The following is a 144,179-nucleotide window of genomic DNA, read 5'->3' as shown; positions in this document are numbered from 1 at the left end:
CAGGGCAGGGAGACGCACCCTAGACGAGGCCGCCATGGCTCCAAGAATACTCAATGAACGGAAAATCACCTTATCCAGGGAGGCACGGGCAACCTTTGTGGTCAGCCCATTCCCTAGGAATATGCACCCGCAATACAATGTAGGGAGACGAAAAGCCCGAGCACGGGCGATTTTCCAGAAGGCCAGTGAGAATCAGGATTCGTCTGTCTTTGTCGACGCGGCTCAGTACGGCAACTCTAGCACGTTCGCTTTGGCAATCATTGACGGCAAAGGGGAATTACGCTCCTCGGCGTCGGTTAGGTTTGCTTCAAGTGGAGTCGCGGAACAGGTCGCCATAGCCCTGGCCATGACCGACCCCTCGCGCACCAACGTTTTCACCGACTCACGAGCGGCCATCAAAGCTTTCGAATCGGGTAACCTAGCCCACGAGGCTGCCTCCATTCTGGAAAAGAGAACAAACCCTGGCACTCACTTCATCTCTTGGTTTCCCGCCCATATGGGTGCGGACGTTCATCAGAACATACCTAACCTCAACGAGCTTGCCCATGACCGTGCGCGAGATCTAACACGCCGCGGCGGCATGGAGGCCTTATGGGGACAGGATGAAATCCAGCAGAACGATCCGCTCCTTACTTTTCACGAGATAACATCTCACTATCGGCTTAGCAGAAGGGCCTATCCTCTTCCTCACCCGAAGTTAGACAGGTCTCAGACAGTTTTACTTAGAATGCTCCAGACGGGCTCATTCCCTTCGCTGGGCTTTCTCAGCCGTATCTACAGAGACGTTGATTCGAGCTGTCCGGACTGTAATGAGATCTATTGTTCCTTAGCGCACATGCTCTGGCAATGCCCCGCGTTACCTAACGGCCCTCTCTCCAGCGAAGCCGACTGGGAAGAGGCACTCCGGAGCCCATCGCTCCAGACACAACTAGAGGCAATCCAGAGGGCCCGAGAAAGGGCGGAACATCACGGCGTTCCTGCCCCTACTTGGACGCGGCCAGCGGCTTCCGCGGGTCCCCGATAGGGGCCTCCGCTGAAGCTCCTCAGGATCAAATAAAGTTCATTGTCTGTCTGTCTGTCTGTCTGTCTGTCTGTCTGTCTGTCTGTCTGTCTGTCTGTCTGTCTGTCTGTCTGTCTGTCTGTCTGTCTGTCTGTCTGTCTGTCTGTCAGCAACACATCATTAACATTCACTCATTAACATCATTAACATTAACATTGTCTGTCTGTCTGTCTGTCTGTCTGTCTGTCTGTCTGTCTGTCTGTCTGTCTGTCTGTCTGTCTGTCTGTCTGTCAGCAACACATCATTAACATTACACGCAACATACATTATCCTTGCCGGAGACTCTAATATGCCTAGCGTGGAATGGTCTTCTTACCAACCAGTAATTTGCGCTTCATCTCTTTTGTATACTGCGTTCCATGAAATGATAAATGCACATTCATTATTACAGTTTCCTGAAACCCCTGCGAGACTCGGCGCTACCAGCGCTCATGTGCCAGACATTTTTTTGCAATGAGCGCAGCTTACTGCCTTCTGTCATAACGCTGCCAGGTATGAGCGACCATGATGTGGTTTTAGCAAAACTATCTTATAAAGTTATGAAGCGGCAGCGTACGCAATCCCGCAAAGTATATTTTTACGAAAAGGGGGATTATGCGTCGTTATCATGGGAACTCGATACATTTTTTTTCTGAGTTTCTTTCTCACCGACCGTCTGTGATAGAAACTTCTGGAACTAAATCTGTGGATTCCTTCCGCAACTAAAATCTTATCTCGGACACACACGTTCATCCCTTCATTTCAGCCAAGCGTCGTGACAATAAGCGTTGGATGAACAGGTAGCTACGAGCGATGGTCAACCGGCAGAATATCCTCTTTCGTAGATGCAGTGATTCGCCGACGCTAAATCTGTACTCTGACATGAATAAACAAACCAAGAACCTATCCAAGAAAATATGCAAAGCAAAAAGGGCACGCTTAAGCACACTTGGACAGAGATTAAAGACAAAGCTGAAGGAAGTCTGGAAATGTGTTAAAAGCAACAGAAACAACGGTGACACTTTACCGGAGGTACCACACGGAGTTAATTATGGCAAGGACTCAAAAGGAAAAGCGAACTGTTTCAATTTCTATTTCCAATCGGTGTTTCCCATTCAAATAATAAAAGACTGAGCACGTGCTGGTGGCCGAGTTGGTTATACATGATTACAAAGAAGGCGCCAAATAAAACATCAGACAGAGGAAGGAGGCACGAGACAACCACATGGATGGATGGATGGATGGATGGATGGATGGATGGATGGATGGATGGATGGATGGATGGATGGATGGATGGATGGATGGATGGATGGATGGATGGATGGATGGATGGATGGACGGACGGATGGACGGACGGACGGACGGACGGACGGACGGACGGACGGACGGACGGACGGACGGACGGACGGACGGATGATGTTATGAGCGTCCCCTTTGGAACGGGATGGTGGGTGGCGCCACGAAGCTCTTGCTATTAAACTGCCTAATGTCTACCTAAGTTAAACAATAAAAAATAATAATAAACACTACGAACTCCCACACCCAAATTTTCTGATCCCCTATCGCTAACTGTGCTTTTGTACGCCTCCGTTTTTTTTTCGTTTCCCTACTTTTCGTCCACCAATCCTCCAATCTCATCTTAATAATGCCTATTGCGGACATGTTTAGTTTTCCACTGCTCCCGCTGAACCCAAGGACTTCAAGGAGGCCAGTGGTGCCTAAATCGACCGCCGGGTAGACGTCTTCACATTCTAATAAAACATGCTCCATAGTTTCCCTAGCTTTACCGCAGCAAGCACATGCTTCTTGTTCCTTCTTATATCTCGTTTTATAGGTGCGTGTTCTAAGGCATCCCGATCTCGCTTCGAAAAGTAATGAGCTTCCCTTTGAGTTATCCCAAATTGTTCCTTTACTGGATTCGTTTTTTCCTCTTAAGCAGTTACTCATGGCAGACGTCTTTTCCATTGCCGCCACCCTTTAGATCACCTCCGCCTCTCTGACTTTCCGTTTGACGTTCTTTGTTGCTGTGTTGCTCACCATACAAGCCGCATACTTGCCGGTAATCTTCCTACTTCTTTTTCTGCACTGTAAATTATTGTTTTTCCTGTACAAATACCTCAACATTCTTCCAGCCCATTTACTTTTTTCCATATTCTTCAGCCGTTCTTCATACTCGATTTTACTGTGAGATTCCCTCACTTCAACACTAGTCCAGCCCATATCACCCTGCACAGCTTCATTTGTAGTCTTCCCGTGAGCGCCCAATGCGAGGTGACCGACTGACTTTTCGATCCCGTCGAGTCCTGATCGTACCCCTGATTTAAAGGGACACTAAAGTGAAAAATCATTTCTTCTGCATCAGTAAATTACCTTTCTACAACACCAAAAACACCACTCTTACAACGACAAGACGTTTGGTAAGTCAGAAAAAGCGCAAGAACGAAATACGGGTGGCGACGCCTACTTAAGTTCCCGCACCTGGGAGCTGTGACGTCTTGGATTTTGATGACATCCTCTAGGGCCTACTAATTATATATAGCGGTACAGATTAACTACATTGTGTTCTAAAGGAACCAAATATTAAACGTGGCAAGTTTCGGGAACCTTTATTCAGCCAACGCGGACCAAATGCGAAAACATACTTTGGAATCCCTGACGTCACGCTGACGTACCGGCGCTGGGGTTTCGGCGCGAAATTCAAATACTGATACTTGGACCTCCATTTTCTCATCTAATAATCAAACAATGTTTTTTAAAGACTGATTACAGGGTTCTCAAACAATGCTTCATTAGGGTAAACTAATTTATTGTTTCGCTTTAGTGTCCCTTTAAAGCAAACGACCACTTTTCCAAATTAAGTCCTGGAACCATTACACCTTTCCACATACCTCGGAGGACTTCGTACCTATTGTATCCCCATAACGCTCTGTCCTTCATTATGGCTGCATTTCTCTTCCCCTTCACTGTGATTGTTTTTTCCTGTGTTTCCATATATCTATTACCTTCGTTTATCCAGATACCAAGATATTTATATTCTGTTACCCGAGGTATTTCCTGGCCCTGTATCTCCACTGTCTGTACACTGCTTTCATTGAATACCATAACATCTGATTTTCTAACACTAAAGTTGAAACCTAAATTGTTGCCTTCCTGCCCACAGATACTAGCCAGACGTTGCCAATCACTTTGATTGTTAGCTAGCAACACAATGTCGCCCACATAAAATAAACCTGGGAGCTGCTGCTCTACTACTGTGCCCGCCTGTTTTTATGAGATTAAACCCGATACTACTAAAGTCTCTTGATAATTTGAAAGTAGCCACACTCTCCTCCTCACGGCGCTTTCCTCCTCAATTCTTCTCGCCCGCCGGCTGCGCACGGCGCGCTTTTCCTCCTGGGCTCCCGCGGACGGGCCGCAGGATTCTATGGAGGCGTGTTATTTTGGGCCAGTTGCACGCCCCAGTGGGGTTGAAAATTTTGAGAAATGCTAATAACAGCATCGATATTGCTGGAGGCAACGTTTATGAGGAGGTTGGCTTTTTCTTAAAGCCGTATGAACGGGGTATACCGCTGTAAAGAGAGCTTTGAGGTGAGTTCTATATTCCAGACAATTTTTCTGCTCCATGATCAGATGCTTTACTTCGTGCGTCTGATCTAGTATTACCTGTGACACATCCCTTTGTGTGTGACTTATTAAGCGAAAGCGCTAGACCTCTGTTTCAAGGTCCCGTTGTGAGCTACAGAAAATATCACGTGACCGAAGGAAGGCGGGAAGCGAACCAAGCATGGGCAGCCGCGCATAAGAGATTATTAATTATTAGCAAAGCAATGATTGATTAGTGATTGGATTACGATTATTTCGGGTGTATTAAGGAGGATTAAGGTGGATTAAAGTCGATGAAGGTGCATTAGGCTGAATGAAGGTGATTTAAGGTGAATAAGGAGGACTAGGTTCGATTAGGGTCGATGAAGGTGCATTAGGGTGGACTAAGGTGCATTAGGGACGATTCTAGTGGATTAGGGTGGATTAAAGTGCATGAAGAAGGATAAGGGTGGATTAAGAAGGATTAAGGTACATTAACGAGGTTTATGGTGGGCTAGGGTGAAGTAAAGTGATTTAAGGACTATTATTGTAGATTAAGGAGGATTAGGGTGGACAAAGGTAGATGAATGTGGATTAAGGTAAATTAAGGACGATTATAGTGGATTATGGTGGAGAAAAGTGCATGATTAGGCATTACGGTTGATTAAGGAGGATTAAACTGCATTAAGGGGGGTTAGCGCAGATTAAGGTCGATGAAGGTGGATTAGGGTGCATTAAGGAGGATTTTCGTGGATTATGGTGGATTAAAGTGAATGAATGAGGATTAAGGTCGATCAATGTGGATTGGGTGGATTAATGTGCCTTAGGAGGGTTATGGCAGACTAATCAGTCTTAATACTCAATGAACCATAATTCACCTTAGTCCACCCTAATCCACCTTAATGCTCCTTCATCCACGTTAATACTCACAATCCACCTTAATAAAACCTAATCAACCTACATCACCCCTAATGCACCTTAGTATACCCTATACGGTCTTAATCCTCATTTATCAACCTAGTCTATGATAATCCACCTTAATCCTCCTTCAATCACCTTAATCCTTATTCATGCACCTTAATCCAACTTATTCCTGCTTAATAGCCCAATCTACTTTAATACACCCTAATCCACCTCTATGAGACCTAATCCAGCTCCACGGTCCCTAATCCACCTTAATCTAGCCTAATCCAACCTAATCGGCCTTAATACTCCTTTATCAACCCTAATTCACCTTAATCGACCTTAATCTTCCCTTATCCACCTTAAGCTTCTTTAGTACGCTCTAGTCAACCTTAATCCTCCTTAATCCACCTTATGTCAATCACTAATGATTCATGAAATAACTTGGGCAATCATTCTCTTATACAGGGGCGGACATGCTTTGGGTCACCTCTGGCCTTCCTTGGGTCATGTCATACTTCCAGTTTACAACCTTGAAATATAGAGATCTAAAGGCCTTCGCCTTAAAACTTAAAAACTCAATGTTGACTAGCTGACGCTTCATTATGCAAAAAAGAAGTGAGGCGTGCAGACAGGACACAAGAGTAGAGAAGTGGACAACACGAACGCCGACTATCAACTGAAGGGAGCACTGAGGCGAAAAAAGAAAGAAGACACAAAACTCATCTGCGAAAGCTCACGAATGGTATCACCACGGGTCAGTCGGGTACATGTGTCGGTCTACGTGAGAGATAGCTGTTAAGGCATTTAATCTCTTCCTTATGTAAAGTGATCGAAGGTTGACTCACGCATGCACTTCCACCTTTATAGATATGCCGTACTTCTACCATAAGACGCGTATCTTCATTCCTATGCCTGTACAATATCACGCATTCATCTAACTGTGGCGTGCAGTTAGAATCTTGGCAATGCAGGGAAAGATTAGAAGGCGATCCACCGGTTAACGACTTTCTATGCTCCATTAGCCTATGATTGATACACCGCCCCGTTTGCCCTACGTAGAACTGGCCACAGCTAAGGGGAATTTTATAAAGCACACCCATACGACAGTCAGTAAAACTATTGTTCTTAGTGTGCTTCACTGGACAAATATCTGTTCTTTTTTTTGCCTTTTACCTGCTCCTTTTTCCTCTGCACGGCAGCGCATATCTTACCTAGCTTATTGGAAGCAGTGAAAGCAACATTACCATCATATCTACTTGCAACTTTTTTAAGCCTGTGCGACACTGAATGGATATACGGAATAGCCACTACTCTTTTTTTGCTATTACTACTTTCTGTAATCGCGTCCGTCCCTCTCGAAACCGACTTCTTTAGGCGCTCAGCCACAGTGGCCACTGCTACACTAGGATAACCTGCTTCTAATAGGCGCCGGACCTGCGCCTTAAAACTGGCGCTCATTTTGTGCATGCAGGATCTGGTGAGGGAAGACTTAAGGGACGACATGGCAATTCCGTTTTTTACTACTTTGGAATGCTTGGATTGAAAGTTTAGCAACGGCTTCGAAGATCTTGGGGAGTACTGCCAACAAACATTTACCGCACGCGAAAAACTGGACCCTCGACTTCAACTGGGAAACACCATCAGCAGCAACATCACTTGGCGAGCCACCTATAAAGGACCAGCAATCACCTCGCACAATCTGTGGGCTCGGCAGCTGTGCCATGGCACGGTAATGGAATGTGACTCTTCATCATGCAGGTTGGTGAACCGGTCAGTCTATTTACTAAAAAATCCAGTAATTATTTCCTGATACACCTGCCGAGCCCGAAGTGTCTGACCGCTATTTGTGCCGAATGTTGTCATAATGTACGGTCCTTATTACTCCTTGCTGGTGATGTTCAAACTAACCCTGGACCTGACAAATTGGATGTCGTTCTGGCTGAATTGAAAAAGCTGTCTGATGGCCAGGCAACACTAATCTCTGACCTACAAGATATAAAAGGACGTATGCTTTCAATCGACAAAACGATATCCGATTTCAATACCCGCCTCACTGAACTCGAAGAACGTTTCCCGAATCCGTCTACAGTTACATCAGACGTTGCAATCATTCAGTCAACAGTTAGCCAGACAGCTATTTTGGTTCAAGACTTGCAGCTTCGTCTTGACGATTCTGAAAACCACTCCCGCAGGAACAATATAATTTTCTACGGTCTGCCTGACTCATCCCCCCGTGAAACATATGCCGAGTCTGAAAAAATTATCGCTGATCATTGCTTAGAACACCTGGAAGTAATCTTAGATCCCAAAGATATAGAGCGTGCCCACCGGCTTGGCCGTCATACCCCAAACCATGTACGCCCTATCATTGTTAAATTAATATCATTCAAGACAAAAGAAACCATTCTATCTAAAGGGCCCAAATTTAAAGGAACGAAATTCAGTGTAGGCGAAGATTATACCCGCCGCGTCCAAAATATTCGAAAGCACTTGGTTGCATTTGCAAAAGAAACAACTAATAAATTCTCGCTGCGCTATAAGACGCTTCATATCGGGCCCAAGCGCTACTTCTTCGACGAAACGACTAACACAGTGAAGGGAATCGCATAGCAGATTACTTTTCGGCGCCGGTCCCCACAATGCCATCTATTAGCTTGTTATCCTAGAACCAACTCCCGAACCACCCTTTGCCCTTCCGTCGTTTTCACAAATATACGCAGCTTCCTTCCCAAACGAGACCTTGTATCTAACCTTGTATCGTCGTCCGGAAGCAACATACTTGTACTAACAGAAACATGGCTCAATGAAAACATCAGCGATTCTGAAGTTCTGCATGATTTGCCAAATTTTCGCCTCCTTCGCAACGACCACGAGGGTTCTCGAGGTGGCGGTGTTTTAGTCGCCGTTAATCGAGAATTACCATTCTCGCTTGTTAACATCACATCTCACCTTGAAATTATGGGGCTCATTTGCCGCACTGCGCCAATAACAACACTAATTGGTGTCTGCTATCGACCGCCACATAATAGCCATGACTTCCCCCGTGAGTTTAACAGTGTTTTGCTACAATTAACAACTAGGTATCCAAGTGCACGAATTATTCTTTTTGGTGACTTTAACTACCCTTCTATGAACTGGCACCAACCTCACGTTACCGTTTCTAAAAAGCCTCGAGAATTTGTCGACGTATGTCTCAATTTTAATCTTTCACAGCTAATAACTGAGCCAACTCGCATCACCGAGACTTCACAAAACACTCTTGATCTCATTCTTACTAGTCATCCTGAGACCTTAGTTTCTATTACTTACCTGAGGGAAATCAGTGACCATAAAGTTATTCACGCCTCATTTAACATTACTCCCGTTCAAAGGAAAGTGTCAAAAACAACAATAAAGCTTTACGATAAGGCCGACTACGTAGCAATAAATAATGAATTAAACTCCCTCTTATCCACTTTTGAACTTCACTTCCATCAGCATACAGTCGACGAAAACTGGTCAATCTTTAAACGCAAAATTAGTGATCTAACGAGCAGATACATTCCAAAGTGCACTATCAACTCTGACTCCCCAAATCCTTGGTTCAATAAAACGCTCAAAAGACTCAAAAATAAAAAGCAGCGGCTGTACCGTGCAGCTAAACTTAGACCCAGCTATTCTGAATGGGAAAAGTACTACAGCGCTGAAGATGCGTGCTTAGCAGCAGTGAAAAGCGCGAAACGTTTCTTTCTTCACAACGACTTACCCAAAATGATAACTTACCCGAGAAAATTTTGGAACGTGATAAATCCCCATCAATCGCACGACATCACCCTTACTAATGATAACGGCGACTCTGTTAGTGATGCTCAGTGTGCCGATATATTTAATACTGCCTTTTCATCTGTATTCACGAAAGAACCTGAAGATACATTCCTTTCACTACCCTCCATTACTGAACTAGCAATACCAGCCATAATTTTTCATCCAAATGGCATTTCGTGCGCAATCGACAAATTCAACATTTCATCGTCAGCCGGAACGGACGAAATTAACACTAAGTTTCTCAAAAACACTAAGGGCATTTCATCCAAGTTTTTATGCTTATTGTTATCTCAGTTACTCGCCACAGGTGTCATCCCAGAAGACTGGAAGATGGGGAAGGTCGTTCCTGTTTTCAAATCAGGTAACCGACTCTCTACTCAACTATCGCCCCATTTCCCTAACTAGCATCCCTTGTTAACTAATGGAACACGTCATCTACTCCCAGATAATGCAGCATCTAGTCTCTATAAATTTTTTCACTCCATCCCAACATGGATTTAGAAAAGGCTTATGTGAGACACAGCTTGCCATCTTTCTTCACAATCTTCATTCCAACCTTGATGCTAACTTACAAACTGACGCCATCTTTTTAGACTTTGCCAAAGCATTCGATAAGGTACCTCATCAACGTCTACTCTTAAAACTTTCCAGACTAAACTTGCATCGAGAAATTATTGCATGGTTAAAAGAATTCCTCACACATCGTTCACAGTCCGTTACTATTAACAACTACTCCTCTAACCGTCTACCAGTAACATCGGGCGTTCCTCAGGGAACTGTCCTTGGCCCCCTCCTATTCTTAATTTATATTAATGATCTACCACAAAATTTATCATGTCATGTCCGTCTGTTCGCCGACGATTGCGTTATTTATGCACCAATTACTAATACAGCTGATCAAGAATCCCTTCTGGACAATCTTAACCGCATTAAATCATGGTGCAATCACTGGTTGATGACGCTTAATCCCAATAAGTGCAAACTCATGTCTTTTCATCGTCGTCACAACCCGCATTTATTTACTTACAAGATTTCCGATTCTCCTGTCGAACTCGTTCCGTCCTATACTTACCTCGGTATCACTATCAGCAGTTACTTATCATGGCGCGAGCACGTTACAAAGTTAATATCATCTGCGAATAAAAAACTAGGCTTTCCTAAACGTCATCTTCACGACGCCCCTCAAAATGTAAAGCTACTTGCTTATAAATCATTAATCAGGCCAAAACTTGAGTATGCATCCGCCATACGGAATCCACAGCAAGCTTACCTCATCGACTTATTAGAAGCTGTGCAAAACAGAGCCGCCCGTTTCATTCACCGTTCATACTCATCCTATATTAGTGCTCCATCTCTCAAGCTACAGTCCCAATTATGCAGTCTTTCCCTCCATCGCCGTATTTCTAGCCTGTGCCTATTTCACAAATTTTATTATTCCCAGCTCAAACAGCAGCCATACATCTGCGCACCGCCATCACGCACGTCTCGCCGAATTGGTCATCCGCTGAAAGTCTCACGCCAACGTACCCGTACGACTACATTTTCCAAGTCATTCTTCCTCCGAACAGCAAGCGACTGGAACGACCTTCCCCATGAAATTGCAGCCATCAGAGCTGTCCATCAACCTTCCTAGAGAAAGTGACATCCCACCTGTCATCATGAAAAAAAAAAGCTTTACTTTCTCACGTTAACCTTACCCCTTATGTAAAACCCCCTGCAGGGGGTCATTAAGGAAATAAAAATGAAATGAAATAGCGCTAGCACATACAGCAGGAAACAGCGTACAACGTTCGCTACGCCGAGCTAAAGCGACGAGCCAGCGGTGCAGGAGGAAATTGACGCGAACGAAAAAGAAAAAAAACGAGCAAAACTCAAGGTCCGCACGTTTCCAAGGTCGTGCAGAAAAATGGGGCAAAACTGGTTGCCGCGGGAGAACGCACAAGGGGCGAGGAGGAGGCGAGGAGGTCGCGCGCCGGCGGCAGAGTTTGAGGAGTGTCGCTACTTTCAAATTATCAACGGATTTTAGATATTACTTCCTTCTAGCGGCGTGCGTCTATTTGTCATACAAAAATCTCTCACGTGACCTGATCCTAGGTGCTTAGGGACAGGATCGTTTAGGAATTTTTGAGAAGGCGCGATGCTGGCGCCGAGCGACGCCGTGGCGTGTTCGTCCTCGGCCCGATCGTTCTCTGGACCGCGCGTTGTTCAACATTGCTCATGTGATTGTGCGTGCGTTGCTTGTGTGTTGGTTGTAGGTTCTGTGTTACTTGGCGGAAAGCCGTGAGTAGTGGCGGTGCGGCTTTGGTCTCGGTGAGCTCTGGCTGTACAGAATCTGCGTTGTGTGACCCGTGCTTTCTTCAGAACCCGGCAGTGGTGACAATTGAAATATCGAAGTGGCCTAGCGCCTCGGCAGCGAAGTTCTGCGAACCGCGATGTGGTATCGCCGTGTTCGACTTTGCTTAACAGACATCGAGGGATGTGCTGCTCGCTGCAAATCATGTAAATGCAACTGCGTCGACCGCCCACTGTTCAACGCTGAATGTGTGTGTGTTTGGTGTGCTGTGCTTGAAACGAGTGGTGCAGCCGTGCAGCGGGGGTGGCGGAAGAGCAGAGTGGCTTAGGGGCTCCGTTTGCGCGTTCACAGACATTTGCTCCCGTCTTGGTCTCATTAGCGGCTGTCGCGGGATTGTGGTGTGCTAGCTCGATCCTTGTCTAGTATGAAGTTTACGACGCTAACACACAGCATGTTGATGTTTTTCCGCGTTATATGCCATTTGCATGACGGCCGAGTTGAAGACGAGACATATCTCTTGTGTTTTTTGCTTTCGTGTGTTGTAAATTACGTTCTATTATGGAAGTTCTGGGAGTCTTATTACGCAAGGAGTGCGAACGTAAACATAAACACATATGTGTGTCTGAAATTTTGAATTACCCTATACGACTGATAAGTGGGCTACACTGCCTGCGTGAATCAGCTACCGTATGTTGCGACGCTCTTTCGTGTGGTAGAATGATGCATGGTGCGCGTTTATTTCTGTACTGTTGTAAAAACCATTTGTTTATTCACTCAATACAAATGTACGGCTTCTTCGCCGCAGCACATTTTAGTTACGCGGTGAAGCGTACTAAAAGTGGGAGGGGGCCGCTATCAGCCAGCATAATATGTCCACTTAGCCGACCTGAGAAGCGACGGGTGCGCGAGTGTATAATTTAAGAACTCTTATGTCCAGTGGCAGTGGAGATCATTAACTGTAGCACCAAAGTAGCGGACCACTACCAGAACAAAGGCATGTAGTATGCCCATTTCAATTCTTGTGCTTATGCCAGTCTTCTTTTTTACAGCAATAGCTGCTATGGGCTAACTCGCCTGGTTGTTCTGATGTCTACTGGTGTTGTCACTGGAATTCCCAAATTTATTGCTAGAATATTGCACATAAAGTTCTCATTGTGCTGCGAGGATTCAAGCATACGATCAAAAGAGTGGAAGTCCACAATTCTACATTTCAGCCACTCTGCTGAAGGTAGTCGTGGTGAATACTGATCCCGGAGAGCGGGATCTAGCCAACAGGTGCCATGATTGGCTAACACCTGCTTAATGTCTGCATACTGTATATAGAGCTGGCATCCACACCTTCAAGTTCTTACACATCACCTTCCCACTTGTGAAGGCAGTCCTGTGTTAAATGTTCTTATATGTGATGACAATGATTGGGTGCATCTGCTTCATTAATCTTCTTCTAGTGCTTAGCTTCTCAGATTTACTGTATGGAGCTGTTGGTGACTTGTTTTCCTCAAGCAAAGTGCGAGACCTAGCAATGGGTAGCCCAAATACAGATTTGAGAAAACCAAAACGAATTCAGCAGTAAGAAGCTAAAGGGTTGTTTTGGTGTAGATCAGTGGCCAAGTCCGGATATGAAAGAGGAGGAAGAAAAGCCAAGTCTTTCCACTTCAACACTGGGAGGCACAACTCCCACAAATAAATACGACTCTTATTCATTTTACTTTTTTAAGGAGATTACCGACTTGCATTGGCAAGTGTTTACTTCAACAAACACTACATATTTCACCAGGTACTGCATCATTGTTTCACATTATGAGTGAAACTGCAATTTTCTTTATGCCACAATTTGCCCAATTTTGTGTTTTGCAGTAGGATGTTAGCAGTGCTATTAGGGCACTTAATTACTTATGAATAGTAGTAGAGAGAAAAAAATTAAGAAAGCAGTGGCTTTTTGTGCGTAGACTACGCATACACTTGGTGCTCTTATGGTCATTTTTTCCCCATCCGCTAAACCATTCTAAACAAGAAAAGTTTATACACAGACCACAACTAAACCACAGGTATCGTTGGTAAGCAAATTATATTTATTCAGCCACATTTTCTGCAGCCCTGCTATTGGGCTTTCCTTCCTTTTCAGCTGTGCAGGTTAATTAAGAAGTGATGAGACAGTTTGACAATTTTAATCGTTGAAAGACTTAGCGAAACCTTTTTCGGGTTGTTTTTTCTTGGTTTCAGTCCCAGCACATTGCATTTTAAGGCGTGTTTTCTGTGTTTGTTGCTTTTTCTTTATGGGTAGGGCATGTTAACATTTTTTACACCATTTCAAGTATGTATGTGTGTTTCAAGACTGTTCTTAGATGTAGTCTTGCCCTTTCATTCTGTACAATATGATGTCGTTTTTTTGTGTCCAAGGCCGTTTTACAGCGTGATTGTAGCATTTTGCTAAGTTTTGCCTCTGTCACCCAAGCTTGAAAGATTGCTACCCACTGCTGGTGGCATGACAGGTCACATTTCTTTTTCAATAAAAGGAAGTCTGTCACTTATCCTGTGCACTGGTTGTCTTTTGTCTCTTTGAATTGCAATTTGTTGCCTATATTTGCTCTTTTGTTGTAATTCAGATTAGGAATGGCTATCATAATTGAAATTTAACCATAATGCACACAATGTGGATGATATGTAATTGCAATATATGGCCATATAATAGAAAGTAATATTTCCATAGTGCCTTTGCATGGTGGTGCAGCCATGAATTGTGGCTATAAGGTACCAGTGCTGCAGGTAGGACTGCTTGTGGAGAATATAGTTCAACTCTACTACTTTCAAACATCATTGTCTTTATCTGCACTTATATAGCTCCAGTTTCTGTGAACACACATCTGGCGGAAGAGTGGCTTGCACCTGCAGTTGGGTTCAATGAATAGCCAAATTTCTGCCCGTTTTCATGTTAGCATATTAGTAAAGGCAGTCGTTTCTACAGTAGCCTGTTTGCCCAGTGTAGAAGCCACTGCAGGGTGTCAGGATCTCATACACATCTTCAGCTTTGCAGGGGACACGGCATCTGGCACACAGCTTGTCACTGGCCATGTATTCGGGGCAAGTTGAGTTCACTCACTAGCAAAGGGAGAACGAAGCTTGTTGGATATGAAGTAAACCACCTGTATACTCAGTGGCCTTCTTCATTTCGTGTGACATATGTGGTTATAGCGACCCTTGCTTTAAGCACTTCTTGTTCAGCAGCAGCGGTCGTTTGCTTTTGAAACACTCAGGATAGCTTTCAGCAAGCTGGACAGGAATAACACTGAAAAACCAGCAGATGTAAGTCTCACACTTTTCATGCGAAGGTTCGTACAGTATGATGAGGGCGTAAATAAATGAGGGTGTTCCTCAAGGCCTTGTAGCACATGTCACAAGTTTGGAGCAACATCATGTATATCACTTTTCTGATCGCATGCTATAGGTTTAGCAGGTGTGGCCATGGTTGAAGTGCAGTGCAAGGTCAAGAAAACAGAAACCCTGGTAAAGGAGACGCTGGCAAAACTAGTGGGAAGCCTGTTGAACATCTGGTTGACCCACTACTTGCTGGCTCCATCAGGCAAAGTATGATAAAGAGAAAGAAGTCATCAACACATCAGAAGGTTTTTACATATAAACACGGTCATAACATGCCAACAAGTCTGAGTGCACAGGCTATGCACGACCAACTTCATATGCCTTCTGTTTGGACATTGCTCATTGTAACTAACAGGGATGGAGTGGACAAAAAAGAACAGCAGCTCCATTAATTTGGTTTCACTGGTATCAACAGTATTTTGCAAGAGTACATTGCCATACTCCCCAATGCCTTCTTGGGTGACATCAGCAATGACAGCTTGAGGCCAGGGGTAATAGACGTCTTTACAAGCTAAAAATGCATGCATGCATGGAGAGCACATTGTGTCCAAAAAGTAGGCACTTCACAGGGGCACTGGAGAAGAAACGGGTTATTAACAGTGGGCAAAGACAAGGTACTAAACACCCAACACTGTTGCCATGTAACGACCTCTGAAACAATCCCCCCTAAAGAGGAAATTATCTTTGTGTATCCATAAAAAGGACAGATGGGCAAAGCCCCTTCAGTAATGCTGCCAGCTTCAAGAGCCCATTTTGCACCATCCTGAATGCTTCCTTCTTAAGACTTTGCTGGGTGCAAGCATTCTACTGTCCAAAGGCTGTCATTGAGAGCACTGTTGGTTTTGTGGCAATAAAGTTCAGAAGCAATTGCAACAAACCTCCCTTCCTAGTTGGCCTGGATGCTTACGGTGCTTATAAAGCAGCACCATGGGGCAAGCAAGGTGAACGGGTGCCTCCAAGCCCTTGTTCGTTTACCACACTGTTCTGTTAGCAACCACCATGAGACTTGAAACCGACAAGCTCAAGTTCGGCACTCGCATGGTTACTGCGGAGGATCCATAAAAAGCGCAAAAACAGAAAACTCAAGGGAAAGGATAAAGCACCATTTAACACTTAGTATTGCTACAGCCCACCCCCTTCATTTATTTTGTCTGGTCGTGCTACATCTTTTTACTATATATAGGCATGAACTAAGGTGATGTTCCCAACCAGCGTCCAATATTTATATACACTATGTGCTGGTTCAAAGAGGCTCGAAACACTGCAATGGAAGCTTCAAGTAGAAAAGGTGCCTGGAAGAAAAAAAAAAAGCTGTGCTGCAAACATCTCGGCAACATCTTGTCCCCGTAATAAAAATTGTGCTTCCATACTAACTTGAGCCCTCCAGTTTAGAGTTAAGTGCCAGTGCACTTATGAACAATGAATCAATTCTCAAAGAGTATGTGCAGTCCAGCCAAAAGCAGGGGCAAAAATCCACATTGTGCTCCTGCACTGAAGATGAATAACACGTACCATAATGGTGAATGTACTTTAGTAAGCTTCCCTGCAATATGAATTTGTAATGTACAAAGAATTGTCGATGAAGCTTACCGCGAGCACAGATGCACTTGCAAATTATGTCACAATTAAAAATAATCAGCACACTGTAAACCTATGTGCCCTTTCCACTCTTAGTATGCTTTACTGCACGATGCCAACTTACACCCCTGTATTGCGGTGTAGCAAGCTACAAAAAAAAACGTTGCATAATCAGGCTTTTTACGATTATCTTTCTCGCAAAACACTAATACTTCGCGGTGAAGCCTAAGCAATGTAATGCGGTGAAGCATACTAAAAGTGAAAAGGGGCCACTGTCACTGGACATAATAAGAGTTCTTTAATTATACACTCGCGCACCCACCGCTTCTCAGGTCGCCTAAGTGGACATGCTATGCTGGCTGATAGCGGCCCCCTCCCACTTTTAGTATGCTTCACCGCGTAACTAAAATGTATTGCGGCAAAGACGCCCTACATTTGTATTGAGTGAATAAACAAATGGTTTGTACAACAGTACAGAAATAAACGCGCACCATGCATCAGTCTACCACACGAAAGAGCGTCGCAACATACGGTAGCTGATTCACGCAGGCAGTGTAGCCCACTTATCAGTCGTATAGGGTAATTCAAAATTTCAGACACACATATGTGTTTATGTTTACGTTCGCACTCCTTGCGTAATAAGACTCCCAGAACTTCCATAATAGAACGTAATTTACAACACACGAAAGCAAAAAACACAAGAGATATGTCTCGTCTTCAACTCGGCCGTCATGCAAATGGCATATAACGCGGAAAAACATCAACATGCTGTGTGTTAGCGTCGTAAACTTCATACTAGACAAGGATCGAGCTAGCACACCACAATCCCGCGACAGCCGCTAATGAGACCAAGACGGGAGCAAATGTCTGTGAACACGCAAACAGATCCTCTAAGCCACTCTGCTCCTCCGCCACCATCGCGGCATGGCTGCACCACTCGTTTCAAGCATAGCACACCAAACACACATTCAGCGCTGAACAGTGGGCGGTCGACGCAGTTGCATTTACATCACTTGCAGCGAGCAGCACATCCCTCGATGTCCGTTAAGCAAAGTCGGACCCGGCGACGCCACATCGCAGTTCGCAGAACTTCGCTGCCGAGGCGCTAGGCCACTTCGATATTTCAATTGTCACCACCGCCGGGTTCTCAAGAAAGCACGAGTCACACAATGCAGATTCTGTACTGCCAGAGCTCACCGAGGCCAAAGCCGCACTGCCGCACCGCCACTACTCACGGCTTTCCGCCAGGTAACACAGAACCTACAACCAACACACAAGCAACGCACGCACAATCACATGAGCAATATTGAACAACGCGCGGTCCAGAGAACGATCGGGCCGTGGACGAACACGCCACGGCGTCGCTCGGCGCCAGCATTGCGCCTTCTGAAAAATCCGTAAACGATGCTGTCCCTAGGCACCTAGCATCAGGTCACGTGAGAGACTTTTGTACGACAAATAGACGTACGCGATTTTTTTCGCCCTCTGCGGCAATATGTCCGTTTGTTGAACCAACGCCTTATTATAGGAGGCGTTGGTTGAACTTGAGAGTGTTGGACCCCTGGGGACGGTCTCCGCGGCACCATTGTGCGGGCATGAAAAAAGTGTAGGAGGCGTTGCTTCTAACACAAATACAGCGTTGTATCTAACACAAAATTTTGAGGTGTTTTCTTTTGCATGGAGTAGAGGCGCAAATTTTGAAATCTTGGTAGGAGTAGTAAACGCGTGAGTAAACGTACCGGCTTTGTCTAGGTCTGGCGGCTCCCCCGTTAGGCCTAGGTGGTAGGAGGGACCTAGTTGATAGGCTTGTTTAATTCTTTCAGCTAGCTCTTCGGATGCTTACATGGAGTAGGGAGTGATAATTCTTTTTGTTTGGGATAGTGGTCGAGGTCGGCTTTGCGTGAGGGATTTGGCGAACTTGCTCGTTGGGCCTAGGGACGTAGGCTTAGCGATGAAATCGAAGAACGTGAAGGCCGAGCAAGTGCAGTGCGACGAGTGCCTGCGATGGTGCTTCCTCGACGAGACTGAATTCCAGAAAAAGCGGCTCGACGCACTTGAGGCGCGGGCGGCGGAGAATGTCGGGTCAGGACACCAAAGCGGTGGCAAAGACTCAGAAGGTAGGGTAGACCCTACAGGCGAAGTGGGAGGCAGGGAGCCAAAGCAAGCGGTCGCCAGCTCGCCGCCAGTGCATCGGCGTAGCTATAGTGAGGCAGCGCAACACGCCCCGAGTGAGGCGACGCTGCAGCCACAGGAAGCTGGAAAGAGTGGCACCTACCTTGAGGCCACGCGGAAAAAGCAGGAGCCCAGGGGACAATGCCCTTTGTCGAGACAGAATCACGCGGAAAAGGACACAGGGATGCAGGGAGAGGCAGGAGAGAGTGAAAGGGTGATTATCGCTGGCGACTCAAACATGGCTGGGTGCTCAAAAGCAATTGTGGAGAGGGTGAAAGGCGACAAAAGAGTGGCGGTGGGCACATTTCCAGGGCGGACACTGAGTGCTGTCATGGAGCGAGCAAAAGAAAAGCTCACGGAAAATGCCCACGTACGCAACCTTGTCGTAGTAGCAGGTGGGCTAAATGACGTCCTAAACAGGAAAGGGCCAGGACTAGCCCAGCGCTTGGCGAAGGGGGTGGACGACTTGCGCGAGCTATCCCCTCAAGTGCAGATCGTGGTGTGCACGGTGCCGGAGGTGCGCGTGACAGTCACGTACAAAGAGCCGTAATGGCTGCCAATGAGGAAATATGGAAAATGAGCCGAGAGAAGGGCTTCGAGGTTGTCGAAGTAAACAGGGAAGTGAGAAGTTGTGGTGGTTTTAAACGAGATGGGATCCACTTCAATTACAGGCTAGCACGAGAAGTGGGCTGGCGACTTGGGGGTCGCGCTGTTGCTTTCTTAGGGGGCCCGCGGGCGCTCAGGAGGTCAGAGTAGGTATTAATGAAGAAGGTCCCCTAGGGGAACATCAGAAGAGCATTGCCGTCGATAACAGAAAAAGGAGGAAAGCAAGAACAAGAGCTCGCCATGCAATAGGCTACATAAACATGCAGGGCGGCAGAAGAAAGGAAAAGTGGGCAGAGATTGAGGAGCAGTTACATAGAGAACAAATAGGGGTGTATGCGGTTACAGAAACGCACCTTAGAGACTCAGAAGAGCCGTCAGTTATTGAGAATTATGTATGGGAAGGGTGCAACAGAACTAAGTCGGAAAGAAAGGGAGGGGGAGTCGGAATGCTCGTCCATCAGGGAGCCAAATGGAAAAGAGTAAATTCACAATGTCGAGAGCATCTTTGGTTATCAGGTACAATGAGTGGGAAAGAAACTTGGCTGGGAGTTACGTATTTGTGGACCGGAAAAAATTGCACAGAGAAGAATAAAGAGTTAGTGGAATGCATAAGCGTTGATATTGAGGGTTTCGGGAATGGTGCTGAGATTGTCCTATTAGGTGACATGAATGCCCACATACAGGATTTAGATGGCTATACCGACAATAACGGGAAGTCAATGCTAGACCTTTGCGAGCAACATAACCTCGTGATCGTGAATACAGGGCCTAAGTGTGAAGGACAGATCACGTGGGAAGTGGGAAACCGGCAATCGACCATTGATTACTGTCTGATGACAGAAGGAATTCATGATAAGTTGAGAGAAATGGTCATCGATGAGGAAGGGTTTAGCAGCATAGGGAGTGACCATAAACGCATCATTTTGAAAATGGGATATGTAGTTGGGAAAGAGAGCAAGGAAAGCACAATGGCCAGTCCAAATTTGAACGCGGAACAAATAGCAAATATAGTCACTAGAGTTGAAGAAGAACTTGGCAAGTGGCCAAGTAAGGAGTGGGAATATGGTGAGCTTCTAAGAGTAATAACGACAGAAATACGGAAAGAGAAACATGTTCGATGGAAAGGAAAAAAGAAACCGAAAAGCTGATGGAACAAGGAGATACGAGAAGCGATCGTCGAACGACAGAAAGCATCTCGAGAGCACAGGCAGGCAAAGAAGGCGCAGTTTCCACAGGATGAAATAACCAGTAAATGGGAAGTATACCGGGAGAAAAAGTCTATGGTTCAAATACCGGTGCAAGCAAAATTAAAAGGGGAAAGTGAACGTTGGTTGTCAGAAATACGTGAGAAAAAGAAGGGTGCACCTAGAATATTTTGGAATCACATAAAATTATTAGGCAGGAAGTCAGCAACAATACAACAACATATCCTAGACGAAGATGAAAACAGACTGGAAGGAGAAGCGGCAATAAATTACATCCGAAACGCAACAGCCGAATCCTTCCAAGGCAATGACGAGGTTGTACTTGATGAAAAAAAGAGCATGAAACAGACCCAAGTGGAAAAGGAGCTGGTGCTGAGAAATTTAAACTGGAAGAAAGCGGAAGAGAAAATTCCTAAGCGTACAGCCACAGGGCTAGACGATCGAGGTTCCCGTTAGACTGATAAATGAACTGGGACCAAAAAGTAAGGCAGCTCTGGTGAAAGCAGTGGAAAAAACTGTAAGAGATAGACGAATACCAGACAGTTGGCGACAAAGTAGAATGAATTTAATTTATAAAGGTAAGGGGGAGAAAGACAGAATTCACTCGTATAGACCGTTGACCATTACATCGGTAATATACAGGCTAGCAATGCAGGCTATCAAATTAAAGCTTCAAGCATGGGCAGAGAATAATGACATTTTGGGAGAGCTTCAGAATGGCTTTAGAATAGGTAGGCGTTTGGATGATAACTTGTTTGTTCTTACTCAGTGTATAGAAATATCAAAAGCAGAAAGCAGACCGTTGTATGTGGCCTTTTTGGACATTACAGGAGCATACGACAACGTAGACCGCAACATTTTGTGGGATATTCTGGAAGGGGAAGGCTTAGGTAACGATTTTATACAGCTTTTGAGAGAGATTTACCTAGAAAATACCGTTTGCGTTGAATGGGAAGGGATGAGAAACGCGGAGAAAGTTCAAATCAACAAGGGACTGAGGCAGGGGTGCCCTTTATCCCCGCTGCTGTTTATGATGTACATGGTGAGGATGGAGAGGGCGCTAGAAGGAAGTAATATCGGGTTTAATCTCTCATACAAACAGGCAGGTACAGTAATAGAGCAGCAACTCCCAGGTTTATTTTATGCGGACGACATTGTGTTGCTCGCTAACAAGCAAAGTGATTTGCAACGTCTGGCTAATATCTGTGGACAGGAAGGCAACAATTTAGGTTTGAAATTTAGTGTTAGAAAATCAGGTGTTATGGTATTCAATGAAAACAGTGAACAGACAGTGGAGATACAGGGCCAAGAAATACCTCGGGTAACAGAATATAAATACCTTGGTATATGGATAAACGAAGGCAATGGATATATGGAAACACAGGAAAAAACCATAACAGTCAAGGGGAAGAGAAATGCAGCCATAATGAAGCACAGAGCGCTATGGGGATACAATAGGTACGAGGTCCTCCGAGGTATGTGGAAAGGGGTAATGGTTCCAGGACTTACTTTTGGAAATGCGGTTGTTTGCTTTAAATCAGGGGTACAATCAGGGCTCGACGGAAACCAAAGGTCAGTGGGTCGCCTCGCATTGGGCGCTCACGGGAAGACCACAAATGAAGCTGTGCAGGGGGATATGGGCTGGACTAGTTTTGAAGTGAGTCACAGCAAAATTGAGTATGAAGAACGGCTGAGAAATATGGAAGAAAGTAAATGGGCTGGGAGAGTGTTCAGGTACCTGTACAGGCAAAACGTTGATTCACAGTGGAGGAAAAGAACTAGGAAGCTTACCAGCAAGTATGCGGCCTGTGGGGTGGGCAACACAGCAACAAAGAAGGTCAAGCGGAAAGTCAGAGAGGCTGAATTAATCTCATGGGTGGCGGCAATGGAAAAGAAACCTGCCCGAGTAACTACGAGGAAAAAACGAAATCAGGAAAGAAACCATTTATGATAACTCAAAGGGAAGCTCATTACTTTTCGAAGCGAGATCGGGATGCTTTAGAACACGCACCTATAAAGCGAGATATAAGAAGGAAGAAGAAGCATGTGCTTGCTGCGGTAAAGCTAGGGAAACGACGGAGCATATTTTATTAGAATGTGAAGACGTCTACCCAGCGGTCGATTTAGGCACCACTGGCCTCCTTGAAACCCTTGGGTTCAGCGGGAGCAGTGGTAAAGCAAACAGGTCCGCAATAGACATTAGTAAGAGGCGATTGGAGGATTGGTGGAAGAAAAGTAGGGAAACGACAAAAGACGGAGACGTACAAAAACACAGTTCGCAATAGGGGATCAGCAGATTTGGACGTGGTAGTTCATAGTGTTTTTTTTTTTCTTTTCCTTTTTCATTGGTTAACCTAGGTAGGATATTAGGCAACATAGTAGCAAGGGCTTGGTGGCGTAACCCACCGCCCCGTTCCAAAGGGGACGCTCATAACATCCGTCCATCTATACATAGGTATGCATGCATATAGAACGATTTAAGGCTAGGTGGCGCGCGTCGCCGCCACCCGATGCACGACCTACTGAACTACAGACCTGCACAGATCTCCCTCCCCCAGCACGCCTGGTCTAGTTCGCCCCCTTTTGCCGCTAGGGAAAGAACGTACGAGCAGAGTGGCGCTAGTCATAACCTGTTCGCTGTCGTCTGCTTCTGCGATCTGTTCAGCGCTTATCTTGCCATTTCGGCAGGCACAAAGCGCTTGTTTTGGCGGTAAATGAAAGAATTCACAAATATACAAAAGAAGACATATTTGCGAATGCTTTGCGTTTGAATAGTGAAACTAGAAGAGGATGAGCGGTGCAAGAAATGTAAACAACGAGCATAGGTGGCCGCTGCAATGCTAGATCAACGGCATAAATTTCGCTTTCCTAGCCTCCTTAAGAGACTGGAAAAATTGTTTAAAAAGATTCATAGGATAATCTAGCTTTCTTTAGTTGATTACAGACAGCCTAATGTCGTAGATGACATTAGGATTTACTACTGTGTGCCGTAGTGAAAGGAAGATGATCTGGTAAAAGTATAGTAAAAGTATTCACTAGTAAGTCCTCCACCCGATATGTGCAATAGTCTGATCGATTCTGTATCAAGGGAAGGTGAGCATACCTTGTTTTTAATATCGTTGGATGTGTAGCTCAGTAGAAAGCTTGCAAAAAATTAAGCGATCCCAGTGCTTTAAAACGTGCTGCATTGCAGGCCTTAAAAATCGTGTCACGGAACTCTTTTCAAACTGTAAAGCTAGCTTTTCCGCGTAGTACGGCGGCAGCATAACGGTGGTGCTGAAGATACGTATGCAGTGAAGCTGTGTGCGTAATTCACTTTTTGAACTCGTGACGCATTCACGGACAACTTTTAAGAGTTAAAATGAGTGGTAATCGTTCTGTCGTCGAACATTACGGTGACTTCAAGTTTCTAAAGAGCGCAGCCGCGAATTTTACAACGTGTACGATGAAACTGTTGGGTACGTTGCGAACTCTATACACAATGCGATTTATAATAATCTCCTTTAAAAAGGCAGTGGGAGCGGCTATTTAACGCTATTTTAGAGAGCAGCGGACTACACGCTCCGACATTTTTTAGGTTCGGTGAGTCAACTTTTGGAGCCAAGTGACCGATCAAAGCCTTGTGACATCTTTGTCACTGTGTTAGCAAAAATCGTCAACTAGAGAAGCAGTTCGTCGCAACACAACAGCTGCCGTACTACTTACAACGCCACACAACAGCCCACCTCGTAGCAGACGAACAGGTTATAAAAGCGCCACCTACGGCCGTCGGTCGAACGAAAGTGGGCGCAGGCTGCTTCCATAGAAGCCGGATATCTGTGCAGGTCTGGAGTTCCAGTAGGTCGTGACCCGATGCTGTTGAGCAAAATGCTAGTGGATGGTAAAGTACCTGACGAATGGAGGCTAAGTAGGATGAGAATGATATATCAGGGAAAAGGGGACAAAGCTGACATAAATAACTACCGGCCTATAACAGTGACGTCAGTGGTTTACAGGGTGGTTATGCAGATTATAAAGGACAGACTGCAGGCATGGGTAGAGAACGAGGGGGTACTTGGAGAGCTACAAAATGGGTTCCAGAAGCATAGGAGGCTAGAAGACAATCTGTTCTCGCTAACACAGTGCATTGAAATAGCTGAAAAGGAACACAGACCCCTATGGCTGGCTTTTTTGGACATCAAGGGAGCCTATGACAGTGTACTTCAAGAGGGCTTGTGGGGCATTCTGGAAACTTTAGGAGTGCAAGATGGAGTAACCAATTTCTTTAAAGATATCTATAAAGGTATAACCGGGTGATTGTACAATGGGAAAAGCAGGTTTCGGAGCCTGTAATGATTCGGCGGGGGCTTAGGCAGGGGTGCCCATTGTCGCCTCTGATGTTATGCTGTACCTACAAGGTCTAGAGGCCAAAATACAGCAAAGCGGACTCGGCTTCAACCTATAATTTCTCAAGCAAGGAAAATTGATTGAACAGTCATTACCAGGACTGATGTACGCGGATGATATTGTATTAATGGCTGACAATGCAGAAGATCTGCAGGAATTAATGGACATATATGTGGTACAGAAGGAGACAGATTAGGCTTGAAGTTTAGAAAAGAAAAATCTGCAGTCATGATTTTTAATGATAACAGTTGCGGCGAGCATAAGATACAGGAGGCCACGCTGGAGATAGTCGATAAATACAAGTACCTTGGGGTGTGGATAAATAATGGCATTGAGTATCTGACAGAGTACGAAAAATATCTAACGACTAAAGGTAACAAAAGTGCAGCGATTATGAAGAGTAGGGCACTGTGGAACTACCCCAAGTAACCACGGATATCCGTGGGACGTCCGCCATAAGTCCCAACGTCCACCCATCCGGATATCCAACACGGACGTCCGTGGGACGTACAGGAGAAGTCCATATCCTGTATGGATGTCCGAAGGACATCCCACCGGGATGTCCATGGGACATCCCATTTTGAACGTCCGCTGGCTGTCCACAAATAGGCATGCCCAGGATATACACTAGTGAGTTATATATAAACTAGCATAAATATATTGCCGGAAATTTTAGTTTGTTCATATTATATTTGTTTATTTTTGTTCTCTATCGGACACAGTTCATTCTTTTTTCAAAGCAAAATAAATATATTTCCAACTTGATATAAATTCTGCCCACTTTAACATCGCAGTATTAAAATACGTTTTTTTTTTCTATTGGTGGGTCATACGAACAATTTGTAGTTTGCTTTAAAAAAATACTTATGGATGACTAGCAGAATATATAAGCGCCTTTTTGAAGCCACTTATTCGACCTAGAGCCAAGCACTCAAGTTACCCCTCATTATGAAAAGTTCCTGATCATAGAGTTTTGGTCCTGACCTCCGAACATGTAACTGGGACTTAAGCTATGTAGGTTCAGGTTTATCATTGAAACAGGAAGTAAAACACGTTGTTGGGCTAGTTGGTGCATTGTATTAAGAAAAAACCAGCAAAAAAAAAAAACAGACGGACACAGGAAAAATACAGAAGACAGGCCTCTTCCAGCCTCTTTCCTGTCTTCTCGTATGTTTCCTGTGTGCGCCTGTTTTTGGCTGGTTTCTTAAAACAGGAAGTAGTCTACAGTGTTCAATTGTGCATACAATAATATCATTATAGGTAACAAAAACAAATCTCAAAGGCTACGCTTTTGGTGGCTGCGTGCGTTGAAAGCGATAACGAAAGCTATAATGCGTCAGAGCCGCCATGCATTGACAGTAATCTCAAAGGCTATGTTTTTTCTGGCGCTGACAGCGTTAGCAGAAACTAAAAACTCGAAAATCAGATACCGAATATTCCCAGAATAAGTAAATATTTCACTGTGTAATAATACAATATTTTAAAAACCTATTTATGTTTGCGTAGATGCACGTGGAAGTGTTAGAACCTCGGCAAAGCAGAACGCTGCAGTCATCCAATCCAATCCAAGCTCTAGCCACCGTCGCCACGCCATTTTTCATTCTGCGATCGTTTTAAGGGTAGCGGAGCAGCGTTTGTCACCTACCGTGCCTACCGAAGTCTCCTACTCAGCTACCAAGGTATGACAGCTACATCGATTTCTTTTTTAATTGGTTTGGGTATTGAAATGTGTTTTCTTCACAGGTGCCAGACTGCGGGAGAAGCCGCACGCGCGAAAAAGATCGTCGGTGGAAACAAAGACGATGTTCGAGGACTTCGGATCTCGCACCGGCAGCCAGCAGTCAACAGCTCGAGAATTCGCAAGTCTAGAACTGTGCAGTGGCGCGTATACCCCGCACGCATGCATTAACATGTGCGGTCGGGCTGTCCCTGCAAACGTTTGTACGCCTTGTGATGCTGGTCGCTGCACCGAGGCGACATCGGAAGTTCAGGACGGTGGTTGTGACACTGCGCGCACTGAGGACAATGTGCCTTGCTTCCCTGATGGATATAGACACTACGTGACGCTTCGGATGGTTTACTTCGCTGTGAAAACGGAACAGGATCCCTTAGGAGAGGTGTACGCACAAGTCAATGCAGGTTCTCTGGTAAGCAGGACCCCGGAGTCTACATTTGCTTTAGCTACCGCGGACTCTTCATCGGCGCCCTTTGATTCTCCTGGCAAACAGCTTCTCCTGGCTAATGCGCTCATGATTAGAGCTGTAGCCGTGAGTAGCGGCAAGATCGCCTGCTGATCTCTACGAAAATAAAAAGCTCCTTTTAAAAAAGTGAAGAATATATTAGTTGTTTTTATCTACAAGTTTGTTTAATATCGTGAGAATATGGTCACTACGGCCACGGCGGGGACATTGTAAACGAGAGTACGCATTCGATGGCCAAGTGAGTTTTAATAATTGTAAGAACGCACTACGCCACGAGAAAGAGCTATTGTTTAAAGAAAGTGAAGAATATATTAATTGTTCTTCACTAATAGTTCGTTTAGCCACGTCAGAATGTGGAGACATTGGGAACGAGTACGCATTTGACGGCAAGCTGACTTACGAGAACGCACTACGTCGCGAATAACATTTCTGCAATACCATTAAGCATGTCCGTGTGGCACCCTGCGAATGACATTAAAGTTTAAGGCATTAGCCAGTTAATGTCATTTTTTGTGCCCGTGTGGCAGAGTGCTAGTGAAGTGATGTAGTCAAGATTAATTCCTTCATGTCATTTCTGTTGCTTTCGCTGCTTCTTTTTGCTCTTTCTTTTTATTCCATGCTGCAAACTCAAATGTCAAAGCAGGGTGGGCAATAAGAATTTTCGTTCTGCTGTTCTCTACCTTGTGTTGTGCTATGGGAATTGCAAGTTTTCTTCTTTATCCGTGTATTTATTCTTTGAACAGTATGCATATATCTGCTTATTGGTCTTTTTATGTATAAGGTGACAATAAAAGTTTAAGTGTATTTGGAAGTTGGTGTAAGTTCATTTCTCGTTTATTTAAAACAAGAATGCATTCAAGCATTAGACCAATGTAATATATATAATGGTCAGGTGCTTGAATGTGTCCCGGCCACTGTTGTCGCTTCAAGGTATGTGTATATCTGGAATATCCCCGGGAAGACACACACACACACACACACACACACACACACACACACACACACACACACATATATATATATATATATATATATATCCTGAACGTCCCCTGAATGTCCATGCTGGATGTCCGCTTCGGACGTACTACGGATGCCAAAGCGATTACCTTTGGATTTCCCAGGGACGTCCCTCGGACGTACGTCGGACATTCATGGATATCCCACGGACGTCCCGAATATCCAGAAAGGACGTCCGTCGGACGTCGCCCGGATATCCGTGGTTACTTGGGACAATAGGTACGAGGTAGTACGAGGAATATGGAAGGGGGTAATGGTACCAGGGCTGACTTTTGCCAATGCGGTTCTATGTATTAGAACAGAGACCCGGCAAGAGTTGGAAATTAGGCAACGTGGGGTGGGTAGGCTCGCTCTGGGAGCACATGGCAAGACACCAAATCTTGGAGTGCAGGGGGATCTGGGAAGGTCTTCTTTCGAGGGCAGAGAGGCTAGTAGCAAGATAGCCTTTGAGGAGCGATTGAGAAAAATGGGGGAAATTCGGTGGGCTAGGAAGGTTTTCAGTTACTTATACACGAGGAATGTTGACACGAGGTGGAGGAAGCGAACTAGAAAATTGACAAGCAAATACTTGGGCAGTAGCGGGGGAACAAGTAAGGAATCATCTGTCCAAGAAAAAGGTTAAGGAGGCAGAGAGGGGTATGTGGAGTACAGAGATGCAAACTAAATCGGCATTGGAGACATACAGGACGTTTAAGCAAGAAATAGCCAAAGAAAATATTTACGATAACTCTATATATATATATATATATGTATATATATATATATATATATATATATATATATATATATATATATATATATATATATATATATATATATATATATAAGGGAAGCTCATTGTTGTTCGAAGCCAGGACAGGTGTACTGAGGACTAAAACGTACCGAGCCAGATACCAGGAGATAGATTTGGTATGCGAGGCGTGTAGAGAGGAGGAGGAAACGGCGGAACACCTGATACTTGCTTGTAAACAACTTCACCCTGCAGTTCAATCTAACGGGGAACTATTCAAAGCCTTGGGTTTCAAAGACAGTGAAAGTAGAATAGACTTTGAACAGGTAGAAATAACTAAACGGAGGCTATCTGATTGGTGGACAATATCAACGCAAAAGTAAAGGAGTAAATACATAGGTATGCAGGCATATAAAACGATTAAAGGCTAGGTGGCGCGCGTCGCCGCCGCCCAATTCAAAGGGTTGAGCCACAATCATCCATCCATCCATCCATCGATCGATTCAAAGGGTTGAGCCACAATCATCCATCCATCCATGGATGGATGGATGGATGGATGCATCCATCCAGCAGAGGTAGAACAGCTCCAACGTTCATAGATAGGTAGTGACTACAGTGACGGGGCCCGGCACTTTAACATTTGTACTACAGTGACGGGGCCCGGTACTTTAACATATGCACTACAGTGACGGGGCCCGGCACTCTAACATATGCACTACAGTGACGGGGCCCGGTACTTTAACATATACACTACAGTGACGGGGCCCGGCGCTTTAACCTCAGCCCTGCAGTCAACACTGTAGCGACGTCAATGGCCGCACTTCTTTCAAACATTCTATGCAAACAACTTCGAGCACTTCATGGCAGGCAGTGAACTTTATTAAGGTCCTGAGGAGCGACTCCGAAACCCCCTGAGGGGGCCGCCGCGAGCCGTTCCGACGTTGGGACGGGCAGGCCGTGCCTGACCGCCTCCTCCCACTCTTCTTGCGTGGTGAGATGACCGTGGTCCCGTAACGAGGGACACCGCCAGAGCATGTGTTCTAAAGTTCAGAATGGATCTCCGCAATCCGGACACCTGCCTCGCACGGACGCGGCGTTAGGTTGCCCCTGTGATCCACCATGGCCGCCGCGAACCGGTCGGACGAACCGTATTGGGCGACGTCGACGAACGCGACCGATCGTGGATCGTCGGCGACGGATCCGAGAAGTGCGGCCGCTCGGGCCCGGCGTGTGCCTACATTGCGTTGCGGGTGCACGTTGCGCGGGAACGGCGAGACCGTGACGGCCTCCCGCGACCACGCGTCGAGCACGCACCGCCTTTCCCTGACGGGTTAAAGTCCAGCGCCTCCAGGATCCGCCTTCCCGCAGGCGAGGAAGCGAGCCTGACAACCTGGACTAACTTCTGTGACCCAACTTCATCGAAGGTGTTGTGGACCCCCAGCTGCATGAGCTTCTCGGTGCTGGCGCCTATGGGGATGCCAAGCACTTCACGGACCGCGGTATTTTATTCCAGTACTGTCCACAACACCACGTGAATTTCACGATGTCAGCTACTTCCGTGCAGTAATGGAATACATTGATTGCACACATACGGATCGAACGACCGCAATGGGTACTTGTCCACGAATGTACAATCTTTTGCGTATGCACTGTAACACGTAAGATGATTATAATAAAGAAAGAAAGTTCACTCTAATGGAAGGGGAACGGTAAACACGTTAAAAAAGGCACGGCACATGTTCCTGCTTGTGTAGCACCAGATAATGAATATTCTACTGAATTAAGAAAAAGAAGCAGCGGGTAATTGCTCGCTTAGAAGACCGATAAACATGCAGTTCGATGAAATTTGAGAAATAATGATATTGAAGCTTCCAAGACTTTAGAAGAAAAGAAAAAGAAAATTAAGACTGAATCATCGCGACGGAACATATCACAAGTCGCTGTAGGCGTCGAAGACCCTGGCTATAACGAAATTATTTTTGAACAGCTCCGATAGTGTCCATGCAACAATGGTTGCTTGCGTACTGTCAAATGCTCATATGATGCGGCATAAAGCTCACGGCACGGTGCGAAAACGTGCTCGGAGCGAAAGCGAAACATTGCGCGAGGACATGCATGCAGACGCGAAGTCGGTCACCGCGAACCCGTGCGATCGCTGCATTGCAGCTTCATTCTGTTATGCTACATTTAGTTACACAGACAGCTATCCCACTATAAGAACATATTTCACATAGTTTTCTCAGCGATTGCTTACGTTTCACGCAAAATTAACCGGTTCGGTGGAATCGATTGCGGCGACCGCTCGCAGTGTCCCAGCTTACTGTATGTAGTAGGCAAAGAGATAGCGTTTGTAAACCATGGTTACAGTTATGCATGGTAGGGACGCGCCTGCCACTTATAATGAACTTCTTAAACACTTCTATCTCTCGTGGCGACAATACCCTCCTCCTCACCCAAAGCTCACTAGGCCTCAGGCACTGACATTCAGACTGTTGCAGACAGAAACCTATCCCAACCTGTTCACGTTACATGCGATATATCCGGAGATTTACACTGATGACGCGTGCCCTGCTTGCGGGGATAGATCAACACTTTCGCACATGCTCTGGGGATGTATCTCTATAGCAAGCCCTGACCGCAGCTCAGCTAGGAGGGAGGCGGCCCTCCGCAACCCACTCCTGGCTGAGCAACGTTGGGCTGTCCAGCAGGCCCACGATGCGGCTGGCAGGCTAGGCCAACGTTTATAGATACTTTTTATCTATAAACGTAGGGCTAGGCCTGTCGGTCCCGTCGTGGGAGCGGCCCGCGACGTGCTAATACGCGTTCTGCAGGACTGTAAAATAAAAGTTATCAATCAATCAATCAATGTAAACCATTCTGTGCTTTCTGTTTGTCCAACATAATTATGTTAAAGGTAAAATACTGCCATTTCAAGAGTACTTGCAAAATTGTTCAGGAGGGCTGCCGCGTAGTATGTTCATTTAACCTTTATTTAACGCCGACGCATGTGAGGCGCTTCCGACAGATGGCGTCTCCGTAAGTCGTCCTCGCCCCCAATACCGACATCTTTATAGTGACGGCCCCGTAGGTGTAGTTATGGTGTCTAGATAGGGGAGGTGTGATGACCGGCCAGGACAACCTGACCCCCGTTCGCGTGAATGCCGCGGGGCGGCGCTGTTGTCTGGGGCGCCGTCAGCACGCGCGGCCGTCCGCTGCGTGTTTAGAGGGAATGCTGTAGTGGAAACGCATTTGACTGAGTTTTAGAAATTTTAGCTAATACTGCAGTCCCTTAGACATCGCAAAGATGGTATTGCGCTACGGTTATCATGCGGTTTCCGAATACGGGGTAACACAACCGAGTTTTCTGCTGGCAGAAAGCGAGCACGCATTTTAGAAATTCCATATTAAAGCCACTAAATCAGCGGGGAGCTTATCTATCGTAGAATGCTCTTTGCACGATTTATATGCAATCGTATTCTTTCTTCTCCGAGGTCAACGCGATAACTGCTAGGATCCCCCGGAATGTTCATTCTCGCCACCCGTTTTTTTTTTAGTTGTGGGCGTTATTACGTACGAAAGCGTTTAAGTTCGTTTACACCTGCCAAATCAGCATTAAACCATGACGTACCTTGTAGTGCAACGTCCAGGAGTCATATCATTCTCACTGCAATTCAAAAACCAGATAAACAAAAGCAACATGTTTCTGGACGAGCAAACTTTATTGCATACAGCAGAATGTAGTTCTACTACGGCGCAGCGACTACGCGCCCCGCATCGGACGCGGTGAGCGTCGAGCAACGCAGCGTTCGGCGCGACAACGAAATGTGCGCCTGAGCCTTAGAAACAGCTCGTTTCTAAGGCAACACCGCGTTCACTAGAGGCGCTTTTGTACCGCTTTGAAGCATCGAACTCGTGGCTCAGTGGTAACGTCTCCGGTGTCGCAGAAAAGCAGGTAACACCGGCTTTTCTGCGACACGAGCTCCTTAATTTAACGCTGTCGCGTTAAAATAAAGGCTAGTATGCTTCGCATCCTGGGCTTAACCTTAGCTAAGCCACAGCCATTTTTTCTCATCCATTTCCTGGTTGAGGCTCTTCAAATGAAAGTGGATTCTGGTAAGGCAGAAAAACCTGACCAGCGATTCTGTAAGTGCCAGGCAATGCTCCACACAACCAATTTGTGGCACATTTGTACTCGCTTTCTTGAGTATGCTGAAGGCAGCTTTAGAATGCAGACGCGTTCTGCTAAGCTTGAATCAGACGATACAATGAAGCCGACGGGTAGAGAAGCCCACCCAAGTCCCACTCTTTGGACGCATCAGCTGGGAGTTCTTTTGGGACACAGTCCCTCGGCACAAGGCAGGCATCCCTGCATGCTGCACAGCTAGTTGAGAGCACACGCTTCCTGGCCACGTAGCGTGCAATGTAGTATATACCAAGCGAGCATCGCTTCGTTTTTCAACATAGTCCACATGGTCCACGGCCACTTCAACAGCTTCCATGGGTAATACATCATCTTGTTTCTCATTTTCCAGGAGTGCCTCTTCCGCAGAAAGAAGGGAGTCCAGAAGTCCTAGCGACACGCTTCCACCTCTAGGGCTCTTTGCAAGACTAAAAGCTGAAGCACCTGCAAATGTTGAAATTACAGGAAGCAGTTCAGCAAAATTATTTTTACAGGCAAAGATATACAAGTACCTGATGATAAGGATGGACTGAGCCGGGATGGGGTGATCATTTGCACCGCTTGCCTGCCGTACTATCCCAAACGAGCGCTCAAGGCAGTCTTGGCTCAAGTGCGACGTCATCAGGTATCTGAAGCCGACCTTTTCGGTTAAGTACTTCAGGAGGGCCTTTGTGGAATGTATTGAAACACGTAGCGGTTTGTCGGCCCTTGGAATGGCACGCGCCCACTTCAAAAACAGTTCTTGGCAAGTCGGCGCACGGAAAAGGGACACTTTTTCCGAACAAGATTTATAATCGGAATCGCAACCTGGCACGAAGCACCACCTCTGAGTTTTTTTCTTTGAAGTTGAAGGCATGTTCGTCAGCCCACAGCAGTTATAAATAAGCAGCACACGCAACAATCTGCAGCAAAACACACCGTGAACATCCGGCGCCCAGGCGCTGTCTAGCCGGACTCGCTGCCTTCTCTGCGCAGTCTCCGCGGAAATGCACACGGCGCCCCGGGCCGCAGCGCTCTGTATTGCCCTAGCGGCAGTCACGCGCAAGGGGATCACCCCTCTCTATGGGAAGGGCGCCGCGGTCATCACACCTCCCCTATCTAGACACCCGTCTAGACACCCTAGTGTAGTGTTGTTAAAGCGACGGGCCCCGTCACCGTAGTGTGGATGTTAAAGTACCGGGCCCCGTCACTGTAGTGCAGATGTTAAAGTACCGGGCCCCGTCACTGTAGTGCAGATGTTAAAGTGCCGGGCCCCGTCACTGTAGTGACCACCTTATAGGTAAGTACCTATGGTAGTTCTGAACTTAGTGTCACACATTACTCCCCCCCTCTTCTTTGGCTTCTGGATTGGATTGGCGCGGCTCGCTACGTGCTTGCGCGCGCTTTTCCGAGCGCAGATTGGTGTGCGCCTGGTTTCTGCACTAGGCTGTTATGCGATCGCTTTTTCGAGCGCAGATTGCGGAAGTGCAGCGCCGCGGGCCTACCGTGTATGGAAGCGCACAGCAATGCCGGGAAACATTCATACAAAAGCAAAGGGTCAGAAAAGTGCGCTTTATTTTCCATTACTATGTCACACTGGGTAGCGCCGTGCGATCGCTTCTAATAAACGCAGAAACGAGTCCTTGCAGCGCATGTGCCCATTAATCGATGCCCACCATAGCCATATCAGGTGCGACTCGAGAGGAGAGTCACCCTGTAGCCGGCGGAGTCGAGGTAGCGCTTCACCTTCTGCCAGTAGCTTTCGATTTTCTGGGTGTGAGCGCCCGTGATTGGGTCTACAAAGTTCATGCTGTGGTTAACAGCCTCCCATTGCAAATTCAGTCTTGCTCCGTTAGCCCCCACCAAGTTCGGGATGAAGTTGTATGGGGCCCATTCATCACTGTGGATGGTGGTTCCCGGTTCAACGTTGGCTGCAATAATGGGGCCTAGCGTCGCCGCGTCTCGTCGGTCGACCTTGAATAGTCGGAGCTCCCCGGTGGTCACGCAGATCATGCCGAATACCCATGGTCCACGATCTGCAATGCCGCCGTAATTTTGGCGGCTCGGCGGAACGTTGTCGCCCGTCATCAGGCGGCCTCGATTGTATTTTCGCTTGCCGCGAAGGAGGCATTCATCAATTTGCACAATCCTCCCGGGGCCACCGAGTGGGGGTCGCGCCAGCAGCTCGTCCCGCACGACCTCACGAGCGTAGTTCCTCCAGTCGGCGATGACATGGTCCGACAGATGAAGCAAGTCGCCGGTCATCTCCTTCATGAGCCACGTGCCTATGTTTTTGCTCACGCAGTACGTGAGTCAAATCACTTGCCGCCTGCAGTAAGCGACGCTCACTTCGCCTTTTGAAAGCCCAGTGCAAAAAGCAGGCGATCGTGCAAAAGCCTAGTGCAGAAACCAGGCTCACATCAATCTGCGGTCGAAAAAGCGATCGCATAACAGCCTAGTGCAGAAACCAGGCGCACACCAATCTGCGCTCGGAAAAGCGCGCGCAAGCACGTAGCGAGCCGCGCCAATCCAATCCAGAAGCCAAAAAAGAGGGGGGAAGTAATGTGTGACACTAAGTTCAGAACTACCAGTATCTATAAACGTTGGAACAGCTCAAGGCGACGAACGATGGCAGACGACGAATGCAGCCCGGACGAGAAGTGGGTCTTCTACCGGGACCGGCCTGATTGGAAAGACGTGATGCCTGTTCCTCAAGACGACGGCGACCACCCGGTAGTGCGAATCGCTTACTCGGAACAGTTCCGCGATGTGTTCGATTACTTCCGCGCCGTGCTCCGCTCCAACGAGCGCAGCGAGCGGGCCCTGGAGCTTGTCACCGACGCCGCCTCGGTGAACCCCTCCAACTACACCGTGTGGCACTATCGCCGGCTCCTGCTCAAGGACCTGGGTGTTGACCTGCGCTCCGAGCTCAATTACATACACGGGGTCATTGAGGATAACCCCAAGAACTACCAGGTGCGTCGACCAATCAAATATTTGACGTGGCGCGCAAGAAAAAGCGTTTGTTTTTGAGCCACAAACGTTGTCAACGTAAAGGCTTGGAATATTTACGCAAAAATATTTGTCAACGGCGTTCCGATTTGATATTGCCTTTCGCTGACCACTGCACATACGTGTTAAACCTCAAAGCTTTGTGCTCTCGTCTGTCTGCTTCTCTGTGGCCTGTATACTTAGCGACCAGTTTTCTAGTTCTCTGTCGCCACTGGGAATGTGCAGACAAACAGCATTGCTGCCCCTCTCGTAAAATATTTTACTTCGTGCTTCCCGACCCTCGACTGCTGCCACGACGAGAATTCTGCTCCGACAAATAATTTGCAGCATGCTGGAGATTTAAACCCTGTCGTGCTTCTAAACACAAGTATGTCGCATAGTTTTAGCAGTGTGTGCCCGCTGTGAGAGGTCTCAGAGCCACAAAAGAATAAATGCAAATTTGACAAAGGCTGTGTTTCGTGAGGGAACCTTACCCATCACGGCATGGTGGCCAATGGCGGCTGAAGCTGCAGGTTGCCTTTGAAAATCTTGTTAGCATCTACTACAGAGGCACAGTGCAAGCTTCTGTCGGGTCGAGAAGCAGTGATTCTTGTACAGCAAAAGTTACAAGCAATGCAGAGCAATTAAGCAACACTACAATTAACACGTAATTTGACCCACTAGCAACAGAAATGCAGCTATGGCTTTGATAAAGTCCAAAGTTTGATGGCAAACTGTCTGGCTGGCAAAGTTTGTGTCAGAAAACGCTGAACGAAGCTCCGACAAGAAGAGTATCGACATAATGACGTTTTCAGACCCTACATTGTAGCCTTGTTGACAATTAGGAACCAACAACATATTTAAAGGCCTAGTAAAATAAATTTTGCCTGAATTGGCATGAGTAGATTGTTAAAAAATGATGACTGCAGCCCAAACAATGTCTATGGGGGCTTTCCTGAGCGTTGTCCCAACCTACATGGGAATGATGGGAAGTACAAGTTTCGGACTTGCTTCGACCTTTAGACTAGTGGCGCTTGCTTGCGGCCCAGTAAACGAAACTGTACTCAAATATCGCGTAAAATCTAATTTTATTTCTGCGTATCTTATGTAATGCACAACACATTACATAAACTTTGTATGACTGAGATTGAAGCATGGTTTACCACCAGGGCACACCAGGGTATGCATTCTTGTGCAATTTTGTACCCGATTTAGCACCAGAGAATAATTATGTATTTGGATGGATGGATGGATGGATGGATGGCGGCTACAACCTTTGTAACGGGCGGTGGCTGGCACCACCTAGCCTTTTGCTCCCCCCTCCTATTTTTCCCCTTTCTTTATAGCCCCTTCTCCTTAAACTAGTTTTCACTCCCCTCCTCCCCCCAAAATAACTATCTAAAAAAAGTATAGAAAACATTATCTCCCCGACTTATGGTATTATTTCTCCCTTGACTTCCTCCACCAATCCTCTAGCCTCCCCTTCGTTACTGCCACTCTTTTCTCGTCCATTTGCCCTCGTTCCCTGGGAAAACCTAATGCCCCTTCCATATCTGCCACTGTTCCCTCTGCCAGAGCCGGGCGAAGGTCTGTGCATCTGAGCACTATATGCTTTGTGGTCTCCATTTCGGCTCCGCAAGCTGTGCACAAAAAGTCCACGTCTTCAAATTTAGCCCTGTATGTTTTCGTTTTCAAACCCCTGTCCTAGCTTCGAATAATAGTGAGCTGTCCCGGAAGTTGTCAAATAAGAGCTCTCTCTTAATCTTCTGTTTTTGTGACCTATACATAGATAGCGCTGGCTTTCTGAGCATTCTTTCTTCCCACATTTTTCTTTCCGTCTCCTTCACCTCCTTTCCCACACTAGAACCACGTTGGACCCCCTCCCTCGGCATTAGGTATCTATTCCTCAGCTTCCTCGTTCTGAGTGTCCACTTTGTGTTCAAACTTTTCATGTATAGATATTTGTACACTTTTCCTGCCCACCTTTTTTCCTGCAGTGCTGGGAGTCTCTGTTCATATTTTAGCTTACTTATTGCCTCTTTACCTTCGAATGACATCCATCCCATGTCCCCCTGCACTCCCTCATTAGGGGTGTTCCCGTGCGCTCCCAAGGCCAACCTGCCTACACTTCTCTGTCTTGTTTCCATGCATGCCTGAACTTCCGATTTCACGCACAGTACTGAATTTCCAAATGTGAGGCCAGGTACCATAACCCCATTTCATACGCCCCTAACCACCTCATACCTATTATAGTTCCATAGTGCCTTGTGTTTCATTACAGCTGAGTTCCTTTTCACTTTTTCAATCATAATTTTTTCATGTTCTTCCAAGTACTTTTTGCTCTCGTTTAGCCATATGCCCAAATACTTGTATTTTTCAACATGATCAATCTTAGTGCTTTGTATTTCCAATGGTTCCCCCTTTCTTCATTGTATACTATTATCCCAGACTTCCCTCTACTGAATTGCAGTCCCAATTTTTCTCCCTTTTCTCCACATATGCTCATTAGTTCCTGTAGCCCTACTCGGGTGTCAGCAAGCAGTACAATATCATCTGCATTCATCAGTCCAGCTAGTACTTGAGCTACCTTCTGCCCTTCCAGCATGTAGCTGATGTCGGTTCCTATTGTGCTCTGTTATAGTCTCTTTTCCATTTGGCTCGTGTAAATCATAAAAAGCAGGGGCGACAATAGACAGCCCTGCCTGAGACCTCTTCTTATTTTAGCTGGCTTTGTAGTTTCCCCCTCCCATGTTATCTCTACCTCATTATCTGTATAAACTTGTTGTAGGAACCCAATCACCTTTCTATCTAGACCATATTCCCTCAACTGGCTCCATAACTTTTCTCGGTTGACATTATCATAGGCTCCTCTAATGTCTAAAAAAGCTATCCATAGCGGTTTCTGCCTGGCTGCCGCTATCTCTATGCACTGTGTTATAACAAATAAATTATCATCTATCCTTCTGTTCCTTATAAATCCATTCTGCAGCTCTCCCAAGATCTCTTCACGTTCTGCCCATTCCTCTATTCTCATTTTCACCATCTGCATTGCTGCTCTGTATATGACTGATGTGACAGTTATTGGCCTGTAGGATTTAATGTTGTCCTTGCTTCCCTTACCTTTGTAAACCAATATCATTCTGCTTGATTTCCAGTCCTGTGGAACATCTCCCCTACTACTATTTGTTCAATAAGTTGTCGTAATTTTAATTTACTTTTCTGGCCTAATATGCTTATCAATTTCATAGGTATGTCATCAGGTCCTGTCGCTGTTCCCGAGGGGACCTTGTGTTCAATTCTGTCCCATTCCTTACTTGTCATCCCTCTGTTCTCCTCCTCTAATTCTGTCCTGCTGTTGTCATTGTTCTCCATTTCGCTACCCACTGGCTCTGCAAATGCTGCCTCTATTGTTAACCTAATATATTCCTGAGCTTAATGCGATTTCTTCCCCCCTGCATGTTGATGAACCCCACATTTACTGCCTTCTTCTTCCTCCTCCGTGCTCCTGTCCTGCCCCCCCCCTCCCCTGTCCATTATCTTTTATGTTTTATTTATTTATTTTTATTTTATTTATTGATACAGCGATCTGAAATCAGATCATAGCATAGCAGGCATGCAGTGTTGCCCTGCGTGCCTGCAAAAAAGCCTGAGCCCTGTGACCCACCCTTGTTCTTACCTGCCATCCCGCTGGTGATAGTGTAGTGAATGCCATCCGGGCCGAAAGGGGGGAAGTTTTTCCCCCCCGATCATTCTGTTCACTTCCACCACATCACACCTGAGGGCTCGCCCCAACTCCCTAATCATTACATTGGCCGCCACTACTTGTTCTTCAATGAAAGGGCCCTGTCCCCTGACCTCTGCGACAGTACACAGGGCAATGTGGCACCGCCTCAGAGGTTGCCCTTAATTTCGCCACTCCCTATTAAATCTGTCTGCCCAGCATTCACCCCCTATTCTGCAGGACGTCATTCACCCCAGCGTGCAAAATTACCAGGTTTTCTCCCTCTCTGTTTTAATTGAGTTTGTTTTTGGCTCTCTCTGCCACAGCTTCGAATAGAGCCCCCGGCATGCATTCGACCTTCACCCGTGTGTCATACTGCACTGTTTTGAGGAGTGCTGATTGCATTCGCGATACGTTGGAGCTTCCAACGACCCAGACCTTTCTGTCTTCAAGCAAATGTTGCCTCCCTCCTGTCTCTGTCGGCTGGGTCTTCCCTGCCTCCTGTCGTCTCATCCCTCTGTACCTGTGTCTCCTGCGGTCCCCACGTTAACGTGTCCGCCCCCCATTCTGCTCCACTGGGTGATCCTCCCTCTTCCTTTTCCTTCGATTCCTGCTGTGCCTCCCTCTCAGCTTCTCTCTCTCTCATCTCCTTCAGTTGTTTTTCCAATTCATTATTTCATTGAAGTTTATTCAAAATAGGAAAGTACACAGGAAATGTTGTACAGGACATCTGACTCCCTAGCTGAAGGTTAGTTGGGATCCATGCTAGTTATTATTCACAATCTTAACATCAATACGAAGAAGTATAAATAAATCATTTATACATAAACATTCATTTAAAACACAAGGCAGGGTACGTGTACTAGCTACGAGAAACCCACAGAAAGGAATTTGTATATAGTAAATTATTCACTGCAAGTGAAAAAGGTAAACATGTGTACACCATCCAGATGAAAACTATGCAAATAATAGTAATGAGTGATAATGGGATTTCACTGATAGTGAAAAACATTTTGCTTGTTTTACTTCTGTTGGTAAGCTGTTCCATAGGCGTGCTCTAGTGTTGCTTAACCTTTGCCTGCCATATACATTATGCATTTTTGGCAAGGGAAAATTTCTCTTAAGTGCGCTGCATGTATTGCTTCTGGAATGTAAAAAATTTGATACACTCAAAGGACTGTTAGTGGTTATGCTGTTATGAGTATGCAATATAGTTTTAAGATTCAGTAATAAATTAAAAGGAAGTATATTTAAACTTTGAAACAGCGGCATTGATTTAGCATTGTAATCCGAAAAAGTCATAAATCGCAAGGCCCTTTTCTGAAGAAGTACAATAGGTTCAACATATGAAACGTACGTATTACCCCAAGATGCAATACAGTAGGATAGATGGCTATGGAATATGCTAAAGTAAATTGTTCTCAGAGTGGCAGGGTCGAAGTAATAACGGCATTTATACAGCATAAAACAAGCCTTGCTCAACTTTTTACACAGCAATGTAACGTGAGGCTTCCAATGAAGATGCTCGTCTAGTGTGACACCCAAGTATAGAATTGAACTCATCCGCTCAAGTATATTATGGTTTAGAGAAAGCGAATGACAGTCTTTTAGGCACCTCCCTCTACTTTTCTCTATGCTTTTTGCAAGCGGCATCAATTCCAGTTTTTTACAAAAGTCAACAAACTTTGTTTTTATCCTAACTGCACTTTTCTTAATAGGAGCAAAGTTTTTTAGCACAGCCTGCAACGCTTTCTCGTTAAAGATGCCCTTCTTGATGCCGCTTGCAAAAAGCATAGAGAAAAGTAGAGGCAGGTGCCTATCGGCATTTTTTAAGGCTAAGACCCACAAGGCAGATTCACCATTTAGGACCATTATTAGTGAATCTGGTTGTTGGCAGAAGAGTGTGAGCCAATTCCTGCAAAAGAACTTAAAGTTTTTAACAGTGAAAGACCCTTTCTGAACAAAGAATTCGAATGACGTGGTGCAGTTCTTGCTTGGGAATAAGGATGTAGGTTATGGTTTTTCTGTTGATGTTGAAGATTTATTTTATTCAGTTCCACAGCGTCAACTCCTGTCTTCGGTACAAGAATGTATTGAGTATAGTGGTACGATCTCGTTCCAGAATCATGTCGGACTTTCAGTGGGAAATTTTTTAAGTCTTTTAGAATATTACCTTAGAGCTACTTTTATTGTTTTTAATGACCAACCGTATTTACAACGGAATGGTATTTGTATTGGATCATGTGTTGCTCCCGTCCTTGTGGATATTTTTTTGTCTAGTGTGGATCATTCTTTAGACCATGCTTTTATTGAGCGGAAAGTTTTAAAAGTTTTTAGATATGTCGATGATTTTTTGGTATTTTTATCGCTTGACTCGTCCTACCAGGATACGATCAATAATGTTTTAGAAGATTTTAAGATACATGGACAAGGTCTTACGTTTACCCATGAGAGCCCACAAAACAGTGTATTGCAGTTCTTGGAACTGAAGCTTGAATTCTGTGAACGCCATGTGTGTTGGGCCTATCAACCCCGTGCGAAAAAGGAACTGTTGTCCTTCAGGTCTGCGCACTCGAAGATTGTGAAAAGAGGTATTGCGTCATCAAGTATAGAATTGGCACTTAAGAGGTCGTGTGTACACAAGATGCAAGAAAGTTTTGACAATCAGATCAGCCGACTTTTGGCAGCTGGGTTCCCTATGTCGCTCTTGACTGCAGTGGTTGAAACTCTGATCCAGAGAAATAAAACCACAAGAAGGCCGGCCGCCGAACGTGAAACGCGTAGGCCTGCGGTGGTCCCTTATATACATAAGGTGACCCATCAACTCAAGAAAGTTGCTTGCAGGCATGGCGTACCTTTGGCAATTTCTGCGCCAAACAAGCTTTCAAAGCTATGTTCCCGCACCTGCGGAGAGAACAGAGGAGGATGCCAAATCCGGCATGATGCCTCATACGTGTCGTGCGCTGTCGGCGTGGTTTATGGGATTCCACTCTCTTGTGGTAAGACATACGTTGGCCAGACAGGGCGTTGCGTCAATGAGCGACTCAGGGAACATGCGCAAAAAGTAAACAAAAATGTAGATAAAGGAGCGCACCTGGTTGCGCATATAAACTCTTGCAGCAATTGTGAGGCGCGACTTGATCGGACAGTTATCCTTGGAAAAAGCAAGAATGAACATGCGCGGCTTGCCTTAGAGGCCTATCACATAAAAAGTCAAGGAAATAATTGCATTAGTGACACATCGTTGTCCCTGCACCAATCAGAATTTGATTTCATACGTTTGCGTATATGATAAGATGGCTGACGTCAGTAATGCATTCTGTGCGCCTGCACGATTATGTGGCCTAGGTATATAAATGCATCGACGATGGAAGGAAAAAAGAAGTTGTTAGTCAGCGCCAGTGTGTGTCGTGTCTTTCTTTTTGTGGCTCGTCTTATATGTTTGCGCTGTTACGTTTAGTTTTCAGGGGTCTCCTGGGCATGTCTACCGTGAATGTATTGCCGAGCACAATCAGCCCAGGCTTGGCGTTTAGCGACGACTTCGGGATCGGCAGACTTGCGTTGCTCTAGGTAGCACTTTTGTTGCACCTCGGTCCTTCTAGCTCACCTTTGAGCTGAAAGATAACAAGAAGGACTTGCTCTGTCCATACTACACAGTGATGAAGCGCCAACTGTTCTTTCCAAGCGCCGAGTTACGTCTGGTTACCTATGTATGTGAGTTGGCATCGTCCCCACTGTGCTGATGGCGTCATCCGCAGCGCCACTTGGTTATACTTGTCTTGGTCATCCATCATCGTCCATGACAGCTGCACCGCTGACCTCAATCTTGGCGCTGTGCCAAATTTTATCACCTATAGTCGGATACAACTTTAGAAAAAAGGGGGCGTTTACTCCTCCGAGGAGGATGCACACGAGCATCCACCAATGGGCGTGCACTCTGGACCGACGTCATGCGCCGGACGGCCGGTGACTTCGCCGCTTCGGTCATCTGGGCGGGGCCTCCCCTTTTTTCTAAAGTTGTATCCGACTATAGCTTAATGTGAATCTTTAGAGTGAGGGCATATATGCTCACATGTGAAAAAAGAAATGTAGTCTCCCTCATCGTTCACTGCAGCTGTCTGAATGAACCAATGCAGGTGTGGCACCACCGGCGTGTTGTGGTGGAATGGCTTCAAGATGGCTCGGGAGAGAAGGCCTTCACTGAGGGGATCCTGGACTTGGATGCCAAGAACTACCATGCCTGGCAGCACCGCCAGTGGGCCTTGGCCGAGTTTGGCCTGTGGGACCGGGAGCTGGACTTTACCACGCAACTGCTCAGTAATGATGTGCGCAACAACTCAGCCTGGAACCAGCGCTTCTTTGTGATCAGCCAAACGGTGGGTCTTAGCATGGGGGCATGACCTGCTTTCCGAACCGCATCCATGTATGAGTGTGTATGTATGTATGTATGCATGCATGTACGTGTGTGTGTGTGTGTGTGTGTGTGTGTGTGTACCAACTTCAAGGGTACCAGAAAACTGAAGAATGCCAACGTTATACTAATCGACAAGGGAGATGTTACAGAATTGAAAAATTATAGGCCCATTAGCTTACTCCCAGTATTAAATAAAATATTCACCAAGATAATTTGCAATAGAATAAGGGCAACTCTGGACTTTAGTCAACCAAGGGAACAGGCTGGCTTCAGGGAGGGATACTCTACAATAGATCACATCCATGTCATTAATCAGGTAATCGAAAAATATGCAGAGTACAATCAGCCTCTATATGACTTTCATAGATTATGAAGAGTCATTTGATTCAGTAGAGATACCAGCAGTCATAGAGGCATTACGTAATCATGGAGTATAGGCCGCTTACATATATATCTTGGAAAATGTCTGCCTTATTTCTACATAAGAAAAGTAGGAAGATACCTATAAAGGGGTCAGACAAGGAGACACAATCTCTCTAATGGTATTCACTGCGTGCTTGGAAGAAGTATTCAAGCAATTAAACTGAGAAGGCTTATGAGTAAGGATCGACGGTGAATATCTTAGCAACCAACAGTTTGCAGATGACATTGTTCTGTTCAGCAACACTGGAGACGAGTTGCAACAAATGATTGAGGACCTTCACAGAGTGTAAGAGTGGGGTTGAAGATTAACATGCAGAAGACAAAGATAGTCGTGAATAGCTGGGCAAGGGAACAAGAGTTCAGGATCGCCAGTCAGACTCTAGAGTCTGTGAAGGAGTACGCTTACCTAGTTCAAATAATTACAGGGAACCCTCACCATGAGAAGGAAATTCACAGAAGAATAAAAAGGGGTTGTAGCACGTACGCCAGACATTGTCGTTGCCTGACTGGAAGCTTACCATTATCGTTGAAAAAGAAAGTGTACAATCAGTGCATTTTACCCATGTTGACATATGGGGGCAGAGACTGGGAGATTGACAAAGAAGCTTGTGAACAAGTTAAGGACTGCAAAGAGCGATGTAACAAAGAATGTTAGGCGTCGCATTAAGAGACTAAGATATTCTAACTGACGTTAAGAGAAAGAAATAGAGCTGGACAGGTCATGTAATACGTAGGTTAGATAACCGGTAGACTATTTGGGTACAGAATGGGTGCCAGGAGAAGGGAAGCGCTGTCAAGGACGGCAGAAGGCTAGGGGGGGCGATGAAATTAGGAAATTCACGGGCGCTAGTTGAAATTGGTTGGCGCAGGACAGGTGTAATTGGAGATCGCAGGAAGAGATGCCTTCGTCCTGCAGTGGACATAAAATAGTATGATGATGATGATGCATGTATATTAGCTTTAATAACTAATATTTTCTAATAACTGATAGTTTCTTCCAGCGCACAGTCGCGGAATGAAATTCTTTGCCACCTAGTGTATTTACAACTGATTACTTTGCTAGTGAAATGCAGTGCCATGTTTTCAATTCCTAGCCTTACTAGTTATTTTATGCATGTGGTGAATTTGTTAAGCATTCCTACTACATGTGTATTGTGCTTTTCTCTTTTAATGACCGCATTTGTTAAACAAATTCCATCACATGTTTTTTTTTTCGTTTATAATATGTATAGTTTCCTGTGTTCATCCCTTGGGTTGTTTATGTACTTTTGTATTGTACATGAAACCACCCCTGCTCGAGCCAAATCATTGGCTTGCAGTATTAAAAAAAAAAGATAGTGACATACCACGGTCGAGAGGACGCTTTATTCCAAGAAGGAAAAATGGTGCCGATGCAAAACGAACACGAGCCGATGATTGATGATGACTTTGTGCAGATGAAGATGAAGTTCGCATAAATGCTTACACTAATTTCTCCCGTAAACAGAAGTGGCCAGCCTGGCCGCACATTAGACAGTGGAACGGAGATGACAGGGCTTCAGGCGAGAAACGTGCAGATAGTTCACCGGCGAGGTCTGCTCTATGACTTTGTAGGGGCCAATATATCGAAACTCAAGCTTCTCGCATAAACCGCGTGTTCGTGCAGGTGTCCGTAGGAGCACGTCGTCACCAGGGCGGTAGGAAACGACGCGGTGAGAGGCATCGTACCAATGTTTACGATCGTCTTGGCTGGCTGCAGTGTTCATACGGGCGCGACGACGACATTGGGCAAGACGAGACACAAACTGGTCGCAAATGAATGGTGAAGCGTTGACGGGGCCAGAGAAGAAAGAAACGTCGAGTGATGAGGTTGGGTGGCGGCCGTATACTAAGAAAAACGGAGAGTATCCGGTGGTCCGTTGAACAGACGTGTTGTACGCAAATGTTGCAAATGGGAGAATTGCATCCCAGTTACGATGATCAGGTTGAATATACATGGATAGCATGTCACACAGCGTGCGATGAAATCGCTCTGTTAGGCCGTTGGTTTGAGGGTGGTAACTAGACGTTGTCTTGTGCACGCTGTTGGACGCTTGCAGAACTTGATTAAGAGTGCTTGAAAAAAATGCCTTGCCTCGGTTGCACAAAAGAATGTGAAGCGCCCCGTGACGTAAGTAGACAGCCTGCATGAAGAAGGCCACTACTTCTGAGCGTATTGAGGCTGTTTCAACGTACCAGGTCAAATGGTCAACAGCAGTGACGATCCATCTGTTGCCATCTGCAGTAGGTGGCAGTGGCCCGAAAAGGTCAATGCGAATGACAGAGAAGGGTTCTGCTGGACAAGGAAGTGGTTGTAGCATCCCGACCGGAGCAGTAGTAGGTCGCTTACAGTGTTGGCAAAGCATGAACGAGGCAGCATATCTAGCTATGCTCGTGGAAAGGCCTGGCCAATAGATTCGGCTGCGTATGCGCACGTGTGTTTTGTGGTAACCCAAGTGGCCTGACGTAGGGTCATCATGTGAGGCCTGCAGAACTGCAGCGCGAAGAGAGCGCGGTAGAACGGGAACCGATCGTTGGCCTTCCGGGTGAAAAAGTTACCGGTAGAGCACGTCGTCTTCAAACTTGAACAGTTTGAGCTGTTTCCGTAGCCTGGCATTGGGTGGAGATGAAACACCGCTAAGGCGATTTATGATACCATAGCAATAGGAATCGGCGCGCTGGTGAGTGAAAAGTACTGAACGGCAGTTTGATGGCATCAAGGAAGATATCGGTGTAATAGACGAAGCGTCCTCCGTGCGGCCAATTTGACAAGGTGATGTGATGTGCTCCGATGATGGTGGTAATGGGCATCGTGAAAGAGCAGCGGCATCTCGGTGCTTCCTTCTGGACTTATATATGACATCGAAATCATATGCTTGTAATCGAGTATCCAGCGGCCATGGCACCCAGACACGTTTTTGTTCGTCGGCAGCCAACGTAGGGCATGGTGGTCGGTCACAACCGTGAAATGTCGACCGTGGAGATATGGACGAAATTTCTGAATGGGCCAGACAACAGCCAAACACTCTTGTTCTGTTATCGAGTTCTTCTTTTCCGAGGAAGTGAGAGTGCGGCTTGCATATGCAACAACCTTTTCGCAACATTCATGGTCACGCTGCAGCAGTACGGCACCAATTCCTTGACCGCTGGCGTCAGTATGCAGTAATGTGGGCGCCTTGTCATCAAAATGACAAAGAACAGGTGGGGATGTTAGTGCGCGCTTGAGTTCTTAGAATGCGGCTTCACACTGATTGTTCTAATCGAAGCAACTGGAACTAGCAAGGAGCTTGTGGAGGGGCGAGGCAACGGTGGCAAAGTTCCGGATAAAATGTCGAAAGTATGAGGCGAGTTCAGTGAAGCTGCGCAGTTCTTTTGCACGAAGTGGGCATGGAAAGTTGAGCACCGCGGAAATTTTATCCGGATCGGGCTGGATGCTGTCTTTGCAAACGAGATGACCCAGGACTTTAATCGTTGTGCTAGCAAAATGGTACTTCCTAGTGTTTAGTCCAGTGTTTAGTCCAGCATTAGAAAGGCATGTGAGCACTTCATCTAAGCATTGCAGATGGTCAGTGAAAGTCGAGGAAAACACGACGATGTCGTCGATGTAACATAGACAAGTTTTCCACTTGAGGCTGCGAAGAACACTGTCGATCATTCTTTCAAATGTGGTGGGAGCATTGCATAGACCGAAAGGCATTACATTAAACTCGTAAAGACCATCTGGAGTAGAAAAGGCGGTCTTTTCTTTGTCCGCTTTGTGCATTGGAATTCTCCAATATCCGGAGCGAAGATCAAGGCTGGAAAAGTATTGCGTGCCTTGCAATGAATCAAGGGCATCATCGATACAGGGCATCGGATATACATCCTTACGGGTGATGTTGTTTAGTGCACGGTAGTCAACACAAAATTGTACCGATCCATCCTTCTTCTGCACTAAAACGACGGGTGATGACCAAGAACTGGCGGAGGGACGTATGACGTTTCTTTTCAGCATATCGGCGACATTCTCCTAGATGATGTTGCGTTTGGCCAAAGAGACTCGGTAGGGACGACGGCGTACAATAGTCTGGGCATCGGTGTCGATACGATGGAAGGCAGCGGAAGTCTCTCCGAGTGACGAAGTATCCATATCAAAGGAGGCTTGGTGCTTCATGAGCAATTTTAGCAACGCTTCATTTTGAGCAGCAGTAAGGTCAGGACTTATCACGGAAGCAAGGGCAGATGAAGCAGATTTGTCCTGTTGAGGAAGATCTTGCGAGGCGGCAAGAGGAAGCAGGGAGACTGGTTGGGTATCCACATAACAGGTCACTGCGGAGTCTTGAGGTAGGAGGATTGTCTCAGTGGTCGCGTTTAAAGGGATTATTAACGCATAGCTTTCTTTGAACCGCACCAGGCAGGAAGCGAAGACAATCCCATGGGCAAGACAGCGACCGTAAGGAGTGATGAACGCGTCACCATTGGTGATGTCCGTAGAAGAGAGACTTGTGACTTGCTTGTGGCCGGGAGGCAGTACAGAATCGGCAGCAGTGAGAAAACGCAGTCGTGGCTCATCGGCACTCCCGCTGCAATGAACTGTCTCGGTCATATGGACTACACGTTGACGGCAAGAGATTAAAGCGGACGCTGACGAGAGAAAGTCGCAACCTGAATTTAGTTCATGAGCGCACGGGAATAAAATCGCGAACTTAGTGGGATGACGGATACCATCAATGAAGACGTGTGCTGTACATTGGGCTGATGGTCAAATGATTGCTCTATTAGCCTCAATCGGGGTTGATTCAATATAAGGCGTCTTCACTTTCCACAGACGAGAGCACAGGTCCGCACGCATAACAGATATACAGTCAACGACCGATTTTTCAGACCCTCTAGGGAACGTAAAAACGTCGAAAATTCAGGCAGTCCGAAAAAATGAATGCATGCAAAAAAAAACACTCTTTTTCTTTTTTTATCGGATCTTGAGCTAAAGGGCGAAGTACCAGGCTTCCGAAACCCTGCCAAAGCATCAGTGAAGTGGCTATAAAAAGAGGCGTTCAAAAACTCTGTATGCAGCCGACTGCCGGTTTATTATGTACATGTGCATCATCGGGCGGCCGGTGTTATTGCTGCATTGGCTTAAAGAACTTGTTGATTGTTGTTTGGACGGCGTTACAGTTGCATGCGATCATATTCGGCTCGATCTGAGCAAGCGTCATGTCAGCACTGTACACCGATGAACGAGTCAACAGTGCACGCGTCAACTCGGCGCTTTTAGTCGGCGCAGGCACTGGCTCCTCATTTTCAACATCGGAGTCTTCTGAATCCTTCACAACCTGACGGACTATTTCCTCATCAGTCAGTTCTGCACAGAAGTCGAGCTTGTTGTCAGCGTCAACAAACTGTTTGAAAGTTATTTCCATGGGTATGGAAACACCAGCAGAGCCGAGGTCGTTGATCATGTCGTCCATTGACGCCGAGCTCCTTCCTCACGCCAGCCTGGGATCGGCCGCTCATGACTTGCTTAATAACGGCAGCTTTCTTCTCTATCGTTAACCGACGGTACTGCTTTCCGCGCTTCGATGCCATCGGCGAGGACGACAAAGACAGAGTGGGGGCCATCGGAGGCAAGCGAAATCCTCAAGTTGCGAACAGTGGAGCTCGCTGACGAGCGTCGAAGCACCTAGGCCTAGCGTCGCAGAGCACACTTGAACAGCACAACCACACACCACGCTAGCCAAAACGCGGCGGGCGTAAACAAACGAAATGGCGCCGCTCCGGAAACTCCGCCGGAGACGGAAGTGCGCCGACAAACATAGCCAGCGTGGCCAGACCAAATCGGTGTGTGACGGCTAGATTCGGCTAGTTGTGGTTCAAAGCGGTGATATGCTTCGGCTGCAAGTCGATTTCCTTCGCAAGGGCGCTGCGCAAGGAGCCAAAGGACCTTCCGTCGCGTCAAAAAGTCCGGAAAATGGGACGGCGGGGGTTCGAGCGTCCGAAACTTCAGATGTCCTTATACATTGATTCTATGGGGCTCGTGGCGGTGCTGCGAAGACGTCCGAAATATCAGGCATGTCCAAAAATTTGGGCGTCCGAAAATTCAGTCGTTGACTGTAGTAGCTCCCGTGTCAATCAGAGGTAACAAAGGCACACCCTCCACAGACACCAATAACATGTTTGAAGGACGTTCAGGAGGACTTGGAGCACTTCGCAGCGATGCAGTTTTCCCTCCAAAAACTGCACTGGTTAGTTTTCCGGTCGCTGGACATGGAGTTAGGAGACAGGTCGAAGTGGTGAAACAGAACGTTGGAGCGGCGATGGGGAGCGGCGTCTCGAGGCACGTGTGTTGTGTGCAGTGTTGGAGAAGTCTGCCGGAGATAGAGATTGGCGAACGGGAGGATTATCGTCACGCGAGGAGGTGGTTCATCGTGTTCAAAGGCCACGTAACCACGACGCTCGTCTTGCTAGCGGCATCGGCAAAACCGGGAGAAATGTCCTCGAAAGCCGCAGTAGTAGCAGATAGGCCTCGACGAACACCACGCAGAGTAGTAAGGCGGGTTCGGAGCTCGGGTGACTAAAGGTGCCAGGTGATCAGGAACATGCGCAGGTGGTGTGATTAAAGTCGGCGCGGCTGGCATTGCAGCAACCAGGGCGTAAGAAGCCGGTTGTGGGCAAGAAGAAGCGTTGGTATGCTGGGCGTTCTGCAGGGAGGCCAATTCCTACTTAATAATACCGCGCAGGTCAGTAGAAGCAGGTTGGACGTGAGCGCTGCTGCAAGGGGGTGAGCCATGCGCTTGCAATTCCTCACTAATTATGGCTCGAATAATAGACCGAAGCTCAATACTGTTTGCCAGGGGGTTGTCAGAAAAGTCCGGTTGCAAGCGGATTGATTGCAGGGCGTCGAAGCGCTGACAGGCGGAAACGACGTCCAACACCGTTGAATTGTTTTGAGTGGCGGGTGAGTTGAAGGCAGTAGATCTGATACCCTTAAGAAGGTGTCGCATGTGATCAGGTTCTGGCATGGCACTGTCGACACGGCGGCAAAGCGCGAGGATGTCCTCAATTTACGAGGTGCACGACTCGCCATAATGCTGGACGCGCTCAGACAGCCTCTTTTTCGCAACTTCCGAACGAACTGTGGGTGTGCCGAAAATCCGCCGTAGCTGCTCCCTGAAAGACGACCAATCATGGAAGTCTCTTTCATGATTCAGGAACCATGTCTTGGCTACTTGAGAGACGTAAAATGGCACGTTGTTTAACCTCGATGTCTCGTTCCAGTTGTTGTATTCGCTGACATGATTGTAGTTGTCGAGCCAGTCTTCAACGTCCTCACCAGGCAAGCCAGAGAAGATTTCAAGATCGTGATACCGGTTGTTGGCAGGGCTGGGAGTGGGGGTGGCTGGCACTTGAACCGAGATGGTGGACACTGCGGTCTGGTCTTGCGACATGGTGGCCTCTTGGCATAAGCGGCGTCCCGAACGTAGCTCCAGGAGAGATCTTGAAGTGGATTGAGGTCGAAGGGATCTTAAAGTGCCTCCACCACTTGAAATACAGTCGAAACCCGCAATAACGAAATCGCCGGGGAAAGCAAAACATTTCGGTTTTGCAGAAATTTCGTTAGCGCGAGAATGAGTCCGTATGTCCGTATCGAAGGCCTCGAGCCAGCTGCCAAATATGGCCCGTGTCATCCATGCCTCCAGGTTCGCGGTGTACTGTACGGGCAGTTGACGATTTCCCTTGAAGCAGCTTCTGCCGATTACAAGCAGTGGCCATTTATCTGTGCTGTCCATGTTGCTGCACAACAAAATTGTTACACGCCGCTTGCTGTGTTTCCCCCCGTTGCATTTCTGGCCTTTTAAGTCCAGGGTCTTCGATGGCAGCATCTCGTAGAATAAGGCCGTCTCATCTGCGTTGTAAATGTCCGAGGGCTTGTACTGGTCCAATACTTCTTTGTTGGTCAGCAGCCACGACGACGTTGTCAAAGGGTCGACGGCTGCTGCCTCCCCGGAAATGACTTTGGCTACTATGTCGTGGCGGGCTTTGAAACGGCTCAACCAGCCAGGGCTAGCCTTAAAATCAGCGTGCCCGAGAATGCATGCGAAGTCCAGTGCTTTCTGCTGAAGAACTCTGCCAGACAGCGGCACTTTGTTGGCACGCTGTTCACAAAACCATGCAAACACCGCTTTGTGAACGTCTGGAAAAGCCGCACCGCTCACCGTTTTGTTTTTCGCACTCACACCATTTCCGAGCGCGCCGAGAATGGAGGCCTTGTTTTTCAGAATCGTCGATATCGAACTGCACGCAATTCCAAATTCTTCGGCGATATCCATTATCTTCCTGCCCTTTTCAGCTTGGGCAATAATTGCAGCCTTATCCTGCAGTGTCATAAATTTCCTCTTTTTGGCTGGAGGCGGCATCTTAGCAGGCTGTCAAAGCAAATGGTCCACTTGGCACAGAGACACACAATTGATGCACTCTAGCACCAACAACACTGAGCACACGACGATGTGCGGAGGTACACAAAGCCCACTGATACTAAAGCGTCATCCGGGTTATCGGAGCCTTCACATGTAGTAGATATCGATTTGGCTGCCACGCACGCAGGCGTTTCGCTCCGCATTTAGCACAAGCTGTAATGGCACACAGGATTAAATAAAATGTGCTCACTGCGAGATCGCCTGCGGTTATTGTCTTTTTTATTTGTATCATTTAAATGCTAATTGCATTTTTGGCCCAGACACTGCGCAGTTACCCGTTGCGACGGGCGAACGACCACCATCATCATCATCGCTGTCGTCTGTCACGAGAGGTGGTGTGAGGCTTTTTTTATTGTAAACAATGATGGCGGCGGCCATGCAAGGTGCATTTGAGCAGTTTCCGGACACAACTAGTGTTACATGAGTAGATTATTTGCGGACTGTCGTTTCAGAACATTTTGTTGATGAGGGATTGCTATAGAAAAAAGTTTCGTTGTCGCGAGATAGGAAATGCATTGACTCCTATGGCTGTTCGCCGGGGATCCGAAAATATTTTGTTACGGCGAGAATTTCGTTCCCTCTGGATTTCGTTACCGCGGGTTTTGACTGTACCACGGTCGAGACGACGCTTTATTCCAAGAAGGAAAAATGGCGCCGATGCAAAACGAACACGAGCCGATGATTGATGATGACTTTGGACAGACGAAGATGAAGTCCGCATAAATGCTTACAATAGAAATAACGCTTGCACTTCAAGTGATGGCCTTATGTGAGTATTGTTGCAGCTTGAGGTGGCGTTTAGGCCAGGAATCCACCAAGCCCATGATGAGTACATCTGGTAGTAGGGATGAAGGAAAAAGGATTTATTCTACATTATCTGCACTGGCTCCAGACGCGGAAGCCCACTCCATGTCCGAGCATATTAAACGTCTGAGTTCACGTCAGCACCACTCCCACTGCACCAAAGGTCTCTGCTCTTAATACCGTCATCTTCCCTAGCAGATCCGACTAAGAAATTTTATGACTGTATTTTAGCCAATCACAACTGTCGAATTCATCGTAAAATCCCTTCCATGATGTTGCACCTTCGCCCCCACATATGGCACAAGCACGTACAGTGAAACCTAGTTAAACCGTAGTTGGCTGGAGCTCGGAAAAAGTATGTACTGTGTGGTAGTAAAAGTATGGTAGTGCTGTTTAAACGAATAGCATGAGATCACCCACTTACCTGTCTAAAACGGAACTCCGAGAGAGTGTGATAAAAAACATGCAGTATTTATTCACTTCGCGCGACAAAAGTGTTATTTTTATTTGATGCCTCAAACTTACTGAAGCTGCGTGCCAGCTTTTCAGCCAGCCCCCTCTTCTCGGCAAACACTCGCATGGCAGATTCCTCGTTGGTGTTACATAATCTTCGTGCACGTGCACAGTAGTGCTGCAGAAGTCCCGGGGGCACCTTTTTCATTGCCGTATCCCGGTGTTTAGAATACTTTTCATTTGGAATAGAATTACGTTATCGCGCCCCTGTTCTCGTCGCAGCGATTGCATTCATGAGGCTGATGTAACACGCATCTTTTGCCACTGTTGGCCTTGAATCGCCCGTGCTGTCGCGTTCCGGATCGTCCTCATCACTGTCGCTAGTCGACACTTCGGCAACAGCACAGGCAACGATGGCGAAAAGTCAAACTTCGTAGCCGACATGTCTTCGCGGTCGCAGCAGCGCTGCCGAGCAACTTAGCATTCCAAGTGCCACACACTGTAGCCAGCAGCAGGTCCCTGTTGCGTGCCAGCGCTGACTTCTTCGTGTCACGTTCGACAGCACGGACGATGTCTAATTTTTCTTCTATGCGGAGCATCCGGCGTCTTTTTTATCTGAGCTTCGGAACGACGCGAGTCCTCGCTTGCACGACATCATTATGCTCTCTGGCATGGCCATAGAAAAAGCACAGCGTCGAAATGATGTTAATGTTTATGTGGCTTCACACAAACTTACAAGGCGCTTGGAGGCCGTTGTTCCGACCTCTGAGGCTTGTTGTTCTGCCGGGCCGCCCGATAGAGACGGCTCACCGCCGTGTTTGCGCGATGAAAAGTTGAAACGCTACGTTTTAACCGATGCGTACGTAATAAGCTGGCACGGTTTATGCTGATACAAAACACATTATGTTCAATGGCTGCTGAGTCAGGGATTTGACTTTACTACTTTTAAAACGAAACTACTGTTTAAGCGGGTACGGTTTAACGAGGCTTTACTGTAGTAAACTGGGAATTCGAGGGCGACACTGTTCGCACTGCGTAGGCCCATTTCATCGGTTAGTTCAGCTTGTGACATCATCACATCATGATGTGACATCACATCATTTATGGAGTATGGTGGCTGTTGTCGCCTCAACCCTTTGTTTGCACGTCACAGTCCATACCAGGCTCCGTCATCGTCTGGGCGCATGCTGATAACAGGACGGCCTCGTGGTGAACGTCCATCGCATTTGCAGGTTCTTGAAAGCAGAGTTGTGGCGGCAGATTAGAAGATGTGAAGACCATGTGCGTGCGATTTGTTACAAGGTGGATACGGGATGGCAGGCGGAGAAGAAGCTTCGTGCAATTCGACGCCTTATAGGAAGTATGACTGAGTTTTGGTGGGCTCAGACACTGAACCAGTGTTTACAGTCGTCTTCTCTGAAGAAGGACAAGAAGCCCCCGGAAAGGCTGGTGATGGTCATCGGCGATGTTGATCTTCCCAATGATGTCAGGCATGTGTTGAACAAAAGTCCGAAATTCAGCCACGAGCCACGGATAGAAGCACATGAGTTCCTGGCGTTTAATAGGCGCCTAGCAGGAGAGGCGTTGGAAGAAGACTGTGAAAGATGCCTACTAGATGGTGTGGATACGCTTATAAGATCTACGACCAGCACTAACACGTTGACTAGGAAAGATTCTATGGGAAAAGTCGTGTCGTATTTCAGGAAGAATAGACTCCGGCTTCTTCAAGCTGACAAGGATGGTGGGTTCGGGGTGCTAGGAAGAGTTTCAAGAAAGATCCGGCGAAGCAATTGCAAAGAACTTCATCCCTCTGAAAGCTAGTGCGACACGAGTGAAAGGCAAGGCGGCTGCGATGTGCAAAGAATTAGATCTGAGCAGGCTGGCCAATGACATTGGTAACAGCAAAAGCAATGCCCTTTCCGTGTTTTTTACGGCCAAAACGCACAAACTGTCCGTGCCATTCAGATCAGTGGTCAGCGAAAATGGAACTTGGCAGATTGTGTTAAGCAAGTTTCTTCAAAAGCACCTTACATCCCTTAAAGTTCAAGATCCGTACGCCACAAAGAGTTCAAAAGATGTTGTTAGGTTTCTTGAGGAAGGTACTTCCATTGGTTATGTGTTTTCAGTAGATGTTGAAGACTTGTTTTACTCTGTGCCTCATGATGCCTTATTTCGTTCTGTCAGAGATGCTATAGAATGTAACGGTGCAGTAGAGTTCCAAAACTCCTCTGCGTGTCAATAGACAATTTTCTGAAAATGCTAGAATTTTACCTCGATGTGACGTTCATCTCTTTCGAGAACAAGTTTTATCGACAAAGACAGGGGATTTGTATTGGATCCTGCGTAGCCCCGGTGCTTACTAACATTTGCTTAACCTGTATTGACAGCGCCTTGGAGCCAATTTAACAGGAAAGGGTGTACTAAAGGTGTTCAGGTATGTCGACGATTTTTTAATAGTTTTTAACAAACTGAACATGTTGACTTACACAGATGGTGTAAGCACTGTCCTAGACAGCTTTAAAGAGGAGGGACGGGGGTTGGTTTTCACGCATGAGCTACCCTTGCAGGGGTGATTATAGTTTTTAGACATTAACATTACCTTGGGTGAAGATCATGTATGTTGGCAGTACGCACCTTGAGCACAAAAGGAGCTTCTTCCTTATGCGTCGGTGCATTCAAAAACCGTAAAACGTTCCATTGCTAAACTTTGTCTTGAGTCTGCTCTCGTGAAATCGTGTGACCATGCAATGCGTGCGAGCTTTGACTAGCAAGTTGATAGGTAGGTTTCGGCGGAGTTCCCAAGCACGGTTATCACAGCAGTGGCTGAAGCGATTTTGCAAAAAGATTTTTTTGCAAAAGATTTGCCCGTATGTACATAGGATAGCTCATAACATGAAAAAGGTGGCAAACAGACACGGCGTCCCAGTCGTGTTTTAGGCTCCTCGAAAGCAAGCTCAGCTCTGCGCCCGTGTCGCGAGCCAGGGTACGAGGAGCAACTGCACCAAAAAACATGGAAAGCAGTTTGTAAAGTGCTGCACCGGTGTGGTATATGAAATACCTTTGACCTGTGGGAAAAACCTATGTGGGCCAAACGGGCAGATGCGTGAATGACCATGCAGCTGAACATGTGCGGTCGCTGAAAGAAGGAGGCGCGCATCTTTCGCAACATTGTGCAACTTGCACTGCGTGTGACCGAGCGGCAGAACATTCACCACAAAAACAACGCCAGTACTGCAAGAAGTGTGAACCACGGCTCGGAGAGATAAAGATTCTTGGCAGAAGCAGGGAAACAAAGGCACGTGAGGTTTTGGAAGCCTTCCATATAAAGAAAAGAGGAAAAAACTGTGTTAGTGATACTTCCGTGACCCTGTTCAAAAGCGAAATATCCTATCTAGAACGGTTTGGCAGATGATGCATTATGGTCATTGTGCGCATGTCTCTAATTTTCCTTATATTTGCTGATTTTTCAGTGAATAAAGATAGATGGAGTTGGCGCTCGTCCTGTGTCGTTCTCCCCACTTGTGATCGTCTTAGTTGGCGCTGTTCCTTCCTAATTCAAAAACTTAGGCTTAGAAATGCTGTCGGTAGAAAGAGCATACTGTATAGGTCACTATAACAAAAGGAAGAAAAGACCGATCATTGTCAATTTTGCCTCCTACAAAGAAAAATCAAACAGTCTTTCACCGAGCAGCATCAGAGGAAGAGCCCCCACAGGGTACAGCAAATGTCTGGGCATAGGAGGATCCTATGACCAGATTTCACGACATCACGACACACTACCAATTACAAAGACGCATATACCCATTCCCTCATGCTAGGTTCGACAGGACGCAAGCAGTACGCTTCAGACAATTACAAACAGACTCTTACAGAAACCCGAGACTTATGCACGCCATGTATCCAGACATGTACGCTGCAAACAGATGCACACTGTGTGGCGAGGTTGCCACACTAAATCACATGTTACGGGAGTGTTGGGACTTAACAAACTAGTCAGGCAGTGCCGACCCCTCCGTCTCTTCCACCGCCAGCCTCCGGTCGCGCTGGAAGACCGCACTGCTCAGCTCGAACCTGACAGCACAAGTCTGAGCCGTCCAGCGAGCCAAGGAAACCACTTTGGGACAAGGTCTCGGAACTGCGTCTGCGGCGGGTGCCCAGACCCACTAAAATGACGCTGGACTCAAATCTTGTTGATTTGAAAATAAAAGTTTGTGCTCTCTCTAATGCTAGAAACTTCAAAGGAACTGCATACAGTGTCGACGAAGATTATGCACCTGAAACAAGAGATATTCGGAAAATGCTCTGGGAATATGCTAAGGCAAATAAAGTGGATGAAAAAAATCATGTCAGGCTAAGCTTTGATAAGTTGGTTGTGAATGGAAAGACGTGTAAGTTGGATACAGAAAAACAAAGAAGTCATCCAAAACGTAAAAATTAAGTGACCCAAACCAGAGAAAAGGGGGTGTCAGATACTTGATTTGATTACAGTGACAGTGAATTGTAGAAGCATCCTCAATAAAGTAGACGATCTTGCTGCTCTTATTGGCTCTGAAAGCTGACATAGTCTTTGGGACTGAATCATGACTCGATCCTTCTGTTAAAGACAGTGAAGTTTTTCCGGAAGGCTTCGTTGCTTATCGCAAAGATAGATCCCGCATGTGTGCTGGCATTTTTCTTTTCGTTCACCACTCTTTGAACTCATCTGAACTAGATATAGGCCATGGCGATGTGGAATCAGTAATGTGCAAAGTTACGTTGCCACATCATTCTTTATTGGCAGCCGGGGCTTTCTACCGGGCTCCTAACTTCTCTCTGACCACGCTACAGGTTTTATATAAAATTGTTTCTGAGGCTTCTTGTTACACGTTCATGCTGGCAGGAGGCTTTAATTTGCCTGATTTATACTGGCATGAAGGAAGGTGCACACCTGGTGGAAACTCCAACTTGGGATGAAAAGTATCATAGATTCTTTCGGATTAATGTAATATGTTATTGATCCAGCTCGTGGTACCAATACATTGGACCTTTTTTTCTGCAGCTTGCCAAATGTAGCGAATTTTGTAAAGCTGTTTGTGGGAACAAGCGACAATTGGGCTGTTGTCACAAGTGTTAAAACGAAACGTAGCAGACAAAAGAAAAAAGAGACCAGAACAGCTATATGACAGAGGTGATTATGCCAGCATATCAAGGTAGCTTCTTAATCATTTGTTACTTTTCGAATGCCAGTCTGATGATAGTGACATTCAAGATTTGTGGCATAAGTTTAAACAAAAGCTCAAGTAGCTTACCGATACCTGCATTCCCAGTATCAAATGTGGGAAACTTAAAAAGTGTAATAAGCCATGAATGACTACGCATATCTTAAAAATAGTTAGGAATAGAAGGCGTACATACTTAAAACACTTAAAACTAATAGCAATTGTCACTTTGAAAGTTTGCGTACTATAACCCATGAATACCAACAAAACATAAAAATTGCTAAGGGGTGCTACTTTGAAAAACTTGGCAGGGAAATAAAAACGAATGCCAATACATTCGGGCAGTATATGAAAGGCTATAGAGCATATCCAGTGGGCATCACCGAAATTGTGTTTAATAATGAGAAGTTTTTAGATGACATTGAGAAAGCTACTTGTCTAAATAATTACTTTCGTTCTGTATAGTATTTGCCAAAACACAGCTTTAGTCCTTCACCATGCACAAGTTCCGTTCCGACTATGAAAACAGTAGAGCTAAATGTGAATATAATCAAAGCATTACTAAACAAAATTAATGATAATAAGGCAAATAGACCAGACGGCATTTCTCCTCGAATTCTAAAGCAATGTGCTGAACCAATTTCCCTTTGTCTATGTACTCTACACCAAATCTTTATCGTTGGATGCCCTCCCAGATGACTAGAAAATTGCATGTGTCGTTCCCATTCGTAAAGGGTCGAAGAAAGATGTAAATAACTATAGGCTCATTTCACTTACGTCCATACCATGTAAATTATTAGAACACATTTTATATAAAGAGATAATGACACATTTACTGACAGTCAACGTACTGGCTTCGCAGCGTGGGTTCCTTAAGGGTCTATCTTGCACAACACAACTGATTGAATTTTATCATGACCTTGTATCTCATATTGATACTGGCGGGACAAATTGATTGCCTTTTCCTGGATTTTCAAAAGACGTTTGATACGGTTTCACACCCTTTGCTATTAGGAAAACTAGCATCACTAAGTATTGACTATACAGTTCTAGCTTGGATCGAAAACTATCTATCGTTCCGCCAACAATGCATAGTAATAAACAGTAAGAAATAGTTTCATAGATATCACATTTGGTGACCCACAGGGCTCAGTTTTGGGGCCACTTTTATTTTTAATATATGTAAATTATATAACCACCAACTTTTAAACTGGATTTCCACATACATTAACAATCGAAAACAGTTTGTTGTCTTTATTGGACAAAATTAGAAATTTGTTGGTGTGGACTCAGGCGTTCCCCAGGGGTCGGTGCTTGGACCCTTTTCTTTTTCTTTTGTTTATTAATGATATTGTGTGCAACGTTCCTGTCAAAATATGATGGTATGCTGATGACTGCGTGATTTACACGGAAGTGAACAGTACAGCTGACCGAATTCTTTTAAATGATACACGCAAGAAAATTGTTCAGCGGTGTGATATGTGGCAAATGTGTATTAACTATGAAAAAACAGTGTTCATGAGAGTTACTCACAAAAAAAGACCATTAACCTTTATCTATTCTATCAACAGCAGTGTTCTTCATGAAGTACCTCATTACAAATACCTGGGCCTCTGGATAACAAGTAACTTAGACTGGACTAAACATATTGATAATGTTGTAAAAAATAAAAACTGTAAGTCGTTCTTTTTACGAAGAGCTTTAAAATTCACTACTCCTGATGTCCGCATGACCACATATAAAGCGCTTGTTCTCCCATCATTAGGTTATGCAGCCATAATCTGGGGCCCCTTCACTCGGACCAATATTAACAAGATTGAAAGCGTACAGAAAAAGGGTTTGCAATTCATATATAACAGCTTTGGACATTCTTCTGTTTCTGCCCTTTTAACCAGAGCCAACTTGCCACAAATAACCCAAAGAAACTGGTCATCTAGGCTAAAATTTATGTATCAAACTGCAAAGGGGCACTATAAATTACACTTCAGACGTAATAACCTTTTCATCCGGGTATGCCACCAGACAAAGACACCTATTAACAATTGCTCCGTTTTGCACACGTAACAACTCCTTTACATACTCTTTCTTCCCGTGGACAATAACTGAATGGAACCAGCTTACCAACACCCAAGTTCAACAGCCTTCACTTACCTTGTTTACATCGTGTCTAACTTAGTACTTACCGTATGCCTTCTATTCTGGTTTATATTAGTTTATTTGCTCTTATGTATCTATGTATTTGTTAGTTGCTTTTTTGTGATGTTTTCAACATTTGTACCCTCCTGCCGAAATCCCCAAAGTGGAATTGCAGTATCAATAAATAAAAAAATAAAATAAATGACATTTGTTGAGAAATTATTTCTAGTATACGGTTGCTTGCCGATGACTGCGCCTTGTATAAGGAAAATAGAAAAGATGACGTTGCCCTGCTACAAGGTGACTTATGTGTTCTTGAATGGTGTTCAAGATAAAAAATGAACTTAAATACTAAAAAATGCATTAATGTCACTTTTACATGTAAAAAATGCATGCTAACCTCAGCATGTTATCAGCAATAACACAGTGAAGCTACAATTTTACTGTAAATACTTAGGCGTGACATTCCCAGCCGATTGTTCATGAAATGCTCACATTGATACAGTGGTTGCTATGGTCGCCAGGACCTTAAACCTTATACAGTGAAATCTGAGACACATACCGCCTTCTTTGAAATCGACTGCTTGCCTAACATACGTTCGACCAATGGTCGAATATGCTTGTGCCGTGTGGGACCCTTGGCAAAAGAAACTAAGTGATAAACTTGGAAAAATCCAGAACAGAGCAGCAAAGTTTGTCTTATGCCGGTACTCGAGAACCGATAGCTGTACCAATATGAAAAATGAAATAGGATGAGAAATTCTTTCCTCCTGCCACAAAAAATTGAGACTTGAAATGCTTTATTAAATGTTTCATAGTGAAACCAGCATACGAAAGGAAGTATACTTACACATGTCTCATTAAGTCTCTGCACGTACTGATCATTAATTTAAGATTTTAGAATACCGCACTAGAACTAACATTTATGCTAATTCATTTTTTGTTCATTCCATTAGCGAATGAAATCGCCTATCAAGTCAGCAAGCATGCTGTGTCAATGAAGGTGTGTTTCTTTCGATATTGTAACCCCCCTGCTATAGCGCCTTCGGGCTAAACGGGGTAATCGTTGAATAAAGAAAAAAGAATCAACGCTATCCTAATGCTGTGACCACTGGCTCCTGTGTGCACCTCAGTAGGGGAGGCTGGATTTAAATAGGCAAGGACAGATGTCCTTGTGTGGGGTGTCACGAGCTCAGTGAGCACATTGGCTTGTTGGGGATCCAACAAAAATGGATGTCTTTCTTGGAAAGTCGGTGAGTTTCCATGCTAGTGTACCTGTCTTTACAAAGCCACAAATAGGAGCATCGCCATATAAAGCTTTCCATGTCTCTGGCTGAATGAGGAACTGGAAAGTCTTTCACGGCACTCATTTTTCTTGGTCTGGGCGGACACCCTTAGTGTCAATGAGATGACCAAGGACAGTAATCTGCTTGAGTGGAAGAGGGCACTTTGACGAGTTTAGTTGAAGACCCGCCTGATGGAAGACGGTCAAAATGGCCAACAGACATTCTAGGTGTGCTCAGGACGTAGGCGAGAACATAGTCACATTGTCGAGGTAACACGAACAAGTGGACCGTTTGAAACCTTGAAGTAGGGAGTTCCATCATTTGCTCAAAGATTGCTGGTGCGTTGCATCAGCCATAAAGCGTATCCTTTGAATTGATAGAGTCCATCATGTGTGACAAATGCAGGTTTTTGCGATCCATGTTATCGACAGCAATCTGCCAATAACCAGAGCGGAGATCCAAAGTAGTTGGCACTGTAGAGGCAGTCAAAGGCGTCATCAATACGAGGCAATGGGTAGAAACAAAATCACTCTTGGCGATCTTGTTTAGGTGACAATAATCCACGCTGCAATTCTAAGTGCCACCTTCCTTTTTTTACCAAAGCAGCAAGTGATGCCTGAGGACTGGATGAAAGCTCAATTATGGTTTTGGAGAGCATTTTTTTTATCCCAGTTTGAATTATTTCGCACGCACCTGCAGAGAGACATGTGGCCAGCAATGGTTAAAGGGACCCTGAAATGATTTTGATGATTTTGTGCAAACGTACTGAATCGTTGAGAGTACGTCCTTCTGATCATTAATTGATGTGTCTAAGTGCTTCATTTAAAGCTTGTAATTTATTATAAGGTTTTAAAAATGTACATCGCTGCTGATCACAGCACACTTCTCGGCTGAATTTTCAGCCACCTCTAACCATTTGACGTAAATTGCCCTAATGATGCTAATAGGGTGAGCTATCTGATTGGCTGCCTAGGGCGCGTCATCGATAATATTTCCAACTTTAGGGTGAAGAAATGTTGTTCACAGTAGTTGGAATGCTACCTAATTTGTTTCTATAAAAAGAAAGTAACAGAAAAAGAATGCACGTGAACAAGTTCTCATTACACTTGAGCACTTCTGGCATGCAGCAAGCGTCGTCTGCTTGTGTTACAACGTGCTCCGTTTTGACGAGAGCTTCACGGTCACTGTTGGTGTCGGTATTTTCGCGAGCATCATGATTCGCTTTTGTTGCATTGTGGGCTGCCAACATAGTGACTGGCAATATATCAAGCTGCGACATCATGTCCCTCTGCAAGGCAGCAGATGAGCGGAATGGCTGCCGCACATCGGACTGTCGTTATCCGATCGGCGCCAGGACTTGCGCGTTTGCGACCGTCACTTTACACCGGAGGATTACTACAACAACAGTGTTTTGTGAGTCCAGCGTTCGGGTAAACGCAAGTGCAAGGGGACAGGGCCTGGCCGTTTCACCATGCCGTTTCACAGGATGAGCAGAAATGCAAACGTGAATGGTCTACACGGTGCAGCCACCTGGTGGCACAGAGCTCAACCAAACACAATAGCACTAACAAAGTGTATTCTCCTTTGCTGCTGGTGTAAGTCTTTTGCAGGAATGCAATCATTAACACATTCTTTTCGTAAATGTGAAATGTTTTACATTTGGTTAGAGCAATATTAGCTCTTGGTTCAGCTAGTTAAGCTCTGCACTAGCAGGTGGCTAGACCGTGCAGACCAATCAGGCCACTGATGTACGTCTACGCTAAAGTTCCTTCATCAGCTTGAGTTTATGCCACCACCCACGGGGAAAGAAGTAATTGAGAAGAGGAATCTGCTAGGCCACGACAGCACGTGTGGGCAGCCTGATAAAGTCACAGTTGAGCGAGGAGGAAATGCATTTTTCGTCGCAGCATGACAGATGACGCATCGGGCAGGTTGCCATCATTTACATGGTCTTCTATGGATGCAACGCGCAAAAATCCTCACATCTACTCTTATAGTTTAAATTTTCCCAGATCTTATTCTGTAACGTAAATAAATCGAAGGGATGGACATTTTAGCAGCAGCTATTAATGAGTACTGTCCTATTTACATGCTGTACTACACTTGAAATGAGCTACTAGTAGCAATCCCAGAGCACATGACGTCTGCCAACACCGCCACAGTTCACTCGCTTGTATGTGGTGCGAGTGCGTGCGTAGGTCAACTTGGGAGAAAAAGCTCCCAAATTGGGCATGCAAGCTGTTGCGGTTTCTTTCACAATCAGCATGTTCTCCATCTCTGTTAGAGCCCTTGCAGGTTTCCGCATTGCACCAGCGGCGCTGGCTTTTCAGACTTTGTGCGCTTTCCACGTTGCAACAAAGGCAAGCGTTTTCCAACTGTGCTTTTTATAGGATGGGGCAGAAATGTGTAATGCCGAACTGGAGCAATGGCTGCGCATGCTGTTAGGAAACGGTAATTCATTCAAAGTTCCAAGTGACCCACTATGGTTGGAATTGTGGGCTCATGCAATCCCAAAGGAAGGATTCAGAGCTCAAGTCTTGTGACTAAGTTTGGAAGAAGCAGTTCTCAGAAAGCGACATATAGAGATGGCGGTATTATGGTGAGCTTAGTGGCAAAGTCCTTCTAAACAAACCTAAATGGCATGGCCTGTTGCCAGACACTGTGCCAGCAACTTTCTTCTGTTCGTAAAAAAAGAAAGCGCACAATCTGTGGTGAAGTGTGCAAAACATGCCAAGACTGAGGCTTCGGTTGTGGAAGATATGGACATGCATACTGCTTGAGTGAGAAAAACGGGACGGTGTGTCCTGTCACCTCCACCGTTTGTCATCGCTTTCGATCTTGAATTTTTTTAAAACATATAGATTTGACTTTATAAAAAAAGTACATCACGCAGGCAATTGCTCCGTAAGCAACATATTTCTTTCTTTAATTTTTCAAGGCATTTCGAGCCAGCAAGGAGGCACAAGAAGCACACCCATTCGTGCCTAAAGCGCTAGTGATGAATAACCACCGAACAACCTTGAACCGGCTAGCCTCTTCAGAGAGTGCGCTGCGCACATTTTGCCTTCTCCGCGAGCGCTGACTCAAGACGGAGGGCGCGTCAGCGCCGTTTCTGATGGCTTCACTTTATCAGGAAGCCAGAGCAAGCACTATTCGCCTCCTTAATATATTTTGCTCTGTGCCTCCACCCATCCGTCAAAACGTGCAGCTTGCCTGTGGTTACCAGAATACCAGACACATTCGGCACTTCTACAGGATGCTTGCAACGCGCGCTGCTTCTATAGCTCTTGCTTCGAGTCGAGTGCCGGGCAGCCCATAGAGTAAAGAACCAAATTTAGGGAAGAAAAACTGTACGTTCCAAACTACTGTTTGCCTCAACCTCTGTGGACGAAACCGTGCCCGCTATCGACGCATTCGTAGACGGCGGCTGTGCAGTGATGAAGGTACGCGGCCGACGCGCGCATAGAGTGAAAACGAAACTACTGTTTGCCGCAAGCGCTGTAGACAAAACCGCGGCCGCTATCGATGCATTCGTGGATGGCGGCTATGCAGTGATGAAGGCACGTGGCCGACGCGTGCGCAGAGTCTAAGCGAAACTACTGTTTGCCGCAACCGCTGCGGACTAAACTGTGGCCGCTGTCGACGCTACCGTGGACACCGGCTGTGCAGTGATAAAGGGACGCGGCCAACGCGCACACAGAGTGAAAACGAAATTACCGTTTGCCACAAGCGCTGCGGACGAAACCGTGGCCGCTATCGACGCAATAGTGGACGGCGGCTGTAAGTGATGAAGGCGCGCGGCCGACGCACGCACCAAGTCTAAGTGAAACTACTGTTTGCCGCAGCCGCTGTAGACGAGACCGTGGCCGCTATTGGTGCATTTGTGGACGGTGGCTATGCAGTGATGAAGGCTCGTGGCTGACGCGCACCGAGTCTAAGTTCAACCAGTCGGCCGAAGTGAACGGACGTGTCGTCGGCATGCTCTGCAACCACTGAGGCGACGCGACCTTCGCCGACATCCCTTGCCTGTGCCGCTTTCACCGGGAGTCGCCGCCTTTTTCCCGGGACTGGCCGCTGGGTCGTCCTCGCTTCGGGGAGACAATTTCCGGAAGGGCCAGCAGCTCCGTAAAACCAGTGCTGAGTAAATCATCACCTAGTTACACCAATCTTGCTGTACAGCTACCGGAAGGTGCCTGGAGGCCACTGTGCAAGTTTGGTGATCCTATCGCCGAGCAAACCCGATTTATCAGCCAGAGAAGACTGACACGCCGTACAGGCCGCACCAAGCCAGGTGCCGAGAGCCCAGAATGATGGAAGTACAAGTCGAAGGAACTAACCTCCAAGAGGAGGACTACAGCCCAGCAGACTGGACCACAATCATCGGAACCTATGAAGGCAAGTTCCAATCAAAATCCCCAAGGGAGGATATGAACGGGGTATGCAGAAAACAGAATGCATGTGAGGAACATACCGAAACGCTCCCTGCATCGACGTGGCATCCGAGATACCGCCCGGACCCGGCGCAGGTGCATGCAATGCAGCAAGTCACGCGCAGAAGTTGCCAAATGGCTCCATTGCCACAGCATGCGATAAAGGTAGTTTTCCGCTCGCAGGGAGGCCTCTGCTTACCCAAGATAGAGCTGCAGCTGCTGCTCCGCTGCTTCTGCGAAGCGGCGAAGATATCGATAGGAGCAGAAATGCAACTACGCGTGCACCAAATGAACAACACGTGCACTGTAGCCACCAACCAGGAAATAGCCCTTAACCTGGTTAAAATCAGAAGCATTAGTACCCTAAACGCAAATGCGTATGGAGTTGCAACATACATAGTTTTTCCGGCGAACACAGTACGACTCGTGATTGCAAATGCTTTTTGGGATGAAACGGAAGAGCTTCTACAAGATCTACAAGCGAGAAATCCAGAAGCAGGCATCCTACTAGCAAGACGCATGGGCAAGTCTAAGTCCATCCTTATAACCTTTGGCCAGGGACCCATCCTCCATAGAATTATTTACTTTGGGGGAGTGTACCTGTGCCGCCATATAGGGCGCGACCAGAGGCCTGCAAGAACTGTCGCACCCGAGGACACAGACATGATGTGTGCCCACAAGCGAAAATACCGAGATGTCCAAGATGCGGCGAAGATCACAGCAAAGACAGATGACGTCAGTGTGTGCCCCGATGCATCCTGCACAGCGGCGAGCACCTTACAGCAACAGGTTGGTGCAAAGCAACACAGCGACAACAAACAACAAAGCCTTCAGTTAACAAGAGCACAACCGGAAGATGGCAACTGCATCCCGAAGATTTCCCAGAGTGGAATCCATCAGCCCCCACGAAGGCCCCCGAGGAGTTCGCATGGGCAGAACGAATCGCCCGCAAATCAGACCCCCGGGGTGAGGAGTTGGCCCGCCTTCAAGAGGAGATAAGAAGCTTACGACAGGCCATCTCCCATTCCAACCCCTCACCCATTACCCAAACTATCACCCAGCCCTCGCACCCAATTCCTGGTCACCCTTTATACCTAGACACTCAGAGTTCATGTCTCGCAGAAACCTCAGCGTCCACTCCACCTACAAAAAAGAAAAGAAAAGAAGTTCTTCCATTGTCAGACGAAACAGCTGAGAATGAACCATCACACAAAACAGCTGAGATGGAGGCTCAGTTTGAAGCCAAACTTGAGGCAAAGTTAACAGCGAAACTAGCAGACTTCCAACAGCAGATGCGTGATCAATGTCAGCAATTCCTAGAAAATCGCCTATGAACACTTGAGGCTCGATTTCCAACACTTGAAATTTGCATGGACTGCCTCATTGACGAACGCTTCAAAATTTTAGAGAACAAACTAGATACCTTCTGTACCCAGCTCAGCACACAAATGAGCCAATGGTGGTGGAGGCAACCAACCAAATGCAGGTTGGCGTCCCTACGTCAAATCACCCACCCCCCTTCCACATCCAAAACTTCTGGCCAGCAAAATGGCAGGGGATTTACCTAAATCGAAGACTACTCCTCCCTTTTTAAAACTCTGGCGTTGGAACTGCCGCAGCATACGTCGTAAGTGAGAAGTGCTAATCCAAGTCATACTAAATAAGGAACACCCACCAGGCCTAATTCTGCTACAGGACCCTAAATTAGTGTTTCATTCCTGGGATATCCTGCTTATCACTCACCAAATGATAGTACTCCAGTTGTGTCCACCTTTATCAAGTGATTCATAAGGCACACACAACTTACATTCTCACATAAAGTCCGAAATATAGTCCTTGAAGTAATCCTATTCGACATTCAACAGGATTCCTTGCTCATTGCCAATATTTATAATCCACCGAGTATGCCAGCAACGTCCTGCGCTAACCTAATAGCGCAAATAACCACAGCGGCAAATAAAACACCAATCATAGTGGCTGGAGAGTTTAACTGCACATACATCGACTGCAGTTACCAGAAAACTTCCGGCAAAGGGGAGATTCTTATGACACAAATTCAACAGTCTCGGCTCACGGTGTACAATGATTTCGATTGCCCCACCAGACAAGGTCTACCAGGAATGATGGACACAAGTCCGGACCTCACGGTGGGCAGACGCATGAACAATTTGGTATGGAATAGAACAACACACTTGTTGGCAGTGACTTTTTAGGCAGTGACCATTGTATTATCGAAGTTCTAGTCTCAGGACCCCAAGCATCTCGTACGAGAATAAAGCATAAGCTAATCAACTGGGATAAATTTTGAAAACAATGGGAAACAAACCAAGAAACTGGGCCGGTGGATGCGCGAACCTGGACAGCACAGGTCCTCGAGGACCAAGCGGTGTGTACCAAGGAATATAGCCCAGACCAAGTCCCAGTTATGGACTCAAAATTAGCCCATATGATAGAAGCACATGAAAGTCTCATGAAACGATACGTTCAGCAAGAATGCAATAAGAAGCTCCAAAACAAGATATCTGAGCTTGCACAACAAATTCAGGATTATAGCCAACAACTTTGTAGGCAGAATTGGCAGCAGATATGTGAAGGTCTCAGAGGCGATCTCAGTACCGCTCGAGCATGGCATCTTTTAAAATATCTAATTGATCCCATGAAAAGTCAACAACGTACTAAAAATATTGTCGCTCGACTAACACACAACCATAAAATACAACACGCAGGCGCTGCTATTGACACTCGGGAGCCTACACACCTCACCGGGCTATTCGAATCCCTTACCGGAGATCGCCGGCCCACCAAATACTGAACTGGACAGGGACATAATTATACAAGAAGTCCGAGCAGCACTTCATAGATACCTCAACACTACGCCAGGTGAAGATTGCATGACAAATGCCGCTCTTAGGAACCTCGATGACAACTCCCTGCGAGAACTTACCAGTATCTTCAACAAGCATTGACAGAGTGGCACAATGCCAGAGGAGTGGACGCATGGAAGGGTTATTCCAATACCCACACCTCACAAACCAGTTACACCAGAAAATATGTGCCCCATCTCCCTTACCTCTCATCATCATCAGCATCAGCCTATACATGTCCACTGCAGGATAAAGGCCTATCCCTGCGATCTCCAATTACCCCTGTCCTGCGCCAACCGATTCCAAATAGCACCCATAAATTTCCTAATTTCGTCACTCCATCTAGTCTTCTGCCATCTGCACTGTGCTTCCCTTCTCTTGGTATCCATTCTGTTACCCTAATGGTCCAACGGTTATCTAGTCTGCACATTACATGACCTGCCCAGCACCATTTTTTTCTCTTAATGTCTATTAGAATATCGTCTATGCCCGTTTGCTCTCTGATCCAAACTGCTCTCTTTCTGTTTCTTAAAGTTATGCCTAGCATTCTTCATTCCATCGCTCTTTGCGTGGTCCTTAACTTGTTCTCAAGCTTCTTTGTCAGCCGCCAAGTCTGTGCACCTTATGTTAGCACCGGTAAAATGCATTGACTGTATACTTTCCTTTTCAATGATAATGGTAAGCTTCCATTCAGGAGCTCACGATGTCTATACCGTACGCGATCCAACCCATTTTTATTCTTCTGTGAATTTCCTTCTCGTGGTCCGTGTTCCGTGTGATTAGTTGACCTAGGTAAACGTACTCCTCCGCAGACTCTAGAGGCCGACTTCCTATCTTGAACTCTTCTTCCCTTGCCAGGTTATTTATCATTATCTTTGTCTTCAGTGCATAGTAATCTCCAGTTTCCTAAGTGTCGTCGAGTACCTCGTCTCGTCGGGGCTCTTGGCAGAAAATTTCTACAAAGACGGATGGCCTAATGGCCATCCCACCACCTCGGGCTTCCTGATCTGCCACTACTTCACTTCTACTGGGCCACCTCCTATACGGTCTACCTCCAGCCTACTCCTCCGGTCGAACCCACTGAGCCCTCCCGGCCAGGCTGCTCTGATGCTGCTGGGACGACCCTCTACATTTCTCCCTCCTACCCTCTCTTTCTTTTAACCCATCTCCCCCACACTGCTGGCGCTGAGCCGTGCTCCCGCATGGGTTGCAGAAGATAGTGCCAGCCTTTCCTCCTTTCCCACAAGAACCACTTCTCTCTCTCTAATCTTCAGTGCCACTCTAACACCCTCCCTGTAAGGTCCTGAATCATTTGTTGTAACTTGTCTGCATTGTTGCTGAATAGAACAATGTCATCGCAAACCGAAGGTTGTTGAGGTATTCACCGTCGATCTTTACCCCTAAGCCTTCCCAGTTTAATAGCTTGAATACTTCTTCTAAGCACCAAATAACTCTAGCTTAGGCAAACTCTTTGAGCAAGTCATCCTAGCTAGACTGCACTGCCGCATGGAAGACACTGGTCAATACCCACACTCAATGATTGGATTCTGATCTGGCCTATCCACACAAGGTGCCATGCTTCAACTCACGACAGCTATACTGGACCACCTCATACCTACGCCCACCAAAGTGGTACTGGTGATTGACCTGAAGAAGGCCTTCGACAGCGTCACCCACGAGGCCATCCTAAATGCTATGTTATACCTAGGCATTGGCCAACGAACATGCAACTACATAAGGGCTTTCCTGCAAAACCGAATGGCCAGCATGTACGTAGAAAACCTTCGTACTTACCTAATTGTAATTCATACTTACCTACATACCTGCTTACCACTGCACTCAACGAATGTGGGCACACCGCGAGGCTCCGTGCTGTCCCCTTTCCTTTTAAATGCAGTACTTATTCTGCTCGCATGGAAGCTGCAGCAAATTCCCTATCTTGACCATACTCTGTACGCGAATGATGCCACCCTGTGGACTACATATGGATCAGATGCCCAAATCGAAGAAACACTGCAAACAGGTGCAATGCTAATACAGGACAAAGTCACCAAGGTAGGCCTCACCTGCTCACCAGCAAAAATCTGAGCTTTCCTTGTTCCTGCCAAAGGGTAAAACGTATCATGCTCCTATCAGAATCTATGTGCACAATAGAGAGGTCCCTCAGGTCCACACCATTCGAATGCTGGGCCTCTACCTGCAACAAGATGGCAGAAATACTGAAACAATCAAATGTTTAAAGAGCACACTAGCAGCCACCATGCAGCTAATACGCAGAGTAACAAATAAAGCTCACGGCCTGTGTGAATCAGATACTCTGCAAGTGGTACAAGCTTTTACCATTAGTAGAGTATTGTATTCTGCCCCCTATCTTAACCTCAGTGCAACCGAAACCCAAGCATTAAATTCTATAATCAAGCAAGCTACCAAGGCAGCGCTCCGTCTGCCCAAAAACACCAGTAACGAACGCTTGGCAGAGTTAGGTGTGCATAACATCATATAAAAACTAACCGAACGACACCTAAAGGCACAATATCTCCGATTAGCCAGCACCCCTACTGGAAGACATTTACTTTCTAAACTTCTGCCACACCATGAAACTATCGTTTCATGGTGTGAAAAATGGTTCATGCCTCTTAACCTTAATAAGTGCCAATGTATGTCCTTTTCGTGTAAGCGCAGCATTACAAATTACGCGTACCACATAAGCTCAACTACAATACCGCGAACAGACTGCTATAAGTATCTAGGTGTTCACTTGACATCGTCATTATCATGGGTTACTCATATTGAAACAATATGTGCAAACGCCTCACGCACACGTGGTTTCTTGCGTCGCAATCTGCAATCTGCGTAGCCCGCTATAAATAAACTTGCATATCAGACATACGTTCGGCCGAAACCGGAGTACGTATCATCTATCTGGCACCCCTCGCAAGCATATCTCACCTATGAAATAGAAGCCATTCAGAATCGTGCTGCATGCTTTATTATGTCAAACTACTCAAGTAAAACCAGCATAACAACTAAAACGCACACTCGATCTTCCCAGTCTCCAATCACGTCGTATCATTTCACGTCTCTGCATGCTTCACTCTTTCTACTATCACCCAATAGCTAGACACCCTCAACTACAACCCCTGCCTAGGATGTCTCCCCCCCGCAGGGGCGTCTGCGTCAGCAGGCGTTTGGTGTGTTGCGACACCACGGACCCGAGCACACGAGGGTTGGACCCTCCCGCGTGTAGCCGTGCGCGGCTTAGCCGTGTCTGGGGAAAAGGGGATCCTGGAGGTTGAGCCGATGCTGGGTGTCTGGACCTTTAAGGCCCCCCGGCGGAGGCAACACACCTCTTTGGCCTTGGCTTCACATAGACGGCACCTCCAGGCTGACCCACCTGGAGGAAATCGGCAGTCGCCTTTTCCTGTCCCTCTATTCAATCTTTTGCTTTCTCTCTCGCTGTCTCTTCTTTCCTGTCTTCTTATCACTTCCGAATTTCTTGGCGGCAAGGGTTAACCTGGTGTATGTATCCAACCTTGGGTATGTTATATTAGGTTATAGTGGCTACGTACAGCTGGCGTCTGCGTTTCCTCCCGGACTCGTGGCGTCCCCTTGTTGGGCTCGGTGGTGGGCGGCTGGCGTAGCTACCGAAATAAATGAATTCTGCATGGCTAGTACGTCATTCCCCCCACTTTCTGATCGTCCTCTTTCAAAAAGAGGGCACGCCGAAGAAACTTTTCAACTGTTCAGCCAGCGCAAAGAAACTTTCCCCCGCTACCATGTAATACACAGTCAAGATCCTGAAAAGACAGTCAGAACTATCTCACTTTTCATCGTGGCTAAATGCCTTACCGACACACTAGGTGCTGGCTACAAAGTGACGAAACTAAGCAGTGGCGACCTTCTTCTTGAGGTCCGCGACACTCTACAGCATGGTGAACTCTCCAATCTCTCAGCATTCCGTAATGTGACAATCACTGTTACCCCCCACCGATCACTGAACACGTCTAAAGGAGTCATCTCTGATGAAGATCTGTTGAGCCTAAGCAAGGAAGAGCTCCTGGAGGGCTGGAAGGAACACAATGTGATTCAGGTCCAAAGAATAAAGATCAAGCGAGACAACCAAGATATCCCAACTAAACATCTCATCCTCACCTTTGCATCCAGCGTTTTACCAGAAACCTTAGAAACAGGATATACCAAACTTCGAGTCCAGCCTTACATCCCAAGCCCCTGAAATGCTTTAAGTGTCAGAGATATGGCCATGGTTCGCAAAGCTGCCGTGGCCGACTTACCTGTGCAAAGTGTGGCGAACACGAACACGAATCCAACAACTGTAATGGCACGCTCCACTGTCCCAACTGTGACGGTGGACATGCAGCATACTCTCGAACCTGCCTCACATGGAAAAAAGAAAGAGACATAATCAGAATGAAAATCAAAGAAAACATTTCATTTCAAGAAGCGCGGAAACGTGTTTCCTTTTTCCATACCTCAGGGTATGCTGGTGTGGTGTACAAGGGGGCAACGTCGCAACAGACTCCGGCTCCGGCCCAGCCTACAACGAGTGTGGTTGCGGCCTTGCCGCCAGCCCCCCTGGCGTCAGCAGCCAGCGCTGCTGTGCCGTCCCCGAAGGAGGGCCCATCGACCTCTGGGTTGGTGGCCTCCAAGGCCCTGCTTTTCGAGGCAAGGCCTAAGGTGAAAACACCCCGCTCGTGTGAGTGGAAGTCCAGCGGCTCCCAAGAGTCGATGGACACAACCCCGAGCCAGAAGGCGCATCTAGCGCCTCGGGAGCGGCACGAGTCTTGCGACCGCTCCAAAAAAGACAAAACTCGTACCATAATCACAGGGCTTGAAAAGGCTCCGTAAGTCATTTCTCTGACTTGACTCCTTTTGACACACAGCACAAAAACACGAACAATATGGCTACACAAATAATACACTGGAACGTTAGAGGTCTTATCCACAACCTCGATGACATTAAAGAATTCTTACACAAACATAACCCAAAGGTGCTGTGTGTTCAGGAGACACATCTTAAATGCACACAAACAAACTTTCTTTGTCAGTACGCCATCTACCGTAAAGACCGCAACGAGGCGAATACCTCGTCTGGCGGTGTAGCAATAGTTGTAGACAAGTCCGTAGGTTGTCACCAGGTCACCCTTCAGACGCCCCTTGAGGCAGTGTCAATTCGGGCAATTCTTTTTAATAAATTGATCACTGTATGCTGCTTATACATACCCCCTAATTTTCATCTGGAAAAAAGTGATTTTTATAACCTAATTGACCAGCTTCCGGACCCTTACATACTCGCAGGCGATTTTAATGCCCACCACACCATGTGGGGAGACTCGCGATGTGACTCGAGAGGACATTTCATTGAAAATTTTCTTGTGAACTCCGGTGTATGCCTCTTCAACAAGAAGGAGCCAACTTATTATAATATCCATAACAATAAATATTCATCAATAGACCTGTCTATTGGCTTGGCTTCAGTTTTCCCGGACTTGCAATGGCATGTAATAAAAAATCCATATGGAAGTGACCACTTTCCTGTAATGTTAAATTCAATGCCTCAACATGAATGCCCCCTACATACACCCCGGTGGAAACTAGCCTCCGCCGAATGGAATGATTGTAAGGAAGCAACTTACTTATCACGAGATTTTATCACTGATTTTAACATAGACAATGCCGTAGCATATTTTACTTGTTTTATAATCGACGCAGCTGAAAAGTTCATTCCCCAAACACAAGGTCTCTCTTGTAAAAGACGGGTACCCTGGTGGAATGAAGAGTGCAGACTGGCACGAAAGAAACAAAACAAAGCGTGGGGTTTGCTGCGTCACTCCCCGACTGCCGAACACCTTATTGAATTTAAACTGGCAAAGTCACGAGGGAGGCGCACGCGGAGACAGGCAAGGAGAGCTAGCTGGCAGAGGTTTCTCTCGGGCATCACATCCTACACTCAAGAATCTAAAGTTCGGAATGGTGTAAGAAAGATAAAGGGGCAACAAATCCACCCTCTGCCCTTAGTGGACGACCAAGGGACTACCTTGAAGGACCAGGCGAATGCTCTGGGCGAACACTTCGAGCATGTATCAAGCTCCACACATTACACAAAATCATTCCTAAAATACAAACACTTAGCTGAACTTAAGACACTTGATCGCAAATGCCGTCCAGATGAACCATATAACCGTCCTTTTAACATTGCCGAGCTTAAAGCTGCATTGAGCACATGTAGAAGCTCTGCTCCGGGAGCTGATAGAATCATCTATGACATGATTAAGAACTTACACGAAGACACACAAATGACATTTCTGGCACTTTTCAACTATATCTGGGCTGCCGGATACCTCCCATCCTCATGGAAGGAGGCTATTGTTATTCCTGTCTTGAAGCTGGACAAAGACCCTTCCTTGGCGGCAAGTTATCGCCCGATAGCTCTTACAAGTTGTCTTTGTAAGCTATTCGAAAAAATGATTAATCGTAGACTAATACATTTCCTTGACTTGCACAATATGCTTGATCCCTATCAGTGTGGCTTCAGAGAAGGGCGGTCCATGACTGATCATCTTGTACGCATTGAAGCAAATATCCGCGATGCATTTGTACATAAACAGTTCTTCTTATCGATATTCCTCGATATGGAGAAGGCGTACGACACGACGTGGCGATACGGCATCTTACGAGACTTGTCGGGGATGGGCATCCGTGGAAATATGCTACACATAATAGAAAGCTATCTGTCGAAATGTACCTTCCGCGTGAAAATCGGTAATGTATTGTCGCGACCTTTTATACAAGAAAATGGTGTACCTCAAGGAGGTGCGCTTAGCTGCACACTCTTTATCGTGAAAATGAACACCCTCTGTGCTTCATTACCGCCAGCCATTTTTTATTCTGTTTACGTAGATGATATACAAATAGGTTTCAAATCCTGCAACCTTGCAGTGTGTGAGAGGCAAGTACAACAGGGCTTGAACAAAGTATCTAAATGGGCTGACGAAAACGGATTTAAAGTCAACCCAAACAAAAGTTCTTGTGTGCTTTTCACAAGAAAGAGAGGCCTCGTGGCAGATCCCGATATCCAAATGTATGGCCAGCAAATCCCTGTGAACAAAGAGCACAAGTTCCTAGGTATCATACTTGGCTCTAAACTAACATTTATTCCACACATAAAATATCTCAAGGTGAAATGTTTAAAAACAATGAACTTACTGAAAATTTTATCCCATATAGCATGGGGCAGCGACAGAAAATGTTTGATGAATCTTCACAAAAGCCTCATTCGATCACGATTGGACTATGGTGCCGTGATTTATCATTCTGCAGCACCGAGGGCGCTAAAGATGCTAGATCCGGTTCACCATTTAGGAATTAGACTGGCCACTGGCGCTTTCAGAACAAGTCCTATTGAAAGTTTGTACGTCGAATCAAATCAGTGGTCACTCCATCTCCAGAGAACATACATCAGCCAAACATATTTCCTGAAAGTCCACTCTAATCCTGAACATCCGTGTTTTAACACCCTTAACGATATGACATATTCTACTCTTTCGCAATCGTCCCTCCGTCAGACAACCTTTCTCGCTGCGTGTCAGGGAGCTTAGTGAAGAAATGCATGTCCCACTCTTCGAGCTTCGCCTAATGCATCCAGCAAAGCTGCTACCTCCTTGGGAGTGGCCGCTGGTACAGTGTGATATATCTTTCCTACAAGTTACAAAGGAAGCCCCAGATATCGAAATCCGAATGCATTTCCTGGAACTCCAGTACAAGTACTCCTGCACGAAGTTCTACACAGACGCATCGAAGTCACGCGAGGGGGTGTCCTATGCAGCCGTCGGCCCATCCTTCTCGGAATCCGATGCATTGCATCCGGAAACAAGCATCTTCACGGCTGGGGCCTACGCACTACTGTCGGCTGTAAAGCATATAAGGAAAACAAAACTAAAAAAATCTGTTATATATACGGACTCCCTAAGCGCTGTGAAGGCTCTGATGTCATTTTGTAAGCACAAAAATTTAGTAATCAATGAACTATATTCCGTCTTATGTAAAGCGTATATATATAACCAGCATGTCATCAAATGCTGGGTACCGGGTCATAGGGGCATCGAAGGTAACGTTCTGGCAGGCCAGATGGCCACATCAATTGCGTCGTATTCTGTTCATCCTACCGCTGCAGTCGCTGTCACAGATCTGAGGCCCTTCTTGCGCAGGAAACTGCGAAACTACTGGCAACGCTTGTGGGACAGCGAAACAAATAATAAGCTCCGCATAACAAAGCCACAATTAGGGTTCTGGCCTTCTGTAATAAAATCACGTCGGACAGATCTCCTATTCTGTTGTCTTAGAATAGGACACACATTTGGCACCCATAACTTTTTACTCACCGGAAATGACCCTCCAACCTGTGGCAGATGCGGAGAGAGGCTGACCGTGCTCCACGTCCTCCTGGAGTGTCGGAAAGCCGAATCTGAGAGGAGACATTTTTCTTTAGCATACCATCAACACATTCCTCTTCATCCTGTAATGTTTCTCGGTCCAGAACCGCTTTTTAACACAGAAACAGTCCTAGGTTTCCTCAGAGATGTTGTCCTACACGTTATTAGTCCCATACATTCGTAGCGCTTCCTCTCTAGAGAGGATGCCGCTGTAATAGTCATACTGTATAGCACAGGCCTCCAGGCTCTTGTGTTTCAAGGGCTCTGGCGAGGCAGTAGTGCTCCAGGTAATTTTAACATCTCACATATATTTTATAATGCATCATTCTCTCACGATGGATTTTATTGCACATAGAACATGTCATTATCATCGACATAATCGTATAACAGATAGATTTTACGCACTCTAGAGCGACTATTTTTAAGGCCCCTTTACAGCCACGTCTCATGAACCTCATTGTACTCATAACTACATTGCGAATTCATCAACACTGGCTTGGCGCTCTTTGGGCATACCTGGCCCTTGCGCCAATAACAACCAAACATTCATTCATTCACTCATTAGAATCTCTCTCCGCCTCAACCACAGCTGTCCGATCGCGCACATTCAGTGCCGTACGTCTTCGATGAAGGCTTTTTTTTTTTCCAAATGCAATAGCGCTGTGGAATACTCTGGCCGACTGTATTGTCTCTTCCGCGGACCACATGACTTTCCGTAAGAAACTAACAATCCACTGCACCTATTATGGTTTGTTAAAAATGCATTTGCTACTTGACCCCTTTTAAGTAATTAATTGATAGTGATTCATTCTCATGCGTAGTATGTTTTAGTAGTATTTTTGTAGTATGTATTTTGTTGTATTTTATGGTTCCTTTACAGTAATTTCGATGATAGTACCGCTTGCTCGGTTCCCTCCTGAGCGTTGTTTCCTTTTCTATTCTTCGTCTATCTTTTCTTCCTCTTTTCCCTCCTTAGCGTGATGAAGAGTTCCTCACACTTTGTTTGCCCCCCCCCCTTATGTAATGCCTCCGGGCCTTTAAGGCTTCAATAAATGAAATGAAATGAAATATTCCTGCTAATCATAACTCCCTAAAAGCCCTTCCCATGGCAACTCGTCAAACGCTACGCATTCGACCGTTCCGCCATAACATGCGCCCCGACCAAAACCGCAAGCGACGAAAAGCCAGAGCAGCAGCCCTTCATAAACGGTACGGCGATGAACAGAATGCAATATGGGTAGATGCTGCATGTGATCAGCACGGAGCCACAACGGTTGCTTACACACTGAACACCCCTCCCTTAATTCAGGAACTACCCCAGGGAACAGACCCAGAGAAAGCGGAACAGATCGCTATAGCGCTAGCGCTCGGCAGCTCCAGTGCTACCTACAGCCTGAGTGATTCTAAAACTCCACTGCTAAATTATGCTAAGGGCAGAATTCACCCTGCCACCTTCTACATGCTGACCCAGAACCCTCCCTTCTCCCGCAGCGCTGTGCTCATCTGGGTGCCCGCGCACTCGGGAAACCCCGGCAATGAGGCCGCCGATTCTTTAGCCAAAGGGTCGAGAAACCGGGCACAGGCGGACCTCATGGGGGTTTTTTCGAGGGAGCGTGCATGTACCTTCGCTGACCTCATCACGAATGCTTGTGCCGAGAGGCAAATATACCCACCCCCCCACTCTTCCCTCACTACCAGGGAGCAACACCTATGGTGCTGCCTGCAAACGCGCACGCTACCTAGTTCATCCCTCCTATCCCACTACCGACCCATCCCACCTTCTTGCCCTCTGTGCAATGCGCCGAAAGCAAACCTCACCCATATACTCCTGGCCTGCCCGGCTTCTCCCCCCAGTGGGCCGGTACCACTCCAAAGCTGGGAGGACTGGGAGATCTCACTATGCTCCACAGACTCAGCAAGGCAGAAGATCGCCGCCAGCCAGGCTGCCAGCGTCATGGACATGTTAAACATGAACGTTTGAGTGTACTGGAGTCGTGCGGGAACCCAGGGGGCCTGGGAGGTCCCAAATTCCTTTGCAAAATAGTTTTTTTTCTTGTCCTCTAAGTGAAACTACTGTTTGCCGCAAGTGGTGCAGACGAGACCACAGCCGCTATTGGTGCCATCGTGAACCGTGGCTATGCAGTGATGAAGGCACACGGCCGACGCGCGCACTGAGTCTAAGCAAAAGTACTGTTTGAAGCAACCGTTGTAGATGAGACCACGGCCACTATCGATGCAATCGTGGACCGCGGCTATCCGGCGATGAAGGCACTCGGCCGACGCGCGCACCGAGTCTGAGCGAAACTACTGTTTGCTGCAACCATTGTAGATGAGACCATGGCCACTATCGGTCCAATCCTGAACCACGGCTATCCGGCGATGAAGGCACTCGGCCGACGCGCGCACCGAGTCTAAGCGAAACTGCTGTTTGCTGCAACCATTGTAGATGAGACCATGGCCACTATCGGTCCAATCCTGAACCACGGCTATCCGGCGATAAAGGCACATGGCCGACGCGCGCACTGAGGCTAAGCGAAACTACTGTTTGCTGCAACCGCTGTAGACAATACCGTGGCTGCTATCGGTGCAATCGTGGACGGCATTTCCCGAATGAATGAGAGTCGAATTAACGAGGTTTTACTGTATTCTAGTGGTAGTAAGTAGCGGGCAATAACAAGTTGTGCACGAACTTCCTCTTTTCAGGTTGGGTTCACTGATGAAGTGGTGGAGCGCGAGTGTGGCTATGTCATGGAGTGCATCTGCAAGGCACCACACAATGAGAGCCCCTGGAACTATTTGCGTGGTGTGATTGATGCTGCGGGAGGTGCTGAACGGCCTGAGGTGCGGGATTTCTGTGAGAGGCTCTACAAGGACGGTTGCCGCGTGGCCTACCTGCTGACCTTCATGGTGGACTCGCTGGCTGGTCGTCTAGAGGCTGAGCCAGAGCTACTTGGACTAGCGCTTGAACTGTGCCAGACATTGGCACACAAGCAGGACGTCATTCGGTGCCAGTACTGGAATTTCATGGCTCGTGGCCTCGAAGCCCAGCGTGGACAGAGAGGCATTGAGTGATTGCATTGGTGAAAAATTGTAGATGCCAGAGAAGGTGTGGGTGCAGACAGCAGAGTGACGTGCACATCACTCTATGTTTTGTTCTGGTGTTTGTTTTGTGCAAATTAGGTTTCACGATAGTTTACTCTATATTCTTAGAAAAGCTAATCTTTCATGTTCGTGCATGTCGACGAGAGAACAATGGCAGACACAACACAGTGGCTATATATAAACAAATTAGATCAAAATGATGCACACTGCTGTGCTACTGGTTCTGTAGCCCGCAAGAGTGTGCATTGAGGGTGGAGTTATGCGGAACAAGGGTGGCCTTTCTGTAAACTGACATTGACACATTTACCAAATTGGCTCATCCATTCACATGTGGCAGCTGCACATTCATGCCACAGCATAAGTTCTAATGAGCACATCACTAAAAGTATCCACTTCCACTGTTCATGAAAAATCGCAGAGTAGGCACAAAAACGCAATGTTTCAATTATATGGCTTCCAGTCCATCACATAAGCAGTCAGTGCAGCCTTGTCCTATGGAGGGAGATCGCCAAGCATAGCAACAAGTGGAAAGCAGGGTGTTTTTCCTACTCTTATGCAATGCAGTGGGAAGGGTCAAAGGCAAACCACATTTGGGCAGCCTACAAGGCAGCAAATGAAGTTGGGATTGCTCACTCAAGTTTAAATGCATGAGGACCATCGCTGAGAATGGCACTTGCTGTTTGTGGCCAACCTTCCACATTGCTCTGCTATATTGTAGTACTTTCACAGTGAATGGCTGTTCAAGATTGTCAAGTTATTGTTTGAATTGAATCAAACTGAATTAAATACTAATAGTCTGCTTTGGGTACAACTAGCTTTGATATTGCTTTGGTTCAGTTCCAGCTCGGAAGAGTCCTGTGCCGACTTGTGTCCATTCTGTGTGTAGTCCTGTCATGTACTTATGGACATGTAATCTCCATGTTTACGCATGCGTAGCAGGCAGATGCACTTATAAACAAAGATAGAATAATTAAACTGACACGAAAAGCACACACTATAGGTGGAGAAACTAAATACAGCCATACTACTACATATGTGACATAGGCACCAACTTGGGGCAACTTGAGTCCGCCCTTCCTATACAAGGAAAAATTCCTTGTGCCCTGCATAAGCGAGAACCTGCGATCATCAGCGGCACTGATGACGACGACGTCGAAGTTTGGCTGTCATCATATCAAAGAGTGAGTGCCCACAAATCAGATGGTAGCACGAAGCTCACCAACGTCACATTTTATTTAATTGGTGTGGCCATTTTTGTTTAGAAACCACAAAGCGAATCTTCACACGTGGGCCGGCTTCAAGTTAAGCTTCTAAGACTTCTTTGGCTAACCTACCATGCGCAAACTTCGTGCAGACTGTCTTAGAAGCCGGTCCCACCAACTTGGTGAAGTGTTCACCAGCTCACTGGAAAACATTGTGATTGCATTGCTGAAAAACTGTGGATGCTAGAGTGAAGGAGTGGGCGCAGCCATCCAAGTGACGCACGCATCACTCATGTATGTTGCATTCTGGTGTTTATTGTGTGCAAATTTTTTCCGCGAGTTTAGTGTATATTGCTGGGAAAGTTAATAATTCATGCTGGTGCATATTGTCATGCAGTAGTGATGGCGAAGAAGTCAGCGAAACTGTGAATGATGAAACTAGTGTTTTATTGGGAGAACCCGTGCCCTCAAAAACAGGCTACACTAAAACACAGCGATAGCGGCGAACACGGTCGGCGATCGGCGAAATCTGGTCTGCAGGTCAAGCGTGTCGGCTTTTCTACAGCAGTCGTCGAAGGTTCGCAGTAATCGCTGGTACCGTGTGTTCCAGAAAGTGCTACACAATTTGTGTTGCACATACAATCCTATTACACTAGGTTCGGTGAAAACAGACATAGGATAGAACTATTGACAACATTCGAGAAGCTTGCGATACGTGCAGGCGCGTCCTGGACTGAGCGAGATAACAAATCACATTACACAAGGTTCGGTGAAAACAGACATTGGACAACATTCGAGAAGCTTCCATTACGTGCAGGCACATCCTGCGGCAAGCAATAAAATTTGTTAGACAGTGAAACGTGGTAACGCCATCAAGATAAACAAGTACATGTGTCAATACCCCCGTCCTAAAGATTAGCAAAGACACTCTGGAAATTCTAAAGTCTGCTTGGCAAAAGCCTTGTGGTCAACCCACTGCATATAGTACCATGTTGTGCATGGAGCCCCAGAGGAATAGCCTCAGTGTTCGCCGATATCCCTTCAAATTACCCAAAGGTGCTCGTAGTAAATGAGGGACTCTCTATACATTCTATGTGTCCCAATTCACGGTCAGGCTCATACATTCTATTCAGTTCAGTTTATTATTCTTTACATACAATGAATTGGTAAGAGAATATACAGACGAGGGTCCTAAAGTCAAAGACTGCAACGGGACCCACGGTTAATAATAACAATGTGGATATATATTAAAGAAGAGCAAGCTAGCTAAAAGAAACGCACGTAATCGCGAAAATACAACATAGAAAAAAATATCTGTGAAAACAAATTGAATGTATACAAGCCTAAAGTCACAAACAAAAAACTGTCAATACACACAGTTGATAAATGTAGTGTAATGAATGACGTAAACTTAGTTACACATATAAAGCAGCTTAACGGCATGACTAGATGTATGAAAGGATGAAGATTTAATGCTGACGGGTAAACCATGCCACAGTTTACAGCAGCGAATGATGATGTCATTTTTCCATAGTTAGAATGAACCATGCAGGTTCAGAATGGAATCTGAAGCTGGCAACGTTTAACGCTAGGGCGTTATCTAGTGAGGCGAGTCTAGCAGTGCTATTGGAGGAATTAGAGGGCAGTAAATGGGATATAATAGGGCTCAGTGAAGTTAGGACAAATGAAGCATATACAGTGCTAAAAAAAAAGCGGGCACGTCCTGTGCTACCGGGGCTTAGCGGGGAGACGAGAACTAGGAGTCGGATTCCTGATTAATAAGGATATAGCTGGTAATTCCATAGCATTAACGAGAGGATGGCAGGGCTTGTTGTGAAACATAATAACAGGTGCAAATTGAAGGTCCTACAGATGTACGCCTCTTCATACAGTCATGATGACCAGGAAGTCGAAAGCTTTTATGAAGACATGGAATCGGCGATGGGTAAAGTCAAAACAAAATACACTATACTGATGGGCGACTTCAATGTCAAGGTTGGCAAGAAGCAGTTTGGAGAAAAGTCAGTGGGGGAATATGGCATAGGCTCTAGGAATAGCAGGGGAGAGTTATTAGTAGAGTTTGCAGAACAGAATAATATGCGGATAATGAATACCTTCTTCCGCAAGTGGGATAGCCGGAAGTGGACGTGGAGGAGCCCGAATGGCGAGACTAGAAATGAAATAGACTTTGTATTCTGCGCTAACCCTGGCATCATACCAGATGTGGACGTGCTCGGCAAGGTACGCTGCAGTGACCATAGGATGGTAAGAACTCGAATTAGCCTAGACTTGAGGAGGGAACGAAAGAAACTGGTACATAAGAAGCCGATCAGTGAGTTAGCGGTAAGAAGACAAATAGAGGAATTCCAGATCAAGCTATTCGGCCTTAACTCAGGAAGAGGACCTTAGTGTTGAAAATATGAACGACAATCTTATGGGCATCATAAAGGAGTGTGCAATAGAAGTCAGTGGTAACTCCGTTAAGCAGGATGCCAGTAAGCTATCACAGGAGATGAAAGATCTGATCAAGTAACGCCATTGTATGAAAGCCTCTAAACCTACAGCTGGAATAGAACTGGCAGAACTTTCTAAGTTAATCAACCAGCGTAAGACAGCTGACATAAGGAAGTATAATATGGATAAAATTGAACATGCTCTCAGGAACGGAGGAAGCCGTTCAGCAGTCAAGAAACTAGGAATAGGCAAGAATCAGATGTATACGTAAAGGGACAAAGCCGGCAATATCAATACTAATATGGAAAAAATAGTTCAAGTGGCTGAGGAGTTCTGTGTTCTATAGAGATTTATACAGTACCAGTGGCACACACGACGATAATGGAAGAGATAATAGTCTAGAAGAATTTGATATCCCACAAGTAACGCCGGAAGAAGTAAAGAAAGCCTTGGGAGCTATGCAAAGGGGGAAGGCAGCTGGGGAGGATCGGGTAACAGCAGACTTGTTGAAGGATGATGGGCAGATTGGTCTAGAAAAACTGGCCACTGTGTATACACAATGCCTCATGACTTAAAGCGTACCAGAATCTTGGAAGAACGCTAACATAATCCTAATCCATAAGAAAGGGGATGCCAAAGACTTGAAAAATTATAGACTGATCAGCTTACTGCCCGTTGCCTACAAACTATTTACTAAGGTAATCGCAAATAGAATTGGGAACACCTTGGAGTTCTGTCAAGCAAAGGACCAGGCAGGATTCCGTAAAGGCTACTCAACAATAGACCATATTCACACTGTCAATCAGGTGATAGAGAAATGTGCGGAAGGTAATTACAGACCAATCAGTATTTGTTATAGTGTTAACAAAACTATCTTGGTCAAACTTGAAGAAAAAGTAGCGAGGCATTTCGCCCTCAAAGGAGATGAATCAAAGACGGAAATGGTCTGTGATCTGAGTATCTATGACACCAGAGTTTGGAGTTGGTGCAATGTTAGTTAGAGCATGGTCAAGAAATGTGTTGGTAACATGAGCAGAACACGTAGGAGAGATAATTGATCATTACAGTCCATAACCAGGAAGACGGTCTGTATAAGCTGTAACACTTCCGTTGTCGACGTCAAGTAAGTTGATGTTAATGTCGCAGACAATTAGGACTTGCTTATATTCAAGATAAATTTTTTTCAAAACTATGGAATAAAACAAGAATAAACAAGAATAAAACTGTTACGATTATGAGAATTCATCTGTAAGTCAGCTCAATCCATACCGATTCACAGTGAATTACATTAAGAACAAGATCAAGCCTACGTTGTTATTTAATATGAGGTGAAAGAAATATTGCGGAACCACCATATCGATCCGAAATGCGATGGCAGTATTCTGCTTGGTATGGACAAAAACCGTATAAATTGCTATCCGCATTATCAAGCCATGTTTCCGAAACGCAAATAAATGAAAACGAATGATTAGGTGAGTCAGTAAATGCAGAAATGGTATCATGGTTTTTGCGCAAACTTCATGCATTCATATGAAAAACAGAGATAATAGAAGATGTAAGCAATGATTTCACTTCATCAGGTGATAGCAAAGACATGATGGAAAGTATTCGGGGACGTTTGTGCAATCAGTTCACAGGACAGAAAGTGTAGCACTAAGCTATGCCTGCGCAAATATGCGAAAGTTGGCCTCCGAGTTTATTGGGAAGACCCTGATTTACGTGCTTTAATCTGGCAATTTTCAGTCCATAAAAAACTGCCAGCTGTTCGCTTCTTTTAGGGCAAGGGCCTTGCTGAATAAACATCTGTTATTGACTGTGAGGTGTTCGTTAATGTAAATAAGACTATCTCTACTACTACTTGATGAAATGAGCGCTACGAATACGCGGACGAAAGAACACATGTACGACAGACAAGGCGCTGAAGAAACAGAACTTTAAATAGATGCAACCAAGAATGGCCCAACGTGACATCACCACCTCCCTATCTTTTCAGAAAAGCTATCTCTTTTTCAGTAAGCGTCACTGAAGGGGAACTAATGCACGTGCCCTCGGCCTTAGCAATGTAAAAGGCTTCCAATATCTCCCGTTCTAGTCTATCTCTAGACCATGCCAGAAACCTGGTGTCGCGAAGATACGGACTGCAATTGTGACGTTTACAGTGTTCCGCCAGATGGCCCCCCGCATTGTTATTTACGGCCCAATTGTGCTCACGCGCCCTTTCATTAAAACACCGTCCGGTTTGCCCGATATAAACCTGTTGGCAACTTAGGGGTATCTCGTATACGACATTACTTTTGCAAGCAATGTACGGCGTTGCATGTTTCTTTCGTTTTCGTTGCATGTACTTATCTTTAAGTACATGTGTTCTTTCGTCCGCGTATTCGTAGCGCTCATTTCATCAAGTATGCATAACCAACTCACCCACATCAAGCTTCTGCTACTTCAGACTCTACTACTAGAAAAGCCAATCTGGGAGCATCGCAGACGAGCTTTGCGACCCTGCGAAGAAATTCATTCTTGTCACGTGAACAAAAACGAACAATTATGTTCCTGTCTGACATCTTGCTGGCCACGCGATGAACTATGTCAATGTCTCCAGAAGAAATTGGGCACTCAATTGAATCGGCAACCTTCTTCAAGATCACAGAGCATTCCTCTCCTTGCGATGATGGAATGCCTTTAATTTCGATATTCATTCTGCTGTGTTGCTCCATGTCTACGATTCTCTTTGTTAATGCTTGATTCTGAGAAGTTAACGCTTTGTTAGTAGTTACCAGTTCATTGAATGTCGCTTTGAATGTGTCATTTTGTTCACTCATGAAACGCGCGCTTTCAGCTAAAGAAGCAAGGTTGCCAATTCCTTGATTGTCAAACCTCTTCCCAATCCTGGCAGCCAGACTGTCGACAAGTTCATCAAGCTTATCTTTAAGTAGCGATTCCACATGCTCAATTTTTTTGAACGAGTTCAGCGTTGGTGGGCATCGCACAAAACAAAGAACAAGAGACACACTTGTGAGCAGTAGCTGCAACAATAACATAGGACGCAGTGAAAAGTGTAAAAACTAACCTGCGGTAAACATATCGAGCGCTTAGATTGCGTCCTGTTTCGTTGCAGCCGCTATTCAGTAGTGAAGATGGTGCCAGGATGGGCCGCTATAGACGAGAAAACCATGGCCAGGCGGCGCTACTGCGCCTCCTGGCAGCGCCCCAATGTGGAAACGTAGAGCAGCGCGGTCGCGTCGTGGCGCAGTTTCCGCTTTGTTTATTTACATTGTGCCGTCCGCGCTTTTCTTCGCTGCTCATTCTCACGGCGCTCCGTTTTCGACGACGGCAGATCGCCTGCTTGCGCAACAGCGATGCAAAGATTGCCGCGCGGTTTCAAGAAGGTTGCCGACGCCGACAGCTTTTTTTCGTGGCGGCAACCTCACGGTAGGGGAGCGTCTGCTTTCGAACGTGTACGGCGTTGAACAAATTCTGGACGGTGATGTGAGAGTGAAAGCCAAGTGCGCGTCACAGGTGTCCGACAAGATCGTAGACGACGTCGAGTTAAAGGTACGCACCATGTTCAGAAATTTAGCCCCTTTAATTTCAATTACAACATAAGTCACACTGGCAGCAGGAACTTCTGTTGTCATACTACTCGATGACTGCAGATCCATTGGGCTGCTTCTTGACGGTTCTGTCACTTCACAAAGGCATGTTCTGGAGTCTTTCACACTGTGTTGCTGCTGCTCAAGAGCTGTGTCGCTGCAGTACGAAAGCACATGTCCCGGTGGTGCTGACTGCTGAGAAGACTTGTGATTGCCATTGGTATGTTTGGCGCCGCTTCCATCTGCATCGCATATAAATGAAAGAGTATGTGTGTCTATTTGTTGTGGGGATTGAATTACTCCCAATAATATGTTTGCAAAGGTAACGTTCCTGTGATTGTGTGCATATATTATTCTACAGGAGTGGTACCACTACAAGTTATGATACTTGCACACTTAGATACTTATAAAGCATGGGCAAACAAACATAACGCGAACGTCTCGAGCGGCTGCTTTCCGATCTGCCGCTTCCCGACGCACGCGACGACCGCGGCTTGCATTAAATACGGTCTGCTACCACACAAAAGTAGCGCGCGGCCCCTTTCGTTACCTGCACAACTAGTAATTTAAGTTGCAGCGTTTAGAAAAGGGAAATAATTCTCTTGAGCTCGTCCATGCCGATCGCGAGGGAAGGCACAGTGCAATTAAATAAATTCGGGGGTTCTATATACGTGCCAAAACCATGACAAAACCACGAAATCATTATGAGGCCCGCTGTAATGGGGTCTCGGGAATAATTTTAACCTCTGGGTGTTCTTTAACGTGCACCAAAATCGAAGCACACGGTCACAAGGGTGTTGTTGCATTTTGCCCCCATCGAAATGCGGCCGCCGTGGCTGGGAATCGAGCACGCGTCGTAGAGCTTAGCGGCGCAACACGCATCCCACGAAACACAGAACCTCTTAAAAACTTCTTGAAACGGCTACAAACGGCTATAGACGTCTTGGTCTATGATAAGACTGAAAATAGAATTTCTTCTAAACATAACCTCAGCACTTGGAATATGCTAGTATATATTCTATCTGCGGCAAAACCCACTACGGGTGTCACTAGAGTCTGTTTTGGTAAACGCATTCAGAATGTCTAACTCAAGAACTTTTCTAGATCTTTTTGTCTAAAAGTGCATGAAATGCCAAACGACGTGTTAAATGTGCGGTTACCGTCGGCCGTCGGCGTTAGCGAATAAAAGACGCCTCAGTTAAATCGAACACGTTCGAAGCAACATAAGTTAATTGGCTTTAATATTAAATAATTTCACACCAGAACTTTAACAATCAAGGGCGTGTTATTGTTTTCCATACGGGACGCGCACACGACGCCTGGAAACCATTCTATGCTCGCGCAGCATGTATAGAGCAGCAGGAGCGAAACGCCGGTGTTGCACAGCGGTGTCACAGAGCCACCGCGCTGCGACCACTTCGGCGGCCTAATCCAAATTTGTCGGACATCTCATTCTGTGCTGGAAACACTGGGAGGCAGGAAGTTTGAAAAAACGGCCATTGCTATGGCCATACCACTGCCGCCCGCTATTTCTCGGTCGTGGGTTCGTTATCCAGTTGTGCGTCATTCTAAGCCGTTCTGTACATTTATACTGGATATTAACTGGAGTCATTTAGCTGGGCTGATGCTGTGTGCCGTGTGTTTTGCATCAGTGCTTCGTGACATCGGCTGTATTGCGTGTTTTCGCCGACGGCTTACTACCACAATGGCGGGATCTGCGTTCGCCGCCTTCGTGTCTCGGTGCGCCTTTGTACTACGTCGCACGTTCGGATAACACTTTTTCCGGTATGTGAAATACATTGCGCTTCGTTTTTCGTCAACAATGTGAATATATTTAGGTGTTAATCGCGGCAATTCTTGATATATGGGCTCTTTTGCCCTGCGAGTTTTCGTCATTACTTTTATACGAGGGTTCTGCTTGTGTTCAGCCGTTCACCACTACCGCGCTCCACGACTTCCGCAACAACAGTCAGAACTTTGCCCTGCTTGTTAGCCTGTGGTTAACGTAGCACGAGCCAACCGAAAGGAGTGCATTCGAAGACGACGCGGTGGCTGTAATGCTGAACCAGACTGAACTCGCCCTATTTTGTGTCCTTTTGTTCTTACGTGTGCGCGCGTGTGTCAGTGACTATGCAGTTTGTAGCGTTCCCACTTTATAGCAAAACAAAAAATATAACTGCAGTGTTTACTTCATCTATACAATCCCAAATTAAATCGTCTGCTGATGTACAAATTTCACTTGTTTTGTTATAAATAAGCAGCAAAACCTTTAACCTAGTAGGTGCTTTATCTGGGAGTGAAATCACCACAGCTTGGCACTTATTAATGAATGACTGTGACTGGGTCACCTTATTTGTAAGTGCAAATCTGCCTTTCAATTGACTTGATGCTATCTTATTTTGTCCCTTTCACTCTATAGACGGCTGGACATCCTTGTACCTTGGCGCTAGCTGGATGACGGGACCTCATGATCAGTGTAAGCCAATGTACTGTACCCTCTCTGGTCCTCCCAGTGCTTTTTATGTGGGTTAAGGCCAGGGAGCGCTTCGTGGTAAAGTAGCTAGTTGGTGTCTCACCAACGGCCATTTTTTTGCACTGGTCCATTATAAGCTGCCACTATTATAACCAATTTCTCAGTGCCAGTGTACATACACAGTTCTACTAATAATTAGTTTCCCTAAGCCTTACAAAATTTACCTGTAGGTAGTCGTTGCTATGTAAGAACTCGCAAATTAACTCTGCTGTGTCATAGAAGTATTCCATACATGAGTAGAAATTTTCTACAACAGTGTACATTACACCTTGCTTCCCTAATGCACAAATGTATTCAAGCCAGTATTTGATTAGTTTGGTATTATAAATGTTTTCTTTGTGATTTAGTTTCTTTACAGGAACTTATTGTACAGCATGAGCAAGCAGTCTAATTTAAGATTTATGTGTGCTGTAAAAGGTGTGCTTTGCCGCTAGACTTGATAAAACATGGGCCAAGGCTTCCATACAAGGACAAACTCCAATTTCGCTCTACCACCATCAGCACTTGGCTGGCGCTTGCAAAATGAATCACATAAAGTAGCTTGTGCCAGACTGTTTTTTAACCTTATTGTGAGGAGATCACAAAGTGATCTGTGGAGGCGCCTGCGTCTGAGATATAGATTGCGCTGCAACATATGTGCGTGTAGAACAGGCATGATGCTGAGGGTTCCAGCAGTTTGCAGAGGTGCTTTTAAAATTTTGTCATGACTGCAATTTTACCTGTGCTGTTTTTTATCACCTATTTCAATAATATCATTGGAGGTGTTATCAGAATTTATCGATCTATTTGCCCTGGCCCATTAGCCTGCCACATTTGCCTTTTCACTAGGTGGGCAATTATTCTGCATGGACCATTACTTGAATACACCTTTTTGTGTGCAGTGGCTTCTCAGTTGCAAGTCAGCATAGATGCTCAGAATTACCTGAGGCTATAGATACACTGATAATTTGCCACCTATATGAATCACTTTGCACTTTCTCATGCAAACAGCATGTTAACACTTCCAAGATACTTTCAACTTTGTATGACGCATCATCCAAGGTGTTGTGTCATTTGTGTGAGGTATTGCCCGAAGCCAATTAGGGTCACTTGAAGATATATCAACAAAAGTGATTGATCTAGCTAGGAGTGTTGCTTTGGAACACTACTTTATCACCAGTCCTCCTTTGCATGCTACCTGCTTACTCTGTACTGTGTCATGTTTAAGTTTGAAAGACAGGCAACAGCTAGGCAGTGCAAAATGCCAAACTTGCTTTTAGTTCAACAATATAAGACGCTATTTAACTTTTTAATTAAGTTAGTACATCATTTACCTGCAGAGTGAATCACTGTTTTAAACTGATTATATTTTGCAGGAAGCTTCTCAGACTTGTTTGACAGGTTGATAAGTGGCTTTTTAGGCACAAAACACCATACAATAATTTAAAGGCTGACTTTGACTCTGCTATGCAACTTAATGACTATATGCCAGGAACAAGGTCTCTAAGTTGGGGCACTGGCTAACACTCCCAGCATTCTACTAGGACACATAAATACCCAAGAAAGTGGATGGCAAAACGACGTCGCTGTAGCTCAATTGGTAGAGTATAGCACGCGAAATGCGAAGGTTGTGGGTTCAGTTCCCACCTGCGGCAAGGTGTGTTTTCATCCACTTTAATTTCCATTAATTTATCGTTTTTTATTTAAATTATTAAGCACAAGTAATTTCCCCTATGTTCATCTTGGTGTCAGTGCTTGTTGGCGTCTTATGATAGGAAATATACTAGTCATTTTAAACATCATCGCATACATACCTTAAGATACCCGTAATTTAAGAGAAAGGAGTGCTTAAATTTATTTTTAATGTGAGCCAAACTTCTTACTTAGCACATATTGCTAATTGAAGTTCCAATTTCAACATTCCCATTTCCTCCCTTGCCATTTTTTTCCTGTTCTGTGCAGGTATTGCTTTCCTATGTCTACAAGAACCGTCACGGGTGGCCTGTGACAGCAAGCTTTTGTGGGCAGCCAGTGCTCTCCTACGAAGGCTGGCCTACTCTGGCAGCGGCGGCAATCATCTTCAAGGTTTATCGATGATCACCTTTGCTGCTATTTGTCACTCTTCTTAATTACACTTCCTGCATCTTTTCTAATCTATTAGGTAATAAAGTATGAGTATGTGACATGGTGTGAAGTTGATGCCTTGCTGCATTTTCGCTTGCAATCACCTTTTATGCATAAAAAGCTCATCATACAATTGATGAAAAAAATAACAGCATATTATAATTTATCTTTCAGTTCTTGTAACATGCAACGTACAAGGAATTCACTAATGGATGGTATGCCGAAGAACTGGCCATTATTTCTGCGTGATGCTGTGCAAGCATGTGGCGTTACCTTACAAGAGGCACCCAGAAAGTAAGTTACAATTTACTTTTAAATGAAGCATGGACATCAGAAAAAATATATTTATATTGCTAGTTAGAGTGGTTCGCAGAGTGTTTTTCCAGATGTGTACTATCCTTTATTTCTCAACTCATTGCAGCACAGTGTTCTGTTTCGTATACTGGTGTAAGGCTATTGTGCCCCCTGTAGCTGAAACCAGGATGTAATTTTTGCCTGAACTGCAGCATCACTGATAAATTTTTTCTTAGCTAGAAACTATTTCAATTTGGTGGAGACACAGCAGGGCGAAGTTTTGTCAATAATGACGTGTTTCACGCAGAGATGTTCTTGTTTAGATCAATGAGTGAACATTGGAATTATATCAGCATACAATACAGATCTTGTTTGGTTTGCAAAATAATTCTGGCAGGTGGCATTCAATTGATTGGTCTAATTAAAAAGTACCAATTGACCAATGAGGCTGTACTGCACTATTCCCATGGTTCACATCTGGAAAAACTACCTCTGCATCACTCTATCCGACAATATAAACTTTTTTTTCTGATGTCCATGCCTCGTTTAAAATAAATTGTAACTGTGGGCAAACGTCGTGTTACTGTAAGAGCTGCCGCAAAAATTTGGGGGAATGTCTAATAAAAGTCTTCAGTTGTTCTTGTCAAGCTGTCCATTAGCCAACTTTTAGCGTAACGTTAGCAGGGCTTACTGAAGTACAGCGTGGATCACACTTGTCTAGAGTGGCCCGAAGGCTGCTCCGCACTGCGCCTGCGACGCCTAGCGACAAGCACAGGGTTCGAGATGTGTTGGCCGATAGCGCCAGGCGCGTGGACGCTGCGGCATTCGCGGGCGGCCAAGATACAGGCCTGCGTGATTTGCGGGTCGCGAGCACCGGCTTTTTATCACTGGACGAGCACTGCCAGCTGAGCTGCGAGCGTGACACGGCTAGAATGCTGCGGCCTGTATCTTGGCTGCCCGCGAATGCCGCAGCGTCCACGCGCGTGGCGCTATCGGCCAACACATCTCGAACCCAGGGCTTGTCGCTAGGCGTCGCAGGCGCAGTGCGGAGCAGCCTTCGGGCCACTCTAGACAAGTGTGATCGACACTGTACTTCTAGACGTCCATGGCTACAAAATGTCTTGATCAAGACAACTACTAGGCTTTTGAATTAGCCGTTGAAGACATCTTTTAGACATCAAATAGATGCTTGCGTGTTTCGTGGGATGCATTTACCGCTAACAAACGGCGGATGCCACCACAATTCAACAACGCGCCACTACTAAACAAACGGCCGTGCACTAAAAAAATGGCATATGGCTATTCCGCTTTCAAGATATTCCACGCGAATGCGAAAGTATGAGACTTACTTGACTCGGCGCCCTGCAGTTATCCATGCTTGTGGTCTGTCCTCGTACCACTTCCCAGGAAATCTGTAGAACTTCACGGGTGGCATACGACCTTTCGTGTTTTCGAGGCTGCTGTGGCAGTCAACAACACATCAGTATTGCGTGCCACCTTTCCTGGCTGATGAGGTCGCACTCGGCATCGCAAAAACCACGCGCACAAGCGCTCCCGCCGTACAGAACACGGGTGCGCGCCAGCGCAGCGACGGCCCTCGAAACTTCCATCGGTCCGCTAGGGGAGCATTCGGCGCTGGTGCCGCGCGGGCAAACTTTAGGTTGCCTCGTCTATATGTGCTTGTCCAGCCGAGCAAGCGCAGGCGCCGTAGGTCCGAGTCCAGGAAGGCACAGTCAGCCTGATGAGAGTGCGCAGTATACGTCTGCTAGGTAGCTGGCAAGATGAGGCCGTCTCCGGTAAAAATATCGAGTGCTTAGATTGCGTCCTGTTTCGTTGCAGCCGCTGCTCAGTAGAATAATATCTTCATTCATTGCACTAATCTGTTCATTATGCAAAATAGAAGTGAGGCGTGCAGACAGGACACGAGTAGAGAAGTAGACAACACGAACGCCAACTATCAACTGAAGGGAGCACTGAGGCGAAAAATGAAAGGAGACACAAAACTCAGAGAAGTAGACAACACGAACGCCAACTATCAACTGAAGGGAGCACTGAGGCGAAAAATGAAAGGAGACACAAAACTCAGAGAAGTAGACAACACGAACGCCAACTATCAACTGAAGGGAGCACTGAGGCGAAAAATGAAAGGAGACACAAAACTCAGAGAAGTAGACAACACGAACGCCAACTATCAACTGAAGGGAGCACTGAGGCGAAAAATGAAAGGAGACACAAAACTCATCTGCGCATGCTCAGGAATGGTTACACCACGTGTCAATCGAGTACACGTGCTGGCCTACGTGAGAGATAACTGTTAAGGGACTTCATCTCTTCCTTATGTAAAGTAATCGAAGGCTGACTTACGCACGCACTTCCACCATTATAGATATGCCATGCCTCTACCATAAGATGCGTATCTTCATTCTTATGCATGTACAATATCGCGCATTCATCTAACTCTGGCTTGCAGTTACAATCTCGGCAATGTAGCGAAAGATTAGAAGGCGATCCACCGGTTAACGACCTTTTATGTTCCATTAGCCTCTGATTGATACAGCGTCCCGTTTGCCCTACGTAGAACTGGCCACAGCTAAGGAGAATTTTATAAACCACACCCATACGACAGTCAGTAAAACTGTTCTTATTGCGCTTAACTGGACAAATATCTGTTCGTTCTTTTTTTGCCTTTTACCCGCTCCTTTTTATTCTGTACGGAAGCGCATATCTTACCTAGCTCATTGGGAGCAGTGAAAGCAGCATTAACATAATATCTACTAGCAACATTTTTAAGCCTGTGCTACACTGAATGAATATACGGAATAGCCACTTCTCTTTTTTTCGATTACTCTTTTTCTATTACTCTTTTTTTCTATTATTAGGTTGCTCTTATTCTTAGCAACATTTACCTGAGTAAGGTTGACAACTGCTTACAGAAAGCCTTAGTGATAGCGTTATCAAGATATTTCGTTACGTTGATGATTACCTAATTTTATGCAATATGAAAGAATTAGATTCTGCTGCTACCTCACTAAGTGAGCAATTAAAACTTTATGGTGGAGGATCAAAGTTTACCATGGAATTTCCTCAGCGACGCGTAATTCAGTTTCTTGACATTTCCTTGATCTTCGAACAAAATCACGTTTGTTGGCAGTACTCCCCAAGATCCTCGAAGGCGTTGCTAATCTTTCAATCCAAGCATTCTAAATTAGTAAAAAACGAAATTGCCATGTCGTGCCTTAAGTCTTCCCTCACAAGATCCTGCATGCACAAAATGAGCGTCAGTTTTAATGCGCAGGTCCGGCGCCTATTAGAAGCAGGTTATCCTAGTGTAGCGGTGGCCACTGTGGCTGAGTGCCTAATGAAGTCTGTTTCGAGAGGGACGGACTTGGTTACAGAAAGCAGTAATAGCAAAATAAGAGTAATGGCTATTCCGTATATTCATTCAGTGTCGCACAGGCTTAAAAATGTCGCTAGTAGATATGATGTTAATGTTGCTTTCACTGCTCCGAATAATCTAGGTAAGATATGCGCTGCCGTACAGAATAAAAAGGAGCGGGTAAAAGGCAAAAAACGAACAGATATTTGTCCAGTGAAACACAATAAGAACAGCAGTTTTGCTGACTGTCGTATGGGTGTGGTTTATAAAATTCCCCTTAGCTGTGGCCAGTTCTACGTAGGGCAAACGGGACGGTGTATCAATCAGAGGCTAATGGAGCATAAAAGGTCGTTAACCGGTGGATCGCCTTCTAATCTTTCGCTACATTGCCGAGAATGTAACTGCAAGCCAGAGTTAGGTGAATGCGCGATATTGTACAGGCATAAGAATGAAGATACGCGTCTTATGGTAGAGGCATGGCATACTATAATGGTGGAAGTGCGTGCGTGAGTCAGCCTTCGATTACATTACATAAGGAAGAGATGAAGTGCCTTAACAGTTATCTCTCACGTCGACCAGCACGTGTACCCGATTGACATGTGGTGTTACCATTTCTGAGCATGCGCAGATGAGTTTTGTGTCTTCCTTCATTTTTCGCCTCAGTGCTGCCTTCAGTTGATAGTTGGCGTTCGTGTTTTCTACTTCTGTACTCTTGTGTCCTGTCTGCACGCCTCACTTCTATTTTGCATAATGAATCCTTACCAACTAGCTCAGCTTTCTGTTGTTCTACTTTGTTCTCTTTGTATGCCATATCACATTCATATATTGCTTCGAAGCTGTCCTCTGGGAGGATATCTTCTTGTCGCTCGTGTCCAGTGAAGCCCTTGTGCTTGTTTGGATCGACGTCCATGACGACTGCCTTGTGATCATTGAAGTGCACCCGAAATGTGCTCAAGATCTTTGGTGATGGGATATGTCTGGAAGACCAGGTCCAGGCAGCTGCCGTGCTGTGTCTGGCGAAGGAGCGGCGTTGCGGCTGCCACCTACCCTACTACTGTGGGACGACACGTTCGCTATGCAACCGTGAAGTCACACATCGCTCGTCCTGTCGCCTGTCGTCCTCTTAGCGCTCGTCCTGTCTTCTCTGTCTGTGTCCCTGTTATTTGCGCTAGTACTTTAATCAATGATAACGTCACGCGCGAGTGCGCAGATACCACCTGCTTCAGCAGTACAAACATTTGGCAAGTCCACATGCTGGTCGGCTTTGCATGCCCCCTGCGAAGCACGTCAACAATGGCAGATTGAAATGCCCGCGGAAGCTTGATGTTTCTGGCGATCCGTCTTGTGGAACAAAGAGGGTAATAATAATAATAATATTTGGGGTTTTACGTGCCAAAACCACTTTCTGATTATGAGGCACGCCGTAGTGGAGGACTCCGGAAATTTTGACCACCTGGGGCTCTTTAACGTGCACCTAAATATAAGCACACGGGTGTTTTCGCATTTCGCCCCCATCGAAATGCGGCGGCCGTGGACGGGATTCGATCCCGCGACCTGGTGCTCAGCAGCCCAACACCATAGCCACTGAGCAACCACGGCGGGTTACAAAGAGGGTAGGGAACCGCGGAGCCTACTGGCGGATGTACAGCGCAGCGCTGGTTGTCGGAAAAATCGGCCGAACAGGACACTGATGGAAGGCCAATCGAACTTTTTGTCGCACCACGGAGCGATAACGTCACGCACGAGTACGCAGATACCACCTGCTTCAGAAGTACAAGCATTTGGCAAGTCCGCAAGCTGGCCGGCTTTGTATTCCCACTGCCAAAGCATGTCAACAGTGGCAGATTGAAAGGCCCGCAGAAGCTTGATGTTGCTGGCGATGCGTATTGTGGAACAAGGAGGGTAGGGAACCGCGGAGCCTACTGGTGGATGTTCAGGGCAACGCTGGTTGTCAGAAGAATCGGCTGAACAGCACATAGATGGAATAGCTGCTTGGGCTTGTTGGTTTTCCATCCTGCTGTTAACAGCGCAAAATGTAGACAAGAGACGAGACACATCGCTTGTGGTGTCTTCTTGTCTCGTCTCTTGTTAACAGCAACGTGGATGGAAGGCTAAGCGAACGTTTTGCCGCACCACGGAGCGATAACGTAGCGCACGAGTACGCAGATACCACCTGCGTCAGAGAAAGAAACTTTAATGTGAGACCAGGCTTCTTGAGCACAAAGGTGGGTGGCCTCCTCAGTCCAGGTAGCCATGGCTCGCTGCCGCCGCCCGAGCCCTGTTCACCAACCGCAGCTGGCTGTCAGGTTCTTGCGTCACCAGCAGAGCCTCCCACTGGTCTTCCAATTCTTCTTCTGAATCCGCCTCTTTCTGCATGTTATCGCCTGGTGGCGATGATGATGGTGGTGCTTCTCGATTATTCCTGCATCCAAGCACCATATGGCGCAAGGAGTTGGGCGTGTCCGGCGGGCAGAACTTGCAGTCTCGCCCGTAGATGCCCGGGTACATGGCGTGCAGCAGTGTTCCGTGTGGGTAGGTTCCAGCCTGTAGTCTTCTCCAGGTTACCGCTTGGTCCCTACTCATCGTCTTATGCGCGGGCGGGTAGCAACGCCTCTGCTTCCTGTAGTGCGCCAAGATATCCGAGTACTTCTTGGACATGCGTTCATCATCCTCGTCACAGTCGTTGGTACGTGTTCTCTGCGCGTCGCAGATGGCTCGGCGTGCATGATCTCGAGCCGCGGCGTGTGCCGCCTGGTTCCCCGTGAAAGACTCGTGTCCCGGCGTCCAGAGGATTTGTGTTGCTTCTATCTTGGTGTTGTTCAAGACCTGAAGTGCTGCCTTTCCAATCCTTCCATTCATATACCTTCTGCATGCTTCTTGCGAGTCCGTCACCACGGTAACCATGGCCTTCTTGCACGTTGCGATGGCCAGGGCTATGCCCACCTCTTCCACAGTGCTCGCGTCCTTGGCACGTATAGATGCGGCTGTAAGTTGTTCGCCCTTCTCGTCGACCACGCTGATTGCGAATCGGTCTCAAGGAAGAAGACTGCACGAAAATGATACCAGCGCTGCTCATGAGCATCGTCACGTACGGGACCCCATACGTTGACATGCAGAACAGTCAACGAGACAAAGTAAACGCCCTCATCAGAAAATCATGCAAGATTGCCTTGGGTCTGCCCCCCTCCACGTCCACAGCGAAATTACTCAAAATGGGAGTCCATAACACGTGGGAAGAGCTCGTGGAGGCGCACAACGTCAACCAACTGGAGAGACTAAAGCTGACAAAGACGGGAAGAGCCCTGCTGCAAGATCTGGGCTACCAAGTCGTGGATGAAAGGCACCTACCTCAGCGTATCCCACACGAGATCAGAGACAAGAAGAAGAATACAATACAAGAAGAAGAAGACAAGAATAGAAGGCCAAGGGAAGGTTTTGTCGGATCACGGAGCGATAACGTCACGCGCGAGAAGGCAGTACCACCTCCGCGGGAAGAACAAACATTCGGCAAGTCAGCATGCTGGCCGGCTTTGCATGGCCACTGCGAAGAACGTCAACAGCGGCAGATTGAAAGGCCCGCAAAAGCTTGATGTTTCTGGCGATCCGTCTTGCGGAACAAGGAGGGTAGGGAACCGCGGAGCCTACTGGCGGATGTACAGCGCAGCGCTGATTGTCGGAAAAATCTGCCGAACAGCACACTTATGGAAGGTCAAATGTTTGGCAGGTCCAGATGCTGGCCATCTATACGTGCCCACTGAGAAGCACATCAAGAGTGGCAGATTGACAGGCACGCGGAAGTTTGCTGTTGCTGGCGATGAGGCTTGTGGAATAAGAAGGGTAGGGAACCGTGGAACCTATTGGCAGATGTACAGCGCGGCGCTGGTTGTCGGAAAAGTCGGCCAGCACTTTGAAGGAAGGCCAAGCGAACGTTTTTTTTTTCAGCCCTCAGAGAGATAACTTCGCGCACGAGTGCGCAGATACCACCTGCGTCAGAAGTACAAACTTTTGGCAAATCCGCATGCTGGCGGGCTTTGCATGCCTGCTGCAAAGCACGTCAACAGTGGGAGATTGAGAGGCCCGCGGAAGATTGATGTTGCTGGCGATGTGTCTTGTGGAATAAGGAGGGTCGGGAACCGCGGAGCTGACTGGCGGATGTATAAGGCAGCGCTGGTTGTCGGAAGAATTGGCTGAACAGCACATGGATGGAAGGCCAAGGAAAGCTTTTGTCGCATCACGGAGCGATAACGTCGCGTACGAGTACGCAGATACCACCTGCGTCAGAAGAACAAACATTTGGCAGATCCACATGCTGGCGGGCTGTGCTTGTCCACTGCGAAGCAGGTAAAGAGTTACAGATAGAAAGGCCCACGGAAGGTTGATGTTGCTGGCAATGGGTCTTGGGGAACAAGGAGGGCAGGGAACCGTGCAGCCTATTGGAGGATGTACAGCGCAGCGCTGGTTGCCGGAAAAATCAAATGAAAAGCACATTGATGGAAGGCCAGTCGAGCATTTTGCCGCACCAAGGAGTGATAACGTCGCGCACGTGTACGCAGATTCCACCTGCGTCTGTAGAACAAACATTTGGCAGGTCCACAAGCTGGCCGTCTTTGCATGCCTACTGATGTTGCTGGTGATCGGTTTTCTGGCAGAAGGAGGGAAGAGAATTACGGAGCCTACTGACGGATGTAAGCGCAGCGCTGGTTGTCGGAAAAATAAGCCGAACAGAGCATGAATGGAATACAAAGAAGGTTTTGTCGTATCACGGAGGCACAACGTCGCGCACGAGTACGCAGATACCACCTGCGTAAGAAGAACAAACATTTTGTATGGCCGCAAGCTGGCCGCCTTTGCATGCCCACTGCCGAAGTACGTCAAGAGTAGTAAATTGAAAGGCCCGCGGAAGCTTGATGTTGCTGGCGATGCGTCTTGTGGAAGAAGGAGGGTAAAAACCTGCGGACCCTACTGCCGGATGTACAGGGCAGCGCTAGTTGTCGGAAGAATCGGCTGAACAGCAGATGTATGGAGGGCCAAGCGAGCGTTTTGTCACACCAGAGCGATAAAATCGCGTACGAGTACGATACAACATGCGTCCGAAAAACAAACATTGAGCAGGCCCATATGCTGGCCGGCTTTGCATGCATACTGCGAATCACGTCAAGAGTTGCAGAATTAAGGCCACCGGAAGCTTGTTGTTTCGGACGATGGGTCTTGTGGAACAAATGCGGTAAGGTACGGAAACAATAACTTCCCGGCAGATGTGCAGGGCGGCGCTGCTTGTCGGAAGAGTCGGCCGAACAGCATATGGAAGGAAGGCCAAGCGAACGTTTTCTCGCACCACCGAGCGATAACTTGGTGCCCGAGTACGCAGATACCACCTGCGTCAAAAGAACAAACATTTGGCAGGTCCACAGGCTGGCACGCTTTGCATGCCCACTGCGAAACACGTAAAAAGTGGCAGATTGAAAGGCCCACGGGAGCTTGATGTTGCTGGCAATGGGTCTTGGGGAACAAGGAGGGCAGAGAACCGCGGAGCCTACTGGAGGATGTACTGCGCAGCCCTAGTTGCCGGAAAAATCAACCGAGCAGCACATTGATGGAAGGCCTGCCGAGCGTTTTGTCGCTCCACGGAGTGATAACGTCGCGCACGCGTACGCAGATTCCACCTGCGTCAGAAGAACAAACATTTGGCAGGTCCACATGCTGGCCGTCTTTGCATGCCTACTGAGAAGTCAAGTGTTGCAGATTTAAAGGGCAGCGGATGGTTAATGTTGCTGGCAGGGGCGTAGCCAGGGGGGGGGGGGCCTTATGGGGCTTCAGCCCCCCCCCCCCCCCCGAAATGTTTTCGTGCTGTCATGTGCCGCCGACCAAAACAACCCCCGGCGCCGGAAATCATGCTCAATTTTGTCTAGAATGTCCTTAATTCACGCTCGAAAAGACATTTTAGCGCGAACATTGCTAAATCGGGCTGGATTCCGGGGCAACGCCCATGCATCGGGAGTCACATATCGTAACGCAAGGAGCCCCACCGGGCACAAAATTTCAAGCGCGTTTTGAAGGTGAGCGGGCTCGTCTCGGCATCTCGCGGAGCACGCGGAATCTACGGAGCGCTTGGATTTCAATTCTGAAACGTTGTGGGTGTAAAGTTCTCATAACATTTTGATGCGAAAGGTCCATTGACATTTTCAAAGTCGTGCGTTAGATTTTCAATTCCGGAACTTTTTGGGTTTAATGCTGTTGTAAACATTTGACGCCAAAGGTGCATCGACTTTTCTAAAGTCGTACATCGGGCCATACAACAAGACAAGCCAAATCCACACACTATCACACAAGTTGACAAAGCACGCAGCGAGGTCCGATGCGACAAAGCGTTTTGGTGGTTCATTTGTGCCATCAGGTCACAGGAAAGAATATAAACATTTTGTTTCACCTGCGCCAAAGCATCCACGTCAAGACACTAAAGCCACCATTCTAACTAAGTTCTTATTTATTTTTCTACCTAGACTTTTATTTGTGAGGATATATTGAGCCTCTTTCTCCTTTCTTTTTCATTTTTTTTTGTTCTCGCAACCCGCGGGCTCCCGATCCAGCCAGAGCGCATGCGTTTTTTTCGTGCTGCATCGATAACCGCACGGCGCACTTGGATGCGCGCTTGTTTTTCTCTGGCCGAATGCATATTCGCCTGGCAGAGTTTCGGACGCTTTCTGGCTAGCAGACGAGAAAACGAAACAATGCATAGTCGCTCGCCGCCAGCACTGCGGGGACTCGATGGATTGCAACGCGTTCGCTTGAGCGCAACCTCACCGGGAAATTTTGTCTCGCCGGTGTAGGATACCGAGCAGTACGCGTATGGTTTCCTGTGGACCAAGCGTCACACGTTTTCTTCGATAATCGTTCGGTAGCCACACTAGGTGCCCAAAGTAGGCATTCGATTGTAGCCGACATGCTTTCCTTTGCGTTATTCTATTTCGCCGCCCCCCGTCCACACAAAAAAAACAAGACATTATTGCAGCGCAGCGAATTTTCGCATGGTGAAAGTTCGATTTTGTTTCTTCTTTTGTGGAAAGTAATAGGCGACGGGACGCTTCAGTTGCTGGATACTATTTTATTATTGCGATAGCAGCTCTATGAAGACTCCAGGCGCATTCCTGTCGTTGCCCTCATGTTCCGTATAAATAAAGGCCAAGGGCGATAACATCGTGACCGCGCGCCGCATGCTCTATGTGCGAGTGAAAGCGTGCGGGGGGGAAGGGGAGGGGGTGAGCCGATGATGGTGGCTGAGTCTTGTGTGCGCAAGGGAGAAAAGCGGGGAGGAAGCGCGCCGCCTTCCGTCGCACCGCCTTCCGTTGGGAGTGGAGAGAGGGGGGGGTGCTGTGATCTGTGAATCTGTGGTTGCGCAACCTGCTTATTTGCCTTGTTTGACGCATTATATATAGTGACTTTTTCTTAGGTACGTAGATTCATTGGTGACTTATATTTAAATATCTTGTTGCGAGGTTTTGTGCATATGCGCAGTGAACATTGTTTCCAGCGACAATTTTTTGCCCTGTATCAAGCTGTATCTTCACATTTGTGTATTCCATTGTATCTTCGCATTTCTAATATACGAAGGCGAGTCAAATGAAAGTGAGACAATCCGCCCGGCGCAATAATGCTTCGGTTCATTATTTTCGAGGCATGCGCGTAGCACATACTCATCTCATTTACAAGTGACATGCAGAGGTGAGGTTAAATGTCCTTTAATACACGGGGTTTAACATGGTTGCGTGACACAATGGACACTTCAAAAGTTGAACAGCTTGGCGTCGTGAGGTTTTTGACAAATGAAGATGTTTCCTAAAAAGAAATTATTCGCCGTATGGCTGCCGTATGCGTTGAACATTGCGTTTCATTGGCCACTAAGAAGCGTTGTAGCAAACTGTTCAAAGAAGCACATGAAAGTTACAAAGACGATCCATGGCCGGCGGGTCAAAGCCACCGTACAATCACCCCCAACACATTTGAAAAGGCCGTGGTTGCTCAGTGGCTATGGTGTTCGGCTGCTGAGCACGAGGTGACGGGATCGAATCCCGGTCACGGCGGCTGCATTTCGATGGAGGCGAAATGCGAACACACCCGTGTACTTAGATTTAAGTGCACGTCAAAGAACCCCAGATGAGGGTGATGACTTTGTGTCTGCAATTGTGACCGGGCATGACTCATGGTGCCGCTACTACTAGCCTGAAACACTACGGCTAATCTCTCAAGGAAAACAAAGGCCGTCATTTATGCCGGAAAAGCGTTGACTTCTTTTAGATCGTTAGGGGCCACTATTGATAGAACTTTCCAAACCTGGAGAGACTCTAAATCGTTTCAGATAATGTGAAAGATTGGATCGGCTACGTGTCGCAATTAAGAACAAACGACGTGGAAAATTGAGCACTGGGGACATCTTGCTTCACGACATTGCCCGTTCCCACGTCGCTGATGTGGTTAACACAAAACTGGTGAAGTTCAAGTGGGAAACGCGGCAACATCCCTCATGCAGCGCAGACATGTTGCCTTGTGTCTTCCACATTTGGTAAAATTTGAAGAAACTGCTCAAGGGAAACAGATTCATGTCGGAAGATGACGTGTAGTCATTTGCAGATTTTTGAGGCAGCAACCCAAGGAGTTTTATGAGACGGGAATTACGCGACTCGTTAGTAGAACAAGTGTCTAAATACTCATGGTGACTACTTTTAAATAAAGTACCGCGTTTGTCATATATTCGCATTGGCTCACTTTCATTTGACTCACCCTCGTATATGTTGCAGAACTCCTGCTTTTTTTATGTGCTCTCTGTTGCGACCATAATTTCGGAGCAATTACTCGCAATGCACAACCGGTGACAGCTGCTCCTGCGCAATGCATTCTAACAAACTAACAAAGGAAAGCGTCATTGAGATTTTCCCCTGGTCGTTGCATATGTACAAAAATGTAAACAAGGTTGTTGAATGACAAACAGACATATATATATATATATATATATTTACGCTCTTAGGTGTGTAGTGGATTCACGACTGTGACACTGTTAGGAGCATAGTGGGTTCACGCCTCAACAAAAAGTATGCGGGGGCACCGGAGGGTGGTGAACGAGGAAGACGACGTGTGGCTGGCTGGCTGAATCTCGCCAGGCGCTCAGCTGATCCAGGCCATCGCTGCTAACTCTACCCGGCTTCAAAGTAACGCCTTTTTTTGGGCGCAACAGAGTGGTGGAGGTGCGGGGTACGACAGGACGTACCACGGAGTCGCAACATCCAGAACTTCGCGGCGCCGTCGTCTTGCCGGTCTCTTGCCAACGACCTTCCCTATGGCTCAGGACGGTGATGGACAAATGCCAGCTCTAGTTTCACCTTCTCAAAGGTCAACGCCAGTTGGACCTTTGCGGCACTACATGGAGCCACGCTCGTTCGCGGGAAAAGTGGGCGAGGACGTCGACGAGTGGCTGATGCACTACGCAAGGGTGAGCCGCTACAACCGTTGGGATTCTGTCAGTCAGCTTGAATATGTCGCGCTCTTTCTGAGTGAGACGGCGCTGATGTGGTATGAAAACCACGAAGACTCCCTAACAACATGGGAGCACTTTGTCGAGGAAATAAAGAAGTGTTTTGGCGACACCCACGCCACACAGAAACGCGCCGAGAGAACACTTGCTCAAAGAGCTCAAGCTCCTGGAGAAACATGCACTATATACATCGAGGAAATCCTCAAGCTGTGCAAAATCGTAAATCCGCAGATGTCCGAGGAAGACCGAGTTGGACATCTCCTCAAAGGAATTGCAGAAGATGTATACAATTTCCTCATAAGTCGGGAACACGTTGATTCCGTCTCAGATGTCGTGCGTCATTGCCGTACGTTTGAGACGTTGAAACACGTCGCATTGTGCCAAAGTTTGGACGCCTGGCGAATGTGACAACCATTGCCAGCGTAGATGAGAGCCCGTCTGCCGATCTTTCGTCTACTATACGGCAGATCGTGCGTGAGGAACTGCTGCGGCACCAGGAACTTGCGCGCGACGTCATACGACAACCTGACGGTTATTACCCGCAACACATGGCGCCTGCCGCACCCTGCGCTTCCTGGCAACCGGCGGTATGTGTCACAGACGTCAACCGCAGAGGTGCTCCATGGCCACGTGAGGACACATTTACGACCGAACACCGACCTGCAGAACACCCTCGCTCCAGCAGGTTTGCACGCAGACCGACCGTTCCTCCTGTGCAGCAGGCTCAGCCGCTTCGCTCTGCTACACGACCACCCACGGCTGAGCGCTTCGAAGGGCAGTTCATCGATCGTCGTTTGCCTGTGTGTTATAGCTGTGGCGACTTGGGTCACATTGCCAGGTACTGCAATCGCCGCCAACCACCGAGGTTCGACCGATCGACGATGTCTAGGCGGTACCGCGCTCCTCTGGGCGAAACATACTCGCCTTCGCACACTTACTTAGGACGCTTGCCTGACCAGCACCCGGAGCCGCTGCGGAACCGTTCTCCAGCATCCGATCGCAGCTTGACACCACCACCCGCTCCTCGTGTAAGCCGATCGCCCTCTCCGCGGCGTCGATACCCGTCGCCACCTCCGGAAAACTAGCCAGCGCGGCCGTTGGAGGTGAGGTCGCTGGACAATCTTCGCTGTCGACAGAGATACCTCCAACCATTTGTATGTTTAAGAATACGGTGTTTGTATTAATTGACGGGGTTTCATCCATGGCCTTAGTGGACACGGGAGCAACTGTTTCAGTGATGAGTCTGGCGTTTAAAAGCCTCCTAGGACGAAAGGTGATGTTTCGCTGGGACCGTGCCGATACGTTTCGCGGAGTGAGTGGGGAGTTGTTGTATCCTGTGGGCGTGTGTAATGTAGACGTAACCTTGGCTGGCCAAATATTTAACGCGGAGTTCGCTGTTCTACCGCATTCTACGCATGACGTAATCCTGGGCCTTGATTTTTTGAAACTGTGTGGTGCCACTGTCGACTGCAAAACGGGTGAAATCAGTGTAGGTACGAGCTTTTCTGCTGCGTTTATGGACGGCCCACCGAATCGTGAAAGTGTGCTTTGTGTATCCCGGGATACCGTTGTGCCTCCGTTATCCGCAACGTACGTTTCAGTCGCCTGTTTTCCAACCACCGACGGAACGTTTGACGCTACCGTGGAGCCCGTTCACCTGAGTTGCATCAAGAGGAATGTACTGATACCGTATTGCACGCTGTCAGTTGTTCAGGGACGCACCAACTTATGGGCCGTAAACTGTTCGAGTGAACCTGCAATACTACCACAGGGTCTGAAACTTGCCGCCTACCATGAAGATCACGTGCTATCGCTCGCCATTCTTACAGAGGCCCTTGATTCTGCGGATGAGCGCCATTTCGCTAATGTCTGCCCTGCGGCGCACTCCTCATTTCTGACTATGGTAAACAAGTCGCTCAGCACTAAGCAGCGTCACGAAGTGGCGAATATTCTGCTAAAGCATGCCCGACTGTTTGACTTCTCCCAGCAAGAGGGGCCACCATTGTTTCCTCCTTCTCGTATACACCATCGTATAGATACGGGATCTGCCCAACCACTGCGACAGAAACCATACAGAGTCTCACCATCGGAACGCAAGGTGATCAATGACCAAGTCCACGAAATGCTAAATAAGAATGTAATCCAAGAATCCTGTAGTCCGTGGGCAGCGCCAGTGATCCTGGTTAGGAAGAAAGATGGTTCATGGCGATTTTGTGTTGACTACCGCCGCCTCAACACCATCACTAAAAAGGACGTATATCCTCTTCCGCGTATTGATGATGCTATCGACTGCCTCTCATCAGCGTCTTACTTTTCGTCTGTTGACTTGAGGTCGGGGTACTGGCAGATTCCGATGCACGAGGCAGACAAGGAGAAAACGGCATTTGTAACACCAGATGGACTTTTTGAATTTAATGTGATGCCGTTTGGGCTCTGTAATGCGCCTGCAACTTTTGAGCGCTTCATGGACAACATCCTGCGTGGTTTGAAGTGGGAAGTATGCATGTGCTATCTAGATGATGTAGTGATTTTCGGGCGCACGTTCAGTGAGCACGACGCACGTCTCGATCTTGTGCTAGACTGCTTGGACAAAGCGGGTTTGGTCCTCAACTCGAAGAAGTGCCATTTTGGAGAGCGCCAAACACTCGTTCTGGGACACCTAGTGGATAAGGACGGTATACGACCTGATCCAGCGAAGACTGCTACGGTGGAAGCCTTCAAGCAACCTCGCCATGTAAAAGAGCTACGCAGTTTCCTAGGGCTTTGCTCGTACTTCCGCCGGTTTATTCGTGGATTTGCCAACATCGCGTATCCGCTGACATGCCTCCTCCAGAAGGGCGTTCCCTTTGAATGGACTCCTGAATGTGAAGCTAGTTTTCGTGAGCTGAAGTCTCGTCTGACGTCTCACCCCATTCTCCGACACTTCGACCATGCGGCTCCCACAGAAGTTCATACGGACGCTAGCGGTATTGGCATCGGCGCTGTCCTTATCCAACGCGTCGACACCAAAGAACACGTCGTCGCCTATGCGAGTCGTTCTTTAAGTAAGTCCGAGCGTAACTACACCGTTACAGAGCAAGAATGTCTTGCAGTTATTTTCGCAGTACAGCGCTTCCGGTCGTACCTGTACGGACGCCCCTTCACTGTGGTGACAGACCATCATTCTCTCTGCTGGCTGGTTAATCTCCGTGATCCGTCGGGCCGGCTTGCGCGTTGGACACTCCGTTTACAGGAATATAACTTTACCGTTTCTTATAAAAGCGGCCGCCGACACGCCGACGCTGACTGCCTCTCGCGCATGCCGCTTCCAACGACGGACTGCGACGCGGACAACTTCGACTGCTATATTGCATCACTGGAGCCGGGATTTCCTGATATAAATACCTTCAAGGTCGAGCAACAAAAAGACAGAACTTTAGAACCACTGTTCATTACTGCAAGGCAATCAGCACCATCAACTCGTTTCTGTGTTCGTGATGGGGTTCTTTACAAAAAGAACTATTCTACTACAGGCCCACGATATGTTCTGGTGGTCCCGGATAGTCTCCGTGTCTCCGTCTTGCGCGCTATGCATGACGATCCAACATCTGGACATTTGGGTTCTGCGCGAACTCTCTACCGCCTTCAAGAAAGGTTCTACTGGCCCAAAATGCGCCAGACGACCGCCCAGTATGTGTCCAGCTGCAACGAGTGTCAACGTTATACGCGTCCGACGAGTGCTCCTCCTGGTCAACTCCATCCAGTGCCACCCCCCAGCACTCCCTTTGAGCAAGTTGGCATCGACCTCCTCGGTCCTTTCCCGCGTTCATCCGATGGGAACCGCTGGATTATCGTGTGTGCCGATCACTTGACACGCTACTGTGAGACAGCTGCAATACCATCGGCTACTGCAACCGAAGTGTGCATTTTTCTGCTGCGTTTTGTCATTCTTCGACATGGACCTCCCAGAGTCATCATCAGCGATCGTGGGCGGCAGTTCACTGCAGACGTGGTCGAAGAGATGCTTCGTCTATGTGCTTCAAGGTTTCGACATTCCACCCCGTATCATCCCCAAACAAATGGCCTTACGGAACGCACGAACAGAACTCTCACTAACATGCTGTCCATGTATGTCGAGTCAGATCATAAGAACTGGGACAGCGTGCTACCTTTCATTACGTACGCATTTAACACCTCAAAGCATGAAGTTACGGGTTACAGTCCCTTCTTTCTTCTTTACGCTCGTCCGCCTCGTTATACACTAGACACTATCTTCCCGTTCTCCAGCCACGATAATCTTTGTATATCAGAGACAGTCTGTCTTGCTGAAGAAGCCCGACGACTTGCTTCTTTACGCACTCTTCTTTCACAAGACCGCTCGAAGGCACGCTACGACCGCCGACGCCGACACGTGATATATGACCCTGGTGATTTAGTGTTGCTCTGGAAACCAACCAGGAAACGTGGACTATGTGAAAAACTGCTGGCCCACTATGTTGGCCCCTATGTTATTACGGAGCGCATCAGCGAATTAACCTACCGCATAGCACGTCTCACATCAAATGGCCGACGGTCAGCAAAGACTGAACTTTCGCATGTCGCCCGTTTAAAGCCCTTTATTTCTCGATAGCCTGTTAGACTTGCCCGGCGGGCTTCGTCTGCGCGGAGGGAAATGTTACGCTCTTAGGTGTGTAGTGGATTCACGACTGTGACACTCTTAGGAGCATAGTGGGTTCACGCCTCAACAAAAAGTATGCGGGGGCACCGGAGGGTGGTGAACGAGGAAGACGACGTGTGGCTGGCTGGCTGAATCTCGCCAGGCGCTCAGCTGATCCAGGCCATCGCTGCTAACTCTACCCGGCTTCAAAGTAACGCCTTTTTTTGGGCGCAACAATATATATATATATATATATATATATATATATATATATATATATATATATATATATATATATATATATATATATATATATATATATATATATATATATATATATATATATATATATTGATCCCTCGACTAATGTCGACTAAGGCCGAGCTGCAAAGTGAGCCCCCCCCGAACGAAATTTCTGGCTACGCCACTGGTTGCTGGCGATGGGTTTTGTGGCAAAGCGGGGTAGGGAACCACGGAGCCTACTGGCGGATGTACTGGGCAGCTCTGGTTCTCGGACGAATCAGTTGAACAGCACATGAATGAAAGGCCAAGTGAAGGTTTTGTAACATTACAGAGAGATAACGTCGCGTACGAGTACGCAGATACCACCTGCGGCAGAAGTAAAAACATTTGGTATATCCGCATGCTGGCCGGCTCTCCATGCCCACTGCGAAACACGTCAACAGTGGGAGATTGAGAGGCCCGCGGAAGATTGATGTTGCTGGCGATGTGTCTTGTGGAATAAGGAGGGTCGGGAACCGCGGAGCTGACTGGCGGATGTACAAGGCAGCGCTGGTTGTCGGAAGAATTGGCTGAACAGCACATGGATGGAAGGCCAAGGAAAGCTTTTGTCGCATCACGGAGCGATAACGTCGCGCACGAGTACGCAGACGAGTACGAACAAACATTTGGCAGATCCACATGCTGGCGGGCTGTGCTTGTCCACTGCGAAGCAGGTAAAGAGTTACAGATTGAAAGGCCCACGGAAGGTTGATGTTGCTGGCAATGGGTCTTGGGGAACAAGGAGGGCAGGTAACCGTGCAGCCTATTGGAGGATGTACAGCGCAGCTCTGGTTGCCGGAAAAATCAAATGAAAAGCACATTGATGGAAGGCCAGTCGAGCATTTTGCCGCACCAAGGAGTGATAACGTCGCGCACGTGTACGCAGATTCCACCTGCGTCTGTAGAACAAACATTTGGCAGGTCCACAAGCTGGCCGTCTTTGCATGCCTACTGAGAAGCACGTCAAGAGTTGCAGATTGAAAGGCCAGCGGAAGCTATATGTTGCTGGTGATCGCTTTTCTGGCAGACGGAGGGAAGAGAACTACGGAGCCTACTGGCGGATGTAAGCGCAGCGCTGGTTGTCGGAAAAATAAGCCGAACAGAGCATGAATGGAATACAAAGAAGGTTTTGTCGTATCACGGAGGCATAACGTCGCGCACGAGTACGCAGATACCACCTGCGTAAGAAGAACAAAAATTTTGTATGGCCGCAAGCTGGCCGCCTTTGCATGCCCACTGCCGAAGTACGTCAAGAGTGGCAAATTGAAAGGCCCGCGGAAGCTTGATGTTGCTGGCGATGCGTCTTGTGGAAGAAGGAGGGTAAAAACCTGCGGACCCTACTGCCGGATGTACAGGGCAGCGCTAGTTGTCGGAAGAATCGGCTGAACAGCAGATGTATGGAGGGCCAAGCGAGCGTTTTGTCACACCAGAGCGATAAAATCGCGTACGAGTACGATACAACATGCGTCCGAAAAACAAACATTGAGCAGGCCCATATGCTGGCCGGCTTTGCATGCATACTGCGAATCACGTCAAGAGTTGCAGAATTAAGGCCACCGGAAGCTTGTTGTTTCGGACGATGGGTCTTGTGGAACAAATGCGGTAAGGTACGGAAACAATAACTTCCCGGCAGATGTGCACGGCGGCGCTGCTTGTCGGAAGAGTCGGCCGAACAGAATATGGGAGGAAGGCCAAGCGAACGTTTTCTCGCACCACCGAGCGATAACTTGGTGCCCGAGTACGCAGATACCACCTGCGTCAAAAGAACAAACATTTGGCAGGTCCACAGGCTGGCACGCTTTGCATGCCCACTGCGAAACACGTAAAAAGTGGCAGATTGAAAGGCCCACGGGAGCTTGATGTTGCTGGCAATGGGTCTTGGGGAACAACGCGGAGCCTACTGGAGGATGTACTGCGCAGCCCTAGTTGCCGGAAAAATCAACCGAGCAGCACATTGATGGAAGGCCTGTCGAGCGTTTTGTCGCACCACGGAGTGATAACGTCGCGCACGCGTACGCAGATTCCACCTGCGTCAGAAGAACAAACATTTGGCAGGTTCACATGCTGGCCGTCTTTGCACGCCTACGGAGAAGTCGAGTGTTGCAGATTTAAAGGGCAGCGGATGGTTAATGTTGCTGGCGATGGGTTTTGTGGCAAAGGGGGGTAGGGAACCACGGAGCCTACTGGCGGATGTACAGGGCAGCTCTGGTTCTCGGACGAATCAGTTGAACAGCACATGAATGAAAGGCCAAGTGAAGGTTTTGTAACATTACAGGGCGATAACGTCGCGTACGAGTACGCAGATACCACCTGCGGCAGAAGTAAAAACATTTGGTATATCCGCATGCTGGCCGGCTCTCCATGCCCACTGCGAAACACGTTAACAGTGGTAGAATAAAAGGCCCGCGGAAGGTTGATGTTGTTTGCTATGCGTCTTGTGGAACAAGGATGGTAATAAACCGCCGAGCCTACTGGCGGATGTACAGGGCAGCGGTGGTTGTCGGAAGAATCGGCAGAACAGCACATGGATGGAAGGCCAAGGGAAGGTTTTTCAAATGAAGGAGCGATAATGTGGCGCATGAGTACGCGGATACCAGCTGCGTCAGGTGAACAAACATTTGGGAGATCTCCATGCTGGCCGCCTTTGAATGCCCACAGCTGAAGCACGTCAAGGGTTCCACATTTAAGGCCAGCGGAAACTTGTTGTTTCGGATGGTGGGTGTTAGGGAACAAATACTGTAAGGTACGGACACATGTAGCTTCCTGGGATATTTGGAGGGCAGCGCTGGTTGTGGGAAGAATCGGCCGAACAGCACATGGATGGAAGGCGAAGGGAAGGTTTTGTCGCACCAAGGCGCGATAATGCCGCGCCCGGGTACGCAGATACCACCTGCGTCAGAAGAACAAACATTTGGCAGGTCCGCATACTAGCAGGCTTTGCCTGCCCAATGCGAAGCACGTAAAGAGTGGCAAATCGAAAGGCCCGTGGAAGCTTGATGCTGCTGGCGTTGGGTCTTGTGGAAGAAGGAGCATAGGGAACCGCGGAGCGTACTGGCGGATGTACAGCGCAGCGCTGGTTGTCGGAAGAAACTGCCGAACAACACGTAGATGGAAGGCCAAGCGAACGTTTTGTCGCACCGTGGAACGATAAAGTCACGCAGGAGTTCGCGGATACCACCTGCGTCAGAAGAACAAACATTTGGGAGATCCAAATGCTGGCCGGCTTTGTATGTGCACTGCGAAGCACGTCAAGTGTTGAAGATTTAAGCCAACCGGATGCTTGTTGTTTCGGGTGATGGGACTTGTGGAAGAAATACTGTAAGGTACGGAAACATGTAGCTTCCTGCAGATCTACAGGGCAGAGCTGGTTGTCAGAAAAATCGGCTGAACAGAACATGGATGCAAGGTAAATCTCACGTTTTGTCGCGCCACGGAACGATAACCTCGCGTAAGAGTGCGCAGATTCCACCTGCGTTTTTTCGCAGATCCGCATGCTGGCCGGCTTTGCATGCCTACTGCGAAGAACGTCAACAGTGGTAGATTGAAAGGCCCGCGGAAGCTTTATAATGCTTCCGATGCGTCTTGTGGAACAAGGAGGCTCTGGAACCGCGGACGCTCCTGGCAGATGTACAGGTGCAGCACTGGTTGTCGCAAGAATCCGCTGAACAGCACATGGATGGAAGACCAGGGGAAGGTTTTGTCGCACCACGCAGTGATAACGTCGCGCCCGAGTACGCAGATACCACCTGCGTCAAAAGAACAAACATTTGGCAGGTCCGCATGCTGGCAGGGTTTGCATGCCCACTGCGAAGCACGTAAAGAGTTACAGATTGAAAGGCCCACGGAAGGTTGATGTTGCTGGCGATCGGCTTTCTAGCAGAAGGAGGGTAGAGAACCACGGAGCCTACTGGCGGATGTACAGTGCAGCGCTGGTTGTTGCAAAAGTAGGCCGAAGAGTACATGAACGGCAAACCAAGGGAAGGTTTTGTCGCATCACGGAGGGATAACGTCGCGCATGAGTACGCATATACCATCTGCGTCAGAACGAGAAACATTTAGCAGGTCCGCATGCTGGACGCCTTTGCATACCCACTGCCGAAGCACGGCAAGAGTTGCAGATTTAAGGCCAGCGGAAGCTTGCAGTTTCGGACGATGGGTCTTGTGGAACAAATGCTGTGTGTTACGGAACCATGTCGCTTCCTGGCGGGTGTACAGAGCAGCGCTGGTTGCCGGAAGAGTCCGCCGAACAGCGCATCGATGGAAGGGTCAAGGGAAAGTTTTTTCGCACCAGAGCGATAACGTCGCGCACGAGTACGCAGACACCAGCTGCGTCAGAAGAAAAAAAATATTTGGCAGGTCCGCATATGTTGGCCGCCTTTGCATGCCCCCTGCGAAGCACGTCAAGAGTGGCAGACTGAAAGCCCCGTGGAAGCTTGATGTTGCGGACGGTGGGTCTTGTGGAACAAGGAGGGTAAGGAACCGTGGGTCCTACTGGCGGATGTACAGGGCAGCGCTCGTAGTCGGAAGAACCGCCCGAACAGGACATAGATGTAAGGGCAAGCGAACGTTTTGTAGCAGCAGAGCGATAACGTCACGTACGAATACGCAGATACTACCTGCGTGAGAAGAACAAACATTGAGCAGGCCCATATGCTGGCCGACTTTGCATGCTCACTGCTAAGCGCGTCAATAGTGACAGATCGAAAGGCCAGCGGAAGCTCGATGTTGCCGACGATGCGCCTTGTGGAACAAGGAGGGTAGGGAACCACGGAGCCTACTGGCCGTTGTACAGGGCAGCGCTGGATGTCGGAGGAATCGGCTGAACAGCACATGGATGGAAGGCCAAGGGAAGGTTTTGTCACACCAGAGTGATAACGTCGCGCACGTTTGCGCAGATACCACCTGCGTGAGAAGAATAGACATTTGGCAGGTCCGTACGCTGGCCGCCTTTGCATGACCACTGCCGTAACACGTAAAGAGTTGCAGTTTTAAGGCCACCGGAAGTTTTTTTTTTTTCCGGACGATCGGGTCTTGTGCAACAAATGCTGTAAGGTACCGAAACAATAACTTCCTGGCAGATGTGCAGGGCAGCGCTGGTTGTCGGACGAATCGGCCGAACAGCATATGGATGGAAAGCCAAGCGAACGTTTTGTCGCACCACTGAGCGACAACGTCGCGCATGAGTGCGCATATACATCCTGCGTCAGAAGAACAAACATTTGGCAGATCCACATGCTGGCCGGGTTTGCATGCCCGCTGCGAAGCACGTCAACAGTGGCAGATTGAAAGGCCCGCGGAAGCTTGATGTTGCTGGCGATGCGCCTTTTGAAACAAGGAGGGTAGGGAAGCGCGGAGCCTAGGGGCGGTTGTACATGGCAGCGTTGGTTGTCGGAAGAATCGGCTGAACAGCACATGAATGAAAGGCCAAGTGAAGGTTGATGCTTGGCGACTGGTGAAACACAAGTCGCCAAGCATCGCATAATCACCGAGGGGTGCGCTTGACGACTCCACCAGAGCCTTTACCAAGTTTCGCCGCGAGAACGCAAAGCTATAAGAGAACAAGTCGACGAAATGCTGCCCGACGACATCGTACAGCCGTCGAAAAGCCCGTGGGCATCCCCTGTTGTCCTGGTGAAGAAAAAGGACGGTACCCTACGTTTCTGCGTCGATTATCGTCGTCTGAACAAGATCACAAAGAAGAACGTATACCCCCCCCCCCCCCCCCCTCCCACGGATAGACGACGAATCGGATCGGCTCTGCGACGCTAAGTACTTCTCTTCGATGGACCTGAAGTCTGGCTATTGGGAAATAGAAGTCGGTGAAAGAGATTGCGAAAAGACCGCCTTCATCACACCAAACGGCCTCGTCGAGTTCAAGGTTATGCCATTTGGACTGTGCTCGGCGCCTGCAACGTTCCAACGCGTGATGGACATGGTTTTAGCAGGATTGAAGTGGCAGACCTGTCTCGTTTACTTGGATGACGTCGTTGTCTTCGCCGGGAATTTCGACGATCACCTTAGGCGGCTTGCAACAGTACTCGAAGCCATCAAATCATCAGGACTTACACTGAAGCCAGAAAAGTGCCGCTTCGCATACGACGAGCTTCTATTTTTAGGCCACGTCATCAGCAAGTCTGGAGTACGCCCTGACCCGGAGAAGACAGCTGCAATTGAAAAGTTCCCGGAGCCCATTGATAAGAAGGCAGTGCGTAGATTTCATGGCATGTGTGCCTACTACGGGCGATTTGTCAAGGACTTTTCACGCATCGCTGAGCCGCTGACAAAGCTAACTAAATGTGGCGTCGAGTTCAAGTGGGAAACAACGCAGGGCGGCGCATTTCAAGAACTCAAAGGACGCATGCAGTCGCCGCCCGTACTTGCGCACTTCGACGAGCACACCGATACTGAAATACACACTGACGCCAGTAGCCTAGGCCTCGGTGACGTCCTAGTCCAGAGAAAAGATGGACATAAACAAGTGACAGCTTACGCTAGCCGGTCGTTGTCAAAAGCGGAAGGCAAATATTCTACAACCGAAAAGGAATGCCTCGCCATCGTTTGGGCTACAGCGAAATTTCGCCCTTTCCTCTATGGCAGGCCATTCAAAGTGGTCAGCGACCATCACGCGTTGTGTTGGCTAGCTAACTTAAAGAACCCTTCAGGACGGCTGGCACGGTGGAGCTTCAGACTGCAAGAATACGACATCACTGTAACATACAAGGCCGGACGAAAACACTCACATGCCGATTGCCTATCACGCGCCCCCACTGACCCGTCGCCGCAAGATGACGAGGATGACGACGCCTTCCTTGGAATAATAGGCGCGGAAGACTTCACCAAAGAGCAACGAGGAGACTCGGAGCTGAAAGCCCTAGTCGAGTGTTTGGAAGGGCACACCGACGTTGTCCCTAGGGCATTTGAGCGTGGATTATCTTCCTTCACGCTTCAAAACAACCTATTCGTGAAGAAGAACTTCTCACCAGTCCGCGCCAACTACCTTCTTGTTGTTCCGTCGGCGCTGCGTCCAGAAGTACTGTACGCCCTACATGACGATCCGACCGCTGGGCACCTCGGTTTCTCCCGGACGCTATCGAGGATACAAGAAGGGTATTACTGGCCACACCTAACCACCAATGTCGCCCGTTGCGTCAAGACATATGCCGAGACTGTCAGCGACGCAAGACACCACCGACAAGGCCAGCGGGATTACTACAGCCGATCAAGCCTCCTTACCTACCTTTTCAGCATATCGTTATGGATTTGTTGGGACCATTTCCGACATCAGCTTCCGGAAAAAAGTGGATCGTCGTGGCTACGGACTATCTCACCCGCTTCGTTGAAACTAAAGCTCTACCGAAAGGCAGCGCAGCCGAAGTGGCGAAATTTCTCGTCGAGAACATCCTGCTGCGACATGGTGCTCCAGAAGTCCTCGTCACCGACAGAGGAACGGCTTTTACAGCAGAGCTCACGCAAGCCATTCTGCAGTACAGCCAGACAAGTCACAGGAGGACAACTGCCTACCATCCGCAGACGAATGGTCTCACGGAGCGCCTGAACAAGACCCTTGCCGATATGCTAGCAATGTACGTCGACGTCGAGCACAAGACGTGGGATGCGGTCCTGCCGTACGTAACATTCGCTTACAACACGGCGGTGCTGGAAACAACAAAGATCACGCCATTTAAGCTGGTTTACGGCAGGAACCCGATGACGACGCTCGACGCCATGCTGCCGCACGTCACTGACCAGAAAAATCTTGACGTCGCTACCTATCTCCAACGCGCCGAAGAAGCTCGACAGCTCGCCCGCCTGTGAATCAAGAACCAGGAGAGGACCGACAGCCGACACTACAACTTCCGACGAAGCTTCGTCGAGTACCAGCCCGGTGACCGTGTTTGGGTTTGGACACCTATACGCCGACGAGGACTCGGCGAGAAGCTTTTGCGTCGCTATTTCGGACCGTACAAGATCATCCGACGTATTGGCGCAATGGACTATGAGGTCGTGCCAGACGGCATTTCGCAATCAGAGCGGCACCGCTCACGACCTGAAATAGTTCACGTTGTGCGACTCAAGCCGTACTACCCGCGGTAATGAATTTTGGGGCTTCGCGTAACTGACCTTTGGACTTTGTTTCTTTTGGTTGTTTTGTAACTTATGTTTAATAAGTTTCGTTTTGTGTTTCGCTCTCTTATATTTGTAGCATCGGGACGATGCGTTTTAAGAGGGGGGTACTGACACATGTACTTATCTTTATCGGGCAACCACGTTTCCCCGCCTAACAAATGTAATCGCACAGCGTGGGACGCGCCTGCATGTATCGCGAGGTTTCTGGAAAGTTATCGATATTTCTATCCGCTGTCTGTTGTCGCCGAACCTTATGTTATCCGATATCACCACCTGACCCGACTGGTGTAGAACTTTGTGGAAGGCACGCGGGTCCGAACGATTAGTATGGAACATTCGACGACTGTTCATTAAAAGCCGACGCGCTTGACCCGCTGATCAGATTTTCGACGATCGGCGACCGTGTTCGCCGCTATCGTTGTGTTATAAGTGTAGCCTGTTTTTGTGGGCACAGGTTCGCCCTATAAAAGTTAGTTTTGTCTTTCACAGTATTACTACTCTGTTCTTCAACGTCACCACGACGTGACAAGATGGATGAAAAGCCAAGCGAAAGTTTTATCGCACCACGGAACGATAACATCGCGTACGAGTACGCAGATGCCACCTGCGTCAGAAGAACATAGACTGAGCAGGCCCATATGCTGGCCGGCATTGCATGCCCACTTCGAAGCACGTCAATAGTGGCAAATTGAAAGGACAGCAGAAGCTTGATGTTGCTGGCGATGCGTCTTGTGGGACAAGGAGGGTAGGGAACCGTGGAGCCTACTGGCGGATGTACAGGGCAGCGTTGGTTGTCAGAAGAATCGGCTGAACAGCACATAGATGGAAGGCCAAGGGAAGGATTTTCGCATTACGGAGCAATAACGTCGCGAACGAGTGCGCGGATATCACCGGCTTCAGAAGTACATACATTTGGGAAGTCCGCATGCTGGCCGGCTTTGCATGCCCACTGCGAAGCACGTCAACAGTGGCAGATTGAAAGGACCGCGGAAGCTTGATGTTGCTGGCGATGCGTCTTGTGGAACAAGGCGGGTAGAGAACCGCAGAGAATACTGACGGGTGTACAGCAGGTCAGCGCTGGTTGTCGGAGTGTCGGCTGAACAGCTCATGGATGGAAGGCCAAGTGAAGGTTTTGTCGCATTACGGAGCGATAACGTCGCGTACGAATACGCAGATACCACCTGCGTCAGAAGAACAAACATTTGGCAGGCCCATATGCTGGCTGGCTTTGCGTGCCCACTGCGAAGCACGCCAAGAGTTGCAGATTGAAAGGCCAGCGGATGTTTGATGTTGCTGGCGATGGGTCTTGTGGAACAAGGAGGGTAAGGAACCGCAGAGCCTACTGGCGGGTGTACAGGACAGCTCTGGATGTCGAAAGAATCGGTTGAACAGCGCATGGATGGAAGGCCAAGGGAAAGTTTTGTCGCAGTACGGAGCAACAACGTCGCGTACTAGTGCGTAGATACCACCTGCGTGAGAGGAACAAACGTGTCGTTCATCCGCATGCTGGCAGGCTTTGCATGCACCCTGCGAAGCAAGTCTAGAGTGGCAGATTGGAAGACCCGCGGAAACATTATGTTGCTGGCGGTGGGTCTTCTGGAATAAGGACGGTAGGGAACCGCGGAGCCTATTGGCGGATGTACATCACAGCGTGGGTTGTCCGAAAAATCAACCGAATAGCACATTGATGGAAGGAATGTTTTGTCGCACCATGGAGCGATAACGTCGCTCACTTGTGCGAAGTGACCACCTGCGTCACTTGTGCAAACATTGGGGAAGTCCGCCCGCTGCCCGTCTTTGCATACCCACTGCGAAGTACGTCAACAGTGGCAGATTGAAAGGCCCGCGGAAGCTTGATGTTCCTGGCGATGCGTCTTGTGGAACAAGGAGGGTAGAGAACTTTGGAGCCTACTGGCGGATGTACAGGGCAGTGCTGGTTGTTGGAAGAATCGGCCGAACAGCACATGGATGGAGGGCCAAGCAAACGTTTTTTTCCATCACTGATCGATAGCGTCGCGCACATGTACGCAGACACCACGAGTGTCAGAAGAACAATCATTTGGCAGGTCCACATGCTGGCAGGCTTTGCATGCCCACTGCGAAGCATTCCTGGCAGACCGTCATTGGAATATGAACCTGGCAACGTTTAACGCTAGAGCGTTATCTAGTGAAGCGAGTCTAGCAGTGGCATTGGAGGAATTAGAGGGGCGTAAATGGGATATAATAAGGTTCAGTGAAGTCACGAGGCCAAAAGAAGCATATACAGTGCTAAAAAGCAGGCACGTGCTGTGCTACCGGGGCTTAGTGGAGAGACGAGAACTAGGAGTCGGATTCCTGATTAATAAGACTACAGCTGGTAACATATAGGAATTGTTGTGGAACCTAATAAGAGGTACAAAATGAAGGTTGTACAGGTCTACGCCAAAACATCTAGTCATGATGACCAGGAAGGCGAAAGCTCCTATGAAGACGTGGAATCGGAGATGGGTAGGGCGAAAACAAAATACACTATACTAATGGGCGACTTTAATGCCAAGTTAGGCAAGAAGCAGGCTGGAGACAAGGCAGTGGGAGAATATTGCATAGGCACGAGGAATAGCAGGCGAGAGTTATTAGTAGAGTTTGCGGAACAGAATAATATGCGGATAATGAATACCTTCTTCCGCTACCGGGATAGCCGAAAGTAGACGTGGAGAAGCCCGAACGGCGAGACTAGAAATGCAATAATCTTTATACTCTGCGCTAACCCTGGCATCATACAAGATGTGGACGTGCTCGGCAAGTTGCACTGCAGTGACCACAGGATGGTAAGAACTCGAATTGGCCTAGACCTGAGGAGGGAATGGAAGAAAGTGGTACATAAGAAGCCGATCAATGAGTTAGCGGTAAGGGGGAAAATAGATGAATTACAGATCAACCTACAGAACAGGTATTCGGCTTTAACCAGGAAGAGGACCTTTGTGTTGAAGCAATGAGCGACAATATTGTGGGCATCATTAGGAGTGTGCAATAGAAGTCGGTGGCAACTCCGTAAGGCAGGATACCACTAAACTATCGCAGGAGATGAAAGATGTGATGAAGAAACGCTAATGTATCAAAGCCTCTAACCCTACAGCTAGAATATAACTGGCAGAACTTTCGAAGTTAATCAATAAGCGTAAGACAGCTGACATAAGAAAGTAAAATATGGATAGAATTGAACATGCTGTCAGCAACGGAGGAAGCCTAAAAGCAGTGAGGAAGAAACTAGGAATTGGCAAGAATCAGATGTATGCGTTAAGAGACAAAGCCGGCAATATCATTACTAATATGGATCAAATAGTTCAAGTGGCTGAAGAGTTGTATAGAGATTTATACGGTAGCAGTGGCACCAACGACGATAATGGAAGAGAGAATAGTCTAGAGGAATTCGAAATCCCACAGGTAATGTAGGAAGAAGTAAAGAAAGCCTTGGGAGCTATGCAAAGGGGGAAGGCAGCTCGGGAGGATCAAGTAACAGCAGATTTGTTGAAGGATGGTGGACAGATTGTTCTAGAGAAACTGGCCACCCTGTATACGCAATGCCTCATGACCTCGAGCGTACCGGAATCTTAGAAGACGCTATCATAATCCTAATGCACAGGAAGGGGGACGCCGAAGACTTGAAAAATATATACCGATCAGCTTGCTGTTCGTTGCCTACAAACTATTTACTAAGGTAATCGCAAATAGAATCAGGAACACCTTAGACTTCTGTCAAGCAAAAGACCAGGCAGGATTCCGTAAAGGCTACTCAAAAGTAGACCATATTCAGACTCTCATTCAGGTGATAGAGAAATGTCCGGATTATGACCGACCCTTATATATAGCTTTCATTGATTACGAGAAAGCGTTTGATTCTGTCAAAACCTCGGCAGTCATGGAGGTATTACGGATCCAGGGTGTAGACGAGCCGTATGTAAAAATACTGAAAGATATCTTTAGGGGATCCACGGCCACCGTTGTCCTCCATAAAGAAAGCAACAAAATCGCAATAAAGAAAGGTGTCAGGCAGGGAGATACGATCTCTCCAATGCTATTCACGGCGTGTTTGCAGGAGGTATTCAGAGACTTGGATTGGGAAGACTTGGGGGTAAAAGTTAATGGAGAATACATTAGTAACTTGCGATTCGTTGATGATATTGCTTTGCTTAGTAACTCAGGGGACCAATCGCAATGCATAGTCACTGACCTGGAGAGGCAAAGCAGAACGGTGGGTTTAAAGATTAATCTGCCGAAAACTAAAGTAATGTTGAACAATCTCGGAAGAGAACAGCAGTTTACGATAGGTAGCGCGGCACTGAAAGTGGCAAGGGAATACAGCTACTTAGGACAGGTAGTAACCGCGAATCCGGTTCATGAGACAAGAATGGGCTAGGGTGCGTGCGGCAGGCGTTCTCAGATCATGAACAGCAGGTTGACATTATGCCTCTGAAGAAAAGTGTATAACAGCTCTGTCTTACCAGTACTCACCTACGGGGCAGAAAGCTCGAGGCTTACGAAAAGGGTTCTACTTAAATTGAGGACAACGCAACGAGCTATGGAAAGAAGAATGATGGGTGTAACGTTAAGGGATAAGAAAAGAGCAGATTGGGTGAGGGAACAAACCCGAGGTAATGACATCTTAGTTGAAATCAAGAAAAAGAAATTGGCATGGGCAAGACATGTAATGAGGAGGGAAGATAACGGATGGTCATTAAGGGTTACGGACCGGATTCCAAGGGAAGGTAAGCGTAACAGGGGGCGGCAGGAAGTTAGGTGGCCGGATGAAATTAAGAAGTTTGCAGGGACGACATTGCCACAATTAGTACATGACCGCGGATGTTGGAGAAGTATGGGAGAGGCCTTTGCCCTGCAGTGGGCGTAATCAGGCTGATGATGATGATGATGATGATGATGCGAAGCACGTCAAGAGTGGCAGACTGAAAGGGCCGCGGAAGCTTGGTGTTTCTGGGGATGGGTCTTGTGGAACAGGAAGGTCAGGGAACCGTGGAGCCTACTGACGGATGTACATGTCAGCGCTGGTTGCTGGAAGAATCGGCGGAAGACCAAATGTATGGAAGGCCAAGCTAACGTTTTGTCGCACCACGGAGAGATAAAGTCGCGCACGAGTACGCAGAAACCACCTGCGTCAGAAGCACAACCATTCGGCAGATCCGCATGCGTGCTGTTTTTGCATGCCCACTGCGAAGCACGTCAAGAGTTGCAGATTTAAGGCCAGCGGAAGCTTGTTGTTTCGGGAGATAGGTCTTGTGGAACAAATGCTGTAAGGTACGGAACCATGTAGCTTCCTGGCGGATGTAAAGGTCACCGCTGGTTGTCGGTTGACTCGGCCGAACAGCGCATTGATGGAAGGCGAATCGAACGTTTTGTCGCACAAGGAGCGACGACGTCGCGCACGAGTACGCAGATATCACGTGCCTCAGAAGTACTAACATTTGGCAAGTCCGCATGCTGGGCGGGTTTGCATGCCCACTGCGAAGCACGTCAAGAGTGGCAGATTGAAAGGCCCGCGGAAACTTTATGTTGCTGGCGATGAGTCTTGTGGAATAAGGATGGTAGGGAACCGCGGAGCCTACTGGCGGGTGTACATCACAGCGCTGTTTGTCGGAAAAATCGGCTGAACAGTGCATGGGTGGAAGGACAATCGAACGCTTTGTTGCACCACGGAGCGATAACGTCGCTCGGCCGAACAGCGAATCGGCCGAAAAGCTAATTGATCGAAGGCACTCGAACATTTTGTCGCACCATGGAGCGATAACGGCGCGCACTAGTGCGCATATAACACCTGCGTCAGAAGAAAAAGCATTTGGCAGGCCCATATGCTGGCCGGCTTCGCATGCCCACTGCGAAGCACGTCAAGAGTGGCAGATTGAAAGGCCAGCGGAAGCTTGATGTTGCTGGCGATGGGTCTTGTGGAACAAGGAGGGTAAGGAACCGCGGGGCCTACTGGAGGTTGTACAGCGCAGCGCTGGTTGTCGGAAGAATCGGCCGAACAGCGCATGGATGGAAGGCCAAGCGAAGGTTTTGTTGCACCATGGAGCGATAAAGCAGCACACGAGTAAACAGATACCACCTGCGTCAGAAGAACAAACATTTGGCAGATCCACACGCTGGCTGGCTTTGCATGCCCACTGCGAAGCACATCAAGAGTGGCAGATTGAAAGGCCCGTGGAATCTTGATGTTGCTGGAGGCGCTTCTTGTGGAACAAGGAGGGTAGGGAACCACAGAGCGTACTGGCGGATGTACAGGGCAGCGCTGGTTGTCGGAAGAATCGGCCGAACAGCCCATGGATGGAAGGCCAAGCGAAGGTTTTGTTGCACCACGGAGCGATAAAGCAGCACACGAGTAAACAGATACCACCTGCGTCAGAAGAACAAACATTTGGCAGATCCACACGCTGGCTGGCTTTGCATGCCCACTGCGAAGCACATCAAGAGTGGCAGATTGAAAGGCCCGTGGAATCTTGATGTTGCTGGAGGCGCTTCTTGTGGAACAAGGAGGGTAGGGAACCACAGAGCGTACTGGCGGATGTACAGGGCAGCGCTGGTTGTCGGAAGAATCAACTGGACAGCACATTTATGGAAAGCCAAGGGAACGTTTATTCGCACCACGGAGCGATAACGTCGCGCGCGAGTGCGCACATACTACCTACGTCAGCAGTACAAACATTTGGGAAATCTGCATGCCGGCCGGCCTTGCATGCCCACTGGAAAGCGCGTAAACACTGGCAGATTGAAAGGCAAGCGGAAGCTTGATGTTTCTGGGGATGGGTCTTGTGGAACAGGGATGGTAGGCAACCACGGAGCCTTGTGGCGGATGTAGAGGGCAGCGGTGGTTTTCGGAAGAATCGGCTGAAGGGCACATAAACGTGGAAGGCCAAGGGAACGCTTTTTCGCACCACGGAGCGATAAAGTCGCGCAGGAGTACGCAGATACCACCTGCGTCAGAAGAAATAACATTTGGGAGACCCGCATGCTAGCGGGATCTGAATGCCCACTGCGAAGCACGTCATAGTTGCAGATTTAAGGCCAGCTGAAGCTTGATGTCCCTGGTGATGGGTCTTTTGGAACAAATGCTACAAGATACGTATCCATGTAACTTCCTGGCGGATGCACATGGCTGCTCTGGTTGTCGGAATTATCGGCCGAACAGGGCATACATGGAATTGCAAGAGAAGGGTTTGCCGCATCACAATGCGATAACGTCGCGTAGTACTACGTAGATGCTACCTGCGTCAGAAGAACAAACATTTGGCAGGCGCATATGCTTGCCGGCTTTGCATGCCCACGCTGTAGCACGTCAAGAGTGGCAGATTGAAAGGCCAGCGGAAGCTTGATGTTGATGACGATGGATCTTATGGAACAAGGAGGATAGGGAACCACGGAACCTACTGGTGGAATGCCGGGCAGCGCTGGTTGTCGGAAGAATCGGCTGAATAGCACGTGAATGGATGGCCAAGCGAACGTTTTTTCGCACCACGGAGCGATAAAGCCGCGCACGACTGCACAGATACCACCTGTGTCAGAAGAACAAACTTTCGACAGGCCCATATGCTGGCCGGCTTTGCATGCCCACTGCGAGGCACCTCAAGAGTTGCAGATTTAAGGCCAGCGGAAGCTTGTTTCGGGCGATGGGTCGTGTGGAACAAATGCTGTAAGTTACGAACCATGTAGCTTACTGGCAGATGCACATGGCTGCGCTGGTTCGGAAGAATCGGCCAAACAGCGCATGCATGGAAGTCCAAGTGAAGGGTTTTTCGCATCACAATGCGATAACGTCGTGCACGAGTACGCATATACCACCTGCGCCAGAAGAACAACCCTTTGGCAGGTCCGCATGCTTGCCGTTTTTGCATACCCATTGCGAAGCACGTCAATTGTGGCAGATTGAAAGGCCAGTGGAAGCTAGACGTTGCAGGCGATAGGTCTTGTGGAACAAGATGGGTAGGGTACCGCGGAGCCTACTGACAGAAGGACAGGGTAGCGCTTGTTGTCGAAAGAATCGGCCGAACAGCACATGGATGGATGGCCAAGCGAACGTTTTGTCGCACCACGGAGCGATTACGTCGCGTACTACTACGCAGATGCTACCTGCGTCTGAAGAATAAACATTCGGCAGGCCCATATGCTGGCCGGCTTAGCATGCGCACTGAGATGCACGTCAAGAGTGGCAGATTGAAATGCCAGCGGAATCTTGATGTTGCTGGCGATGGGTATTGTGGAACAAGGAGGGTAGGTAACTGCGGACCTTACTGGCAGATGTACAGGACAGCGCTGGTTATCAGAAGAATCCGCTGAACAGCGTATGCATGGAAGGTGAAGCGAACGCTTTTCCGCACCACGGAGCAATAAAGTCGCGCTGGAGTACGCAGATACCACCTGCGTCAGAAGAACAAACATTTGGCGGGTCTACATACTGGCCATTTCTCCATACCCACTGCGAAGCACGTCAACAGTGGCACATTGAAAGGCCCGTGGATGCTTCACGTTGCTGGCGATGTGTCTTGTGGAACGACGAGGGCAGGAAACCGAGGAGCCTACCGGCGGATGTACAGGGCAGCGCTGGTTGTCAGAAGAATTGGCTAAACAGCACGTAGATGGAAGGCCATGGAAAGGTTTTGTCGCATCACGGAGAGATAACGTTGCGCATGAGTGCGCAGATACTACGTGCGACGTACGAAGAAAACATTTGGCAGGCCCATATGCTGGCCCGATTTGCATGCCCACGGCGAAGCACGTCAAGAGTGGCAGAATGAAAGGCCAGCAGAAGCTTGATGTTGCTGGCGATGGGTGCTATGGAACAAGGAGGGTAGGCAACCGTGGAGCCTATTGTCGGAACCTATTGTCGGAGTGCTGGTTGTCTGAAAAATCGGCGGAACAGCAAATTCGTGGAACGCCAATCGAACGTTTTCTCGCGCCACGGAGCAATAACGTCGCGCACGAGTGCGCAGATACCACCTGCGTCGGAAGAACAAACATTTGGCAGGTCCCTTGCTGTCCGCGTTTGCATGCCCACTGCGAAGCACGTCAGAGTGGCAGATTGAAAGGCCCGCGGAAGCTTGATGTTGCTGGTGATGCGTCTTGTGGAACGACAAGGGTAGGGAACCGAGGAGCGTACTGGCGGATGTACTGGGCAACGCTGGTTGTCAGAATCGGCTAAACAGCACATAGATGGAAGGCCATGGAAAGGTTTTGTCGCATCACGGAGGGATAACGTTGCGCATGAGTACGGAGATACTACCTGCGTCAGAAGTATAAACATTTGGGAGTTCAGCATGCTGGTCGCTATTGCATGCCCGCTGCCTAAGGCCGGCAAGTGTTGCAGATTTAAGGCCAGCTCAAGCTTGTTGTTTCGGGCGATGGCTCTTGTGGAACCAGTGCTGTAAGATACAGAACCATGTCGCTTCCTAGCAGAGGTGCAAGGCAGCGCTGGTTCTCGGAAGTATCGGCCGAACAGCGCATTGATGGAAGGCCAATCGAACGTTTTGTCGTACCACGGAGCTATAACGTCGCGCACGATTTCGCAGGTACCACCTGCGTCAGAAGTACAAACAGTTACAGGTGCGCATGCTGGCCAGTTTTGCATGGCCATTGAGAAGCACGTCAATATTATCCGATTGAAGGCCAGCCAAAGCTAGTTGTTTCAGGTGATGGGTCTTGTGGAACGAATGCTGTAAGATGCGCAACGACGTCGCTTCCTGGAAGATGTGCAGGGAGCGCTGGTTGTCGGAAGAATTGGCCGAACAGCACATGGATGGAAGGCCAAGCGAACGTTTTGTCCCACCACGGAGCAATAACGTCCCGCCCGAGTGCGTAGATACCACGTGCGTCGGAAGAGCAAACATTTGGCAAGTCCGCATCGTAGCCGGCTTTGCATAACCACTGCGAAGCACGTCAACAGTGGCGGCTTGAAAGGCCAGTGAAAGCTTGATGTTGCTGGCGATGGCTCTTGTGGAACAAGTGGTAGGGAAGCGCGAAGCCTACTGGCGGATTTACAGTGCAGCGCTGGTTGTCGGAAGAATCGTCTTGTAGCGGCAGCAGCATCGGCGTCGCACGAGAGATGACTTAGACGCTCGCGTCTACACGAGGCACGAGCGGCTGGCGCGCTCCGCCTCGGGCTAGCGTTCCGAAGAAGATTATTGAAAAAGAATGCTATGCTAAGATATCCAGTGTCGGTTCTTCCTCTGCTGCGAGAGTCCGAGACTTTACCGGTCTATGAGGTCGCTCGTCGCCACAGTTTGGTGACTCCGGACGGGATACTGCCATACGCTCCTGTGGTAGCGACGACCATGGACCAAACCAACGCCTCGAGAGCTCAAGGCGAGAACCCTTCCGAGGAACGCGGTGAGCACTCCTGTTCCGCCATCGCTGTCCGCCCCCAACAGTACTAGGACCAGCATCCTTCGGCATGGTTTCTTCAGGCCGAAGCGCATTTTCAAGTCGCTGGTATCGGCTATCAAGCCTCGAAGTTCCCTTACGGCGTCGCAGCGCTCTCACCCGCCGCCATTGACGAGGTAGCAGATTTGTTGAACTCTCCATTGTCTGCCGCCGCCTACGACGATCTCAAGGCAGCTCTACTACCGCGCACAGCAGCTTCACAACGTTCTCGCATCCAGCAGCTTCTGTCCGCTGAAGAACTCGGCGACCGACGCCCTAGTCAACTTCTTCGCCGAATGAGCCAGCTGCTTGGAAACAACGCGAGATCCATCGACGACACGCTGTTGCGCGAACTGTTTTTGCAGCGACTCCCGGCTAACGTGCAGATGGTCCTGGCGACAGCCTCTACCATGGACCTTACCGGACTTGCCGCTTTGGTCGACAAAGTCATGGAAGTAGCCACCCCAACCATCGCAGCCACGGCACCGTCTCCGGGTGACAATACAACAGCCCTGCAATTTCTTCCCTGCTCTCCCGCAGTGCAATCTCCGCTCGACTCATTGCGTGAGCGCCTGGAACGCATCATCTGTGGATCGGAACACCGCCGCTCATCTCGTCGCCCTCGCGGCCGTAGTTCCAGCAGATCAAGACGCACTGGCACCCGCAATGAAACTTCAACTACAACGCCTGGCGCTTGCTACTACCACCGCCGTTTCGAAAACGACGCTCGTCACTGTCGGCGTCCCTGCGCGTGGCAGGGAAATAGGCCGGCCGACCTCGAACAGCGACGAGTGGTCTGGCCCAGCACACAAGTCGCCTTTTCTACGGGACAGACAGAGTTACGGCACAACGATTCCGACACGGGTGCTGACGTCAGCATTTTTCCGGCAGCACTCCGACCGAAAAGCGACACCTGTCTCGTTTTTGCAAGCCGTCAACGGCACCAGGATTCCAGTACTCTCGTCACGCTCCGTCATGCTAAACCTTGGCCTTCGACGAGCGTTCCGCTGTATTTTCCTGGTTGAAGACGTCCGTCATGCAGTCATTGGAGCAGACTTCCTGCATAACTACGGACTCCTTGTGAACATCCAACGAGGCCGTCTCATCGACTCCGTGACCCAGTTATCCGTTCCCGGCATCGCATCATCAGGCACATCGCCCATAGCGCCTATTTCTGCCATGTTGGACGAACCTTTTGCCGCGCTCCTACGCTAGTGTCCCACATTGACGCGCCTGCCGGACTGGACGCAACCGGTGCAACATGACGCGTGCCATAACATCGTCACCTCCGGTCCACCGGTCTATTTCCGACCCCGGCGTTTGTCCCCGGAGAAACTCAAGATCGCTCGTGCGGAGTTCGAGCACATGCTGCAACTTGGCATCATCCGCCCTTCCTCCAGTAACTGGGCATCACCACTTCACATGGTGCCTAAGAAGACGGGAGACTGGCGCCCATGCGGCGATTACCGGGCACTAAACAACGTCACAGTTCCTGATCGCTACCCTCTACCGAACATTCAGGACTTCACGGTAGCGTTGCACGGTGCGACGATCTTTTCTAAGATCGATCTCGTTCGTGCCTACCATCAACTACCGGTCGCTGAAGAAGACATTCCCAACACAGCCATCACCACACCCTTCGGTCTTTTCGAATTTCGCCGCATGCCGTTCGGTTTACGGAACGCGGGCCAATCCTTTCAGCGTTTCATCGATTCCGTCACCCGAGGTTTGCCTTTCGTTTTTGCATACATTGACGACCTTCTCGTAGCAAGCTCTTCGGCAGAAGAACATCTTCACTACTTGCGGTTGTTGTTTTCACGCCTTACCAGAAAAGCAATTGTCATTAACGCCGCCAAGAGTGAATTCGGTCAACCCGAACTCGACTTCCTCGGTCATATCGTCGACGCTAACGGCATTTGACCACTGCCGTCCAAGATTCGCGTCATCGAAAACCTTCCCCGACCGACCACACTCAAAAAGCTTCGCCAATTTCTCAGATTTGTCCATTTCTATGTATACCGCCGATACATTCCCGAGTGCGCACGACTTATGGCTCCGCTAGACGCTCTCCTGGTAAACAAACGCAAACAAGTGCTTCAGTGGACTGAAGAGGCCACCGACGCTTTCACAAGAGCAAAGTCTGCCCTCGCCGATGCCACGCTGCTTAGACACCCAAAGCCAGACGCACCTACTGTCATCATAACCGACGCTTCAAACACCGCCACTGGTGCCGTTCTGCAGCAATTCATCGACAATGCGTGGCATCCACTCGCTTTTTTTCTCCAAGAAACTGAAGCCTGCGCAGTCCCGCTACAGCGTGTTCGGCCGTGAATTACTCGCTGTTTACCTTGCTATCAAGCATTTTCGCCATTTTCTCGAAGGCCGTGCATTCAGTGTTTTGACTGACCGCAAGCCCCTTGTGCACGCAACGAATCGCTCAGCGTCCTGTTACTCGCCCCGCGAGATTTATTTATTTATTTATTTATTTAAGATACTTTCAGGGCCCGAAGGCATTACAGAAAGGAGTGGGCGAACATAACAAAACATTTGTGCAATATACAAAGACAGATTCAACGTGGCGTTTCATGAATGCTGGTTTTGAAGGTGTCGGTATCCAGGATGGCTGCAACGGTGGCGGGAAGGTGGTTCCAATCTTTGCTTGTGCTAGGGATGAATGCACTACTGCAAAGTTTAGTACGTGAAGACGGCACACCAACTTTGAAACTATGGTCAGAGCGAGATGATATGTATGGCAGTTGGGTGATGAGCTGTTCTTTCAGCAAAGGGTTGTGGTGGTATATTTTATGGAATAGCGAAAGGCGGAAGCATCTACGACGGAAAGAAAGTTCTGGCAAGTTAAGTGTTATCTTCATTGAGGTAACGCTAGCATGTCGGGAGTAGTTTGATAAGGTGAAACGTGCTGCACGATTTTGAATGGCTTCTATGCTGTTTATGAGTGTATGTTAGCTGGGTCCCAAATGGCGCATGCGTATTCTAGTTTGGAGCGAACTAATGTTTTGTACAGAGTTAGTTTCAGTGACGATGGTGCGGATGAGAAGCTTCGGCGCAAATAGCCCAACATGCGATTGGCATTGCTACATATAATGTCGACATGCATGTGCCAGGAAAGGTTGCTGGTGATGTTTAGTCCAAGGTATTTGTACGACGAGACAACTGAGAGAGGGCTATTATTCAGGAAATATGTATGCAGATTAGTAGTATTGGTACGCTGTGACACCCGCATGCATTTACATTTGCTTAGGTTAAGCTTCATAGACCACCTGTTACACCATAACAGAACGTTATTAATGTCGTCTTGGAGTTTACGATAATCATTGAGGTTAGTAATTTTATTATATATAACGCAGTCATCAGCAAAAAGTCTAATAGTTGAAAATTTCACACAGGAAGCAAGATCATTAATATAGATTAGAAAAAGTAGAGGACCGAGAACCGACCCTTGCGGCACGCCTGACCTTACGGCGAGGGGCGCAGACGACGAATTGTTAGCGATTACGTATTGTGTTCTATCAGCAAGAAAGTTTTTAATCCAGTCCAGTACTAGCGGGTCGATGTTAAGAAGGCTAAGTTTATAGATTAGTAGGTTATGGGATACGGTATCGAAGACTTTAGCAAAATCGATAAAGATGCAATCGGTGTCAAATCCTAAGTCGGTGTTAGAAAAGAGGTCGTTAGTAAAGCAAGCTAGTTGCGTTTCGCAGGAGAAGGATTTCCTAAAGCCATGCTGACTGTTGTTAAAAAAAGAGTTCGTCTCAAGAAAATCAACTATGTGGGAATATATTATGTGCTCCAGAATCTTACAGGGAATGCTGGTTAGTGATATGGGACGGTAGTTTTCGGGACAATGTGTGTTACCTGATTTGTGAACAGGAACCACCTTCCCCACCTTCCAGTCGCTTGGTAGTGATGAGCAGTGTAATGATTGTTGGAATATTCTAGAAAGAATAATTGATGAATACAGTTCAGTACACTTTAGTATTTTTGAATTAATTTCATCTGAACCCGCCGAAGAAGATATTTTCAAATTACCGATTAGTTTTCTAATGCCCACCCAGTCTATAAGAATTGAATCCATTGGGGTATCATAAACTGTCGTTGAAGGTGGCAAAAGCATAGGTGCAGCGTCATGAAAAAAGGAAGCAAAGATATTGTTAAAAATTGTGCAACACTGATCACTTTGAACAGGGGTGTTAGATTGGGACAATTGTATTGCGGCTGGTGTATTACCACGAACAACATTCCAGAATTTACGTGGGTTGACATGTAAGTATAATGGTAATGTAATGTTGAAAAAGGTTTGCTTAGCTTGGGAAATGGTGCTACAATATTCATCGTTGATGCGGTGATATTCGGACCAACGAATCGGGTTGTTAGAGTTTTTTGCGGAACGAAATAACCGTTTTTTCTTGTTCCGAAGACGGCGCAAGGCGGCCGTAAACCAAGGCGACTGCTGATTACAGTGTACTTTTCGTTGCGGAACATATTTTCGAATTAGGAATAACAGTTTGCATTTATAAAGGGACCAGTTTTCTTCAAGTGTTCGTTGGTCGAAATCGGGCATCACTGCATCCATAACATGCTCCATTTCTTGCGTAATTGCGGGAATATCAGCTTTGGAATAATCGCGAATTGTCTTGACCTTCTTTGTGTAAGAAAAGCGTGTTTTTAAATCAAACTGCAGCAATGAATGATCACTTATCCCAGGAAGATAAGTTAAGGAGGAAACTAGGTCGGAGGTAGTAGACAGCACTAGGTCAAGTGTGTTAGAAGATGTTGGAGTGACTCGGGTTGGTTTGTGGACCAGCTGTGTTAAGTTGAAGTCAAAGCACAAATTTAAGAATGCAATGGACTCGGCTGAAGTACGTTTAAAATTAACACAGTCAGTCTCCCATATTATATCTGGAAAATTAAAGTCCCCCAAAATGAATAAAGGAGAGTTGGGAAACCTAACAATCAATTTGTTAAGGACATCATGGAAATCTGCAGAAAATGTAGAGGACGAAGTTGGTGGTCTATAACATGCACAGAATATAAAGGGACGGTCTGAAATGCTCACGCGCACACAGACTAATAAGGCACACAGATTCGACACGTTTTCTACATCTCCGAGTTTACAACAACGTTCCGCCACATCAAGGGCACCGACAACGTTCCAGCCGACGTTCTGAGACGTGTCAATGTCGTTTCCACGTTGACATCGGAACCTTTCATCATCGAGGCCGACTTACTCGCTAGTCAACAGCGTGACGACACTGAACTTCGTACACTCCGGAATTCGTCAACGTCCCTGAAACTGGAAGACGTCGTTGTGACCCCAGATGGTACGTCCGTCGTCTGCGACACTTCTAACGACTCACTTAGATCATACATTCCGGCATCCCTTCGCAGACGTCTATTCGAAACTGTACACAACCTGTCGCACCTTGGCATACGCGCGACACCGAAGCTTCTTTCCTGTCGTTTCGTTTGGCCTCGGCTAAACGCGCAAGTTCGCGATTGGGTTCGCTGCTGTTTGTCGTGTCAACGTTCGAAGACCAAGCGTCACCCCATTCCGCCTGCCAAGTCTTTTCTTGCACCAGATGCTCGTTTTGACACCGTATACCTGGACCTCGTCGGTCCTCTCCCACCTTTGAAAGGTTACTGCTACATACTGACATGCATCGACCGTTATACATGGTGGCCAGAAGCTACACCTATATCTGACATCTAAGCGCCCACTTTTGCAGCAGCTTTCGTGTCTACGTGGATCGCAAGGTTCGGCTGCCCATCCACAATAATCACAGATCGCGGTCGGCAGTTTGACTCAGCACTCTTCAACGAGCTACTCAAACTACTCGGAACGACACGTTTTTGCGGAACTGCTTACCACCCGTAGTCCAATGGACTAGTTGAACCTTTTCACCGGCATCACAAGGCCTCCCTTATGGCACATGAATCGCCGGAGAAGTGCGTCCTGCATTTGCCTCTCGTCTTACTTGGCATCAGAGCCGCACTCAAGAGCGACCTAGGTTGCTCCTGTGCTGAGCTAGTATACGGCACTCACCTACGCCTTCCGTGCGCTTTCTTTGTCGCCACCACCAAAACCCCTATGCCATCCCCCGCCGACTACGTTGCCGAACTGCAAGCTTTCTTAAGCCAGTTACGCCCCGTGCCTACACGTACACAAGAAGCAAGGTCTCCGTACGTTTCTCCCGCACCCACCTCTGCTACCCACGTTTTCGTACGTAACTGTGCCGTGCGGAAGCCTTTGCAACCACACTACTCCGGGCCATATTGTGTTCTAGAGCGTCGTCCGACGACGTTTGTTGTGAATGTCGACGGCCGATCAGACACGATTGTCTTGGAACGTCTCAAACCCGCCTACATCGAAGCACCCGCGCCATTAGCTCAACCAATATGCGACGCCACCCTGCTGCATCCTTCGCCGCCGCCTGCGCACGTGACACCCAAGACCAACGCCAAGACACGCCGCGTCACGTGGACTTTCCATCGTTCGTCGAACATTCCTCCTCTCTAGGGCAGGAGCCCTCTGTAGCGGCAGCAGCATCGGCGTCGCACGACAGATGACGTAGACGCTCGTGTCTACACGAGGCACGAGCGGCTGGCGCGCTACGGCACGGGCTAGCGTTCCGAAGAGGATTATTAAAGAATGCTACCCTAAGAGATCGAGTCTCGGTTTTTCCTCTCCTGCGAGAGTCCGAGACTTTACCGGTCTACGTGGTCGCTCGTCGGCACAGTCTAAACAGCACGCGGATGGAAGCCAAGGGAAGGTTTTGTCGCATCCCGCAGCGATAACGTCGTGCAAGAGTACGCAGATACCACCTGCGTCAGAAGCACAAACATTTGGGAGGTCCGCATGCTGGCCGCCTTTGCATGTCTAGTGCCAAAGCACGTCAAGTGTTGCAGATTTAAGCCAAGCGGAAGCTTGTTTCGAGTGGTGGGTCTTGTGGAACAAATGCTGTAAGTTACGGAACCATGTAGCTTCATGTCGGATGTACTGGGCAGCGCTGGTTGTCGGAATAATCGGCCGCACAGCGCTTTGATGGAAGGCCACTCGAATGTTTTGTCGCACCACGGAGCAATAACGTCGCGCACGAGTACGCAGATAACACCTGCATCAGAAGAACAAACATTTGGCAGGTCTGCATGCTGCCCGCCTTTGCATTCCCACTACGAAGCATGTCAGGGTGGCAGATTGGAGCACCAGCAGAAGGTTGATGTGTCTGGCGATGGGTCTCCTGGAACAAATGCTGCAAGATACGGAACCATGTAGCTTCCTGGCGGACGCACATGGCTGCGCTGGTTGTCGGAAGAATCGGCTGAACAGCGCCTGCATGGAAGGCCAAGTGAAGGTTTTGTCGCATCACGGAGAGATAACGTCGCGCACGATTACGCAGATACCACCTGCGCCAGAAGAACAAACATTTGGCAGGTCCGCATGCTGGTCGTCTTTGCATAACCACTGCGAAGCACGTCAACAGTGGCAGGTTGAAAGGCCAGCGCAAGCTTGATGTTGCTGGCAATGGGTCTTGTGGAACATGTTGGGTAGGGAAGCGCGAAGCCTACTGGAGGATGTACAGCACAGCGCTGGTTTTTGGAAACATCGGCCGAACAGCACATGGACGGAAGGCCAACCGAACGTTTTCTCGCCTCACGGAGCGATAACGTCGCGCACGAGGGCGCAGATACCACCTGTGTCAGAAGAACAAACATTTGGCCGATCCGTATGCTGGCAGGCTTTGCATGCCCCCTGCGAAGCACGTCAAGAGTGGCAGATTGAAATGCCCGCGGAAGCTTGACGTTGCCGGCGATACGTCTTCTGGAACAAGGAGGGTGGGGAACCGCGAAGCCTACAAGGGGTTGTACAGGGCAGCGCTGGTTGTCGGGAGAATCGGCTGAACAGCACATGGATGTAAGGTCAAGGGTAGGTTTTGTCGCATCACGGAGCGATAACGTCGCGCACGAGAAGGCATGTACCACCTGCTTCATGAGAACAAACGCTGGCCAGGGCCGCATGCTTTCCGCCTTTCCGTGCCCTCTGCCGAAGCGCTTCGAGAGTTGCAGATTTCATGGCGAGCTGAATCTTGATGTTGCAGGCGATGAGTCTTGTGGAAAAAATGCTGTAGGGTACGGAACCGCGCAGCCTCCTGGTCAATGTGTAGGGCAGGGCTGGTTCAAAACTATCGTCAGAAAAGCGCATGAATGACAGGCCATGCGAAGGTTCTGACGCAACACCGAGCGATAACGTCGCACACGACTACTCAGATCGCACCTGCTTCGGAATAACAAACATCTGGGAGGTACTCATGATGGCCGTCATTCCTCGCCCACTGGCGAAGCACGTCAAGAATGGCAGATTTTAATGGCGAGCTGAAACTTGATGTTTCTGGCTATGGGTCTTTCAGAACAAATGTTGTAGGGTACGGTACCACGTAGCTTCCTGGCGGATGTGCAGGGCAGCGCTGTTTATTGGAGGAATCAGCAGAACAGCGTATGGATGGCAAGCCCGGCGATGCTTGGGACGCACGTTAGAAACTATGACGTCGTGCGGGAGTACGCACATACAACCTTCGTCAAAATAAAACAAATTCATTTGACAAGGCGGCATGCTGCCGCCTTTCCATGCCCACCGGCGAAGCACGTCGAGAATTGCTTACTTAGTGGTCGGTAGAAGATCGATGTTGCACGCGATGGGTCTTGTGGAACAAATGCTATAGGGTACGGAAACAGGCAGCATCCTGGCGGATGTGCTAAGCAGCATTGATGCTCGAAAAAATAGGCAGAAGAACGCATGGATTGAAGGCCAGTGGCTGCTTGGGACGCTATGCCCAACATCGCACACGAGTACGCAGATACCACCTGCTTCAGCAAAATAAACATCTGGCAGGTCGACTGGCTGGGCGTTTTTTGACGCCTACTGGTGAGGCACGTCGAGAATTGCAAATTTGAAGGCCGACGTAAGCTTGATGTTGCTGGCGATCGGTCTTGTGTAACAAATGCCGTGGGGTACGGAACCACGCAGGCTCGTCGCGGATGTGCAGGGTTACGCTGGCTGTCGCAAGAATAGTGAGAACAGCGCATGGATAGCAGGCGAGGCCTTCGGCGACATTTCTGTTTTCAAGGTGGTAATGAAATTTGCAGGTTTTTTTTTTGGTACCCGTAAAGGTGCGTTGTTTTTCGCGTTGAGCTGCATTCCCCAATTCGAGCACCAGTATAAGATTTCACGTAGTAGTTTTACGGAAACCCGCAAGGTGTAGAGAAGTAACTAACGGAAAACGAGACATCCACCCCAATCGTAGCAATGGCTAAAAATGAAACCAATACGTGTAACTCGTAAGAAGCCTCACATTTGAAGTGGTCCCGGGTTGGGCTCCCGGACCAGGACGAATTTTTCAGCAACTATGAGGCTTTTCTTTCGAGCAACCCGTATGGGGTTCCTTTGTAGCAAAAACTATGATCCGGGGAATGTCACATTTTCCCTTAATAACTTCTGTCCACGTTGCGGGTTTCCGCTGAACTACTATGTCAAACCTTTGCATTTCCTTCGATTTGTTGACAAATTCTACTTGGCCCTGCTATCAGCTAGCCACCTGGTTAGCTCAGATGGTCGAGCGGCTGCCCCGGAAAGACTGTCCGCGACCAGAACGAATGTTTCTTCTGCTGTAAGGCTTTTCTTTCGAACAACCCGTATCTGTTTCCTTTGTAGCAATTGCTATGATTGGGTGGATGTTTTTTTCTCTTAACCATTCAGAGATTGCTACAAGGCATCTCTGCAACACATCATGATCATCATGAAACACAAAAACCTTGAAGATAACACGGTAATCTGCGTATAACCGAATGGACACATTAGCAGGAATAAGATCAACCATATAATTAATACAAAAAATAGCAATCGCCCTAAGACTCTGCCTTGATGAACTCCTGAGGTGGCCTGACGGGCACTAGAACTGCGATTTCTAACTTCAACTGCGATTCAACTTCAATTGATCTGTGCTTCTCTTTCAGATAAGCACGATCGAATCCATTGTGTATTACCAAAATGAAGGTCAATGTTTTCCTAATATATATAGTGTTATCAAGCAGACGCGCCTCGTGTTTCCGAGAGCAGCTCGGAGACGACGACGACGACCCGCGCTGTGTTTGGCTGCTAGGCTGCTGTTTATCTGCTGCTCCTCACCTTTAATTAAACATCCTTACATTTGGTGGAGATTACTGGAATCTCTCAAGTCAACCTGGAGCTCCGCAATCGTACATTGCCCACCGTCACCATAATTGATGCGACCTACGCACCGACGGTGCCCATGGCGGCCCCTGTCGCTTGCGCCGGCGTTCCCCGTCAGCGCGACCCGGCCATCTTTCGCGGGACCGCAGAACATGGCGTACAAGACTGGCTCTCCTCCTATGAACGTGTAAGCGCTCACAATAAGTGGGACGACCAGTCTAAACTGAATAACGTCATATTTTACCTTACTGACTTCGCTAATCTCTGGTTTAAGAACCACGAATCTGACATTTCGAGTTGGTATGCATTCAAGAGACATTTCGCCGAAGTGTTTGGCCGACCCGCTGTCCGCAAGCTACGCGCCGAACAGCGTCTACACCAGTGAGCACAGCAACCGGGCGATACATTCCCCAGCTATATTGAGGATGTCAATGATCTCTGCAGCATTGTTAACTGAGCCATGGCGGAGGACGAGAAGATCAACCATATTCTGAAGGGTAGTGCGGACGACGCGTTTCAAATGCTGCTGGCCAAGAGTCCAACCAGCGTCGCCGTACTCTTCAACCTGTGTCAGAGTTTCGACGAATTGCGCCGCCAACGTAAGATCACCCGCCAAAACGTCCCACGCGCTGATTCGGTCTCAGCCATTGCAGATGCCACTGTCCATACCGATTCTTCTGCTCTCGTCCTTCAGCTGAAGGATTTCATTCGTGAGGAAGTGGCCCGCCAGCTGTCGCTGCTTCTTCACAGCCAGGAGCCTTCCCCAACCTACCTCCGGCCGTACAACAAGCCATCCGTGCCCAAATATCTGACGCACTTACCCCCGTTCGCCCGCCAGCTCCTGTGACGCCACCGCTCTCCTATGTTGACTACCCGCCGCTCTTCGCATCTTCGACGGCACCGTTCTCTCATGCAGACTACCCGTCGCGGGTGACACCTCCGCCACTCAACTATGCTGCCGCTGTCACACGGCCACACGCACCGTCATATTCCGTCCCACCACCAACGCACCGGGTTCCGCCTGCTCCCGTTCCACGGCAGTCATCCCAGCTTCTTCGTCGAGCCGACACGTGGCGCACGCTAGGCGACAGGCCTATTTGCTTCACCTGTGGCATTGCTGGTCACGTTGCAAGCCTTTGTCGGCGAAACATGCCCTCGCACCGTGAGGCTTTCGACCAGTTTCCCTACGCGCCACAACACGTCGCCGGGATACGCCGCCAAGATGCCGCTGACTCGCCGCCAAGACCCTTCGATCACGACCGCCGTTCAGGCAGTCGCCGTTCTCCGTCTCCACGTCGACGGTCGCTGTCACCTATGGGTCGTCGGCCACCTGCTGCCGAGGGAAACGGACTAGCGCAGTCCCAGAGGCAAGAACTGCAAGCTCATCGAACTTTATAAGACCTCCATTTTAATATAAGGCCTCAATTGACATCCATGTCGAGGGAGCATCCGCTCAAGAGCTTATCGAGAGCGGTGCCGCAGTTTCCGTTATCCACGAAAATCTTTGTCGCAAGCTGAAAAAAGTCACGACCTCTCCATCTGACATGGCACTCAGCACTGCTAGCGCGCAACGCTTTCATCGTACAGCTGTATGCCCCGCCCGTGTAGTCATCCAAGACGTTTTGTACATCATCGCGTTTTTGTGTTGCCCTCCTGTTCTCATGATCTCATCCTCGGGTGGGACTTCCTGTCACGTCATAGTGTCATCATCGATTGTTCTCGCGCGCAAGTGGCCCTTTCGTTCCTATGTGACTCGCCATCGGTCGGCGCCGACCTCAGTTTTCACAGTCTTCGTTGATGATGATATTGATCTACCTCTGGAGACATCGGTGCTCGCGACTTTGTCGTGTAGTGCCGTGCCAGACTCATCTGTGGCGTTTACGCCATCTGACATGCTTGCTCACCGCTAGGAATTATTTTTACCGTTCGCCGTCCTCACTGTTAGGTCTGAATCCGCTCTGGTACCCATCTGTAATCCGCACCGGTATCCACTGACCATACTCCGTGGTGAGACGTGTATTGAAGACCTTCACGTTCACGATGGTGGCCCCCTTTTACATCTGGACACCATAACTTTCGTCTCATCATCACCGCCTTCAACAGTTTTCGACAATGCCATCGCCGCAGACCTCTCGCCGTCTCATCGCACTCAACTTCTTACTCTACTGAACGAGTTCGTTTCTTCGTTCGACTGCAGCGAACCATCCTTGGGTCGCACAACAAGTGTCTCTCATACCATCGACACCGGTTCCCATGCCCCCTTGCGATAGCGTGCGTATCGCATTTCCGCAGAAGAGCGCCGAATTATCACGGAACAAGGGGAGGACATGCTGCAGCGCGGCGTCATAAAACCCTTGGTCGTCGCCTGTCGTTCTCGTACGAAAAAAGATGGCACCATTCGACTTTGCATCGATTATCGCCGCCTAAATAGGATTACAAGAAAAGACGTTTACCCACTTCCTCGGATCGACGATGCTCTGCACTGCCTGCAAGGTGCCGAATACTTCTCGTCTTTAGATCGGGCTATTGGCAGGTCCCCATGGCTAAGGCTGACCACCCAAAGACAGCTTTCATCACTCCCGATGGCCTGTACGAGTTTAAAGTTATGCCTTTCAGGCTCTGCAATGCTCCCGCCACCTTCGAGCGCATGATTGATACTATACTTCGCGGACACAAGTGGAAGACTTGTTTATGTTACCTGGATGATACAGTTGTTTTCTCACAGGATTTTTCCGACACATCTCACCCGTCTGCATGAAATCCTTACCTGTCCCACTTCAGCTGGCCTACAGCTCAACCTCAAGAAGTGCCGTTTCGCTGCCCGAAAAATTAACTGTCTTGGGTCACGTCTCGAAAGGCGGTATCCTTCCTGATCCCGACAAGCTTCGCGCAGTCACCGAGTTTCCGAAGTCCACATCTACAAAGCCCTGCGAAGTTTCATAGGCCTGTGCTCTTATTTTCGACGCTTCGTGCGGAACTTCGCCTTTATTATCGCACCCTTGACGAAGCTGCTTACCGCAAGCAAAGGCATTTCCCCATGCTCATCAGCATGCGATGAAGTCTTTGACAAGTTAAGCGAGTTGCTGACTTCCCTGCCGATTCTTTGCCATTACGACCCAACTGTGCCGACAGAGGTTCACACCGACGCCAGTGGTGTGAACCACTGGCGTCGGTGTGTGTGTGTGTGTGTGTGTGTGTGTGTGTGTGTGTGTGTGTGTGCTTGGTGCGGTCTCGGCCCAATGGAAAGCCACGAATGAAGAATACGTCGTGGCTTATGCGAGCCGTAAAGCATAACTATGAAATACGGAAAATAAACAATGTAGCGTATTAGTAATTCCTAATAATACAATACTATGTAATATCGGGCCTAATGTTTGTAAGTACGACAGATAATGTAAACAAAATATCATCTTGATAATTCCTGTTAGTACAATGTTAACCAGTGTCACCCTTAGTCGTTTGCAAGTACGGCAAGTAAATGCCATAACATGTTAATAATTCCTAATTACACAATGTTAGCTAATGCCTTACTAAAGAGTTTGTTGTCTACAATAGATACAATTTCACAGGGAAGGTGGTTCCACTGCCGTGATGATCTGGGGAAAAAAAGATTGAC

General features: G+C 47.7%; 1 protein-coding gene across 1 annotated transcript; it reads left to right on the top strand.

Moving 5' to 3' along the window:
* The first annotated feature begins 35,619 nt into the window (after positions 1-35,619).
* On the top strand, positions 35,620-82,613 carry Fnta (farnesyl transferase alpha). Its single transcript, XM_065425127.1, has 3 exons — positions 35,620-36,032; positions 43,905-44,144; positions 81,401-82,613. The coding sequence occupies exons 1-3, from the start codon at positions 35,685-35,687 to the stop codon at positions 81,767-81,769; spliced, it is 957 nt and encodes a 318-aa protein (XP_065281199.1). The 5' UTR covers positions 35,620-35,684; the 3' UTR covers positions 81,770-82,613.
* Positions 82,614-144,179: the final 61,566 nt, after the last annotated feature.

This window comes from Dermacentor albipictus, chromosome 8, assembly GCF_038994185.2.
Source record: "Dermacentor albipictus isolate Rhodes 1998 colony chromosome 8, USDA_Dalb.pri_finalv2, whole genome shotgun sequence".
Classification (NCBI taxonomy): Eukaryota; Metazoa; Arthropoda; class Arachnida; order Ixodida; family Ixodidae; genus Dermacentor; species Dermacentor albipictus.
This window is presented reverse-complemented; position numbering and strand designations above follow the sequence as displayed.

Bases quoted from the DNA above. Each gene is read 5' to 3' on its own strand.
- Fnta (XM_065425127.1), top strand. From the start codon at position 35,685: ATGGCAGACGACGAATGCAGCCCGGACGAGAAGTGGGTCTTCTACCGG. The intron at 36,033-43,904 runs GTGCGTCGACCA...GAACCAATGCAG, and splicing joins ATAACCCCAAGAACTACCAG to GTGTGGCACCACCGGCGTGT. The intron at 44,145-81,400 runs GTGGGTCTTAGC...TCCTCTTTTCAG, and splicing joins TCTTTGTGATCAGCCAAACG to GTTGGGTTCACTGATGAAGT.